Consider the following 133832-nt stretch of genomic DNA (forward strand, 5'->3'; position numbering starts at 1 on the left):
TCTTCCTCCCTCCATTCCCACCCCCACCCACAAGAACTCGAGCAATTCAAAATAAGTTATACATGAGTAGTCATGGAAAAAGTCCCATATTAGCTAGTTGTGAGAGAAAACAGTAAAAAAAAAAAAAAAAAAAAAAACCAAAACTTCAGATTAAGGGATTGTCAAAAAGAAAAAGAAAAAAAATCTTGAAAAAATTTCATATACTATCAGTTCTTTCTCTGTAGATGGGCTGCAATCTTCATAAGTCCTTCAGGGTTACATTGGATCATTGCCTTACTGAAAATAACCACATGCTTCCCAGCAGATCATCCCCCACTATTGCTGTTATTTTGTATATAGTACATTTCACTCTGCTTCAGTTCATGTAGGTCTTTCTAGGTGTTTCTGATAGTATCCTGTTCATCATAACCTATATATAGCACCTTAAGCTTGACAGAGAATCTTCTTCACAAAAGCCCAGCAAAGTAGGTACCATACATTTTGCCATTATAATCAATCATCATAACTATTTCCCTCCATCCCACTCCCTTCCCATGACATTTACTCTATCTTCTTTTTACCTATTCTTCCTCAGAGGTGTTTTACTTCTGACTATCCTCTCCCTCACTCTGTACTCCCTTTTTTCACCCTTCCTTATCCTCCTCCCCTCCTACTTTCTTGCAGGGTTAAATAGATTACTCCTCCCAATTGGGTATGGATGCTATTCACTCCATAAACCCACTCTGATGAGATCAAGGTCCCCGAGCTAATTCTGTGTTCTAAGTTTTTCTTCCTCCCTCCCTCCCCAACCCTCTCTATGAGGTCAAGCAATTCAATATGTCATGCTTGTGCAGTAATGCAGAACATCTTCACCTTACTCAAGTGTTTTGCTTTTTTACTGCTCTCTCCCCCAATCTGCCTTTCCCTCCTTCCCCCCTCCCCTTATCTCCCTCCCCTCCCTCAGGGCAAAAATATATTACTATACCAATTTGAGTATGTATGTTAGTCCTTCTTTGAGCCAACTCTAATGATATTGTAAGGGGGGGCTTAAATTCTAGGTAGTCTATCTAAAATATCTGAGTCGTTGCCAATAAATTATAAGCTTTAGCAAGAGTTAGACTTTTAAGCATTTATTAAGGAGAATAAGAATTTCGTGAAGAGAGAGAGAGGCCTAGATTCATCTATCTATTAAAGAGAGCACATTTCTTGCTTCACTCTCCACCAGAGTCCTGATGAATGAGAAATCCAGAGCATCCACCTTGCTCCCTCTTCCTCCCACAAGCAAATGTCACTTCCTGACAGCAAAGAAAAGCCACATGGCCTTGCCCTCAGAGGCCGGCTCCTCATGGTGGAGCTTTCCTACAGTAAGTCTCCAGCAGGTGGCATCATTCCAATTGTTATAGTCCCCCCCCCCTTTGTTTCTTCAAGAAAAAGGGTGTTTCCTTGATGAAACAGTCAAAAATAACAGAATATAATACCCTATGCTAACTAACAATATGTTAATAACAATATAGAAAAGGGAGAGAGGAAAGTTTTGTCCAGAGGGGCAGTTCTTCATGAACTGATGCTTTGATGTTGGCCTACAAAGGGAGGGCCTCTGCAGAGAGTACTTGTTATACAGATGGTGTATACAATAACAGAAGGGAAAAAAAGAAAAACAACAAAACAAAACTGTTCATTTAAAGTCTCAAAGTCTTTTCTCAGATGTCCTCTGGGCGTAGTCATAGATTATACAAAATCTCTTCCTGGTTTCCCTCCTAACCTCAGTATCAGGGGAGGCCCTCACATCCAGCAAGACTTGGATGGAATGTGGGCTCCGTGTGTCCCCTTGGGGTACTGAAGGGTGAGGCCTCTGCCTTCTTCCAGTGGCTGGAGGAGACAAGAAGAAATGGTTAGAGTAATGGGCATCTCCCACTGACAGTGAACAGGGCAATCCCAGGGCCATGTGGAATGATAGTGGCTCAAGGAAGCTGACTCAGTCCACTCCTGAGCCCTGCTCTCCTTTTCTAATAGCTTTTTGTATTCTATTGTGTATATTGGTAATAGACTAAGAGTAGAAGTGATCCCCTGGGGTTGGTCTTGGTGGTGGTCTTACCTTCCTCTTCATCACCAGTTTGTTAGGGGCATTGATAGCAGAAGAGATCTCCTGGGTTGATAATGGGGGCTGTTATGTGTTCCTGGATAGTGGCTCTAAGGAAGTTATACTGGCTGGTGTGGGATGATCTGTAGTGGGTGTTGGAAGATGTTCTCCTGAGTCTAGTGATATGAGAGTTAAAAGGCCATAGGTCTATGGGATCTTTTAGTATGGACGTTTTGGGATATTCTCCTATGTCTCTTATGTTTTGACACACTGACAGCCAAGGGATGGCCTGTGTTAAACGTGGGGGTTGGTGTTATTCTGTCATTTTCTTTGGAATATCAAAATAGTTTGAGGTCCATGAGGGCCCTGAAGGAATTTCTCCTCAGTCACGTTTTGGGAATACATATAACCGGACATGGGATCCACAGGATCTCCTGGGTTGGACCTTGGGTTTCCTTCTCCTGTGTCTCTTGATCCAGGATGTAGGGAAGAGACACTGAATGCTATGGTATGATCTAGGGTGGACGTTGGTGTATGATCCTGACTGTCATGTGGTTTGGGACAGGGATAAAAGGGCTTGGGCTCCATGGAACAGCTGTGAGGGTTGCTTGGGGCTTTCTCTCTGTTAAGCCCATGGATGATGGAGGTTACATTCTAAGCAGTTACCTGACTTGGCACCTGACCCAGCCAGGGAGGAGTGTAACCTGGCATGGGGTGCCAACTATATGCCCCTGTGGAAATGACAAGAGAAGTAAAGAGATAGAAATGGTTGAAAATCTATTCCTAGAAGCTCTCTCTCTCCATGTCCTCCTATCCTTGTCCCATCACCTAGGGAGGGCTTCAGATGGACCCCAGGGCCAAGGGGGGAGAGCCATGGGAAGGACTTCACCCTGATGACTCCTTATGATAGCTTCCAGTAAGAGCATGGATTATGATTTTTAGGTCTCACCTAAGGTGTCCTGCCTGAGCAGGCAGAAACCACTAAACACATGTGTCCAGTACTTGCCTGAGGTTTCATAGGTTGAGAGCTAAGCATCAGGGACTTCAGGCTCAGAGCCTCCATGCCAGGCTTGTGTGAAGAGCAGGACTTTTTCCAAGGCCTCATTAAATGGGCAGGAGATTGGTTCCCCCTGCCTTTTCTGGTTGGCTTCCTGGATACACCAGTACAAGTCCTCCAGAGCCAGCATCATGTCCTGACACAGCACCCAGCTCTGCTACACACCCTCCTTGTGGAAATGCTTGGCTAGCCACTTCTTTCCCAACATCTCCATCCAAACCAGATAGGAAACTAAAAGTAATGATCTCAATTTTCTCTAAAACAGAAAGTAATCATGTCTCTTCCTGGCTTTCCTCATAGCCTTTATATCAGAGGAGGCACACAGCAAGACTCAAATGGACTCTGGGCTCCTTGTGTCCCCTTGGGGGTATATAACACAGAGGCCTTGGCCTTCTTCTAGTGGCCTTGCTCTCCTCATAGTTCTCAGCATTTTTGTGGCCTTCTCCCTTGTACTTACTAGAACTTGGCATTTACAGTCAAATACCCGAGGAGGTCGAAGTAGCTCAGCTTAAGCCACTCATTTAAGCTCTGTGCCTCCATTTCTCCATTCCTCAAATGAGAGGGTTGCAGGAGATAATCTTTAAGGTGACTTTCACCATACAGAAGATTCAGGAAGAACTCCTGAGAGCAGAGGCAGCATGTGAAGGGTAGCAGGGAGACAATAAGAGGGCAATCGCCATGGTCAAGTCCCTAAAGTGATAGAGACCTAGGGTAGAATTTTGGTCATAAGACTAGAGTTAGGTGCCCATCTGAGGGAGGACCTGACAATTTCCTTTCATAACTTAGTGGTTCTTTCTCTGGGGCCAGGAGAGACATGGTTTCCTAAGATCTCATAAAAATTAAGAGGAGACATGCCACATGAAGGACTTTGTATTGGAAGGGGACATGGTTTAGATGTCATGCTCTTGACCAGAGATGCTGGCCCAGCCTCCAGGAGGGATGATCAATGGCATAACTGAGAACTCCCATCAATCCCCCTCCATTGGACCGCCTACTCAACCTTGGTCTATTCTCTTCCAAGTATGATCCCCCACCATTTTTCTCTGATCTCCAGATAGATGATATCTCAAAATTTCTGGATGATGCTGGTTTATTTGGAGATATAAAGGCAAAAGGAAGAGAGGTAAAATGAGGAGAGGAAAGCATGAGTCTCAGAACCCAGCCAAGGCCTCCAATAGTACAGCACACCATTCCCTGCTATTTTTTAAAATAAAAGTATTTTATTATTTTCCAGTTACATGTAGAAATCGTTTTCAACATTTGTTTATATAAGATTTCCAATTTCAAATTTTTCTCCCTTCCTACCCCCCTCCCCTAGACAGCAGGCAATCTGATATAGGTTTTATACACACACACACACACACACACACACACACACACACACACACACACACACACACACAATAACATTAAACATATTTCTGCATTAGTCATGTTATACAAGAAGGATCAGAGCACAAAGGAAAAACCTCAAATCAGAAAACCAGCAGCATCAACAACAAATGAAATAGTATGGACCAGTCAGCATCCATATTCCACAGTTCCTTTTTTTTCTGGATTTGGAGAGCCTTTTCCATCATGAGTCCTTTGGAACATTCTTGTTCCATTGGATTGGTAAGAAGAATCTAGTCTGTCACAGTTGATCAACACATAATGTTGATGATACTGTTTATAATGTTCTTCTGTTTCTGCTCATCTCATCATCAGTTCATGCAAGTCCTTTCAGGTTTCTCTGAACTCCACCTGCTCATCGTTTCTTACAGCACAATAGAATTCCATTACATTCAAATAACTCAACTTGTTCAGCCATTCCCCAATTGATGGACATCCCCTCAATTTCCAATTCCTTTCCACCACAAAAAGAGCAGCTATAAATATTTTTGTACATCTGGGTCCTTTTCCCTTTTTTTTGGATCTTTGGGGAAAAGACCCAAGAGTGGTATTGCTGGGTCAAAGGGAATGCACAGCTTTATAGCCCTTTGGGCATAATTCCAAATTGCTCTCCAGAATGGTTGGCATTCCCTGCTATTTTTGAGAGACTTTGTTTCTTTACTTTTAGGTTCCTGCCTTGATTACCTATAGTTGTAGGGAAAGAAATGCAGAGGTAGGGGGAAGAACTGTAGAGATACATGTGGAAGTGGGGATGGACACAATAAGAAGCCTAGATTTCAGGGCTGGTATTCATAGGTCCCTTGATTCAAGATACAGGGTGTTGGGGTTATGGATTATGGATTATGACCTTGGGTGGTGGTATCAGCTGTCTCCTCTTTCTGGATTGAATCAAGAGTTGGCACAGTCTGTGGGTTCAATGCAGTTGGGACTTGGGGAGCATTTTCAACTGGTACTTTCTGGTCCATGTTGATTAAAGGAGTATCAGTGGCAGGAAACCCTTTGGGTGGATTTTGGCTTTGGACTGCCATGTGATGACCTGGGTTGGATTTGGGGGGATGTTGCCATCTGTCATGTGGCTTGGGCTGTATATTGACCTGCCTCTTCTTCTTCCATAATGTCAGAAGCACAACAGCTGAAGCATGTCCTGGGGTTGATGATGGGAGTTGTTCTCATTTGTCTCTTGATGCTGGATGCAGGGCAGTGGTATCAGCTGAAATGGGATAACTTATGGTGGATGCTGGAAGGTGTTCTCCTGGGTGAAGTGACTTGAGATAGAGCTGACAGGCCTTGGGGGTCCATGGAATCTCTTGGAGCGGAGGTTGTTCCCCTCTGTCATTTGCTTTGGGACGTAGATAAAAGGGCTGGGGGCCCGTGGGATCATGCGAAGTGACACCTGACCCAGCCAGGGAGGATTCCACCTTGGTATGGTATGCCCCAGTGAAAGTGATAAGCAAAGAGGTAAAAATGTGTAAAAGTCTATTCCTAGAAGCTCTCTCCCCACATCCCCCTCTCCTTTCCCTGGTCTAACATGGGGCTTCAGAGGGAACCCAAGGCCACCTAGTGATTAGTCAAGGGGCAGTGGCATGGGAAGGACTTTACCCTCATGGCCCCTTCTAGTGCCCTCCAGGGAGGGCAGTGTCAGTGCCCCTTGGGTCCCCTGGGGGGCCTCTCTGTGCAGACCAGAACTGCTAAATCCCTGTGTCCTGTACTCATCTGAGGGTTCATAGCCTGTGGGCTCAGCATCAGGGACTTCAGGCTCAGGACCTCCACTCCAGGCCTGTGTGAAGGGCAGGACTCTTTCCAAGCCCTCATGGAATGGATCCAGGAGGCACACCCTCCTTGTGCAAACGTTTGGCTATATGTAGCCTCGTAGATCACTCAGAGTTTTTTCCTGGTTTCCCTCATAGCCTGGATATCAGGGGAGGCCCACACATGCACAAAAGCCCCTTGAGGTGCCGCAGGCTGAGGCCTCTGCCCTCTGCCATTGGCTGGAGAGAAAAGAAGTGGTTAGAGCTCTGGATGGCCCACACTGAAAGGGAGCAGGGCTATCCCAGGGCCTAGAAGCCATCCTCTATGGCCATGTGGAAGGAAGCCTTGTAGTACAGCTGCTGCTCCACAGACAGCTCATGGAGACTGGGGGGCTTCACTCTCACTGGGGCACCCTCCAGCAGGGGAGGAGCTTTCTTTCCTTTTCCTTTCCCTTTCCCTGCATTAGCCAATGCAGCTCCTTGACCTTTGCCTGTCACTGGGCCATCCTCTTCCTGGCCTGGCTTTGCAGCCTTCAAGGGCTCTGTTGCTTCAGCCTTTTGCAGCTCTTTGGGGGCTGGGGGTAGCTGGCTGAACACCCTCAATACTCAGCCAGTGAGCTTTGAGGCAGACGTCAGTGGGGACAGGGGTAGGGGAGTGTCAGTGATGTCATTCAAATCCACCTCTTTCTCATCATAGAATTAAAGTTCCTGGCCTCCACCAGAGGCAGACTGGAATGGAATGGATTCTTGGGCAAGGAACCCATACAGAGGCTCAACATTCTTCACCTTAAGGACATTGTCTATACCACTTATTGTGAGCTTCTTTTTTTTTTTTTTCAGAAAAGTTGGCTTGTTTTTCTTTACAAGGTATCCAAAATATAAAAACTGTACAAAATACAACAAAGGCAGAAAACTGGCAGTGACTTGTTTAAGTCTGCTTTTAGTTTCCCAAAGCAAGGCTCTGTATTGGAGGTAAGCAACTGAAATGTCTGCATTTGACTTCAAGTTTATTGTATTTTGTAGTTCAGCTGAACTACTGAAACCAAAGTTTAGCCGAAGATCTTTATTCTAAGCTCTCTCCACAAAAGGTTAGTTTACAAAGAGGGGACTAGGGAAACATAGGAAGTCACTTCCTATGTGAATCAGTATTTTACTGACTTCACATAAGAGAATTCCTTTATTAATAGGAGCTGTTACTTCACTGGCTTGTGAAATTCTCAGTTGCACTTAAGTTAATTAGTCAGACCTCTGTAAATAGTGCACTGAGATTTACTCAGGAGGACAAGAGGTTTATTTACATAAGACTAGATGCCTGCTTATTTGATGTCAGTGGACTAAGAGTATATGTGATTGTTTAAAGTGAAAAATAAGAAACTTATTAGAGTAAGCAACTGCTCTGTTACACCTAAGTACACTTAAATGCCAGGCAGTAGCTCAATTTCATTTTTTCATTTCAGGAACATACCCAGGTAGAGCTTCATCCAACCTAAACTTAGTGTTCTATTGGACGCTAAGGGCTTTGAACCTTCAAGTGGGTCAAAATTATTGAAGTCGGTAACTATAGTTTTTAAGAGAAAATAAATTAAGATGGAAATTGAACAGAAAATGCAGTTTCCCCGTACGCCAAAGCACCATTTTCTGTCTACAGCATCCATGCCTTGTAGCCAACTCACAGAAAGTAGTTAAATGAACTGTTGTCCAGTTTAGATCTCTGTGCAGCCTCCTTCCAGATCCTTTCAGGTAAGACACTCTTTGTGGCTTAAATGTTCATCTTTGAGGTATTTTACTTTTTAGGGTCATTTTGTTCAGAGTGGCTTTCAAAAAGTCTTAATACAGATGGTTTATTGTGGACTATAAGCTCCTGCAGCTAAAACCAAGTTTCTTCTAGTAAAATGGAGGTGCAAAACTGGTGTTGACTTGGTCGTATAGGTTCCTAACCATAAATCCTGTGAATTTTCAGGCAAGTTTATATGTCCAGTGGCTGTAGTAAAGTCATGGGTCTCTAGGTCTTCAAATGCTTTTACAGCATCCCACAAACGAACTGTATTATCCATTGACCCTGATGCTAAGATTTCTCCATCTCTACTAAACTTAAGGGAAAATACTGTATTTGTATGGCCTTTTAATTCTCCAACCATCAGGCCATGTCCAATATCCCAAAGAAGTACCCTGCCGTCTGTGGCTCCAGTAGCCAGGAATCTCCCATTGGGAGAAAATGCCAAAGAATGAATCGGTCCCTTATGTCCCGTGAAGATCCTTACACAGTTCCCATTCGAGACATCCCACAGCCTTACTGTTCTGTCAGCTGAACCCGTAGCAACATAGTTCGAGTTTGGATGAAATCGTGTACAGTTCACATCAGCAAGGTGGCCAACAAATATTCGTAAAGGCTGATAATGATCGGTAGCCCACAGCCGGGCTACCCTGTCATGTCCTCCTGATACAAAATAGTATCCATATGGAGAAAACTGTGTGTCCCACACTGGATAGTTGTGTCCTTTGTAGCCTACCAAACAAGTGAATGTCTGAAGACTCCATAGCCTGACGGTGCCATCTTCTGAGGAGGAAAGTAGGTAGTTTCTGTCAGGACTGAAGCTTGCCCCATAAACAGGCCCACTGTGCCCATGTAGAATCTTCGATTCACTTGCTGTTTTTTCATCCATGATTCTTTCTAAAACATCATCTGATTCTTTGTCTACAAGGCTGAGGTCTGTCGCAGTCTTCAGACTGCGAAGCTTTTGGGGAGTCACAGACCACACTCTGACAGTAGAGTCAGCAAAACCTCCTGCAATCAGACTGGAATCGTCAGCAATATCAACTGCAGTGAGACCCTGATAGGCATTAAGGAATGTATAGAAACAGATGGAAGGTAAACAGTCCGGACCAAGGCGTAGCCGTTTTGTGGTTTCTTTCATGTTCATGATCTTATCCAATTTATCTGAATCTTTCAATTCAGGAAGAGGAATTCTGTTTTGAGGTGGCGCATTCGGATCTTGTTTTTTGCTCTTAGATCCCATGCTATCCTTTTTAGGTCTCTTTTTGGGGGGCTTTCCTTCCTCATTCTCCCCTTCTTCATCTTCATCCAAAGGAACTTCAATTTCTGGTTCATTTAACAAGCCAAAAAACACCTTGGCCTTATTGGCCTCTCTCTGTGCCTCTCCGGGCAAACTTCCCACCACAGCGTCTATCTGTTGCTTACTCCGAGGCCTCCCATCGAAGATGTCAATGTACAGGTGCTCCTGGACTATGTTCCATATTTGGTTGTTCTGTTTCTCCTGGAGGTGTCTTTTCAAGAGTTGATAAGAGTCTCGGGAAACGCGCAAAACAAATTTACTTGTTCGAAAATCCAACAAGGTCTCATTCCCTTTCATGTGCTCCTTTTTGGTAAAGCTAGATAACATTCGCAGATCGTCCTGATAGTAACATTCCTGATCACCGTGAAACTTCTCAAAGAATGATTTGGCTTCATTTTCATGCTGATTGTAGACCAATTCCAAGTACATATGTACAAAGAGAGGATAAAATAACTGAGATAATTCTGCTCGATGACAGTCCAGGGAACATTCAATAAAATGTTTCAGGCCACTGTAGTACTCTTCATACATTGCCGGATCCCCTTGCTGGTTGTAGGCAGACAACACTGCACTGACATCAGGTTGGTCTTCTACTGCAACTCCTGCAACTGTGGCCGGGGCGGGTTCCGGGGCTCCGGGGCCCGCAGTTGCGGGGGAGGCGCCGGAGACCACGCTCAGGAGCGTGCTGGTGGCCTTGGCCCCCAGCCCGTCCACCTCCCCCGGGGCGCCGGCTCCTGCCTCCTTCTCTAGCAGCCCAGCCTCGCGCCGCAGGATCTCCTCGGACTCCAGCAGGTTGCTCTGCCTCAGGAACTGCAGCACAGCCAGCAGGGTCCGCCTGTCGTGAGCGGCGATGCCCTCGGCAGCTGCCGGAGCCGGAGCCGGAGCCGGAGCCGGAGCCGGAGCCGGAGCCGGAGCCGGAGCCGGAGCCGGAGCCGGAGCCGGAGCCGGAGCCGGAGCCGGAGCCGGAGCCGGAGCCGGAGCCGGAGCCGGAGCCGGAGCCGGAGCCGGAGCCGGAGCCGGAGCCGGAGCCGGAGCCGGAGCCGGAGCCGGAGCCGGAGCCGGAGCCGGAGCCGGAGCCGGAGCCGGAGCCGGAGCCGGAGCCGGAGCCGGAGCCGGAGCCGGAGCCGGAGCCGGAGCCGGAGCCGGAGCCGGAGCCGGAGCCGGAGCCGGAGCCGGAGCCGGAGCCGGAGCCGGAGCCGGAGCCCCGCAGTCACCCTCGAGGGCAACACAGTGTTTAGCTGGAGTTTCTTTTCCTTCTTCCATACTGGAGTAGGCCCCCTCTACAGGCAGTGCCCTGTGCTTCTGGTCTCCACCGGCTCCCAACAGCAGCGTTCTCTTTCTGGGTTGTGTAGAGAGCGCACCACTCCTCTTGCCCCCTTTGCCTGGGAGAAAGGGGCTGGAGCTGGGCCTGCCCAAGCTGCCTCCTCCCACCAGGATTTGCTCCCTCTGGGTTCCCTGAGGCTTATATAGGCTCTGGAAGGAGATTGGAGTTCTCACCTGAGGCCGGCCTCCTACTGGCAGCCTAGTTAACACCTTAGCTACTTAAGTAGAAGGAGTTCTGAAAACAAAGACTCCTTATCAGCCCGGGCCCTCCTTCCCTCCTGGGTGAGGATTCATCAGAGAGGATTTAAGGACCTCCTTAATGGCTGATTAAGACTCCTGTAAAACAACAGGAGTGAGGGGCCGTCTTGAGGTGTTGGGAACAAATTAGCCCCAAGTTGTCTCCAAATCAGTCATTTAACATGTATTTCTAGATCCCTTACTAGCCTGCTGGGCATTGTACTAGGGCCTCCTTGCAGATGCTAGTCCAAGAGATCCCTGCCCTCAAAGGGCTCCATCTCTATACACAGGCCCTTTATGTAATACCGACTATACAGGCCTACACAGTCTGGTGGAAACCATAGGGACTGCACGATGTTCAAGCCAAAGGAGATCATCGAATATGGAAGGGCAGCTCTGAAATCAAAGGGATGCCCATCTATTGGGGAATGGCTGAACGAGCTGTCCTATATGATAGCAATGGAATGTTATCGTGCTATTAGAAATGAGAAGCAGGATTTCACAAATTTATAAGAATTCAAGTCATTCCCCGATGGAGAAATGGTCAAAGGATATGAACAGGCAGTTTTCAGATGAAATCAAAGCTAATTATTGCCATATGAAAAAATGCTCTAAACTGTAAGGGGTCAAATTTATTACAAGAGAGTTAATTGGGTAGCTCACCATAATATTGGGGTTCAGAAAATGAGGTGGCCTCAGACACCTAACACTTACTAGCTGTGTGACCCTGGGCAAGGCACTTAACCCCAATTGCCTCACTTAAAAAACAAAAAAAAGAAAAGAATGAGTGACCTCTAGGCCCAAAGTTTCCTCCCCTCCAAACTGCTTATTTTAGTTATTTCTCTCAGGCTAAAACAAGAAAGGAGATTAACAGCCTCTTTTCCACAAGCAAATCAGGTTTTATTAATGGGAAGAAAATATACAACAAAGGTGGAGTTAATAAAGCCAGAGACAAGAGAAAAGGGGAAGAAAAAAAATGGATAAGCTCCCTGGCTCTAGCAAAGACTGACTCAATCCCTAAACTTGCTTCCAGCTCAACTAATTCAAAGAGCTGGCCTCATTTCTATTAACTCACCAACTGGGGTCTAGGGGGAGTCAGCTGTGCAGCCCCTCTCCAGTCTGCTCTTGGAAGATCACCAACAGGAAAGAGAGCTGCCAGCCTCTCTTTTCTACATTTTTTCTGCTTCCACCAAAAGGGAGGTCCTTTAAGCTGGATGGCTGAGAGTGGTGCCCCTGCTGATGTCAGCTGTATAAGTCACTCAGGGCAGGCCTATATCTAATCATCCCAAGTAGGTACTTAGTTTCTGTCCTGATTAGCATGCTTTGCTGGCATTGGATGCCTCCGTTGTGATGATCCTTAAGAAAAGGATCGATGCATTGAAAAACAAATTGCATTTGTTATTGGATATTTAAATAAGCATTTTGCACTCTAGAAAGCATGTTTATGTTGGTTTTTTAAGAAGTCTAATGAAGTTATTAAAACCTGAAGCTTGAAGTTAAGTGCATTGATCATATGATATTTTTGGAAGCATAGACATTGAATTGTAACAGTTTTTAGAATCTCCTTAGTTCACTGAGAATGTCAACATACACACTTATGATTCTGTACTTGGTATATTACAGTGGACGAAGGATACCAAATAATTTTTTCTTTGTAGCTAATGGTTGCCTTGAGGAAGAAATAATTTGGTTGTATTAAGAGGTTTGATTTTAACACAGTTATTAGAGTTGTTTTGCTGGATTTCTTTTGTTAACTCTTTTGTACATGGTTCAAGTTTATGCATGTCAGGAATCCACTGAATTTGTTTCTTCAGTTGTCAGAAAATACTTACCTTTCTCCACCAGTATTGTTGATTTCTGTTTTGTTCTGCTTTTTTTCCTGATAAGTATGTGAAACTTTTCTAAAGAAATAAAGTGTCTTTTGGGATGTAATGGTCTTGGGGGATTGGGGCAGTAATATTTGACAAATGAAGCTATTAATGTATAGTAGTAGATATCAGCTGACTGATCTATTTTTTCAGACTTCTTTATTAACTTTTTTGTGGAATGGGGAACAGTAAATTTTTAAGTGTTCAGGTGTTAAGTTGAACCAGATATTAGCTTTTAGTAGCCAGTCCTACATATATGTAGTCCAAAAAAATTAAACTTGGTGTACAAGGTCATATGGTAAACTTTCTAAAAAGATATTAGGTCCCTCAACCATTACTATATTACTATTATAAGCTAAACTAAAGGACAGACACACCTAAGAAGTAAGGGAGATAAACCCATTAGGTATGGCTCCTGCCTAATCAGAGCCAGGGGACAGAGATAATGGATAGAATTTGGAACTCATAATTTTAAATAAAAATGTTTATTGAAAAATAATAAAATGAGACAACAATGAAAAGACAGAATATCCTTTATGTTAATGCCTAGGCTCCCCCATAATATTTTCTTACTGTAAAGATTGGAGTGATGCCACCTAAAGCTCCACCAAGAGGAGAAGGCATCTGAGGGCAAGCCATGCAGCTTTTCCTTGACTGCAGAAAGTGACGTTTGCTCCTGGGGACTGTCTATCAAAGCTACCAGCCAATTAACTTGGAGCTGTGTGTTCCTGTAGATGGGATGTTCTCAGTTTCACAGGAAGCTTCTGGGAGGAAGAAGGAAACATTGGTTCCTTTTGGTTCCTGACCAGGTAATGGCAGGTCAGATGATGGGATCTTGTAGAAATAGTTAGATTTTCACCTTTCTATCTCTCTTCACCAAATTCTTATTCTCCTTAATAAATGCTTAAAAGTCTAAACTCTTGCTAAAGCTTATAATTTATTGGTGATCACTCATTAGATATTTTTAGATAGACTAGCTAGAATTTTATCCCCTTACATTACTTTAGTAGCAGAGTCTTTCTTTAAAGAAACCACAATAACAGCTTAGCTTAGGTGACATTTTTTTTCAATGCATCTCAGGTCCTCCTCAATCCAGGGTTCATGCTTTATTCACATCCCCACCTAGCTCCCCCCATTCCTGGGAGACTCGATGCTGGATGCAGGTTGTTGGGATGGAGGAGATCTCCTGTGGAATATGACCATAGGTGGTGGTGTCAGCTGTATCCTCACTCTGGGTAGAATTACGAGGTATCACCATCTCTGGGGTCAATGCTGTTGTGTGGGGACCAATTTTTAATTGGGGAGCCTTAGCTAAGCTGCTTGCCACAGTGTTGGGGCAAGGAAGGAGACCCGAAGCCTCCCTCAAAATGGAATAGGATTTATTTTAACAGGATCAGTTGGATCAAGGGAAAGGAAATTAAATGGGGAAAGGGAAAATATACAACCTGAAAAAATACCACCAACCAGGAATCAGCTGAGAACACACAGCCCTGATGCTATGGCCTTCCAGCTTCCAGCTAGAATGCCTGACACACACACAAAAAAAACTCCCTTCTCCCAGCACCCCCACACAGTCCCCAGCCATTTGGATGGCTGCTCTGACAGTCACATGACTGCCCTCACTTCCAATCATAATTTTGCCAGGCCCATGTAGGCATCGGCAAGTAGTGATGACGTGGGGTGCCAGCACCATGGCAACGGCTACAACCAGTGGGTGGAACACCATGTGGTTTGCAGAGCCCCAGGCCAGTGCACAGAGGCATAAAACCTCAAATAACAACTAATTCTTTACAGCTGGCTCTTGAGAAGTGTTTCCAACTTGCTCTTCCTGGTACATGTTGTTCAGATGGGGATCAGGGAAAGAATTCCCCCGGGGTAGATCTGCCCCTTCATCTTCCAAATTCTCAGAAGAACCAATATCTGAAGGGATGTCCTGGGGTTGATAATGGGAGTTGTACTCATTTGTCCCTTGATGAGAGTGATGAACACAGGGAAGTGGTATCAGCTGAACGGGGATCATCTGCAGTGGATGCTGGAAGGTGTTCTCCTGGATCAAGTGAGGTGATATAGAGCTGACAAGGCTTGTGGTCCACGGAATCCCTTGTTGTATACCTTGTGGGATGTACCCCTGTGGTATTTGGCTTGGGACATAGAGAAAAGGGCTGGGGCTGCTTGGGATCACCTGCAATGGCATCTGACCCAGCCAAGGAGGAGTCCAACCTGGCATGGAGTTCCAAGAGTATGCCCCTGTGAAAGTGACAAGTCAACAGGTTACAATATTTAAAGGTCTATTCCCAAAAGCTCTCTCCCCATGCCCTCCTCCTTTGCCTGCTTCCAACACTGGAGTTCAGGTGGAGTCTAGGGCCAGATGAATGATTAGTCAAGGGGAAGTAGCAGAGGAAGGGCTTCACCCCGATGGCCCCTTCTAGTGTCCTCCAGTGAGGGCAGTGTCAGTGACTCTTGGTTCCCCTGGGGGTCCCATCTGGGCAGAGTAGAACTGCTAAATCCCTGTGTCCTGTACTTACCTGAGGCTTCATAGCCTGTGGGCTCAGCATCAGGGACTTCAGGCTCAGGACCTCCATGCCACCGTTGGGTGAAGGGCAGGACTCTTTCCAAGCCCTCATGGAATGGGCAGGGGATGGGGTCCCCCTGCCTTTTCTGGTTGGCCTCCTGGATACACCAGTATAAGTCTTCCAGAGCCAGCATCATTTCTCGACACTGCCTCCAGCATCTCTGCACACCCTCCTTGTACAAACGTTTGGCTATAGCCTTATAGATCACTCGTAGCTTCTTCCTGGTTTCCCTCATAGCCTGGATATCAGGGGAGGCCCACACATCCAGTAGAATTCTAATGGACTCTGGGCTCCAAGCCTCCCGCCCTTGGGGTGCAGAAGTCTGAGGCCTCTGCCTTCTTCCAGTGACTGGAGGAGACAAGAAGAAATGGTTAGAGCAATGCACAGCTCACCCTGACAATGAACAGGGCTATCCCAGGGTCTAGATGCCATCTTCTATGGCCATGTGGAAGGAGGGGGCTCAAGGAAGCAGGCCAGACAAGCTCAGGCAGACTTTGGGCCCTGCTCTCCATTCCTTATAACCCTTTGGACCTGATGGCATTTGATCTAAGGTTTGACATGAAGTGAGGGATATTGGGTTGGGTTTTCCAAGGGCACAGTTACAACCTTCCCTGCCTTCAACTCACATAATCTTTCAGGTCACCAATACTAGCATTTTAGGGAGAGAGAATGAAACTGGGATCTCCTGAACACTAACCTGGCCCTCCACAGCCAGTAGATTTTAGAGGCAGGCCTTGGCCCCAGGTCTTCCTGGGCTGGAGGACAGCTTGTTGCTCTCTAAGAAGGTTCTCCCCATTTTATGAATGAGTGAGGATCCTCAGGCAGGGGAATGGCTTGGCCGGTCATGGGCCTCCCCATGGGGAGGGGCTGAGACTTAAAGTGGGCTATTGACACTGAGTGCTCTCTTTACTCTGTCCAGGCCAATGGGTGAGTTGGGTCACTGCTCACCAGTGTAGGGATGGCAAGCCCTCTGCTCCCTGGCCTTCCATCCTTGGATGAGGAGGCAGGCCTCGATGGCAAAGCTGAGGTTGGGGGAAGGATCCATTGGGACCCAAGGAGAGCAGACTGTCCAAGGGCAGGGGATGGTACCTGAAGATTCTGCCAGAGAGTCTGGTGTTGCTGCTCTATTGTCATGCTCCTCAGAAACCAAAGAAGTCATTGTGTCAGGCACACTGGCGGCCATTTTCCTGGTGATTCTGGAGGGAAGAGACAAGACTGAAGTCTTCTCAGACAGAACATTCTCTCTGACATCAAGCTTTTATTTCCCTCTCTGCAAACAGCCCCAGCAGCTCCCATGTCTGCACTCTGGGGACAAGCAGGCATCAAATTCTCTTTCCAAGTCCTAACCTCTACTATGAGAAGATAGCTGTGCCTACCCCAAGTCTTCTCCAAGGTACATAAAACCCCCAGGACAGGAGCCTGAGGTGCTGCCCTTGCTGGCTGCCCTCATCTGCACACTCTCCAGCTCTTCAAGGCCCTCAGAGCTCAAACATGGTAGCCAGCACTGAACATGTGAGTGCAAATGAGCTCTGAGCAGGGAGGGCACCCTCTGCCCTTGGGGCTTGGCCATGGCACCTCTTCTCTAAGGAGCACAGATGAAGAGCTGGAAGGGGCCTTAGGAGCCATCTGAGCCTGGTCTGGGGGCTCCACCTGCATTTACACAGGAGGAAACTGAGGCTCAGCAAAGCCAAAGGCATCTCTAAGAGTTTCTAGGGAGTGACAGTCAGGAGAAGAACCCAGGCTTGAGCCTCCAAATGCAGAGACATTTCCACAGTCTGCCTAACTCTCAACAGGCAGGATAGTCATTCATTTGATACCAAAGTCAGAGAGTGTTAAAATGTCAGGAACATCCCCAAGGTTGTAGAAATAGAATGTGGCAGAGATAGGATGAACACCCAGGTCCTCTGCCCGTTGGCCCCAGGTCAGTAAAGGACACAATGTTATCTCTGCAGTGAACATTGGTTAGTAACCCATTTGATAGATGGGGAACCAGAGGCCCAGGAGGGGACGTGTCTGACCAGGTAGTTCTTGGTGGACCCAGGTCTCCTGCCTCCTCTTTCCTTTCGCTCGAGCAGACAAAGGTCATTCAGGGCCTTCGGTAAAGACTCCTGCTACTAGAGCATCCATGGACTGAAGCCTATGTCAGAATCTGAATGGGGATTGGCCATTCTCTACTTTCCTCTGATCTCCAGCCCCAAGTCCCTCCAGGACCTGGTCAGCAATCCAACCATCCTCAACAAACTAACCCAAGGGAGACCCAAGGCAGGTCCATGGAAGCCCAGGGAAGTTCATGCCCAGGCTTCCCCTTACCTTTGGCCCTGGAGAAAGTGTCTGCAGCTGGTCCTGCTGAAGCTGCCTCCTTCAACCAGGATGTGCTCAGTCTGAGTTCCCTCAGGCTTATGTAGGCTCTGGAAGTAAATGGTAGAGGGGAGTTCTCACCTGGTCACAGACCTCCTATTGTCAGGCTGCTTGACACCTCAGCTAGGTAAGGACTAGAAGTCCTCAACACAAAGACCCCTCGTCAGTCCTGGGGCTCTTTCCCTCCTTTTGAGGATTAATCAGAAAAAGTCTTTAACATTCTCTAGAATTTGAAAAGCCAGGTAAGAGGGGACATCTTCAGGTGTTGGTTCCAAACTCCTTAGCACCTCATGCTTGTCTCTACATCAATCATGGCCCATCTATTTCTAGATCAATTACTATCCTGCTAGGCTTTGTACTGGGCTCTCCCTGGAGATGCCTGTCCTCCAAGGGCTTCCTCTCTACACATACAGTCACTTTATGCAGCACTTAGTAAATCCTAGCATACAGCCTACTGGAAACCAGAGGACATTGACTGCAGGATCTTCAAGCTGATAGGGATCATTGAACATAGAATGTCAGCTGTAAAAGGGAACTTAGCAAGTGGAGCATAGAATGTCTCCTCCTTCAGAATGAGGCAGAAACCCTTGAAGGGTAGGGCTACAGAGCAAATGTAATAGCAGAGAAAGGACTGCTATCAGGCTATCTTGGACAATTCTCTTCTTTTACAAAGTTGTCATCTAGAACTCCATTTCCTGTGTTCCTGAAAACTGCACGTTCTTCTATTTCCTCCTGTGAGGGCCAAAATTTAATATACGGAGCATTAATTGGGTGACTCGCAGAAATATCGGTGTCCAGGAAGGAATGAGGGACCATTCCCCACTGAACTGCCCTTTTAGATATTTCTCCCAGGCCAATAAGAAAGGAGTCTTACAGCTTCTTTTCCATAAAAGGATCAGATTTTATTACTTGGGAATTAATTAAACAACAAAGGTGAAGTTAATTAAAAATCAAAGATAAGGAAATAGGAAAAGGAAATACAGATAAATTCTCTTAACTCCAAACTTAGCCTATGCAGTCCCCAGATCGTTTCCAATTAAGCTAAATCAAAGGAATTTAGGGTTTTCTGTGTTCACTTCCCAAAACCTGCAAAGTCTATAGTTGCTGGCACCACCAGAAAGGCAGCAGCCAGGGAAAGAGCTAGAGTTCTGGAAGTGCCTCAGCCTCCCCTCAGGGAGTGTTCCATCTTCCTCCCCCCAAAGGAGAAGTCCTTCAAAAACTGCCTATGGAGAGTTCTCCTTCTGACCTCAGTAGCATAGTACCTTCAGGGTGGGCCAGATGTGGCCCCTCCCAAATGAGTCAGCTAAAACTCCAATAATTTTTTACCACAAATCATTTTTACCACATTCCTTATTTCCAATGAAGGTGGTTGACACCTGGGAAGGACCTTAGTGGTCAGCAGGGCAAATCAGTAACCAGATAAACAACAAGTAGCATCAGATAGGATCTAGCTGGTTTTCTAAGCCAATGTACATCCACTAGGGTCTTTTTCTACATTTGTGGGGACCCCATTTCTATTTGGTTTGGACACCACAGATTTAGTCCCAGTCCTTCATAGGGCAGGAGCAAATTCCTGCTGATCTTTCCCATTCCTTGCTAGTAAACCCCTCCCAATTCTTCTCACTTCCCCCAGAAACCCCTTAAGCCCTCCCCCTGCCTGTTTAGCCATAGCAGAAGCATTTAATGAAAGAAATGGCTAATACCAGAACCTAACCAAAGCATCTACTCAAGCATATTCTCAATCTTACTGTCAAAAATATCAGAAAAGGGGGCAGCATGGTGGGACAGTGGATAAAGCTCTGGTCCTGGATTCAGGAGAACCTGAGTTCAAATCTGGTCTCAGACACTTGACTCTTCTTACTAGCTGTGTGACCCTGGTCAAGTCACTTAACCCTCATTGCCCAAGCCAAAAATAATAATAATAAAATCAAAAAATAGACAGACATATCAGAATAAGAAGTTAGCGTCCATTTTTTAAAATTGTCATTGTTTTCTCCAAGGATGGTACAAGGAAAGCTCAAAAACCCCCACAACCTTTCACTAATCCTCTCTCCCTTCCCACCCTTTCAGCTTTCATTTGGATCCTAGATCAGGAGAAGAATGGGACAATAATGTCCAACTCTCTCATTTGGCAGGGGAACAAACTGAGTGTCCAAAGGTCACACTAGTAGCAAATGACAGAGTTTGAATACATACCCAGTTCCTATGCCTACTAGTCCTGGTACATAGAATATTACAGATTGTTCATTTGAGAGGACCATTGGAGATCCACCAGGACAATCCATTCTGTAGATGGTCTAGAGAGGGGGTGGCTGTCCAAGGAGCCAGGTCTCCTGACTTCTCTGCCTCAGCTTCACCAGGCCCAGTCTTTCAACTCCCTGAGCCCATAATAGGGCTACAATTGCATACAATGATGCAAAGCTAGGTCAGTCCCTGACAGGAATCTGAAACCTCTCCCTCTGGCGCCCTTCTTCCCCACCTCCAATTCCCTCCAGAAACTGCTCAGCCAGCCTGCCCCCCCTCAATGCAGCAGGACTTGGGCACAGGACCCTGTTGCTCAGAACCCAGGCTCCCCTGACATTTTACCTCAGAGAAGGTGCCTCCTGCTTGGTGGTTGGTGGTTGGTGCTGGTCTCCAAGCTGCCTCCTCCAACAGGGATGTGCTCAGGCTGACTGACCTCAGGCTTATATAGGCACTGTACCTAAGGGAAGAGCTGATCCCATCAGTCTTAGCTAGTTAGGGGCCAGTGAATAGACAAAAACCCTTCTCCAGTCCTGGACTTTGCTCAGTCTCTGTGAGGAGCAAGGCAGCTACAGGCCCCTTTGGATCTCCAGACTCCTAGGAGGCCCTAGACAAAAGACATCATTAGCTCCTTGTTACAAACCCTCTAGTACCTACTTGGACACCAGTCATTCAATCAAGTGTGTCTATCTACCATTTCTAGGTGGCACAAAAGCCTCTGCTCAATCAAGTGACTTGACCCTGATCCCACAGTATTGAAAGTCAGTGACTTAGGATGGATTCTTGTTTTCTCCTCTATCAAGGTCCTGGACAGCCCTCCCTCTCTTCTCCCAATACACACCTAGTTCTGAAGGCTACAGGGAGGGGCCCAGTGGGAGTGGGGGCAGGAGGGGTGGTTTCCTGAGCTAGGCCTCTGCCTGGCTGGTACCACCTGAGGCCATGGGCCCCATCCCTACCTGAGGCTCCTAGAATATCTGAGTTAGGGAGGATCTCAGGCCCTAATGAGAGCAATCCCCATCCTTGAAAAAGACTCCTCACTACAAGGTGCTCAACAAGGAGTCACCCAACCTGTTCCTGAAAACCTCCCACAGGAATCAAAAGCAGTTTCTTTCTTTTTTTTTTTTTAGTGAGGCAATTGGGGTCAAGTGACTTGCTCAGGGTCACACAACTAGTAAATGTTAAGTGTCTTAGGCTGGATTTGAACTAATTTTCTGGAGCTATGAGGGTTAAATGACTTGCCCAGGGCCACACAGCTAGTAAGTGTCAAGAGTCTGAGGCTGGATTTGAACTCAGGTCCTCCTGAATCCAGGGCCGGTGCTTTATCCACTGCATCACCCAGCTGCCCCCAAGCTGTTTCTTTTTTAATTATTTAATATTTTATTTTTTCCCAAATTATATCTAAAAACAATTTTAACCTTCTTTGTTTCCAATTTTGAGTTCCAAATTTTCTTCCTCCCTCCTTTCCCCCTCCCCATTGAGAAGACAAGCAGTTTGACCTAGGTTATACATCTGTACCCATGCAAAACACATTTCCATGTATGTAATGCTGTGAAAGAAAACACAGAGATGTGTGACCCTGGGCAAGTCACTTTACACTCATTAGCCCGCAAAGAAAAAGGAAGGAAGGAGGGAGGGAGGAAGGGAAGGAAGGAAGGAAGGAACAAAGAAGAAAGAGAGAGAGAGAGAAAGAAAGAGAAAGAGAGGGAGAAAGAGAGAGAGAAAAAAGGGAAGGAAAGGGAAAGGGAAAGGGAAAGGGAAAGGGAAAGGGAAAGGGAATCTTATCTTCAATATGCACTCAGGCTCCACCAGTTCTTCCTCTGCAGATCTACAGCACTTTCCATCATGAGTCCTGCCATTTCTTTCTCCAGCTCATGTGACACATGAAGGAACTGAGGCAAACAGTGTTAAGTGACTTGCCTAAAGTCACAGAGCTAGTAGCTGAATTTTAACTCAGGTCCTCCTGACTCCAGGTCTGACCCATTATCCACTGTGCCACCTACCTGCCCCACTATTTGTTACAGTATTTACATATTTCATAATCCTTTAATATGATTAAAATGGCTTTATTGCTTTTATTTAATTCCTATCTTTTTATGTATCACTGATGAAGTTTTTTAGTATTGTACCCCAACCCCATAAGCCCTTTTTTTTGGCTTTTATTGTTAGAGTTTTCATAGTTCTGTGAGTTTTAGGAATATGTCCTGTTATAGTTGTGAGATAATAATGGGTTTTGGGAGGCACAGAGGCCCTGATTGAGAGGATTATATTAAGATTGATTGGATTAATAAAGGAATCATCAACTGGTTATAAACCTTTCTGATGGAAGTGTCACAGAAGTAAAGCAATTACCACAACAATGAGGCCAAAAGAGCCCAGAAACCACCTCAGCTCACCAACACTTGACAGATTTGTCAGGTGGGCAGACAAAGCAGTCATGGACAGCACTAATTTAGAATATAATATAATTTTCACAATGTTATGGAGTGAGTGGTGGAAGGTTATGAGCAAGTATCACCTCACAAAGCAGTAGACAAGAAGCTTGCAAGCCCAATGACAGCAGATCATGCCAAGAGCATCCACAAAAGAGCCTGGGAAGACAACAGTGAATTCTTGAGAGGACAGATCTGTCAATGTTACTAGAGACCTTTATTCTCATCACTGATGATCATGCAATCACAGCAGCTGTACATAACACTTGCCACATAAAGGACCAACCCTGGAACACCAAGAAAATTTCCCTTAAGGGACAAATTTTTCAGACAAATGTAAGAGGGCATGAGCAAATGACTGGGTACATTATGGGAAGCCTCACATTTATGTAATACTTTAAACTTTGCATCTGTAAAATGGAGATAGTAATGGCACCTACCTCCCAGGGTTGTTGGGAGGTTAAAATGAGTTTAATGTTGTAAAGTGCAATGGAAATACAAGCTATTATTAACAATTATTAACGTTGATTTAAAAAAAAAGATCGATTGGTTTGACTTAGCTGATTGACTCACTTGAAGTTGAGTTGATTGATACTACATCTACCTGAGAGCCTGGCCCTCAGGGGGTGTGTTCTCTGAACTCTGACCTTGGGTAGGCAAGGTCTGCTCATGGACCACCCTCAAGTCCAGTGAACTAATGGATGTGGGTGATGCTAGCCAATGAGATTGAAGCAGTGTGTAAGGACCACCTCTGCTCCAGACCCAGAGGAAGCTTCCACAGGCAGTTACTCTCTCTCAGACACTCTTGGTGGCAGAGGACTTGGAGAAAGAAGCAGGCTAGGCTGAGCTCTATTTTTCCTCTCGCCTAGATAGGCCTTCTGAACTTTCAGAGACATGTTTGCTCTCTTTACTAACATTTAATGTACTTTAATAAATGCTTAATGCCCCCAAACTGGTGCTAAAGCTGCTAAGTTATAAGTAACAGCTATATTAGGAACCCCAGCTAATTTTCCCTAAACTTGAGACAGAAATAAGGCAACCACACATATAGTTTTACTCATGACATGGCAGAAATGACTGCATGTCACACCATGTATCAGACATTTATTAAGTACCTACTGTGTACAGAGCATTTTGCTGGGTACTAGAGGAAATATCAACTCCACACAAGATATGGATCTTCAAGAACTTTAACAGGCCATTAGGGAAGTAAGGAACCAGCACTCTGTGATAAAATAATGGAATTTGGCAGACCCCCAGGGGCCCCACCTGACTGATTTAGTATTGTTTGAATTGGGTGAGAATGAGAAACTGACTAAGTACCTACTTAAGGGTTAATTAGATTGTAACCACACGTGGCTGGTCCTTAAGGAGGTATTGTTCTCAGAAGCTCTGGACTTTGAACTCAACTTGAGGCCATCTTCAGTCCAGTGAACCCATGGATTTGGATGACACCTACCAATCAGCTTGAAGCAGTGTGTTTGGACTGACTCTGCTCCAGACCTATAAAACGTTTCCACACTCAGTTTGAGAAGAGTTCATGGTTGAAGCAGGCTCGTGGCAGAGGACTTGAAGAAGAACCTGACCAGCCTGGAACTCTAGGCTATATAGGCCTTTTCTTAAACTTTCTGAAGTCTTTTTTCTAATATCTAGTATGTTTTAATAAATGCTTAATGGGGGGCAGCTAGGTGGTACAGTAGATAAAGCACCAGCCCTGGATTCAGAAGGACCTGAGTTCAAATCCGGTCTCAGACACTTGACACTTACTGGATGTGTGACCTTGGGCAAGTCACTTAACCCTCATTGCCCTGGGGAAAAAACAAAACAAAACAAACAAAAAATAAATAAATAAATGCTTAATGCCCAAAGACTGGTGCCATAAAGCTTCTGATTTAAGGTGATCACACATTTAGATTTCAAACACCACACTCTACACATGGATAGCATTTTTTAACATAAGTCTTTCAGAGTTGTCTGGCATCTGAATAGTTGCTCTCTGTAAGGTGGCTAAAATTCTAGCTAGGCTGTCTAAAAATCTAATGAATGCTCACCAATAACTTAGAAGCTTTAGCAAGAGTTTATATTTTTAAGCATTTATTAAAGAGCATAAGAATTTGGTGAGGAGGAAGAAAGAGGCCTAGATTCATCTATCTATCTAAGGGAGCCGGTGTCTCCAGCTCCACTCCACCCGAGGTTCCAGATGAAATAGAGTGAGAGAGGTTAACTGCTGAAGTTGGGTTCTCTCCCTCTAAGTGCAGCTGGGTTTGTTGGTGAGATGTGGAAGCCCACACTCAGGAAAGACTGCGATTCTATATGGTTTCCAGCCCTGCTCTTCAAAGGTCTGTGTCCCTTTCCATAGAGGGCATTTTATGCTCTACTTGCTAAGGTCCCATTCAGACCTGACATTCTAGGTTCAATGATGCTTATGGGCTTGAACATCCTGCAGTCAATGTCCTCTGGTTTCCACCATAGGCTGCACCCTAAGGGGCTCAAGGGATTGATGAAAGTGAGTCTATGTGTTGAGAGGAAGCCCTCTGAGGGCAGGGAACCCTGGAAGTGGGATCTACAAGCAGAGCCTAGTACAATGACCAGCAGGCTGGTAACTGATCTAGAAATCATTGTGAAATGAATGATTTAGAGGCAACTACTTTAGATTTAGAGAACAGGCATTCCCAACACCTGAAGATGACCACACTTGCCTGTCATTTTATATTCTGGCTGTTCTTAAATACTAATTTTTTCTGCTTAATTCTCAAAAGGAGGGAAGGAGGGCCAGCCCCGATAAGGGGTCTTTCCTTGGTTTTGTTTGTTTGTTTTTAGGGTTTTTTAAGGTATTTTTTAAATTATAAAAGTATTTTTTTATTTTCTAGTTACATGTAGAGATTGTTTTCAACATTTGTTTTTATAAGATTTCTAGTTTCAAATTTTTCTCCTTCCCTCCCCTCATCCCCAAGACAGCAAGTAATCTGATATAGGGTATATATGTACAATAACTTTAAACATATTTATGCATTAGTCAGGTTATAAGAGAAAAATCAGAGCAAAAAGGAAAAACCTCAAAAAAGAAAAACATCAGCACCAAAAACAAAAGAAATAGTATGGTTCAATCTGCATCCATATTACACAGGTTTTTTTTTCTGGATTTGGAGAGTATTTTCCATGATGAGTCCTTTGGAACTATCTTGAACCATTGTATTGCTGAGAAGAATCAAGTCTATCACAGTTGATCAACATATAATGTTGATGATACTATGTACAATGTTCTCCTGGTTCTACTCATCTCATTCATCCTCAGTTCATGCAAGTCCTTCCAGGTTTCTCTGAAATCTGCCTGCTCATTGTTTCTTACAGCACAATAGAATTCCATTACATTCATATATCACAACTTGTTCAGCCATTCCCCAATTGATGGGCAGCCCCTCAATTTCCAATTCCTTGCCACCAAAAAAAGAGCAGCTATAAATATTTTTTAACATGTGGGTCCTTTTTCCCATTTTTATGATCTCTTTGGGGGAAAGACACAATAGTGGTATTGCTGGGTCAAAGGGGATGCCCTTTGGACATAATTCCAAATTGATCTCCAGAATGGTTGGATCAGTTCACAGTTCCACCAACAATGCATTAGTGTTTCAATTTTTCCACAGCTTCTCCAACATTTATTATTTTACCTTTTTTTCATATTAGTCAATCTGATAGGTGTCAGGTGGTACCTCAGAGTTGTTTTAATTTGCATCTCTCTCATCAAGAGTGATTTAGAGCATGTTTTCATATGGCAATAGATAACTTTGATTTCTTCATCAGAAAACTGCCTGTTCATATCCTTTGACCATTTCTTAATTGGGAAATGAATTAGATTCTTATAAATTTGATTTAGTTCCCTATATATTTTAGAAATGAAGCCTTTATCAGAAGTACTGACTATAAAAATTGTTTCCCAGCTTTCTGCCTCCCTTCTAATTTTGGATGCATTGCTTCTGTTTGTACAAAAACTTTTTAATTTAATGTAATAAAAATCATCCATTTTGCATTTTATAATATTCTCTATCTCTCGTTTGTTCATAAACTGTTCTCCTTTCCAAAGATCTGAAAGGTAGACTATTCCTTCCTCTCCTAATTTACCGATGGTGTCACATTTTATGCCTAAATCATCTTACCCATTTTGAACTTATTTTAGTATAAGGTGTAAGATGTTGGTCTATGCCTAATTTCTGCCATACTATCTTCCAGTTTTCCCCGCAGTTTTTTTCAAATACTGAATTCCTATCCCAAAAGCTGGAGTCTTGGGGTTTATCAAACAGTACATTATTAAAGTCATTTACCAGTATGTCTCCTGTGCCTAGCCTATTCCATTGATCCTCCACTCTTTTTCTTAGCCAGTACCAAATAGTTTTGATGACTGCCTCTTTACAGTAGAGGTTCAGATTGGGTACAGCTAACCCACCTTCCTGTGCATTTTTTCATTGATATTCTTGACCTTTTGTTTTTCCAGATGTATTTTGTTATTATTTTTTCTAGCTCTATAAAATAGTTTTTAGGTAGTCTGATTGGTATGGCACTGAATAGGTAAATTAATTTAGGTAGAATTGTCATTTTTTATTATATTAGCTCTGCCTATCCATGAGCAATTGATATTTTTCCAATTATTTAGATCTGATTTGATCTGTGTGAAAAGTGTTTTGTAATTATGTTCATAGAGTACCTGGGTTTGTCTTGGCAAGTAGACTCCCAAGTATTTTATATTGTCTACCATTACTTTAAATGAAATTTCTCTTTCTATCTCTTGCTGCTGGACTTTGTTGGTCATGTATAGAAATGCTGGTGATATATGTGTATTTATTTTATATCCTGCTACTTTGCTAAAGTTGTTAATTGTTTCAAGTAATTTTTGAGTTGATTCTCTAGCATTTTCAAAGTATACCATCATATCATCTGCAAAGAGTGACAGTTTTGATTCCTCCTTGCCTATTCTAATTCCTTGAATTCCTTTTTCTTCTCTGATTGCTAAAGCTAATATTTCTAGTACAATATTAAATAATAGAGGTGATAATGGACATCCCTGTTTGACCCCTGATCTTATTGGGAAGGCCTCTAACTTATCTCCATTATATATAATGCTTGCTGATGTTTAAGTAGATACTGCTTATTATTTTAAGGAAAGCTCCACCTATTCCTAAGCTCTCTAGTGGTTTTATTAGAAATGGGTGCTGTATTTTGTCAAAAGTTTTCTCTGCATCTATTGAGATAATCGTATGATTTTGGTTAGTTTTCTTATTGATATGGTTGATTATGTTAGTAGTTTTCCTATTGTTGAACCAGCCCTGCATTCCTGGTATAAATCCCACCTGGACATAGTGTATTATCCTGGTGATCACTTGCTGTAATCCCCTTTGTTAATATCTTCTTTAAAATTTTTGCATCAATATTCATTAGGGTAATTGGTCTATAATTTTCTTTCTCCGTTTTGGCTCTGCCTGGTTTTGTTATCAACACCATATTTGTCTCACAAAAGGAATTTGGTAGAACTCTTTCACCTATTTTTCCAAATAATTTGTACAATATTGGAATTAGTTGTTCTTTAAATGTTTGGTAGAATTCACTTTGTGTAATTTAAGATTCTAAATGTGGGTTCTAATCTGTTCCCCCAGTTTGGGGGGAAACTGACTAAAATCACTGATAAAAACGAGTTTAGGTTTTTAAGGGTTTATTGAAAGGTAGAAAGAGAAAGATTGAGAACAGAATTCCAACAGCATGGCAATCCTATCTTTCCTCAATTTTCCTGTGACTTCCTCTGCTGCCACCACCACCACCATAAAATCAGGAACCCAAAAGAGAGAGACCTCTCCACAGGCCCTCCTTCCTCCTTCCTGTCCCCTCCCAGAAAAATGGGAGACTCCTCAAGTTGATTGGCTGGTAGCCTTAGTAGACAGTACCCATACGCAAACATTACTTTCTGACGCCAAGGAAAAGCCACATGTCCTTGCCTTCTGAGGCATTCTACTCATGGTGGAGCTTTCTTATAGTAAATCTCCAGTAGATTTCAATTCATTCCAATCATTACAGTCCCCCCTTTTGTTTCATTAGAAAAATGAATGCATTTGCTCAATGAAACAACCAAAAATAATATCCTATGCTAGCTAACAATACGTAAATAACAATATAGAAAAGGGAGAGGGGGAGCTAGATGGTGCAGTGGATAGAGCACCGGCCCTGGAGTCAGGAGTACCTGAGTTCAAATCCGGCCTCAGACACTTAACACTTACTAGGGGTGTGACCCTGGGCAAGTCACTTAACCCCAATTGCCTCACTAAAAAAAAAAAAAGAAAAGGGAGAGAGGAAAGTTTTGTCCAGAGGGGCAGTCCCTCATGAACCATGCTTTGACATTGGTCTTGCAAAGGGAGGGCCTCTGCAGAGAGTACATGTTACAGATGGTATATATTATAACAGAAACAGAAAACAAAATCAACAGAACAAAACTATTCATATAAAGTCTCTGAGTTCTCTTGTCTTCTTGGGGTGGTAAGATGTCATCAGGAGGAAACTGGACTCTGGTCTGGAAAACTGGGCTCTGGACTCTGGGCTCTGATCTGGATAACTGGATTCTGGACTCTGGTCTGGAAAGCTGGATTCTCTTCTTTAACTGTTTGAATTGCTGGAGTTTTACTAAACCTTAGCATAGCATTGTTAATGATCAAATTAATAAATTCTATTACATTCCCTCCTTTATATAATAGAGGGTTGAGGTAGTTATGCAATCTATAACACTTTTTACCACCATGTGTCTGGATCAAAGTCAAATTTAGTATGTGTTCATGACACCTGAAAAATGTTATGGAAAGATTATCATACCATATCTCATGGTCAGCCAGTGATTGTGCTAGGCTACAGGTGATTAGACTGAGTGAGACAAAAAGAAAACAAGTTCAGTTAAATTAGGTTATATTAGGAGGGAGAGAGGACAAAACTGGACTGTGTCTAGTAATTGTGCTCTACATAGTCGCCATCATAAGCAAACCATAGACTTATGTATACCTGTCTCTCCTTTTGTTGCACATATATTCTCTCCAGGGCTGGCATTAAAGTTCACAGTAAGTTAGTCTCTGAAGTGATAAGTTTCCATACTTCCTAAATCTCATATTAATTTCACCAAAGACAGTATGATGGTAAAAATGTATGCTATGCTGCATAACTAAGGATATACTAGTGATATATACAATAATTCCAAACCATACCCAGAGTATAATGACATATAAATGATAAATGAATGTAAATAGCTGATTATATTAGACATCATTACATAATCTTCTTTTAGCAAGTAAACCACATCATCTTATACATGAATTCTCTAGTATAACAGTAGCAGATACTTAAAGTGGTGATCAATTTATCAAAAAGAAATAAGGCTTCAATGAGCAAGATTCAATATTCAATATGTTCATTGGTAGATCAAGCAATAGGGTTCAATAACCCTTTTTTTTAAACAGAATCCCATAAAAGAGAAAAAAAAACTCATTAGAACTCATGGTTCTACAAACAGAAAGAAAAAAGAAAAAAGAATTCTGGTAGCTTCTGAGTCCCAATGGCCCCATCCACAGCATATACTTAAAATGTCTTTGAAAAGTCACTCAGTTTACAAAAGTGAGGTTAAAAAAAAAGAAAACAAAAGAAACAAAAGTCAAAACACAAAGAAAAGCCAAAAACAAAAACAAAAAAAGATTTACTAAGCACTCTTTTGTGCTCTTAAATAACTTAAAGGTGTAGTGAATTCCAGGCCTTTTCAGTGCCTTTCAAAAGCCAAAACACAAAACAAAAAGGATTAAATAGGTACAGGGAGGGGAAAGGGTGAGGGTGATTGAGGAGGGCCAGAAAACCAGGCCATGTGCTTCAGTGGTTTGCCTGTAGAAGGAAATGCTTGTTAAATTTTAAGGTATTTAAGCTGCTAGAATTTGGGGTATGCCACATTGTTTTAACTGGTTCCCCAATTCTCTGCATGTCAAAGTGGCAGGGGTTTCTGAATTGTTATTGATTTTTCTAATGCTGTCATAATGTTCTTTATGGTAGAAAATGTGGAGTTCTCTAGCATCAGTTTTGTCTGTGCCACTGATTTTCAATAGGGGCTGATTCAACTGATGAACTACCACATTCAGCTGATGCTGTCTAGCAAATGCTACAATGTTATCATTCCCTCCCCACTTTCCAAATTTCTTTAATTCGTCAACATATTCTTCAAAAGGGGAGTCATGGGGGCGGCTAGGTGGCGCAGTGGATAAAGCACCAGCCCTAGATTCAGGAGTACCTGAGTTCAAATCCGGCCTCAGACACTTGACACTTACTAGCTGTGTGACCCTGGGCAAGTCACTTAACCCCCATTGCCCCGCAAAAAAAAAAGGGGGGGGGGTCATCTATTCTAAAAGACTCAAACTCAGTTCCATGGTTAATCATATAAGAAGCAGATTCTTGTCTGTGTCTGAAATGATTCCTACAGTGACCTTCTAGCTGATCTGCTAAGGCCCTAAAGAGGCTATTTCCATCTCCCAATACTTTATGAAGACTGAAACCCAAAGCATTTAACTGATCAGTGGGACTATCAAATGGGAACTGCCTGTTGCTGCTGGGCTCTCTTTGCTCTTTAACAGTTGCTTTTGTTAGGGTTTTTTGCTCTTTAGCATCTACTTGAGTTTTATCTGAAATCTCTTTACTTATGAATGGTGCAGGCTTTACATGAGAGCAATGAATCCAAGAGTCTTTTTCACCAATTTTAATGGCAGTAGGAGTTGTCAATAATACCTGAAAAGGTCCCTCCCAAGTGGGCTGGGTTCCACTGGTTCTCTGAAAATTCTTTACATATATTTTATCTCCTGGATTTAAGTTATGCAATGAAAAGTCTAAGGGTCCTGCCTGGACCACAGCTCCTGCCTCATGAAGTTCATGTAGCCTAGTTTGTAATTCCTATATATAGGAGGCAACAGAAGTATCACCTCCCACCAGTGATGTATAAACTGGGGAAAAAATTTTAGCTTGGATAGGAGGGTGACCAAAAAGCATTTCATAAGGAGATATATGAAGTTCTCCTCTTGGTCTACTGTGTAGATAGAATAATGCCAATGGTAGAACATCAGGCCATTTCAAATGGGTTTCAGTACATAATTTGCCAATCATACTCTTAAGCTCTTTATTCATATGTTCAACCTGGCCTGAATTTTGTGGGTGGTAGGGCATGTGGAATTTTGGAGTTACTCCCAAGAAAGAGTAGATTTGGGATAAAATAAAATCAGTAAAATGTGTGCCTTTGTCAGAATCAATTCATGCTGGTGGACCAAAATGAAAGACTATCTCTTTTTTTTTTTTTTTAGTGAGGCATTTGGGGTTAAGTGGCTTGCCCAGTGTCACACAGCTAGCAAGTGTTATGTGTCTGAGGCCGGATTTGAACTCAGGTACTCCTGACTCCAGGGCCGGTGCTCTATCCACTGCGCCACCTAGCTGCCCCAAGACTATCTCTTTAAGAAGAATTTTGGCAACAAAGGCAGCTGTGGTTCAGGGCGGGGCTGGGAAATGCCTCCACCCATCGAGTGATTTGATCAACTATAACAAGGCAAAATTTATAATGTCCTGCTTTTGGCATTGTAATATAGTCAATTTGCAAGTGCTCAAAGGGTGTATATGCTAGAGAACAACCTCCATAAGGTTTGGCCTTGAAAGCATGCTGATTATAAGATTGACATGTGGAGCAGCCTGAGCAGATTCGAGATGCTGTGTTAGTCACACCTGGTGCTATCCAGGTTCTCTTAATAGAGTCTAAAATGCCTTGTGTACCAAAATGGCCTTTTTTGTAAACAGAGAGGCATACCTGGTGGTAGAATTTCCAGGGAAGAAGTGGCTTACTTTCAGGAGACACCCAGAAGCCATTGATCTGTTTTGCTCTAAATTTCTTTCTCCATTTTTCCACTTCTGACTCATCATAAGTTAGTTTAAGAGGGACATCCTCAGAAGGTGAGAGGTTAAATATATGTTCAGGAGCTTCCAAAGCAGTGAGCTTGGCTGCAGAATCAGCTCGTGCATTCCCCTTTGATACAGGATTATTATTCCCTGTGTGGGCAGGCTAGGGAAGAGGACAGTTTCAGGGCATCTAAGAGGTCCTTGATAAGGTCCCCATTGGCAATAACCTTGCCTGAGGATGTTAAAAAGCCTCGTTGTAACCAAATCATGCCAATCAAGTGGCATATACCAAAGCCATATTTCGAGTCAGTAAAAATGGTGGCACTCTTCCCTTTGGCTATATTACAGGCTTGTGTAAGAGCCACAAGTTTGGCAGCCTGTGCACTAAAATGGGAAGGCAGAGAAGCTGCCCAGAGAGTGTCATAATCAGAAACTACGGCAGCTCCAGTGAAACGGGTCCCCTCTCTCATAAATGAAGAGCCATCTGTATAGAGGACAAGATCAGGGTTTTCTAAAGGTGTATCAAAAAGATCATCACGGGTTTCTCAGCCATATCAACTAAAGAAGCACAGTCATGCAATGGTTCCCCCGATAATGGTAAGTTAGGGAGTAGCGTTGCTGGGTTGAGAACTGTGCAGTGTTTTAGAGTGATATTCTCATTGCCTAACAGCGTTACTTCATACTTAGCCAGCCTTTGATCTGAAAAGGCTTGTGTCCTGTGATGTAGTAAGAGAGCCTCTACTTCGTGAGGGCATTGCACAGTTAGAGGGCTACCTAGGACCAAATCAGAGGCTTTTTCTACCAAAAGGGCTGTGGCCACCACTGCCCTAAGGCAAGGAGGCACTCCAGATGCTACAGGGTCCAGCTGGGTTGAATAATAGGCTATGGGGCATTGGTTAGGCCCCAGTGATTGAGTCAGAACTCCAGAAGTCACCCCCCTTTGTTCATGCACAAAGAGAGTGAAAGGCTTACTATAATCTGGTATTCCTAGGGCAGGTGCTGATAACAAGGCCCGTTTTAATTCTTTTATGGCTGAGAGATGCTGGGGATCCAACTGTAAAGTGTCTGGGACAGAATTTTTTGTTAGAGCTATGAGAGGTTTAGTAATTTCACCAGTACCCGGCTGCTCCCAGAATGGCTCTCAACTGCCTCTTAGTAGTGGGGGCAGAGAGTTGTTGAATGGCCTGGACTTGCTTAGAAGAGACAGAGCAAGTTTCAGCAGCCAGAATAAATCCTAAGTATTATACCTGGGGCAAACACCACTGTACTTTTGACCTGGACACCTTGTGGCCTCTCTTGTGCAGCTCTAGTAGTAAGTGACGGCTATCTTCCTGACAAATTTCAGCATGAGGGGAGACCAAAAGTAAGTCATCAACATATTTTAGTAGCGTGGAGCCTTTAAAGGTAATGGAGGCCAGATCCTGCTGTAAAATTTGGGAAAATAATGTGGGACTGTCTACAAATCCCTGTGGGAGTCTAGTCCAGGTCCACTGTGTATTTTTCCAGGTAAAAGCAAATAAATATTGAAAGTCCTCATGTACTGGTATGGAGAAAAAGGCAGAGCAGAGGTCTAACCCTGTGAAGCATGTAGCCTCAACTTGTAAACTCACATGGTCCTGAAGATTTTTTCTTAGGGAGTTCATTAATGGCTTGTTCAACTTCTTTTTCTAATATGGACTTATTCCAGAATTTTATTTCTTCTTCAGTTAACCTGAGCACTTTGTATTTTGGTAAATTTTTATCCATTTCATTTAGATTGTCAAATCTATTGGCATACAGTTGGGAAAAATAGTTCCTAATTATTGCTTTAATTTCTACTTCATTGGTGGTAAAATCACCCCTTTCATTTTTGATACTGGTAATTTGGTTTTCTTCTTTCTTTTTTTTTAATCAAATTAACCAATGGTTTATCTATTTTATTATGTTTTTTTTTCATAAAACCAGCTCTTAGTTTTATTGATTAATTCTATAGTTTTCTTGCTTTCAGTTTTATTAATTTATCCTTTAATTTTCAGGATTTCTAATTTAGTATTTAATTGGGAATTTTAATTTGTTCTTTTTCTAGCTTTTTAAGTTGCATGTCCAATTCATTGATCTCCTCTTTCTCTTTTTTATTGATGTAAGCAGTTAGAGATATAAAATTTCTCCTAAGAACTGCTTTGGCTGCATCCCATAGATTTTGGCATGTTGTCTCATTATTGTCATTCTCTTGTTTTTGTGGGGTTTTTTTTGCAAGGCAATGGGGGTTAAATGACTTGCCCAAGGTCACACAGCTAGTAAGTGTCAAGTGTCTGAAGCCGGATTTGAACTCAGGTACTCCTGAATCCAGGGCTGGTGCTTTATCCACTGTGCCACCTGGCTGCCCCCCCTATTGTCATTCTTTTGGATAAAGTTATTGATTGTTTCTATGATTTGTTGTTTGACCCACTCATTTTTTAGAATGAAATTATTTATTTTCTAATTGATTTTCAGTCTACCTTTCCAGGGCTCTTTTTTACATGTAATTTTTATTGCATCATGATCCGAGAAGGATGCATTTACTATTTCTGCCTTTCTACGTTTGACTATGAGGTTTTTGTGCCCTAATACATGGTCAATTTTTGAATATGTGTCATGTAGTGCTGAGAAAAAAGGCATATTCTTTTCTATCCCCATTCAATTTTCTCCAGACATCTATCTTGTCTAACTTTTCAAACATTCTATTCACCTCCTTAACTTCTTTCTTATTTATTTCATGGCTAGATTTATCTAATTCTGAGAGGGGAAGATTCATATCCCCCACTAGTGTAGTTTTGCTGTCTATTTCCTCTTGTAACTCATTTAACTTCTCCTCTAGGAATTTGGATGCTATACCACTGGGTGTATACATGTTTATTTTGATATTACTCCATTATCTATAGTACCTTTTAGCAAGATGTAGGTTCCTTCCTTCTCTCTCTCTCTCTCTCTCTCTCTCTCTCTCTCTCTCTCTCTCTGGTGAGGCAATTGGGATTAAATGACTTGCCCAGGGTCACACAGCTAGTAAGTATCAAGTGTCTGAGACCAGATTTGAACTCAGGTCCTCCTGAATCCAGGGTTGATGCTTTTTCCACTGTGCCACCTAGTTGCCCCCCTTATCTCTTTTAATTAGATCTATTGGGGGGCATTAAACATTTATTAAAGCATACAGGTATTAACATGGAGTTCAGAAAATTAAGAAAAAGAAGTCTTACCTAGCCTAGAGTTCCAGCCTGGTTGGGTTCTTCCTCAAGTCCTCCTCCACTAGCCCGCTTTAATCAGGAACTCTCCAGCAAGCTGATTGTGGAAGCTTTTTATAGGTTTGGAACAGAGGCAGTCCTTACACACTGCTTCAAGCCGATTGGTTGTCGTCATCCAAATCCATTGGTTTTGAAGGTGTTCTCAAGTTGAATTCACAGTCTAGCTTCTGAGAACAATACCCTCTTAAGGGCTAGCCAGGTGTGATTACAATCCAATTAACCTGAAGTAGGCTAATCAGCAGTCAATCACTCTCACTTGATTCAATCAGTCCTCCTCTTTGACAAAGAATCAGTCTGAAATCCAGAGAGCTCTCAGATCAAAAACAGACTTCCCTTGGAGAAAACCACATTTGCAAAGGTACTGAAACTATTAGAAGGCTATTGAGTTTGCAGACTTCCAGTCAGAGTTTTACCAGTAAAACATCATGGCAGTACATTGTCAACTACTTCAGCCTTGTTGGCATCTATAGGAGAAAGCAGGCAGAGGCTACCAACTATGCATGCTCATGGGTAAAACCTGGGGTGTGCTGCAGACTGTCAAAATTTCAATGTGATCATTTGCACTGCTACAAATTGGGGCGTGGTCTAGAGCAAGGCTTCTTAAATTTTTTCTATTTATGACCCTATTTTGCCCAAGAAATTTTTACACAACCCCAGGTATATAAAATAGTTATACAAATCAAACATCTACTGCCAAATTTTTCTCAACCCTTCATATGGGGAATTAGATCTATTTTTAACTTTGCTTTATCTGAGATAAGGGTTGCTACCCCTGCTTTTTTTACTTTAGCTTAAGCATAATATATTCTGCTCTAACCTTTTACCTTTACTCTGGGTGTATCTCTCTGCTTCACATGTGTTTCTTGGAAACAGCATATTGTAGGATCCTGGTTTTTAATCCACTCTGCTATTCACTTTCGTTTTATGGCAGAGTTCATCCCATTGCCATTCACAGTTATTATTACTGTCTATTCCCCTCTATTCTATTTACCCACTTTGTACTCCACCCACCCACCCCCCATTCTTTTACCCTATTCCTCTCCTTCGGTTTCCTTGTTTTTAATGACTGCTAGATCTTGAGGAGCTAAGCTGTTAAGTAGGCTGCCAACAGGAGGGCTGGCCTCAGGTGAGAACCCAATTCTCCAACCTGCTTCCAGGGTCTATATAAGCCGGAGGGAACTCAGGCTGGGCAAATCCTGGTTGGAGCAGGCACCTTGAGCTTTTGCGCCTGGCCAAGCTGATGCACCATTGCCCCAGTAGTCAGGACAACAGCATAGTGCTTGGAGCACTAGGAATTTCTCCTAGATAGAGCTGCCCGAGGAGAAAAGGAAGAAGAGAGAGCAGGTGACCCACGGAACTTCAGCCTGGCGAGATTGACCCAAATCCAGAAATGGTCACTTCTGCTTCCTCCGCTGCTATTGCGGCTGCTCCGCGGCTCCCCAAGGCTGAGTATCTGAAGCGTTACTTATCTGGGGCGGAGGCAGCGGGAGATCAGGGTCCGCGGTTAGACGTAAGCGCCGCAAGAAGCGGCCGAAGGAGACTGGACCTGGTGGCAAAGGGATGAGGATTGTGGAGGATGATGTGAGCTGGGCAAATATTTCTCCTACGTTGGAAAAAGAAGAGGAAGATGAGGGAGCTTGTGGTGGCTGAATTGATAACGCCCAAAATAAATGAAGCTGATGGAGGCCTTCCGGACTAGTAACAAGTGGAAGCTCTTAGGGGAACAAAAGCAAGATCTGTCCCCACCCAGGAGGACCCGGCACGACTCCCCAGACCCCTCGCCTCCCAGGAGGACCCAGCACGACTCCCCGGACCTCTCGCCTCCCAGGAGGACCTGGCACGACTGTCCAGACTCCTCGCCTCCCAGAAGGGAACCAGGGAAACATCTGCGTGACACCAGAGACTCTACTCCTGAACGTAGGAAATTCCAGACAAACTTTTCAACCAAGAAACACCAGAGGCATGACGTAGATTCTTCTCTTCCTGGGAAGAGGAAGCAGCGAGCCTCTGGTTCAGATCTGTCTCTTCCACGGAACAAGCGGAAACGAGACTCTGGTTCGGACCTCTCCCCACCAAGAAGGAAGCAGAAAACCAAGTCTTCGGATTCAGACTGCTCTCCACCGCCAAGGAGGCAACCTCCTGGAGCAAAGGCCACACAGATGTCGTCTGGGGCCCAAACTGGGTGGGTGTCCGCTGTGAGGAGAGAGCGGCAGGAGCTCAGGAGGCAGGACCAAGAAACCAAGCAATTGGCAGCTGAATTCCAGAATGCTGAAACCCTGTTTCGGGATAAGTCTGGCCGCAAGAGGGACCTGAAGCTGATTCGAATAGAGCAAGGGAGAAAAGAAGAGGAGGAGGCAGAGAAGAAGGAACAGTATGCTCAGTGGGGAAAGGGCCTTGCCCAGAGCCGGCAGCAGCAACAGAATGTGGAGGATGCCATCAAGGAGATGCGGAAGCCATTGGCCCGCTCCATCAGTGATGAGAACCTGGATCAGATGCTCCGAGAGCAGCAGAGAGAGGGTGATCCCATGGCCAACTTCATTAAGAAGAAGAAGGAGGCCAAGGAGAACAAGGGTAAGAAAGAAAAACCGCTCTACAATGGCCCTGCAGCTCCCCTCAACCGATTCAATATCCGGCCCGGGTATCGCTGGGATGGCATGGACAGGTCCAATGGCTTTGAGGAGAATCATTTTGCCAGACTTGCGGCCAAGAAAGCGGTTGAGGAAATTGCCTATAAATGGAGCATCGAGGAAATGTAGCCCTTGTAACTAAGAGATGGCTGTAGATTCTGGTGCTGGGCAAAGGGCAGAAGAGATTGTGAGGCGGGGGGAAAGGCTAATAATAAATATAGAAGAGCCATGCATGGTTGCCACCGATGACCTTGGGAGAGAAAACTTAGATTTTGATATCTGGTTGTGGGGCTGGGGGTACCATAACCCAGGGAAATGTCCATATTCTTCAGCCATTCACACAACTGTTTCTCTACCGACTTTTTGTCTGTTTGTTTGCAGGGCAATGAGGGTTAAGTGATTTGCCCAGGGTCACACAGCTGTTACGTGTCAAGTGTCTGAGGCCGGATTTGAACTCGGGTCCTCCTGAATCCAAGGCTGTTGCTTTATCCACTGAGCCACCTAGCTGCCCCCTCTCTAATGTCTTTTAAGGGGAACAAACACCACCGAGGGTCATACAAGTGCCCCAGAGTGCATTCTTGATGGATCGTTTTCTTTCCCCCCCCTAACAAATAAACATCTATATTTGTAAAAACAAAAACTCAAATCCAGAAAGGAAAGCAGCCAGCTAGGATCCCATTAATATGAATCTTCATATTAATATGAACTTGAAATGCTTTACACAACAGCCAAACACACGGGGAAAGAAGGCCAAGAGGAAAGCAAGGGGGAAACAATGGAAAGAAGCTAGGCTCTTTGTTGCCCTCCAAAGGAAGAGAACTTCGAACAGCAGGCATAGTGAAGGGTCGTGGACACTAAGAACGGAATATCAATATAAAGGATGGGATGTGGATTCCAAGACGAGCTATCCAGATGAGCCATGCATACTACCCTTAAGGTGCTTATAGCATGAGGAAATTATGCATGAGGAGTTCTTGCAGCTTTTCCTCAATCAGCATTTTCCTCACAAGCACTGCCACCAATGGGTAACGTTAGAAGAAAGAAGGCTCCGAGGCAGCTAGGTGGCGCAGTGGATAGAGCACCCGCCCTGGATTCAGGAGTACCTGAGTTCAAATCGGACCTCAGACACTTAACGCTTACTAGCTGTGTGACCCTGGGCAAGTCACTTAACCCCAATTGCCTCACTAAAAAAAAAGAAGAAGAAGAAGAAGAAGAAGAAAGAAGGCTCCTTGCCCCATGCACCCTACACGTATAAATATCAGAGTGGAAGGCGAGAGAAGACCATGAATTGGAAGCAATTCACTATGTCCGCCCGCGGCCACAGGCACTGACCCCCCCATAATAAGTCTTCTTTAAATAAAAGCTGCCAATGGATTTGTCTAATATAGAGCAATGCCCCACAACCAGGATTTCAGAAGAAACGGAAAAAGGAGAGCGGAGTAGATTATAACGCAGAAATTCCATTGGCCAAAAAGCCTACTCCAGGTTTTTATGACACGTCTGAAGAAAGTCATCAGACACTTGGCGCTGACTTGGGCAAGTTACGACAAGCAGATCTCCACGGGGAGCTGAGATCCGAAAAGGAAAGGAGACAGAGGAAGAAAGACAAAGAACACTGGAAAAGGAAAAGGGAGTCGGATTTGCCGTCAGCTCTTCTCCAGACCAGCGGAGTAGCAGCATCGACCAAGAAGAGAAGCAAATTAGCCCTTCTTGCACCTCAGATATCGAAGGCTGAACTTCAGCTAGTTGTCAAAGCTGCGCAGGCAAGTGAAATGCCTCGTGAAACAGCCCAGGAATCTGGCCCCGTGGATTCTGCTTCCAGGACTCTTTTGTCGGAATATGATGTCACCAACGAGAGGAGCGCTCTCAGGCCCCCCAGAACTCCGGCTGGCCCAGATCGAATCCTGCGGGATGCCCAGAACTTGATGGCTCTCACCAACGTGGACACCCCACTGAAAGGGGGTCTTAATACACCACTGCAGGAGAGTGACTTCTCCGGAGTGACTCCGCACCGTCAGATCCTGCAGAAGCCAAACACGGTCCTGTCTACGCCATTCCGGACCCCTAACCGCGGAACCGAAGACTGGACTCCTCGCCGAGGCATGACTCCTAAAGCGGCTCTCGGCAATCCCTAGGGTAGGTCTCCTCTACGGGACAAACTGAGCATCAATCCGGAAGAGGGGTCGGCAGCTTACAATGACCCCTCCTTTGTGAAGCAGGCAGAGAGAGAATCTCGCGCACTTCTGCGTCTAGGCTTCATGAGCCTTCCTGCTCCTCAAAATGACTTTGAGATTGTGCTACCAGAAAAGGCTGAGGAGCAGCCAGAAGGCTGTGAGGTCGCGGAGCCTTTTTGAGAAGATACACCTGATGCCGAGGCTCGAAAGCAGGCTCTCCCAGGAGCGGAGCCTGTCCAGGAATTCAAGCCAATGCACAAAGCTGTTCAGAAGGATCTGCCCAGACCTTCAGACGTCAACGAATCTCTCCTAAGACCCCTCGGTGTGGAACGACCACTAACAGAACTCGAGACAAGTGAAGAGCTCCGGAAAAGAGAGATGAGCACGCTGCTTCATTATGATCTTCGGCATCATCCTTACGGAGGACGAGCTGGAAACCGAAAGGGGAAAACGCTAGGATGTGGAAGTCCTGGTCCTGAGCACAGAACTCCCCCAGAACACCATGCCTATGAGACCTTCTCCGAAGAGGAACTGAAGCAGGCGCACGACCTTTTGGCACGGGAGATGGGAGTGGTCAAGCAAGGAATGGGCCACGGCGAGCTGTCCCATGAAGCTTGTGCCCAGGTGTGGCAAGAAGGTTACAGTCAAGTGTTAGATCTTCCTGGGCAGAGCCAATACACACGAGCCAACTTGGCGAGCACAAAGGACAGGATTGAATCGCCTGAAAAGAGACTTGAGATCACTAGGGCTTACATGACCACAGAAGCCAAGAGAGCTGCAAACCTGGAAAGGAAGATGAAGATTTTACTTGGTGGCTACCAGTCTCGAGCCATGGGACTCATCAAACAGTTGGATGATTTATGGGACCAAATCGAGCAGGCTCACTTGGAGCTTGGTACTTTGGAGGAGCTCAAGAAACGTGAGGATTCAGCAATTCCCAGGAGGTTGGAAGGTCTACGAGAAGAAGTCCAGCGGCAGCAGCAGAGAGAAAAGAAACTTCAGCAGAGATATGCAGATTTGCGGCTGGACAGAGGCTTTACAGTCAAAATACCTAAACATCGTGTGCATTTAGTTGCAGAAAGAGTCAGGGGCTGCTTCCCATCCTCTGCAGGAAAGAAGCTGCTGTCTCTGGTCATCAAATCACGTGCTGCTCTTGGTGGAGCAATTTGGAACTCTGCCCAAAGGGCTATAGAATTGTGATTAGTCTTTGATGCAGCAATAACACTGCCAGGTCGATTTCCCAAAGAAATCCCCCAAAGGGGAAAAATCATCATTGTACAAAAATATTGATACCAGTTCTTTTTCTGCTGGCTAAGAAGTGGAAATCTAAGGAATGCCCATCCATTGGGGAATGGCTAACCAAGCTATGGAATATGATGGTAATGGAATCTAATCGTGGTGTAAGAAATGACAAGCAGGATGATTTCAGAAAGATCTGAAATGACTTGTTTGAAGTGATGGATAGTGAAGTGAGCAAAACCAAGAGAACACTGTGCACAGTGACAGCAATGCTGTTTGAGGACTCTGAAGTACTTAATCTGCACAATGCAATGATCCCAGACATTCCCACAGGACTATTGATGAAACATACTATCCACCTCCAAAGACAAGACTGATATTGATGGAACACAGATTAAAGCGCCCTATTTTTCACTTTCTTTCATTGTTTTTTCTTTCCTTCAAGTTTTCATGTACAAAATGACTAATATGTTAATGTTTTAGGTAACCGTAGCTGTATAATCTATATCTAATTACTTGCAGCCTCGGGGAAGGGGGAGGGATGAAAAGTAGAATACAACAATATAAATAAAAAAGGTTGATTAACTTTAAAAAAAACCACTTGCTGTTCTCTGTAACTTCTTTGTTGTTTGTTTTGAATGAATTTCCATCACCTAGAATCTTTGGCTCCACAAGAATTTTCTAAGGTTAATTTATTCAGAGAAGCATTATTGCTTTAAAGCTGTCAGGTTGGCTAAAATTTATATTAGTTTTGACATTTAAAATCATATTACTTATTGGTTAAGTGTTCAATTTTTTTGGTTAAGTGTTCTTAAAAGTGTTGCTTGTGAGTCAATTTTTGAATAACAACTGTACATTAAAAAAACAACAACTCTTGAACTGTATCTCTATTAGGGCAGACAGAAGGAGTATGCATAGACAGAGGGTGTGCGTCTAAGGGGAGTTTGATGTGATGCTATGAAAAAAACCCTTAAGAACTGACAAAAAGGTCCAAATTGGGAGAGGAGGAAAGGGAGGAAGAAAGGGGTAAATCACAGGATATGAAGAGGCACCAAAGACCTCTTACAATAGAAGGCAAGAAGAGAGGGGGTGAATACTGTTACAACTTGACTCTCCTTGGGCTTGGCTCAACTGGGGAAAACCATACTTGTTTAGTAGGGTATAGAACTTCATCTCACCCAATCAGGAAGTAAGAGGTGAAGGGGAAAAGAAAAGGGTGGGGCCTTGATGGAAAGGAGGGCAGATTGAAGTAAGTGATGATCAGAAGTAAAACACTGGCAAAAGGAGAGAGAAAAGCCTAAACAAGGTAGGAAATAGAATTCAGGGAAGTAAGTAATCGTAACTGTGAATGTGAATGGAATGTTCCCTCCAGAAATCATTGTTGGTCTTTGTCTGCCTTGAGAGCAATAGGTAGAGGACCTGGGAGTACATCCTATCTCAGTCCCATTCTACTTGTACCACATTTGGGACGTTGCTGTCCTTCTTGAGGCTCACTTTGGCATCAAGTGAGTATTCCTACTGCTGGAGAGCTGAGCTGGTGAGGCTGGGAAAATGCCTCTGGATTTGGAGGATTCTCAGAAATCCTGGGTTCTTTTCCCAATGCTTAATTCCAAGAAACTCTTAGGGATGTCCTTGGGCTCACAATTCCCTCTCCTCCTCAGATCAGCCACAACCACTAAGTTCTATTACTACATCTTTAGGATTTAATTCTTGGCATTTTTTTTCATGTGAATGCTTCCATCTAGCCAGGAAAAGATAGAGGTAATGAGGAAGAAGGCAATCCAAGAGAGCAGAAAAAGAGCCAGGAATTTCATAAGGACAACTCTGAGTCAGTGTGTCATTGAAAATGATGAAGAGGATGGTTTCAGAAAAACCTGGGAAGTTTGATACAAACTGATGCAAAGCAAAGTGAGCAGCTCTAGGAGAACACCTTACACAGCCACAGCTGTCATTTGATTCAGTAAATCAGACACTTTTGTTGATACTAGAGGGAAGAGACAAGGGCTTTCATTTTCTCCTTACCAGTAGGCACACCCCATGGTTGCTAGTTCTCATCTTTGGACAAGCAGGCATCAGATTTCTTCTCCAGGTCACAACCTTTCCAATTTAGAGAGATATCTTTGTGTCCCCCAAGTCTTCTCCAACACAGTGCTCCTTAAGCATCCAGGACAGGAGCTTGAGGTGCTGTGCCTCCTGGCCACCCTCCTCTGTACACTCCAGCTTTTCAAGGCCCTCAGAGCTAACAACCCAGGGTGCCTACCACTGAACATGTGACTGCACTCTGCACAGGGGGATTCCCTCAACCCTTAGGGATTGCCCAAGGCACAGTTTCTTTTTTCTAAGGATCCCAGATGAAGAACTGGAAGGGCCTTAGGGGCCATCTGAGCCCAGTCCGGATCCTCAACTCCCACTTATAGAGGAGGAAATGGAGGCTCAGAGAAGCCATAGGACATTAATGTGAGCCTACAGGAAGTAGCTATAAAGAGAAAAACCCAGGTTTGGGGGCTCCAAATGCAGAGACACTTCCACATCCTCCCTAGTTCTCAAAAGGCAGGAATATTCACTTCATGCAAAGGTCATTGTCCCAAAATGCCAGTGACATCCCCATTGTGACTCCCAAAAAGGATGTGGCAGAGATCCTCTGCCTATTGTCCCCAAGTATGAGCAAGCCCATGTTCTTTGTGGAGGGAACATTGGTTATTAACCCATTTTCTAGGTGGGGAATCAGAGGCCCAGCAGGGGAAATATCTGACCAGGTAGTTCTTGGTGCACCCAGGTCTCCTGACTTCTCTCAGTTGAGCAGATCCAGTTATTCAGGCCCTTCAGTGAGCATAACTGCTTCAATTGCTCCCACAGACTCATGCCTAGGTCAGAGTCTGAATAATGGAGATGAGCAATTCTCCAGCTTTTCTGCTGATCTGCAACTCCAAGCCCCTCCAAAAACTGGACTATAATCCATTCATCCTCAAGAGAACAAGCCTAGGAGACACACAGTTCATCCACTGAAGCCCAAGGAAATTCATGCCTAGGCTCTCCCTTACCTTTCTTTTAAACATAGTGGCAGAGACTTTATTTACAGAATCAATAATAAGAACTTAGCTCAGGTGAGTTATTTTTTAAATGAATCTTTATTTCTAGCTTGACAGAAATTGGGCTAAGCTCCACATTCAGCTGGCCCTGTGTGGACTTGGATAGGATTGTTCCCAGTGTCTTGAATGACAGTCTTTCCTGACCCTCAGGGACTTTGTGCCTCTTCTTAGTGCTGCCTTCAGAATGCTCATCACAGTGGTGGAAGAACTTTTCAGAGATTCAGTGTCTATCCCAGTGCATGCTCTTTTTCTTCCTTCTTTGTTCCTTCCTGCTGGCACTGCTGGAGGACCTCTTGTGCCCTGGCTCAGCCTTTCTTGAATCCCTGCTTGACTTCTCTGCTTTCTCCAGCTGACTTTGGTGGAGCTCAGGTGAGCCACTTAAGTATTGATGACCTTGTCTGGTCTCTGCCCTGGAGTCCTTCTCAGCAGATTTCCTAAAGCCAACACCTTTCCTTGCCTTTCTGGTCCTGTGTTGGGACGCTACTGAGGATGATGCCGGCATTTCCTCCCTGTCCATATTCATTCTAACATCTTTTTTCTTCTTTGCTTTTTCTTTGTTGTCTCAGTTATGCTTTCTCACAGGTGTCTCATCTTCAGAGGATTCAGATGGACTAGGGGGTGGGGTTTGAACCCCCACAGCCCTTCTCCCCAGGTGTTCTGGTTTCACCATCCAGATTCCTTCATCCTTGGGCCTGGGGGAGCCTATAATTAGCCACATGGTCCACTCGGATACTTCTTCCTCTTTATCTTGTTCCATTCAAATTGTCGTTGGTTCAAGCTGTGCTTCTCTGATCTTCCTAGCAAAGAAAACACAATGTTTTGGCCTCTTCCAGTCTTCTTATCTCACAACAGATTAATGTTCACAATTTTGTCATATTGAGCAAACACACAGATGATATCTCCTTTGGTGAATTCCTGTGAAAGCCTCCCAGGAGGATGCAACCTCTGTTCTTGTACTTGGTGTGCCAGGTATTTTCTCAGCCACCTGGAATTCTACCTCCCATATCTTCAGCTCATTGATGAGCTTCACTTTGGTTAGAGCATTCTTCATCTTTTTTGGGGGCAATGAAAGTTAAATGACTTGTTCATGGTCACACTGTTAATAAGTATCATGAATCTGATGCTGGATTTGAACTCAGGTCCTCCTGAACCCAGGGCTGGTGCTTTATCCATTTCACCACCTAGAAACCCGCTCAGGGCATTCTTCTTGAGCCTACTAAGCATCCTCTATCTGGATTTCCTAGAGCACCTCTCCCTATCACCTTTTCTTCCCCAGTTAAACAGTATGTATAAAATGACTTTAATTTTGTGTAAATTTTCATAAGATAGATAAATATTCAACACTGAGTTCATTTTATTAGGAACAAAATATGGCACAGATTCCCCATAATTGTTATTATTTATTTACATTCCCGTGCTTTCTACTCTATGGATGATTATCCCTTTGCCAAAAATCATCCAACAGTCTGGCATAGAGTGAGGAAAAACAGATGAGAAACATCTTTTATTTCTTTTAAAAAGGTGAAAATAAATAAATTATTCTTAAAGTTCATTTCACTTGAGGGGCAGCTAGATGGCACAGTGGATAGATCACTGGCCCTGGATTCAGGAGTATCTGAGTTCAAATCCTACCTCAGACACTTAACACTTACTAGCTGTGTGACCCTGGGCAAGTCACTTAACCCCAATTGCCTCACAAAAAAAGTTCATTTCACTTCTAAGATCTTTAAACTCCTAAAAAAGCAGTTTCCTCAAGGCACATGCCACCTTAAAAAAATCTCAGCAGTGAATACCTGCACTCAAACAAAAGCATGCAGCTCCAGTGTCTCTTGAAAAAGTTTTGCATCTGGTACTCCAGATTTTCTGTAAAACTCTTCCCCTTTTGTCATTCCAGGACGTCAAAGCACAAATAAGCACTAAGTGCAATTCTATTACTTGTCATCTCCATAGAAGATACAGAGCTGAAGATGCCTCTGAACACAACTGTCTCCTGGTTAGGGAGACAGTTTCTCTCTGCTTTCTTTAAAATACTCCTTTTCCAACCTCTTTCAGCAAAGGATAAATCAAATGCAGTAAAAACATGAGGATCCAGTGGGAAAAAACCACAACATTTAATTTCTGCCCTGTGCCAAATCTTTTCAAAAATGTTACATGCAAAAACATTCAGATTTTATCAGTTCACCCTTTTAAAACTTACTTTTCATTTCTGAGAGCAGCTCTTAATGGAAATCACAAGCCATTCCCAGAGTAACCCTGGTTATACTTGCTTTGGTTCTGCCTTAATTCACCTCTCAGTTTTCAAGTTTGATCACAGCTCCTTTCCCTCCAGAAGGTGCAAGTCTAACCTGCATGAGCTCAGGTGTCCCTGCAGCAGCAGCCACAGCAGCAGCAGCAGCAGCAGCAGCAGCAGCAGCAGCAGCAGCATCTGGGTGATGCCTGAGCTGCTCAGGATGCCTTCCCACAACTGCTGCAGAGAGCATCCCAGTGTAGGGGCCAAATTTAATATGTGGAGAGTTAATTGGATAGTTTGCCATAATACTGGGGTTCAGAAAATAATGAGAGACCACTATGTCCAAAATTTTCTCCCCTCCAAACTGCCTTTTTAGTTATTTCTCCCAGGTCAATAAGAAAGGAGCTTAACAGCCTCTTTTTCACAAACGTATCAGGTTTTATTAATGGGAATAAAATTCACAGCCAAGGTGAAATTAATAAAGTCCAGGACAAAGAAATAGGGAAAAAGGAAAATGGATAATCCCCCTAACTCTAACAAGAACCTATACACAATTCCCAAACTTGCTTCCAGCTCGGGTAATTCGTAGAGCTGGGCTTGTTTTATTAACTCAACACCTGGGGTCCTTGGCTTCAATGGGAAACAGCTATGCAGCCAAGGCCCACAGGACAAACCTCCAGGAAAAACCTCTCTCTCAGTCATCTGCTCCCGGAAGCTCACCCACTGGAAAAAGATGGAGCTCCCCTCAGTGAGCATTTACTCTCCCTCCCCCAAAAAGGAGGGCCTTCAAACTGGATCAGAGAGTGCTGACATCAGCAACATATGTCACTCAGGGCAGGCCAGGAGAGGCCTTATCCAATCATCCCTAGCCAGAACCCTAGGCATCTGCCACATTCCATTATTTTACCACATCCCCCCCTTTGTTTCTTCCAGGAACACAGAGTGTTTCCTTGACAAAACAGTAAAAAATAACAGAATATAATACCCTATGCTAACAAACAAGATGTCAATAACAATATAGAAAAGGGAGAAAGGGGAAATTTTATCCAGAGGGGCGGTCCCTCATGACCCTGCGCTTTGACACTGTCTACAGAGGGAGGGCCTGTACAGAGAATACATATTACAGATGGTGTATATAATAACATAAGGAAAAAACCTGTTCATTTAAAGTCTTTGAAATTTTGTCTTCTTGGAGTGTTGAGATGTCATGAGGGAAACTGGACTCTTGTCTGGACTCTATTGTCTCTGGACTCTTACTTCTTTAGCTGTTGAACTGCTAGATTTTCACTAAACCTTAGTATAGCATTGTCAATGATCAAATTAAAGAGTGAGATTTCTTCAAAAGATAACTCATATTTAAACTTGATATATAAAGCATATTACATTCTCCCCACCCCCTTTTGGAGGGTACTTATACCTATATAATACAGAGTTGAGGCAGTTATGCAATCTATAACACTTCTTAACACCATGTGTCTGGATCAAGGCCAAATTTAGTAGTGTGTCCATGATGACACCTGAAAATATTATGGAAAGGTTACCCTACCACATATTGTGGCTCAGAGATGTCCAGTAATTGTGCTAGGACCCAGGTGGATGGATTCTGACCATGCCATCAGACTGAGTGAAAGAAAAAGAAAACAAGTTAAACCAGGTGCATGCGTTGGAGCTTCCATGGCAACAGGCCATTTTTGGAGGGAGAAAGGAAGAAACTGGACTATATCCAGCAATTGTGGTCTACGTAGTGGCCATCATAAGCCAACAATGGACTTCCTGAATGTATGTGGCTGTTCTCTCAGCCTCCACCAGGGCATCTTACATGTACCTGTCTCTCCTCCTGTTGTACATATATATTCCCTCCAGGGCCTGCATTGTGGAGTTGAACCATCTCCATCAAGCTCATTGTAAGAGCAATTAGTCTCTGAAATGATGTTTCCATAATTCATAAATCTCGTATTAATTTCACCAAAGACAAGATGATGGTAAAAATGCATATTATGCTGCATAACTTGGGACATATTTGTAATATATACAATAACTCCAAACCATACCCAGAGTATACATAGTCACAATGACATGTAAATGATAAATGAATGTAAATGGCTGCTAACATTAAACATTATTACATAATCTTCTTTGAGCAAGTAAACCACATCATCTTGTACATGAATTCTCCATCTAGTATGGCAATAACAGACACTTGAAGTGATAACCAATTTATCCAAAAGAAATAAAGCCTCAATCAGCAAGACAATATGTTCATTGGTTGCTTTACAAACTAAGCCAGGGCCTCCACTGCCTGGGACTCCTTCACATCTCCCTGAGCTGCTGCTGAGACTGCCATAGCTGGAGTTTTTGTAGGCCATCTGCAGCATCTCCTCTATGTGCCTTGACAGACTTGGGCTTAAATAACGTCTCTGAATTTTTCTTGGAGTGGGCAGAGCTTAGTAGCTTGGAATTGTTCCAAATTCCTCTTCATCCTCATTACCTTTTCTTCCAGAAATGGTGTGTTCACAGGAAAACAGGACCAGAAATGCCTCAGCAGCTCCCTCACGGCCACATCCAAGTGTTTGAGCTCTGAATAAATGTCCTTTGGTGCCATCTGGTTGATGGCTTGCTGGGATACCCCCTGCATAAGTGTTCCTCCAGGGGATAGGGCTGGAATGGTACTACTTGCAGCACCACTTGAAAGAACCTGAGTTAGTTTGGGTGTATAATTTTCCATCTCCTGCTTAATATTTTGAAGAGAATCGATAATGTCCTGACTTGTTGCATATTAGAGGGACTGAATGGGAGCTGGGCCATGGTAACACCTGTCTGGCTTCTTCAGGCTTAGTGCAATTGTTTTTATGCTACTATTCCCCCCCAAGTCTTCATATTCTATGGATTCCTGTAACTTCAGCCTTTTGACCCACAGCTCAAAGAAGTCTGACTCCTGAGAGTTTCCATTGGTGTTGCTGTTCCCACCATTGTCATCATTTTATGCTTCATGTTTCCTGAGTCCAGCTGCCAGGACCATAGCACTGTGATGGTTAAATCTCTTGATGATGGTGGTATTTCTATTCAACTTTAAGGATTTTGAAGAGTTGCAAGGAGATGGTCCATGGGCAACCCCATAGCCCTCATCTAATGATTTCTCCTCCAGTGCTGTCAAATCTAGCAGTGGGTTTTTCACTCCTACTGATACCATTGCCTTTAAAGCCCTTTCATCCATTTGAGCACATTCTGCAAAGATCTTTTGACCCTGCATAAAGCCTATCCCTATGAAAAAAATGGGATTGAAAAAATCCTGTCCAGAACTCTGTTTCTGTCACTTTATGTGGGACGTTTTCTGCACATCTCATTTTGACTGCTGGGGAGGTCCTAAATATGGAATCAATGATATCAGAAGTAAGTCATATCTGAGGCCATTACAGCCTTCTGTTTGGGGGTGGACATCAGCCAGAAATGCTGGGGAAATGCCCACATCCTGCTGGTGATTGGCTGCTGCAGGGTTCTGCAGGTTATTCACCCTTAAAGAACCGGCCCAGAATTCCTCAGCACTGATGAGCTGGCTCACAACCAGGTCTTTGTAAAGCTGGAACAAAGCAGGATCTGCTTGCAGCATTCTGGTTTTCTCTTCCAGTTCTTTGCTGGCTTTCCTCTTGAACTTGGGTAGCAACTGCTGAAGAAGACCTTTCACGATGTCTCGATCCTTGGAAGCCCTGCTTTCACGGGCAAAGTGGAAGTTGGTCTTGTCTTCTGTATGTAGGACCAGCTGAAGCTGGACTTTAGCTTTTCCTTCCACGCTGATTTTCTGGTATTTGATGTCAGCACACATGTGGCTGACTGTAAAGTCATCTTGGCCTTCAGGGGCCCAAGCAATCCTTTCTGCCATGAGGTGCAAGGCACCATCCTGCTTCTTCTGACACACCTTCTTGATGACCAGCAATACTTCTTCTGATAAAGTTGCCATGCTGGCTGGACATAGACAGATTACTAAATTTGACCTTGATCCAGACATATAGTGGTAAAAAGTATTAGTAATGTCGTAACTGTCTCAAATTTGTATTGTTTATGGGTATAAATATCCTCCAAAAGGGGGACTCCAATATGTTGTGTATGTATCAAGTTAAAATTTGTTTTGTATATTTTGAAGAACTTTCACTGGTTTTTGAAGAACTTTCATTATTTAATTTGAACATTTTTGGACAATGCTATGCTAAGGATTAGTGAAAATCCAGCAGTTCCAGAGACAGCCAGAGTCCAAAGACAACCAGTATCCAGAGACAACCAGAGACAGCCAGAATCCAGACCAGAGTCCAGTTCCCCTGAAGACATCTCAACCCTTCTTAGAAGACAAGATTTTAAAGACTTTAAATGGACATTTTTTGTTTCTTCCCACATACACCATCTGTCATGTGTATTTTCTGCAGAGGCCTTCTCTCTGTGGACATTGTCAAAGTGCGAGTCCATGAGGGATTGCCCCTCTGAACAAAATTTTCTTTTCCTATGTTATTAGCAGTGTCCTAGCATAGGTTATGGTATTTTGTTGTTTTGCTGCTTCGTCAAGGAAACATACCATGTTTCTTGTCGAAGCAAAGGGGGGACTGTGGGAATTTATTGTGATTTGGGGACCCTGCCTTTGGGCTGAGATTAAAAAGCCTTAGGCCCTCAGGGTTTTTCTCTGTGCAAGCAGAGCTGCCCCTCCCCCTCTGCTTCAGCAGCCGAGGTGAGAATCCCCATGGGCCTTAGCCAATGCTGGCCAGATGGATGGCTGGGGAAAGCCCCAGCTCCCTCCGCCCTGAGGGGATATACCCTGGAGATCCCGGGCTAGCCCCAGCAGGCCCTTGGCATGGCCCATGCAGAGGTCCCAGGCATGCAGCAGAGGGCATGGGCCCCTCGAGCCCTGGCTGTAGTGCACACACTCGAGCCCCCTGGCCGTGGCGCTAGCATGGCCAGCGAATTAGCTTCACCTGTGTAGGTGGCCAGCCCAAGTTTCACCTGAGAGAGAAGGTTAATAAAGAGACACTGGGGGTTCACAAGGGAACGGAAGTAAGAAGAAGCGCTTGGGGGGTCATTATAACAGTTCAGAAAGAGGGGGTTGCTACGGTAGTGAGAAAGAAGTTAAAGAGTGAAGCAGGGGGATTTTTGCAGTGAGGGGATGGAGAAGGAGCTAGTGAGAAGCCAGAGAGACAGGATGGAGAGCAGAGGATGCTAAGAAAGTTGCAGGCGCAGTAAAGAGTAAGCTGAAGCAGCAGGAGGAGAGAGACATGCTCAAAAGCAGGCAGGTTGTACATTTTATTTTCCTGTATTCTTATTTTTAAATTGTATCTCATAAATAAACCCTCTGCAGTTAAATTGGAAGAGGCTTCTTAATCTTTTGCTTATCAATTTGGGAGAAGCAGCTGTGGGGGAAATTTTAAACGGCCCTAACAGACTGGCTTAGGAAATTGATAGCAGTCACATAGGCAGCAGGTCAAAATTTCACAGATTAGGACCAGTAAGTTAAAATAATTCTTACATTTAAATGGCGACCACGGCAGGACTTATGACCCAATTATAATTTTTGTAAAGTTATAATTTTTCATATAGATATAATTTTCATATAAGTCCAGTTATAAATTTTTCAGATTAGTAGTTATAGTTAATAATTTTTTTGAATTATTTGTAATTAAGAATTTGCTATTATAAACAATATAATTTATAAAATACCTGTGCAATTATACATACATATTTATTTATTTGTTTATTTGTTTACTGCAGGGCAATGAGGGTCAAGTGACTTGCCCAGGGTCACAGAGCTAGTAAGTGTCAAGTGTCTGAGACCTGATTTGAACTCAGGTCCTCCTGAATCCAGGGCTGGTGCCCTAGCTGCCCTACATACATATTTATGATATATTTTGAGGATAAATTCTCCATGCTACTTTCAAAACTGCCCTTTCTTCTGAACTTCCTTCTGGTGTCTTTTTCTGCGTTCTGTTATAATTGTAAAATAATTGTTTACATATTTCATAATCAAATTGTTGATATATGTTATAATTATAATTTACTTAGATTTTATAATTATATTTTGTGTTACATATTATATGTAATTATAATGACATGTGAAGTTATATAATTATATATAGTATGTTTTATCATCCTATTAGAATTATAAATTATCTGGTTATAAAATACCTATTTATACAATTATATAAATGTATTTATATAAATTCTGTATGTATGTTACTTTCAGAACTGCCCTGGGCTTCCTTCTGTTCTCTTCTGTGCATTTAAAAAAATGTTAAGATGCTCCCCTTTTTTATATTGTTATTAAACCACCACCCCCAGGACCTCTTAATTAAAAACCAAGAGAAAGAAGCAATTTTCAACAAATAGCATAGTCAAGCAAAACAAATCCCCACTGTCAGCTCCATCCTTTTATATATGAGGAATCTGAGACCCACAGAGAATGAGACATTTTCTCAAAGTTACAAACAGGTAGCAAATGGAAAAGGCACAGAATTCAAACCCAGATCTTCTGATTCCATATCTAGCTTAGCTAGCATTTCTGTAGTGCTTTAAGATTTGCAGAATTCTTTAGAAATACTGACTCATTTGACCTTCACAACAACCCTGGAGGTAAGTGCTATTTTTACCCCTATTATACAAACGAGGAAACTGAGGCTGAGAAAACATAGGTGACTTGTCTAGGGTTGCACAGCTAGTGAGTATCTGAGCCTGGATTTGAACTCAGGTCTTCTTGACTCCATTTTTTGGTTGTTGTTCAGTCGTTTCAGTTGTGTCTGACTCTGTTACCCCATTTGGGGTTTTCTTGGCAAAGCTATCATTTTTTTTCTCCAGCTCATTTTACAAATGAGGAAACTGAGACAAACAGGGTTAAGTGACTTGCCCAGAGTCACACATTTACTAAGTGTCTAAGGCCATGTTTGAACTCAGGAAGAGGAATCTTCCTGATATCAAGCCAGCAGTTCTATGCACTATGGCGCCACCTAGTGGCCCTCGACTCCAGGCCCACTTCATTTCTACTTGGCTCCTTTATGGAGAGTGCCAGGAAATTTCTCTACCCTAATGTCCAAACACAGACCCCTATCCCCTCATTAACTTTTCACAAGAGGCAGTGGTTGTGTGAGGGAAAGTGCTCTGGAACAGGGACTTATTATCATTCTCATTTATTATTTTGCTTTTTCTTGGTTAGCCTGACACATAGGAAGCACTGTTAAATAATTGCTGATAAATTACTTAGCCCCCTCCTGACTCCAGGAGTGTCTCATGTCCCAAACACTGGGGAAAGGGTTGTTTCCCTAAACTCATCTGTCTGCATAGTCTTTCTGGGCCAACCTTGGGAGTTATCCATTGGCCACAGGCTGAACCTACAGAGAAAGTAGTGACCCCACAGGTTATACTAAAGACATAGCACTTGGACGTGTGATGCCAACAAGTTCTAAGCTAATCAGAGCCAAGGACTGAAGACTGCTCTGAAGGCCTAGGTACAAGAGCACTGCTAAAGAGTCACACACTTACCTTTCTATGCCCAGAAGAATCAGGGCCCAACGCCCTCAAAAGCTGCTTGATCCTAGTAAAGCCTTCATTGCCCAAATGGTCAGAGAATGCAGCCACTAGATGGTTAAACATCCAGACTCCACAGCCATGGCCCCTTCTGTCCTAGAAGGGGTCTGAGGCCAGGAAAACCTGAGAGAGCTGATAATCGTCATGAGGGAAAAGTGAAGTTTCTCCTTCGGCAAAAGGAAGAAGGAAACCTGAGTTTGTCAGGGAGTGTGGCACAGTGGTAAAAATGCTCAACCAGGCAACTAGATGCCCTACATTGAAATGCCAGCTGGGTCACTCCCCCTGCACCCCAACTTTTTCACTAAAGACTTTCTTACCAAGGTCTATAAGAACTGATTCAGACTTAGGACATTGAGCCGGCTGCTTGATCTCACTGCCATCAGTCTCTCCCCATTCCAGTCATCTTCCTAAAGCCCAGGTCTGACCACCTGCCTCTCCAGGCTTCTTACACCCCCCCCCCTCACTCTCTCTCTATCTTTCACTCTCTCACTCTCTCTCTCACTCTCACTCTCACTCTCTCACTCTCTCATGCTCTCACCTTCTTACTCTCTCACTCACTCTCTCACTCTCTATCTTTCACTCTTTCACTCTTTCTCACTCACTCTCTCTCTCTCACTCACTCTCTCACACTCTCACTCTCTCTCTCACTCTCTCACTTTCTCACTCTCACTCTCTCACTCTCTTACTCTCTCACTCTCTCTCACTCTTACTCTCTCACTCTCACTCACTCTCTCTCTCTCACTCACTCTCTCACTCTCTCTCTCACTCTCTCTCACTCTTACTCTCTCACTCTCACTCTCTCACTCTCTCTCTCTCTCACTCTCTCTCTCTCACTCACTCTCACTCTCTCACTCTCTCACTTTCTCACTCTCTCACTCTCTCTCTCACTCTCTCTCTCTCACTCACTCTCTCACTCTCTTTCTCTCTCACTCTCTCACTCTCTCACTTTCTCACTCACTCACTCTCTTACTCTCTCTCACTCTCTCTCTCTCTCTCTCTCTCTCTCTCTCATTCACTCTCTCTCTCTCACTCTCTCTCACTCTCTCTCACTCTCACTCTCTCTCACTCACTCTCTCACTCTCTCTCTCACTCTCTCACTCTCTCACTTTCTCACTCACTCACTCTCTCACTCTCTCTCACTCTCACTCTCTCACACTCACACTCACATAAACTGAGGATGGGAGCTAATTCATTTGATAGAATGTAAGGGCCTTGAGGGCCCTTTCATTTTTGTCTTTGTCTCCAGAGGCCAGCAGGCACATAGCCGATTATTAATGGATGCATGTCTGATTGACTCATTTTACAGGTAAGGAAACTGAGGCAAACGGGGTGAAGTGGCTTGCCCAGGGTCACACAGCTAGTAGTGTCTGAGGCCAGATTTTAACTCAGGAAAATGAGTCTTTCTGACTCTGGGCCGGGCACGCGATGTACTATGGCGCCACCTAGTGTCTCCAACGTCAATTGAAGGATTATGTCCTATTCTCATTTGAGAGCCTTGGGAGAATTAGCCAAACCTGGCAGCCACATAATCCAGCTCACGTTTCTCTCTGATTTTCCTTTTCATTTTTCTTTCAGTTCTGATAACAACAATAGGGTCAATCGGCAAGCATTTATTAAACACTATCTGCTAATGTTCTAAGTACCTACTTATAGCCAGAAAATATGCTAAGTGCTTGGGATATGAGACAAAAATGAGGCCCCTGACCTCCCAGGGATTAAATCTAACTTGATTTCTCAGTCCCGTTTGCCTCATTCATTAGCCGTCAACAAGAGAATGCCTAGGGGGGCAGCTAGATGGAGCAGTGGTTAAAGCACCGGCCCTGGATTCAGGAGTACCTGAGTTCAATTCTGGCCTCAGACACTTGACACTTACTAGCTATGTGACTGTGGGCAAGTCACTTAACCCCCATTGCATAAAAAAAATAAATTAAAAAAAAAAAGAGAGAGAATGCCTAGGTCTTAGGGGTGGCTTCCTACCTTAGATGATGAGCTGTAGGCCCAAATGAGCCCCTCCCCGATTTTATCAAAGCACAAAATAAAGTTAAAAAAGGAGAAGTTAGGCTTCCTCAGAGGAAGTACTGCCCAATCACAGAACATTAGGCCTTCCCCCCAATGACTTGTCGTTCAACCTTTGTTGTAGCCCTGGAGAATGTTGCTTCTTTGGAGTCTTTCCAGAGCCCGGGATGATTCCAGAAGGCCTGAGCAGAATGGATCCCAAGACGCACCACCAGAAAAGAGATATACCTTTCTGCTATATTGTTCTCTTTTGGAAGAAAAAAAAAACAGCCTAAAATGGTGGCAGTATGAGCTTTGATCTTCCTCCTTTCACTGGGACCTCTGCAGGCCAGCAACCATGAGAAGAGATCCAAGTTGGAGTATGGGGTAGGGAAGAACTAGGTTTTTGGAGCAGCCAAGAATGTCTCAGGATGGTATGGGGAGAAAACAATGAAACAGGGGCAGCTAGGTGGCGCAGTGGATAGAACACCAGCCCTGGATTCAGGAGGACCTGAGTTCAAATCCAGCCTCAGACACTTAACACTTACTAGCTGTGTGACCCTGGGCAAGTCACTTAACCCTAATTGCCTCACACACACACACACAAAAAAGGGACCTTGTAGGTTCACCTAGAAAACAATGAAACAATCCAGAATGTCTCCTAGACCATGCATGAGCTACTTTGGACTACACTGATGAACTGGGAAGAAGAGCCACCCTTTCTGTATGTTTTGCCCCTGAGAGATGGGAACAAAAGCCTCTCTTCTCTCTACAATTCTTTTTTATTTCTCCCTATAGTTCTTGATGAGTCTTCTGATCCCAAGGGCTCGTTCCTAACTCCTCCCTCATAGGTGACTTTGGGAGGGGAGCAGTGGGTGGTTTTGTACTTCTTTTCAAGGAAAGGCCAGTAGTGGCCAAGGTGATGATGGAAGGTCTGACCATGTCACACATGAATGTGCCTCACTGAGCTCCAGTAGTCCCCTCCCTACCACCTCTAGAATCCTATGTGAATGCCTCTGGCTTCTTAAAGCTTTTCATAACCTGGACCCTTCATCCCTTCATAGTCTTCTTCCTTATGTATTCCTCTTCTTTGTATTCTCTAGAATCCAACAACTTGCAGTTGCTCAAACAAGATACTTCTCCTCAAATACTGGCTACCTACATTCATAATTGAAGGAAATTTTCATTTTTAGTTGAGAGGCTAGTGAAAATAAAAGATGTGATTTCTTTTTCCCATCCAAGTTCACAAACCCTTGGAAATCTATCCACAAGACTCATTGGGAGTCTGTGGATACCCGTGTCTTAGAAGCCTCTACGTCGGCAAACCAGGGCTGGGGCAAAAGGTGAGAGGGCTTCTGGGAGAGCAGACATTCTGCTCAATTTGTCATGGAACTGCCAAGCCTCAGTTTCCACATCTCTGAAATGAGGGAGGTTGGTTGAAATAAGCCCCTTCTCTAACATTCTGGGAGTCTGGATTACTGTCTCTTAGAAACTAACTCTCCCAGCTCATCTGCTGTCTGTACCCTCCAAAATCCACCCTCCAAAATGGGTCTGGAGAGATGGCCCCTGCTAGAGACTGTACCTAGAAGGCGCTGCTCAATTCTGAATGCCAATAGGATCCTGCCCCTTCACTCCCAGACCTGAAACACCCTTTCCATCTCTTATTCTCAGAATCCTTATCCTACCCCTGCTCATGGAAAGGGCATGTCAGTCAACTCCCCTTCCCCAATTTCCCCAACCAAAACCCCCTTCCCTGTCTACCATTCACCTATATGGGGTGTCCCAAAAATCTTAGTGCAGTTTAAAGCTACTGCAGCTTAAAGGTGCACTAAGACTTTCAGGACACCCCATTTATGTTGTGTCTCCCTATTAGAATGTAAGCTCCCGGAAGGTGAGATGTCTTGATTTTTCTATTTGTATCCCCAGCACTTAGCACCATGTTTGAAACACAGTAAATGCTTAATAAATCACTTCTCATTCATTCATTCTTCCTTCCTTGATAAAAAGACATTTCCAAAATAGAAGAATTGGCTATACATCAATCACTTTTTAAAAACTTTTTAATTAATAAAGAAGGAGGCAAGAAAGAAAGAAGTATTCATTTAAATAACTATTGCAGAAAAGGAGACTGGGCCAGAGGATGAGACCCACGCCTCCCAGAACAGGATTCCATGATGATACAAAAGAAATAAATTACTTCGTTCAAATACTGTTTTGGCATGACTGCATTTCCCCCCATAGTCTAAACACTCAAAACAGCCTCTTCCCTAAGCATTAAGATAAGACTAGCAGGCCCCCTGGGGCAGTCTGGGATTGGGCTGGGGAGGCCTTGTTCAGAAAAGCAGGGCAGCAAAACCTGCCCTGTCTGGCTATCCCTACTCCCCTTCCCTTGGGACTGAGTGAGAGACAGGTGAGGGTTTTCTCAGCCCTCCTGCAAGGGCCTGCCTTTGAGTTCCTGCCCAAAAGGAGGCTTCGAGTTCGTGAGTGTGAGTGTGAGTGTGAGTGTGAGTGTGCCTGCCCAGGAGGAATTGTAGAGACTGTGTCAGTGCTGAGTGAGGAGCTCCTTCTAGTGGTGGGGCAGCTTCACAGAAGCCTCTGCTCCCTCCATCCCTCCCTCCCCAAGCTCCCCTGACTCTGAAGGGCTAAGTGGCAAACCAAGGTCTTCCCTTGGGGAGATAGCTGAGTTTAAGGCAGCCAAGCGGACAGTCAAAATGTAACCCTTGGCTGCCCCTTCCAGAGCAGAAGTGGGCAGGGGAGGGCTGTGTAAAGATCCAAAGTGAAGGAAGGGGAGGAAGCATGCAGTGGGGGCCAGCCGGCCCCTCCCCAGCAGGCTCCTGGCTAAGTTGCACAGCTAGCTTAAAACAAGACAACAAAAGGAAGCACCCCCTCCCCCTTTGGTGCCCAAGCCAAGGCTGGCAGCTTCAGGTTAGCTACTAGGTGAAATGGAAGCAGATCCCACCCCCCCACCCCCAGCCAACGGGCTTCCTGCAGCTGCCTGGCATGGTGGGGAAAGAGGGAAGAAATGCATGCACCTAGCGGGTGAGCTGTTAGAGCCCCTAAGCCAGGGCTTTCTGGAAGGGTCTCCCCCCCAGAGCTACTCTGAGTAGTGCAGAACCAGTAGGGTTTGGATCCCAGGCGGGGTTTCTCTGCCTCAGGTTCTTCTCCCCCCCCCCCCAGTGGGGTACAGAAGCAGGAGGGCCAAGAGCCAAGAAGGGTAAGAGGAGGAGCTAAAGTGATTGTGGATTGAAGGCCTGTCAGTGCCTGGGCTTCCCCACCCCCAATGCCCATGATTTTTGGACCCCCTGCTCCTGGCTCTGTCCATCCCCAGCCCCCAGAGAGGGGCTGACTTCCCAAGGGAAAAGTTGGGAGCTCTAGCTAAATTTCTCCCATAGGGAGGCAGTTAAGTGCTCATCTAAGGGGTGAGGAAGCTGAGATGGAAGAGTCATAACATGGGCGCCCACAGCCCCCCAAGGGCTTGGGGTTCCCACTATGATTGAATTTTGCTTCAGTGGGGTCTACTCTACCCTCCGGCCCTGAGGAAATAAGGAAATAGCCTGGACCAACTGCTATTATGTGCCTAGAGAGCTGTGGACCCGCTACTGCTTGACTTCATGGTCAAAGCTACCAACAAGCCCAAGCGGCCAGGGTGCCTTCTCTCCCTAAACAGGCTGATTCTGTCTTAGAGAGCTTGGAAAGCCTTGGTGTGATCCCCCTCCCTTCCTCTCCAAAGAGGCCAGAGGAAGATGGGCTGGAAGAGGAGGCCAGAGAATGGGAGACGTGCCTTTTTCCAATGTACTAGTGGTTGGGTTTCACTAGCCTTCTTCCTCCTGGGTCAGGAAAGGACCTCCAGAAACAGGGATGCTGTTTTCTGCTTCTGGGGAAGGGGGGTTAGCCAGCTGAACTCTCTTCCTCTCCAGTCTCTGGTGTGTCTTGAATATCGCCCACTGTAGCTTTCACCAGGGGGGATTGTTTAAACCAACCGGTTTGCCTTCAATTGAAAATAATAACAATAATCCCACACACACACAAATACCCCTATCCAAAGAGGGTAGGAGGGGAAAGTAGCCACTGGATTGACTCTGATGGTCACTTGCCTCTGCCAGAGCCCCTGGGTCACAGCAATCATTGGTCCCAGGCCCTGGACTCAGCCATGAGTCCTTCATGATTGGTTTGGAGAACAAAAGCTTCCCCTCTGTCCCCCTGTGATTGGGCCAGAAGCTGGCCTTTCTCTAGACTTCTCAGAATTGGTTGGGGGTGGGAGGGAGGGAAGACAAATGCTCCTGATTGGTTTCAGAGACTCCAAGTGAAGTCTCTCCTGATTGACTGGGGAACTTCCACACTCCTCTGGAACAAAGCAAGTGCCTTGTGAATGGCCTCCAGGCTTGAAACTAGAGGGAGAGCCATGGGTCCCTTGCGCGCCTACAGCCACAGCAGCAGAAAGGTACAGTCGGGTGGCCAGGGCTCAGTTGCCCCGATAGACCTCAATCTTGCTGGCCTTGGCCAGCATGTCAATGATGTGGGCTTCAAAGTCCGCGTCGTGTACCCCCGTCTTCCGGAACTCCCCGGCGTAGCGGTTGTTCTCCCAGTAATGATGCCAGTTGCCTCGACTATCAGCCCCGAACCCGTACACGTTCACCTGAGACCGGAAGTAAAGAAGGCATGAATCAGCTGAGGGACAGGAGCAAGACTAAAAGGGGTTGGGGCAGGAATGGCCCGTTGACCCAATCTTCTCCCTTCACACGGGGCCTTCCTCTCTCTGAGGGCTTTTGTATAGTCTCCCATCACTCACCTAGTGAACAACCAGAGGTTTCAGTAAGGAAAGACTCATTGAGAGGAGGTATAGGGGCAGCTAGGTGGTGCAGTAGATAAAGCACCGGCTCTGGATTCAGGAGTACCTGAGTTCAAATCTGGCCTCAGACACTTGACACTAGCTGTGTGACCCTGGGCAAGTCCCTTAACCCCCAATGCCCTGCCAAAAAAAAAAAAAAAAAAAGAGAGAGTGATAGAGAAAGAGGAGAAAAGGCTCTGAAGGAGAGGAGGTATAGAGGCTCAAAGTGCCAGTGGGGTGGCTGAATGCCTTGTATTAGCCACGTGAAATAGTGCCAGAAGCTCCAGACCTTGAGTTCAAACCTATCTTTTGATACTTCCCAGCTGTGTGACCCTAGGCAAGTCACTTCACCTCTGCTTGCCTCAGTTTCCTCATCTGTAAAATGAGGATAATACTAGCACCTACCTCCCAGGGTTGCTGTGAGGATCAAATGAGATCATAATTGCACAGTGCTTAGCATTGTGTCTGAGATGCACAGTGCACATAAGTGCTATATAAATGTTGGCTACTATTATTATTAATCTGTTTATTTACTAAGTATTTTAGGGATGTTCAGTCTCAGAACCAGGGAGAGAGCCAAGCTAGTCAGTTTCTGCATAATGATCTCAAATCCCTTCTGTGACACAGAATGCCCTGGGACCTGGGAAGATCAGGACGTGGTCTTTGTTCCCTAAATCTGGACTTTTCCTACATCATAGGACTAGGATTAGAAGAGGGAGGATGCCCAAGGTCCCTTGCCTCACCTACCTCATCACACACGTGTAAAGCAAAGAAGAGCACCAGCATGCCCGTGGAAGGGTAGCGCCCATGATGCTCTGTCCACCTGTCATGAATATACTTGAAGAAGGCTGGATTGTAGATCTGGACCTAGGAGGTGAGAAACCAACTGGTCACAAGGATGTCTTTGGGCAGCTTTGGCCCCTTCTACCAACTGCTTTGAGTTGACCCTGGTAGTTCCTGACGTTTGTAGCTGGACCTCATCCCTCACAAGGTAAGTCCTCGATAAGGAATGACTGAAGGTTATCAGTGGATAGGGTTCGAGAAGTCATCAGAGGCCCTGAAGTAGGTGTCCCACAGGCTGGTTGCCTAAAACAGGCAACTTCTGGCATTGGAGATCTACCAAAAATTCTTCCCTGTACCAACAATTTTGCAAATGGGCCTATCCCAGGATCTAATATCAAATTCCTACTTCTGTCCACTAGAGGGAAAGCTAGGTAGCTGGGAGGCCCAGTGGATAAATTTCCTAGAGTTGGGAAAACCTCAGTTCAAATCCAGCCTCAGACACTTATTAGCTGTGTGGCCTTGGGCAAGTCACTTAGCCTTTGTCTGCCTCAGTTTCCTCTTTGGTAAAATAAGAATAACAGCACTTTCCCCCAAAGAGTGGCTCAACACAGTACCTAGCAGAGAATGAGCACCATGCATCAATACTTCTTCCTTCCTCTTCCCCTTCCCCTTCCCCTCCCTCTAAAACAGAGTCAGCCTACCTTTTCCTTGTCCACTCGAAGGAAAGACTTCACAGGGGCATAGGTGCTATAAAGAGAGAGAAGGCCATGTTTAATGTGGTTTAGAAAGAGCTGAGGAAGAAGTCCTCACCCCATCTCAGAAGTCTTCTGCCTCAGGTATCTCCCAATTCTGATCTGCTCTGCATATGTTGCTAGATTAATCTCCCTCACTGGAACATTTGCTTGAATTGAGTAATTTACTGTTAAAGACAGAATGAAGAGCCCTGACTCTGCTACTTACCACTTACACTGGACAGCTCCCTTCTCTTTTTTCCAACCATCCAGTAACAACCTAGAAATAGTTTCTCAGCCAACCCTAACCAACTCAACTAGCACTCAGGACCCTGCTCACCACTGACCTCACCTTGGCTTTTCAGCTGAGTGTGCCAAATGAAAGAATTCTGAAACCAAGATCCCAGGGTGAGAGACACCACCCAGAAGCCTATTTATTATCCTCACCCCCCTCATCCCCAAAGGAGAAGGGACTCACAATCGGATCTGTCCTGTGGACAGAGCGCTGGCAATCCATAGCAAGTCCAGGGCCTTGAAGGGGACCAACACAAAGCTAACATTGGCAGGCAGGTTCTTGGCACTCTCTGGGTACATGAAGTGATGCGTGGTCCGGCTGCCAACGTCTTGTTCAAAGCCCACTGTTGGAGCTTGGTTCATCCTGAGAGAGAGACAGAGACACAGAGAGAGAGAGAGAGAGAGAGAGAGAGAGAGAGAGAGAGAATGGTGGTCAGAGAGCCTGAATTTCAGAATTCTTACACCTGAGCCCTTTCTGAAGTGAAGGTGCAGAGAGGTCTAACATATGAAAGCTTTAATATGTCCCACTCTTTAGTCCTAGGTCTCAAAGGAATTGCTCTAACTAGCGACCCAAGTCCAGCCTATTCATGGTCCAGGAGCCACTTTCCCATATCCCTAAGAGTTATGAATTCTGTGTCTGGTTCCAGCCGACTTTCACCACCCCCACCCCCAAGTCCAGGCTCAGGTCTCTCCTTCCAGACATCTGAACTCATCGTCTCTCTCTTGGTTCCAAGCTTCTATTTTCAGCCCAGGTCTAATTTCCTTGGTCTCTTATGATGCCTAGCATCCCATGAACTTAAAAACCCCTTCTCTTTTACTGACATCTGATACCTCACTAGATGCTTGGGTTTCCCTCTCACTATTATTCTTGGAGACCCAGAGATATTTTGGCTCTCCTTGAAAAAGGCAGGAAGGCATCTCTTGTCTACCCATTATCAATTAATTAGCTGCTAAATGTAAGTATATGGGCATGAGCATGATTACATATAGTTAAACTGACTTCAGGGAACAGTTGGCCACTAGGCCATAGTCAAGCAGCGGTGCATTGGTGAGATGCCCAGCTGCAACCTTAGCTGGAGATGATGCCCAGACCAAGGGAGGAGGTATTCATCTTCCTTCTTTCTTTCTTTCTTTCTTTCTTTCTTTCTTTCTTTCTTTCTTTCTTTCTTTCTTTCTTTCTTTCTTTCTTTCTTCCTTTCTTCCTTTCTTCCTTTCTTCCTTCCTTTCTTCCTTTCTTTCTTTTTTTTGTGGAGCAATGAGGGTTAAGTGACTTACCCAGGGTCACACAGCTAGTAAGTGTCAAGTGTCTGAGGTTGGATTTGAACTCAAGTCCTCCTGAATCCAGGGCCGGTGCTCCATCCACTGCGCCACCTAGCTGCCCCCAATCTTCATCTTTCTTTCTGATTAAGGAACAGGCTAGCAGGAAGAGGCTGCCTTGGGTCAAGGCCCAGAAGACCTGTGGAGGCTTCTGGATGAAGAGAAGTGCTAAGCCAAGAGCAAAGGTAAGGACTCTCTCCCAGAAGGCTGAAGAGAAAGCGCCAGCAGACACTTCACGTCAGGGGATGGCCAGTCAAAGAAGCCCCAATATTCTGTTCTTAGAAGTGCAGTGCTAGGGGGTTCTATGGTAACATCTCAAGGGTCCAGCAGACCAGGGGGGTGTCAGATACCCTGGGCATTCTCCCCCATGGTCACACCCCGACTCTCGGCCACAGAACCAGCGGCCAGAGCCTCTGTTCTCATGTCAGTCATCCAGGACCCTGTGGGACTATCTTAAATCCTATCTTCCTTCCAGACACTGAGCAGTCTGGGCTTTTCAGAACCCTGGACCAGGAGAAGAGATAGAAGATAGAAATCTAAGCAGACTGGGAGTTGGACTTGGAAATATGACTCAATCTCCATGGCAGGAGGCTTTCTGTGCCTCACTTATGGCATCTCTTGGGCCAAGAGAACACAAGAACAAAGAGATACGGTCGTTGACATCGACTCCTTCACTCCCGGGGAGACGTATGACAGAAGAGAAAAGCTTTCTTCCGTGGCACCAGAGTGCTTAGTACATTTACTGAGTCATTTTTTTTCAGTCATATCTAACTCTTCATGACCCCCATTTGGGGTTTTCTTGGCAAGGATACCAGAATGGTTTGTCATTTCCTTCTCCAGGAAGAGAGACACAGCACACAGTAGGTGCTCAAAAAATGTTTATGAGAGGTGCAGTGGCTAGAGTGCCAGTCCTGTAGTCAGGAGGACTTGAGTTAAAATCTAGCCTCAGACACTAACTGTGTGACCCTGGGCAAGTCACTTAACCTTGTTTGTCTCAGTTCTCTCATCTGTAAAATGGGAGGAAATGACAAACAACTCACAAGGAGCTAGAGTTACTGACTGACTGATTGGAAACCTGATTATCCCTATCACTGCCATCCAATCACTTCAAAGAGACCATATACAAATTACCTGAACCACCATATCCCCAGCCTCTCACTAGGTTTTACACCTGGTGATTGCTCTGGGGACCCAGTACACATTTCCAGACAGTAACAATTAACAAAATAATATTTTGGTACGGGGACTTCAGCTTCAGTGGAGTAAGGGGCAGAGAGCTTCAAAGACTCTGGGAAATCTATTGGTGACCTGTCCTTGCCTCAGCCTTTTCAAAGCTTTTGTCCTTGTGAGTAGAGTAAAACAATCACAGGTCTAGATAAACACAGAGAATGGGGCAGCTAGGTGGCACAGTAGATAAAGCACCAGCCCTGGATTCAGGAGGACCTGAGTTCAAATTCGTTCTCAGACACTTGACACTTACTAGCTGTGTGACCCTGGGCAAGTCACTCAATCCTCATTGCCCCGCCAAAAAAAAAAGGTGCTATTGTTATTGTTATTATGTTGCCCAAGTTTCCCTAGAGTGGCTCACAAATTGTATGCAGTTTCCCCTTCCAGTAGAATGTATGTGCCCAAGACCCCTGGCTCTCCCATAAATGTTCCTCCAAAGGAGGAGTGAGGTTGGTGCCTCTTCATAACCCTGCCTCACTGAAGTCCAACTCATTTGCAAGTCAAGACATCACCTGCTGATGTCATTGGTCCTCTTCAAAGCAAAGGATGAATAACAAGTGTTCCCAACTCAAATGTTCAGTGTGGGACAAATCTTCAAGCAAAGAATAATTAAGTTTGAGAAATACTGGTGTGGGCTGATGAAATCATCCTAAACCTAGGTCATTGGCCTTGAGTATTCTTCACATGGACAACTAGGTGGCACAGTGGATAAAGCACTGGACTTGGAACTAGAAAGACTCATCTTCCTGAGTTCAAATCTAACCTCAGACACTTATTAGCTGTGTGACCGTGGGCAAGTCACTTAACCCTGCTTGCCTTGGTCCCCTCATTTATAAATTAACTAAAGAAAGCAAAGGTAAATCTTGCTAGTATCTTTGCCAAGAAAACACCAAATCGGGTCATGGAGAGTTGTACACAACTGAAAAATTATTTAAGAACAACAACCTTCACTCTCCCTGTGTGGAGGAGCCACAAAAGGGAAAGGCAGGACTACAAGTGTAACAAGACTCAGAGCTCCAAGGCAGAAAAGGGATTTGAGAAAAGTCGGGGCTTTCTAAATACCCTGATTCACTCAAACGAACACTTTTCTGGCAGACAAAATGGAGGCCCCTCTGTGTTCCCCTGAGTGAGGGGTATGAGAGCCTCACATAGATAGACACGTTGCTGTCTTGGCGTTGCCATGGTGACAGAGCCCTGCAACGGCCTCTAAGACAAGGCTCTTCCTCTTTCTTCCTGAGGAGCCCAGGCTTCTGAGGATGCTGATTTCAGGAGATGCCTGGGAGGAATGGGGAATTTTCAACTTATTTATCCTTCTGACTCCTCCTCTGTAGCCCCCCATTTTTCTCAAAGACCTTGGCCTAACCCCAAAAGAAAAATGGCAATCCAGGAGTAAATGGAGGGTATTGGGATTAAAAAAAATAAGGCTTGCAGGTAATTTTAAAAAATATTCAAGTCTCTGCACATGTCAAAACTATATCAAATTGCTTACCTTCTTAATGAAGGGGGAGGGGGAGAGAGAGGAGAGAATTTGGAACTCAAAATTTTTTTAAATGGATGTAAAAAACTTTTCACATGTAATTGGGAAAAATAAAATATTTAAAAAAAATATTCAAGTTTCAGGAAGAGAAAAGGACAAAAGTGGGCAATAAAGGGTCTTCACAGATGCTCTCAGTAGGACTCAGCAAGCAAGAATTGCTCGAGCAGCTGGTGCTTTTCAGCTAACCCTATAGAGGCTTAGGGACTGGGCCCAGGCTACACTCAGGTTACAAGATGAAATGCTCAACTGGGCAAATAGCCCAAAAAGCTAAAGCAAAAAAGAAAAAGCCCCATATGCACATGGATAGTCAATGCAGCACTTTTTATTATGGCAAAGAAATGCAATGGAATGTTGCTGTGTCATAAGAAATGGCAAAAGTGATGGATTCAGAGAAACCTGGGAAGACCTGTATGAACTGATGGAGAGTGAAGAAAGCAGAACCAAGAGAACAATTTAAACAGTGACAGTGATGATGTCAAGGAAAAGAACTTTGTAAAAGTTAAGAACTCTGAAGGGAAACTTTTGGGGATAGCTAGGTGGCGCAGTGGATAGAGCACCAGCCCTGGAGTCAGGCATACCTGAGTTCAAATCCAGCCTCAGACACTTAACACTTACTAGCTGTGTGACCCTGGGCAAGTCACTTAACCCCAATTGCCTCACTAAAAAAAAAAAAAGAGTTAAGAACTCTAATCTAGGCAATGATCAACCATAACCCCAGAGGAGTGAGGATGAGGCACGCTTCCTCACAGAGCTGACAGACTAGAGGTGTCAATACGAGGGACTGCTTTGTGTGACTTTACTCACTTGTCAGAAGGAGTTGTTGGTTTTTTTTTGTTTGTTTTGTTTTTTTAATGTATAAGGTATTTTATTTTTTCCATTACATGTAAAGATAGTTCTCAACTTTTGTTTATACATGCTTTACAATTTCAGATTTTTCTCCCTCCCTCCCCTCCCTCCCCCCCTCCCCTAGACAGCAGGTAATCTGATATAGGTTATATCTATATATCTCTATACATATACATATAGATATATATATACACATAATAACATTAATCCTATTTCTACATTAATCCTGTTACAAGAGAAAGAATCAGAGCAGTGATGCAAAACCTCAAACTAGAAAAAAAAAACAACAGCACCCAAAACAAAAGAAATAATATGGTTCAATCAGCATCTATACTCCACAGTTCTTCTTTCTTTTCTTTTCTTGGATTTGGAGATCCTCTTCTATCATGAGTTCCCTGGAACTCTAGGAGTTGTTGTTTTTAAAATTTCTCAAGGGAAATTAGAGATGGGAGTGGGAAGGAGGGAAGGAAGCAAGGAAGGAGAGAAAAAAGGGAAAGGAGGAAAGAAGAAAAGAAAGGAAGAAAAGGAGAAAGAAAAAAGAGAGAAGGAAAAGAAGGAAGAAAGGAAAGGAAGGGAACAGAAGGAAGCAAGGAAGGAAAGAAGGAGAGAGGGAGGAGAGAAAGGGAGGAAGAAAGAGAAAAAGGAAGGAAGGAAGGAAAGGAGGAGAGAGGGAAGAGAGAAATGGAAAAGAGAGAAAGGGAAGGAGAGAAGGGAAAGAGGGAGAAAGGAAGGGAGAAAGAAAAGAGAGAAAAGAAAGAAGAGAAAGGAAGGAAGGGAGAAGGAGAGAGGGAGGAAAGAAATAGGAAAGAGAAGAAGAGAAAAGGGAAAGAGAGAGAGAAGGAGGGAAAGAGGGAGAAAGAAAAGAGAGAAAAGAAAGAAGAGAAAGGAAGGAAGGGAGAAGGAGAGAGGGAGGAAAGAAATAGAAAAGAGAAAGAGAAGAAGAAAAAAGGGAAAGAGAGAGAGAAGGAGGGAAAGAGGGAGAAAGGAAGGGAGAAAGAAAAGAGAGAAAAGAAAGAAGAGAAAGGAAGGGAGAAGGAGAGAGGGAGGAAAGAAATGGAAAAGAGAAAGAGAAGAAGAGAAAAGGGAAAGAGAGAGAGAAAGAGGGAAAGAGGGAGAAAGGAAGGAAGAAAGAAAGAGAAAGAAGAGAAAGGAGGGAAGGAAGGTAAGAAGGAAGGAAGGGAGGAAGGGAGGAAGGAATGAAGGAAGGAAGGAAGGAAGAAGAGGAAAGGAAGTAGGCAGGCAAGAAGGAGAGAAAGATGGAAAAGTACAACTAACAAAACAAAAAAAAAACTAAAAAAAATGTGAACGACTCTCAATACAAAAATCTCACAGTATTGGGTAGTTTCCAGGGAAATGCAGAGCACTTTAGAATGTAGCTGTTGCCTCCCCTTTCCCCACTCCTCACCTGTGTGTGTGCGCGCGCGCTTGTTTGAGCACGTACATGCTTATGCACATGCTTATGCACACACCTGTGCACACACCTGTGCACACACCAGCACAATTGGAGCCAGAGGAGATTGTCGTCAGCCGTCCCATCCATCTCCACCAGGGAGACTAGACTCCACCAGCCCAGCTCGGGTCCCGCTGCTCTTTCCCATGATCCCACCGTCCTTTGTGGGGAAGCTCACCTCATGATAAAGTTGTGTCCGTCAACGTCCCTCCCGTAGCCAGAGCCTCGCAGGTTGCCTGAGTTTCCCACCACAGCGCAGCGCCGGCATTTGTGAGGGTCCCGGAAGCGGTACGGGTTCTCCCCCGGCACAATCTGGAACAGTTTCTCCAGCACCTCATTGGTGTTGTGTGACTTGAACTGGGGCTGCAGCATCTGAGGAGGGGGGAGACAAAGGGCTGAAGCCTGGGAAGGAAGGCCGTCTGCCCTTTGTCTGCCCCTCTTCCCTCTTCTTGAGCCTCCACCCATGTCTGGTGCCCAGAGCTTCCTCATTTGGCATTCTCCCTAGGCCTACTCTCCCACCAGTCTTGCCAAATCCCTTCCCCCCTCATTAGCATTCAACTGTCCTTCTATCCCATTCTCTCTTGGGGCCCTGCTCTCTCCTGATAAACTACTCCTTGCTGATGTGTTAGTGGGCTAATGTGCTACTCATTTCCGGGTAATGTCCTGGCATTTGAACAGTTGCCATCTCAATGACACTCAGATCACACAAGCAGGCAACCACCTATTTCATTCACTTCTTCGACCAGCCGTGAAGGCCGCCGATGCCCCAGTGCTACGCAGGAGAGGGGAGGGTGCGTGGGCTTTGGATGTTCCTTTCCACAAGTCTACAGAAGGTGCTCCATCCAGGCTGATCCCTAGGTATGGAGAGAGCTCTGAGCTAGCAAGTAAGAAGAGCATGAAAAAGGGGAGAAAAGGGAAGAGGATGGGCAGATCAAGAGATGCCCATAGCTGACCCAGGACCTTGGAGCCACAGGGCAGGAGCAGGTGCTGGGCAAAATCTAAGCTTCACAGCTTGGTGAGCCATAGTGACAAGAACAATGGCCAGCACTGTGGGGACAGGGACCATAGCACTGAACCTAAAAAGTAACTGAGGAGGCGGCTAGGTAGCACAGTAGATAAAGCACCGGCCCTGGATTCAGGAGGACCCAAGTTCAAATCCAGCCTCAGACACTTATTTAGCTGTGTGACCCTGGGCAAGTCACTTAACCCTCATTGCCCTGACCACCCCCCCCCAAAAAAAGTAACTGAAGTTGGTTCTTCAATTTGCATGAGACATTGAACTTATCTTCTTTCTTTGTTGTTGTTTTCTTCTTTGTCTTCTTATTTTTGGAGACAATTGGGGCTAAGCTCAAGTCCTCCTCACCCCAGGGCTTACTGAACTTGTGTTTTCTAAAACTATCAAACCAGAACATCAGACCCCTACTTCCTGACCTCAGGAGATGGGGGTTGAACAACTGTGAAAAGTAAGGGGGGAGGCGGCTAGGGATTGGCCTCATTCCTCTCTGAACACTAGGGAGGAGGCAGGGGGCGGGGCTGTCAGGAATTCAAGAACTTGAGGAATGGACTGAAGGACAAGAAAATGAACTCAGTCTGGAGAGGGAACTTGGCTCTGAGTCAAGCATCTCAGAGTTCATAAGGGAAAGGGGAGGAGGAGAGGCCGTTGAGAGGGGGCGCGTTTGGCAGTGAATAGCTTGTTCAGAATGCTTTACCAGGTTGTGGAGCCCAGGGCTGTGCACTGATGCTGGGGGACATGACTGCTTCGGGACCTCCTTTGCAGCGGGGGCCTGAGTTTCACTTATAAAACAAGGCTCCTGCTCCTGATCTCAGACACCAGTCAGTGTCCCAAAGGGCTCTGAGCTACAAGACCAGAGATGCTACCGCGTACCAACTGATGCCCACTCCTCATAGGCTGTCATCAAGGGCTGTCGGGTTTGCTATCCGGAGGTGCCCTCCCCACCCCCAATCCCCCCCCCAGGGCTCGTCATCCTGCCCCCTTACAAGAGAAGAAAACTTGTTCTCTTCTTTGAGCTTGGAGTCAGAAGATGGGTACGTATCTTGCCTCTGCTATTTACCTTGACCCTGGGCAAGGCAAAGTCTCAGCCTCAGTTTCTTCATTGGAAAATGGGGAACGATAACTAGCACTTACATAGGACTTTATGGTATGCAAAGTGTTCTATGTGCATCATTTTGTTTGATCCTCACAATCCGATGACCCCATTTTACAAGAGAGGACCGCTAGGTGGCACCATAGAGCAAAGAGTACTGGGCCTGGAGACAGGAAGACTTCATCTTCCTGAGTTCAAATCCAGCCTCAGACGCTTAGTAGCTGTGTGACCCTGGGCAAGTCATTTAACCCTGTTGGCCTCAGTTTCCTCATCTGTAAAATGAGCTGGAGAAATCAATTGGGGAATGGCTGGACAAGTTGTGGTATATGAATACAATGGAATACTATTGTGCTGTAAGAAACGATGAGCAGGAGGAGTTCAGAGAAACCTGGAGGGTCTTGCGTGGACTGATGATGAGTGAGATGAGCAGAACCAGAAGAACATTGTACACAGTATCATCAACATTGAGTGTTGATCTACTGTGATGGACTACATTCTTCTCACCAATGCAATGGTACAGAAGAGTTCCAGGGAACTCATGATAAAAGAGGATCTCCAAATCCAGGTAAAAAAAAAAAAAAAGAACTGTGGAGTATAGATGCTGAAAGAACCATACAATTTCTTTTGTTTTTGATGCTTTTTTTTTTCTATTTTGAGGTTTTTCATCATTGCTCTGATTCTTCCCTTATAACATCACTAATGCAGAAATAGGATTAATGTTATTATGTGTTTATGTATATAACCTATATCAGATTACCTGCTGTCTAGGGAAGGGGGGAGGGAGGGGAAGGAGGGAGAAAAATCTGAAATTGGAAAGCTTGTATAAACAAAAGTTGAGAACTATCTTTACATGTAACGGAAAATAATTAATTAATTAATTTTTAAAAATAAAATAAAATAGGGGGCAGCTAGATGGCGCAGTGGTTAAAGCACCGGCCCTGAATTCAGGAGTACCTGAGTTCAAATCTGGCCTCAGACACTTGACACTTACTAGCTGTGTGACCCTGGGCAAGTCACTTAACCCCCATTGCCTGCAAAAATAAAATAAAATAAAATAAATGAGCTAGAGAAGGAAATGGGTGGCAAATCACCCCAGTATCTCTGCCAAGAAGACCCCAAATGGGGTCATAAAGGATCCAGCATGACTGAAAAATTACTTTAAAAAAACACTTAAAGGGGCAGCTAGGTGGTGCAGTGGATAGAGCACTGGCCCTGGAGTCAGGAGGACCTGAGTTCAAATCTAGCCTCAGACACTTGATACTTACTAGCTGTGTGACCCTGGGCAAGTCACTTAACCCCCAACTGCCTCAACAAAAACAAAACATTTAAGCTTCCATGTAAAGGAATCCAGGATTCTTTGAGGCTGAGGCACAGGGAGAGAAAGGAAAGAAGGTGAGGATTCAGAGCCCCCAGGTGGTCCTTCCCTTCCACCCAATCCTAGGGTGAGGGAGGTTTGAAAAATGCTTTCAGATGAAGCTGCCAAGGCCTCCCTCCACAGCCTTGTCTTTGAAGTTCCTACTCAGCAGTCGGGCTAGAGTATTGGAAGCCTTTGCCGCCTCCCATGGTGATTTGGGCCTTGACTTGGGCCTGAAGGGTTCATCTCCAGCTGTGGGCCCCCTGGCTACTTGTAGTCCTAACCCAGGTCTGTTTTCTTCCGCTCTTTCTTCCTCCCCTTCACCTCATCCTACACTGGCCATCGACCTGATGATGACACTGAGCAGCCAGCCACTATCCCCACCCCCCCAGCCCTTCCTGACCCTGATTTTATTCAATGGGCCAAGCTCTGGGGGCAGATTTAGTGGGGACTTGTGAAGGTTCTAATAAGAAAAGGTTCCATTGAACTCCATTAAGCTAAATACTTCAACAAGAAAGTGCCTACTGTGGGCAAGGCAGTTTGCTAACTAAAAATGAAGCTTCCATTCTTCCAGCCCGGATATAACATGCACACACACACATACACATGCATGCATGCATGCATGCATACACACATATGCATGTGCACATATATATACACACACGTACACACACACACATACATACACACACGTACACACACACAGCCAGTCCCTTACCATCCACCACCTCTGGACATCTAGGGGGAGATCCATGTTCTCTTTGGTCCAGACAGGGGAAATGTTACCATCATAGTGACTGTCAAACCAGTCGGAGGCCCCTGTGTCCCCCATGCATCGTCGGCAGGCACAGCTCTTGCTCAGGAGGCTCCCCTTGTTGAGGCGCTGAAGGCCCGCATAGCCTGGCACCAGCTTTACCCGATGCGTGCTGCCAAGGCCTCCGGAGTCTAGGTAGGGCAGGGTGGCCATGCTGTGGTGAGAGTAGGTAAAGAGGAGCGACATGACAAACACCAGCAGGAAGGCCGTGGAGAGAAACCAGAACCGCAGGGAGAACTTCATGGCTTGGCTGAGGAGGGCGGGACCCCCTGCTGGGGCAGGGGTCACCGGGGTCCCTCCCTCACCAGCTGAGTGCTGAGCTGGCCCCAGTGCTGCCCACCTGCTCCAGCTCTGCAGAGAAAGAGCATAGAGGCCCGAGCCACGATAAGGAAGGGGGAGGCCAACGGGGGGAGACCCCGTTCTCTCCCTCAGGGGTGAGAGAAAACAAATCAGGCAATTGTGGCTTCCTCAGCCGCTGGAGACTCCGGGGGCCTCTTCGTCTGGACCTGCCACGAGCTGGGCCAGCCCCCCTGCTGTGGGGGAGGTCAGTCCATGCCAGCCTTCTAGTCCCTCGGGATGGCGGGGTGCCAGCTCTGGGGAACCTTCTCTTTGGTGATTTGGAATAGTCCAGTCTGGGGCAGCCGGGGTCCTTGTGGTTCATGGGCAGACTCTGAGGCTGTCCCTCCCTCCCCTGCTGCAGGGGAGCTTGCTCTGCACCCCTGGGGAAACTGAGGATTCCAACCTGAAGAGAAAGTTCAACAAGTGGGGTGGGGCTTGTGGAGAGAATCAGAGATGTAGCCCCCAGTTCACCTGATGCTGATCCCTCTGGGCAAGGAGAGAGGAAGAAAGCCCAGGGCTGTGGTTCTTAGAAGACAGGGACAAAACCAAAACCCTCAGCAAGCTGACAAGGTTCCCGGGACACTCAGCGTTCCATGCTCCCTCAGAACTTGCCCTGCCCCTCCCCCCCTGAAGCCTCACCACTTCTGGGGCTGCAAAGTCCTTGGCCCTGGCCACCCAAGGGACTACAAAGAGCTCATTCCAGATGTGTGGCTCCTTGGAGCTGAGGAACAGCTGGGAGCCAGCTGCTGTGGGCTCCCCCCGGGTTACTGGCAGGCGTATCGGGCTCCCCGCTGGTCTCTCTTCAGCAGTCTTCCTAGCAGTGCTGGCCGAGCTTCAGCTGCCCCTCTGCCCATTCCCGCTCCCCAGGGCCGTGTCCTCAGCTGGAGGTGCTTTCAATAATGCCCTGGCAGCCTGTGCTGGTCGGATCCAGGTATGCTGAAATTGCAGAGAAGAAAAGCACTGATGTACAGACAACATTCTCTACCACCACCTACACCACCCTCTTGTTACCCCTGCCCCTACCCCTACCCACTCAATGCCAGTCCATGTTGCTCAGCTGTGTCTGACTCTCTGTGATCCCATTTAGGGGTTTTCTTGGCAGAGATACTGGAGTGGCTTGACATTTCCTTCTCCAGCCCCTTTTACAGATGAGGAAACTGAGGCAAACAGGGTGAAGTGACTCGCCCAGGGTCACCCAGCTAGGAAGTGTCTAAGGCTGGATTTGGACTCACAAATTTTGAAATCTGAATTCCATAGAGTAGAGGCTGGGTTTGGAGTCAGGAAGACCTAGGTTCAAATCCTGTCTTTAGATAGTTACCAGCTATGGGACCCTGGGTAAGTCCCTAAAATGTTCTGTGCCTCAGTTTCCTCATCTGTCAAATTAGTAGCTTGAACTAGATGGCTTCTAAGTCCCTTCCAGTTCTAAATCTATGACCCAAAGAAAACAATTAACACTGATGGCAGCCCCCTAAACCACATAAGGGGTCAGACTAGAAATGGAACCCATCTGCCTTTATAGTAATTATGCCCTTATCTATATCTTAGCCAGTGGGTAAAATAAGTCCTGGAGAAGTTAAATGCTGTGCTTGAGGTCACACAGAAAGTCAGTGCCAGAGCCTAGATGAGGTAGATAGAGCAATCGATAGGTCATTATTAATGATTATTATTACTAGGTGCCACGTACTGTGCAGCATTAGATATGTCCTTGGGTCCCAGATATCAAATGATCAGTTGTGGCCATTCCCCACTGTTCCAGGGGCCATGTGTTTTAGGGAGCCCCCCCCCTCCAGTGAGGGAAGAGATGGGGCTATTCCAACCCAGTCTGCCTCTCCATTTGCTTTTTTTTTTTTTTTTTTTGCAGGGCAATGAGGGTCAAGTGACTCGCCCAGGGTCACACAGCTAGTAAGTGTCAAGTGTTTGAGGCTGGATTTGAACTCAGGCCCTCCTGAATCCAGGGCCAGTGCTCTATCCACTGCGCCACCTAGCTGCCCCCTCTCCATTTGCTTTTGACAGAAGTTTCAAGGCTGGACTCAGAGTCTCCTGGGTCATGCTGGAGGCTAGAGGTGTAGACTATATTACCACCAAAAGCAGATTCAAATGTACTTTCCTATCTGGTTTTAAGGTGATGGTGTGTTCGGTTTTTGAAAAAGAAATCTAGAAACGTGTAGTTTTCTAAGTCAATCTGCAGCTCCCAGGGATCATTACAGATGGGTTAGTGGCCCCCATTTCTCTCTGAGTTTGTCCCCCAGCCCTTCTGCTGAGCTGCACTGGGGAACTCCTAGAAGCCATAGTTGGCATCTCTGCGGAGCATAGTTGGCATCTCTGCGGAGCATAGGTGCACCAGGGGGGTCAGTCAGTAAGTGAGCTGGGAGGGGATTCCAGTGCCCTGTCTCCCAGGCCTCAGTTTCTCTCCCTTGACCTGCAATTCCTTCCCCTGTAAGTACCCACCATGGTGTTTACCTTGATTTTCTGATCAGACCCATGGTAGCCTCTCCTCATAAACTCCACTGACTCGGTATCAGAGCACCCAGCCAACTGTGTCCCTCAGGGCCTCCCTCTCCTAGTTACGTAGCTGGTCAGAGGAATGCCCAGTCACCCATTGCAGCTCAGCTCAGTCAGTGAGCCAGGACATACTCAGAGGCCTATCTCCTATCTCCAGGCTGCCACAGCACACACCCCCTGCGGCTCTAAGGGTTTCCTTTCCCCCCAGGGGAGGCAGGCGAGGAGAAAAGCAGAAACCAAGAAAGAAAAGACCAAATTACTTAGATGTGGCCACGCTAGAACCCGTGCCCAGAACCACCATCTGTTCAGATTGCATTTCAGGTTTTCTACCTGGACAGACTCATTAATTCAAGTGTGATGATAGCAGTTTATAACTAGAAAAGGCTCCCAGAGGTCATTTAGTCCAGTTCACTCATTCTACAAATGAGGAAACTAAAGCCCAGGGACTTTGGGGGCAGCTAGGTGACACCATAGCGCATAGAGTGCTGGGCCTAGAGTAAGGAAGATTCCTCTTCCTGAGTTCAAATCTGGCCTCAGATCCTGGGCAAGTCACTTCACCCTGTTTGCCTCAGTTTCCTTATCTGGAAAATCATATGGAAAAGGAAATGGCAAACCGCTCCAGTATCTTTGCCAAGAAAACTCCAGATGGGGTGATGAAGAGTCAGACACCACTGAAATGCTTAATCAATGCTTGCTGGCTTAATACATATTTCTTGATGAACATATGAAAAGGCAAAAGATAGGCTTTCCCAAATGAATTCCTCAAGCAAATCATGTCTTCACAGTCACACGCAATTGACTACAAGAGGCAGGGATCCTGCCACGTTGATTGTTCCTTGATTTTTGAAAGACAGAATCAGCAAAACGCAGCCTTGAGAGTCCTCCTTTGACAAAGCATCTCACGCATGCGTTGAGATCATTCCAGATTCCTTGCCAGATGTGACCCCAGAGACAGCTTTGTTGAAGGATCCTCTTAGGCATAAAACAAGGGGCTGTATGTTTGCCAAAGAGGCTTCCATCAGTCACTTGAAGGTGCCCTACATAGGGATTCCCCAACAGAAACTTTTGCTGTATATTATGGACACCTCTGACCACAGGCTGGTGAAACATGAAGCCCTTCTCTATAAGAAAAAAAAATGCTCTTATATGCGTAAAATAAAGTACCTAAGGGAATGGATTCTAGTGAAATTCAGATGTCATCATATTTTTTTGGGGGGGCAAGGCAATTGGGGTTAAGTAACTTGCCCAGGGTCACACAGCTAGTAAGTGTCAAGTGTCTGAGGCTGGATTTGAACTCAGGTCCTCCTGACTCCAGGGCCGGTGCTCTATCCACTGCGCCACCTAGCTGTCCCTGTCAACATATTTTAAAAGAACAAGTTCCTGGTTCCCAGGTTAGGGACCACTGCTATAAATAAATGGTGAAGTACTTCAGATAACTCTTGCTTGTAGTAACTGTAGCAATCTCCCGAGTATGACAAGATCTCCACCCCTAAAGAAAGACTCTTAACAATCTACACGAGGAAGAAAAATAACCCAAACCTATACGTACAAAACTGTTCCCAACGTTCATCAACTTTTACAATTTGCTGGGAAAGAGGTGAAACATAGGAATTGTTTTGATCTGTCCTTTACTTCTGACTTATAATTTAGAGCAATATTTCATATGGTTATTTTGGGTTTTGATCAGACCTGTGATTCCAAGGGACAGACAATTCCCAGGGAGGAGCTTTCTCTTCCAATAGAGATCAGGTACCTTTCTCTATAACTTAGAGTCTTAGTTGCCTTGGGCATTGAAAGAAAGTGACATTATTCCCATAGAGTCATAGTAGGTATATGAGGCAGGACTTCAACCCAGATCTGCTTGACTCTGAGATCAGTTTTCAATCCACTATGCTATATGGGTAATAGTTTAAAATTCTTCTTTCAAGAGGATGGGAATTGTCAATGATGGAAGGGTTATAGAAAGAAAGACACACCAATGCATTGTTGGTGGAGTTGTGATTTGGTCCAATTAGTCTAGAAAGCAATTTGGAATTACATAAAGACAAACGGACTGATGTGGAAATGTGTTTTACATGATTATACATGTATAACCTATATCATATTGTTTACCATCTCAGGGAGGGGAGAGAATTTGGAACTCAAAAGAAGTTTTTAAAAGAATGTTAAGGGGCAGCTAGGTGGTTCAGTGGATAAAGCACCAGCCCTGGATTCAGGAGTACCTGAGTTCAAATCCGGCCTCAGACACTTGACACTTACTAGCTGTGTGACCCTGGGCAAGTCACTTAACCCCCATTGTCCCACAAAAAAAAAAAAGTTAAAAACTGTTTTTTACGTGTAATTGGCGGGGAGGCAGCTAGGTGGCACAGTGGATAAAGCACCAGCCCTGGATTCAGGAGGACCTGAGTTCAAATCTGGCCTCAGACACTTGACACTTACTAACTGTGTGACCCTGGGCAAGTCACTTAATCCTCATTTGCCCTGCAAACAAACAAACAAACAAACATGTAATTGGCAGGGAATAAAATATTTTTTACTTTTTAAAAAAGGAATTTTGTGAAGAAAGTGATTAAAATGTTTACATCCTCTAGTCCAGAGATCCTATCACTGGGCACGTGCCCTAAAGGGGTCAACAATAAAAAGAAAGGCTCCACCTACTTCAAAGAGTTTATACTTACTAATTTTTGTAGTAGCAAAAAACTGGGGTAAAAAGTAGGTGCCAGCAGGGGATAGCTAAACAAGTTAGAGTACATGGGTTATGAAAAGAGAGAAGTATGGGAAAACATAACTCAAACTTATGCAAAGTGAAATAGGGAAAACCAAGAAAACAATATATATGGCAATACCAATGGAAAGACCAACAACAACAGCAAAAAAAGAAATCAAAACTGAATGCTGGGGGGCAGCTGGGTGGTGCAGTGGATAAAGCACCGGCCCTGGATTCGGGAGGACCTGAGTTTAAATCCAGCCTCAGGGGGCAGCTAGGTGGCGCAGTGGATAGAGCACCGGCCCTGGAGTCAGGAGTACCTGAGTTCAAATCCGGCCTCAGACATTTAACACTTACTAGCTGTGTGACCCTGGGCAAGTCACTTAACTCCAATTGCCTCGCTAAAAAAAAAATTTTTTTTAAATCCAGCCTCAGACACTTGACACAGTAACTGTGTGACCCTGGGCAAGTCACTTAACCCTCATTGCCCCACCAAAAAAAAAAGAATGCTGCGAAGTCATAATGACTAAGTCTGGCCCAAAGAGGTATGAAGGTACCTCCCTCCCTTCTTTGCATAGGTAGAGGGTTATGGTTGTAGACACTGCAGATAATGTCAGACTTTTTCAGTGTGTCGGCTAGTTTTGGTCATTTCCTTCCTTTTATTCTTTGTTATAAGGGATAGCTCTCTGGGAGGGAGCATGCAGTGGAGATATATCGGGAATGTAGATTATATTTTTAAAATAGCAATATATTTTTTTAATTCACACAAGAGAAACCCAAATGGATGAAGAATAGCTCTAAGACTAGGATGTATATAGCAGGATCAGCACCCAGTGATTGGCATCCTTCCCCCCAGATCTGAAAATCCATCAGTACATTTATCTTGGAGAAGCACTGCAGCTAACAATGAGCTGGACCCAGACTGCATAGGAGGAAGGAGGAAGGTTGAATTGCATTTGGAGAAACACACAGCATCTTTTTTTTTTTTTTTTTGGTGAGGCAATTGGGGTTAAGTGACTTGCCCAGGGTCACACAGCTAGTAAGTGTTAAGTGTCTGAAGCCGGATTTGAACTCAGGTCCTCCTAACTCCAGGCCCAGTGCTCTATCCACTGCGCCACCTAGCTGCCCCAACACACAGCACTTTCAACAACCACAAGCTTTGGGACTGTAAATCATGGAAGAATCAAAATTGCAAGTGATGACAGACACACAGAGAGGGTATAAACAGGCTGCCACATGTTACTGATGGTGTCCAATAATATCATCTCTTACACTTTTTAAGTCTATTTTTTTTTAAAGTCTGAACTTAAATACCAAACAAAGCAAGTATTTTCGTAGACATTTTTCTCCACTTCTTGAGTAAAAGTTATTGCCCAGTTAATATATGACCATGATAGGACATGGGATAGCCAATGGCGACAGACAGTTGGGGACTCTCCATTGAGGATAGAGGTAGTTTCTCTATGGAGGATTTATTGGAGGATTTGGACAAGAATTGCACAGGATGAGAAGGTATGGTTGGGAGCTTCACTGTGGAAGTCAATGCTGAAGTCCAAGTCGCCAAGATCAGGAATGACTTGTCAGAAATCACATGATCCTTTCCCAATCCTCTGAGGTGGGAAACAAGCCCAGGCTGAGAGGCTGGGTGGGTTTGGCTGACAGAACCATCCTTTAAGCCCCGAGCCCAAGCTCCTTAGGACAGAGGAGGATAGGGTAATGCTTAACCAAAATTGATATCAGCTGTTCCCCTTCCCTCCTCCAGCTTAATTTGCAAAAGTTGCTGGTTTGAGCAACCAGGAGTGGGTGGATTATGAGTGCAAGGGAGAAAGGGCGTGTAAACAATCTTGGGAAACCAGCTGTTTGTAAAGTGAACTTGGTTGTCAGCGTTTCCAAGTCTTTGGCTCATTATGTGATCCCAGAGAAAGAAAGAGGAAGAGTCCAAGGAGACAGAAACAAACCCTGTGCCTGGGCACTGATATCTTGAAAGGAGGAAGTGTGGCTGGAGGACAGAGGGAAGAGAGAAGGGGAACAACAGGTTACATAGTTTCACCTTTCCAAGTTCTTGAAGATTTGGCACAAGGATCACAAAGTTTTTTCCCTGTCGTTTGAAAATTACCTATATATTTTGCTTTTCTATTACTTCTATTTTCTAATATTTCTCTCTTCTCCCCAACTCTGAGAGTCATCCCTTAACAAAGAATTTTTGGGGCAGCTAGGTGGCGCAGTGGATAGAACACCGGCCCTGGAGTCAGGAGTACCTGAGTTCAAATCCAACCTCAGACACTTAACACTTACTAGCTGTGTGACCCTGGGCAAGTCACTTAACCCCAATTGCCTCACTAAAAAAAAACAAAGAATTTTTAAAAGGGGGGGAAGCAGTTCAGCAGAACTAACCAAGATATTAATTAAGTCTGACAGCATATGCTATATCCAACCTACACAGTCCCCCACCTCTGCAGAGAGGTGCATTCCCAAGCTTGATTATTATGAAATTTCATACCATTTAGTTTCAGTGAAAAGACTGCTGGATCTTAAGAGAACTAGGTTCTAGTTACATCTCTAGCCCTAATTAGCTATTTAGCCTCAACATGTTCTTCTATAAAATGGGAAGACTAACCAGCCGGTCTTCTTTAGAGGATTCTTCTGAAGATCAAATGAGATAACGTATAAAATTGTTACGCAAACTCAAAAGCATTATGCAAATGTAAGGCACTATTATTGTCCTTATTCTAAGAGTATTCCTGTCCCAACTGCCTTCCCCTTTCTTACTACCTTTCTAAGGCCTAGGGCCCAAGCTTAGATGAAGAAGTATTCAACTGGCTCCAGGCCACAAGCAGAAAGGACTATTTGGTCATAAGGGTCCCCAACTGGATGGAAGCAATTCTACTTCTTCCCCCAATTCTGTCAGTCTTCTTTTTCCTGGCCCTACTCCTGCTGGTCTTAGTCCCTGCCTCCAGTTTTGGGCAAAGGCACAGTCCCCGCCCCCCTTACCCTCTCAGAGAATGGAAACTGGAAAGAAATCCTCAAGAGCACCAGATTAGAGAAAGAACAAATGACATCAAAAGGCTGTGAGTAGATGGTGATAGTAGACTCTACCAGAAATCCAAAGTGAAGTAAGGACTCTGAGGAGAGGCTTAGAATCTCTCTCTCCTCTTGGAGAGCCTGATGGTGCATTGCTGCTCTGGCTAGAACAGATGAGCTCCCAGGTCCTGCCTCAGACAGCAAGTAGGGCAACCCCATGGCAGTGTACCTGCCTGAGAGTGCAATGGTACAATACCGAACCATCTCTTTTTCAGGACCACATTAACAGCAACAGGAGTTCTTGGTCCTAAGCTGCCCACAGAAGGGGCCAGGGCATCAACTTAAGGAGGCATGGCATGGCACTGTTCTAGGTCATTGTTACTGAACATTGTCTTCTTGGCAGACAGAGAGCCAAGGCATCAAAATGAGGCACAGGACTTGGCTGGGAGTCAAGGTGGGGGTAGGGTAGGGGTAAGGTCAGGCCACAGGCTGAGGAGAAGAAAAGCTCAATTCATCCCACTGCCCTTAGCATCCAATCCCATGGAAACCTTGGACCCAAGTCACCCAACAGTGCCCCCCACCCCATCTCTTCAGTGTATTATGTCCTTGTTATGCCCTGGCTCTATCACCTACAAGCAAAAGGCCACTCTAGCTTGGTTCTGATGTCAAGGATCTATGCTCTGTCCCTGCCTCTCTGTCATGCCAACACCACCTGGGCTCTGCTCAGCCCAGCAGATCCCTTGCCATCTGGAGAGAGGCTGGTGTCCCAAAAGCCTGCCCCAGCCAGGCATGCCATCTGGAGCAAGCCCAGTATCTCGAGGGAGTCAGCTGAAAAGCCCCACTCTCTTAACTCCCAACCACTCTCCCACTCCCAACTCCACTGAAGCATGCCCCCACACATCTGGGAACTGCTTTACTCCATCCCCAGTAGTGGTTCATTTGAGCCATAGACATTGTGAAACCTTCACACTGGCCCCTAAGCTAATGAGGGTCCTACGTCCACACCTACTGCAGCCCAAAGGGAGACCGACCCTCCTCTTCATTACTCCACCCCGTATTTAACTGACCCTCGAAAACTCCATTAAGAAGGTAGGCAGGAGGAAAGAAAGCAGTCAAAATGTCCACAGTCTTTGACTTGGAGGTCCTGCCACTAGACATATACCCCAAGGCAGTCAGTGACATGAAGAGCACTGTGTGCAGGAAAAAAAAAAAAAAAGGTTTCTAGCAGTACCTTTTGTGGTAGCAAAGAACTGGAAACAAAGTAGATACCCATCAATTGGGAAAGCTAAACACATTGTAGTATATGAATGTAATGGAAATATTCTCGTGCCCTAAGAAACCACGAATAGGCTGACTATGGAGAAGCATGGAAAGACTTACATAAACTGATGCAGAGTGAAATAAGGAGCCAGGAAAGCAATGCACACAGTGACTGCAACAATGTAAATGGAGAAAACCACTGCAGAATAACAAACAATGAATGTTGCAAAATTTCAAAGAGAAGATCAGAAGAGATGCTTCCTTTGCAGAAGCTGGGGGCGGGGGAGGGGGGAGCGGAAGGAGGGGAGAGGGGAGGTGTGCAGAATTTGAGTATGGAACATTGTCTGTGATGTCAGGGTTGGTTGGTTTGGGGTTTTTTCCCTAATGTTTTGAGTGGTTTTGCTGAAATTTTTTCTTTCTCTTTTTTCTTTGTTTTTAGAGACGGCTCTAGGGGAGGGAGGGGGAAGAATAATAGATAAGGACATCTAGGGGGGATAGAAACAAAAGATAGCAATAAAAATTTGTTTGTTTTTAGAAAGGTGGCATGGAGTTTTGTGCCCCAAGAATCCTGGAATACCTCTACTTCTGCTCTCTATCTGTCTCCACTCAAAGCACTTGCTTAGCCCTTCTGATCTCAAAACATCACCCGGCTCGGGACTTTGTACCAAAGCTGGCCCTGGGCAAACTGGAGGGAGGGGAGCAGGAGGGAGGAGGGGCAAGCACATTTGGTCTTCAGCTCTCTGCTTGGCCCTCCTCCTTTCTGAGTCATCAGTGACACACACACACACACACACACACACACACGCACGCGCGGCCCCCCCCCCCCAAAACTACTCCTATCACAGAAGAAAGGATCTGCTAAAGTCATTGATTGCCCTAAGGCTTTGGGAACTGAATGTTACCCTTCTCTAAGGGATCTGCATTGATCAAAAGTGGCCCTGAAGAGGATAATTTTTAAGCCTAATGGTTGGATTTCAGACACATTGGCACCTGGAGAAGGTCCCTTCCTGGGGCAGCTAGGTGGTACAGTGGATAAAGCACTGGCCCTGGATTCAGGAGGACCTGAGTTCAAATCCAGTCTCAGACACTTGATACTTACTAGCCGTATGACCCTGAGCAAGTCACTTAACCCTCATTTCCCTGAGAGAGAGAGAGAGAGAGAGAGAAAATGTCCCTTCCTGGCATACCTCCTCATCCTCAGCACATCCCTAAGAAATTATCTCAGCTTCCTAGGACCAGCTCTACTATTTACCTTCTCTCTGTCCTGGTACCTGGCCAGGTTGGTCTCTTCCCTCCCTACTGCTCTGAAGGTTTTTGCACACTCATCCCACCTGGACCAAGAATGGAAGCCAAGAATGCTTTAATAAAACAAACACCCGCAGTTTGCTCAATAGTTGAGCAAACAGAGAAAGGAGAATTGGGTTGAGGAGATGTCTAAGGGGAGTTAAAACTAGTTAGAGATTAGGAGAGCTCCAATTAAACTCACCTTTCTTTCCAGCTGACCTGGCTTCTCCACATTTGAAGTATTTTTTCTTAAAGGACCAACTATGTGTACCAGGGAGTTTCTGATTCCTGGCAACTCCCCACCCCAGAGAGCTCCCTCCTCTTGGGAGAGAAAACCATGAAACCATCCCTTCCAAACTGCCTAAGTGCTCCTGCCAGCAAATCCAGGCAGGCAGATTTTGATAGCCTGTGGCAAGCTGATAAATAATTCTAATTAAAAGTGCCCCTCCCAGCCTCATTCTACTTCAGAAGAGAAAGGCCAAGGGAAGGGCTAAAGAGAGCCCAACCCTGGAGCTCTGTGGCCCAGGCCTTTATAATGGGGAGGAAGATGCCCACTACCATCACTTCCTCCCTTCCCCACCAGCTGGCTTTGTGTCACAGTTGGTCTTCCATAACACTACTAAAAAGCCCATGTTGGCTACAGAGACAACAGGGTCTGGAAAGGCCTACAGAGATTCCCAAAGCCAGGCATTGGCCTCACACCAGCACAGCCCAGGGCTGATGTGAATGACCCAGTAGGCTGGTGGTGAGGGAACCCAAGGAGAACTTTCAGCATTTTGGTCTGTAGGGTCTAGGGATTTAAAACACCAGAGAGGAAGCTTGGCAAGCCTTGACTCTGACACATGTTGGGTGTGAGACCTTAGGTAAGTCATTTAATTTCCTAGCGTCCTCAGGCAACAATCTAAGGCTATAAATAGGTGCCGATCTGCTTTGATAGGAAGGGGAATAAACATTTACTAAGCACCTACTATGTGCCAGCCACTATGTGAAGCACTTTACAAATATTATCAAATTTGAGCCTCACAACAACCTTGGGAGGTAATGATAGCTATTGTGTGCATATTGTGGGCCAGCTTCTAGGCCCTTTACAATTATTATCTCATTTGATTCTCACAACCCTGGGAGGTAGGTGCTATTATTGTCCCCATTTTACAGATGAGGAAACTGAGGCAAACAGGGCTCATATACCTAGTAAGTGTCTGAAGATGTATTTGAACTCAAATTTTCCTGATGCAGAACCTAATGCTCTCTTCACTTCACTGGTGCTGTTATTATTCCCATTTTACCACTGAGGAAACTGAGGCAGATGGCAGTCTAGTGACTTGCAGCCAGTTAAGTATTTGAAGCAGGATTTGAACTCAGATAGTCTTGATTCCAGGTCCAGGGCTAACAGTTTCCTCACCAAGAGCTCCCTATACAGATGAAATCACAAGTCCAGACCACAAAACTAAAATAAAATGTTTACAAGAAAAGTCAGAGACCCTGAGTTATGCCTCCAGGGGTCAATGAGATTTTGTGAATGCCCCAGAAAGTGTCCAGTTGATTTCAGGGAAGGGGAAAGCACTTGGGAGAAAGTGAGGATTGGGATGGATGCCTAAGGCTTCAGACTAAGGCATTTAAGAGAATCACAAGATAGGCTGGCTCTGGCCCAGAGCCTGATGCCCTCCAGCTCTGGCTGCTGGAGCAGGCCTTCTCAGTGACTCAGCAGCATCTCATCACTTTGGGGTGGCACCGAGTGAGGGCCCAAGAGACCCGAGGCTGTCATCTGCCCTTTGCTACTTGGTGGGTAACCCGGAGTCATTTTCCCATCATGAACCTCCCTCTCCAAGGTGATGACCAATCACAATAAAAGCCAGCATGCCCATGGCCCTCCAAGTACACAGTACATAGACCTTATCTTCCATGATCTTCCCATCAGCTCCGTGAGGTAGGTTACTATTATTATCTGCCATTTGCAGATAACTGAACAGGCTGAGAAGCAGGTTAGGCGACAGGCCCAATGTCACACTGTTAGTTGGCATCCTCCTGTCGCCAAGCCCAGTGAGTAACCTGGCTACTGTTCTACCTGGCGACCAAAATGATATGAAAGATTAAGGAACCTATGGTTAAGGCAGGGATTGGATAAGGCTGGCTGGAGAGAATGAATCATCTCTGGTGCTACTGCTGTCTCTCCGCAACTATCCCTGGTTGCCTACTGCTCTGGCTACAATACTCTGTGTCCTGAACCTTTCCTGGCTGACATCCTCCCTCTTCGTTACTGGCTCTATAATCCATACCCTTGGACCCAGATTTTAGGCTGACAAATTTTATGAAACCAAAGGAGCTTCACATGTCTTTTTTTTTCTTTTTTTTTTTAAACAGGAGCCTTGAGTGCCTTAATCCAAAGGAGAGAATCGAATGGTGGGAATCTGTGGCACTGTGGTGAATGGATACCACCCAGGCAGGGCTTATTTGGCATCCAGCTAGCCCTGAGCCCACAGAGGAGAGACATGCCTTAGACAGGGCCATTCCAGTACAGGGAGAAACTCCCAGGCAGGACTAAGCCTCAGAGAAATTGTGAAATCAAGATTTTATCTGCCCTGCCCCTGGTTTCCCCTTTCTATCCTCTTTGTGACTCTTAGTCATGTCTTCAAAGTCTCTTCCTTCCACATATGTGGTATTTTCTCTCCTAGTTTCAGTAAGAGATCTGAAAAACTTATTCACATGAAGCCAAAACCTAATGAGTTATCCCTTCCAAGAGTATTTGTATTGTAACGCAGGGCAAAGCTTTAAGCCAAAGGAATGACTCTCTTTTAAGTGTGCAGAGAAGAGTTTGGAGCTGGACAACAATATGGAAATATCCAAGGATTTGTTGAGGGGTACTGTTGCCAACCATACTTTGCAGAGAACTTTGAGTGTAATGTTCGAGAGTGGCAATAAGATTTAAAGGGATGAGCCTTGTGTTAAGAATATTGGCTCTGCCATTTTCTAAGGGCTGTTCTAAGACTCAGTTTCCATATTTGCAAAATAAAAGGGTTGCTCTCTATCTCAAAGGTTCCTTCCATTTTTCAAATCTCTGAGCTCATTCCAAAGATCCACCCTGCCCCAAGTCTCTGAGGACAGAGGGTCTGCCAACATTCTGCTCTCTCTCCTGCCAGTCCCAACATGAAACTCCGGGAGGGGAGCATGTCCGAAGAAGTTAGTTACAAGGGAGAAGGCGCCTCGGTGTCCTCGCAGCTCTTCAGTTTTTCCCTGATAAAGGGAAAAGAATTCACCAGCACTAGCCCAATTGCTGAAAAGCTTACCCAATTTCCCAGAATTGTTGTTGTGAGATTAATCCAGGGGACACTCACCTAGGTCATGGCCCTTCTCCCAGGAAGGCAGAGCTCAGTGGTTTGATGCCATGTTGGCCAAATCTGCAGGTAGGCTACAAGGCCTCTGTCCGCCTGTACCCTCAAGGGCAAATGTACATGAGGGTGGAGGAGGATGGGGGTAAGACAGGCTTCTTCTGCTGGCCAGAGCAGCAAGTCAGGAGTTATTTTCCCCACTCTTGAATGATGTAATTGTTGCATTTCGGCACACACTTTGGGCTGCCCTCTCCTAAAACTCAGGGTCTGATCAAGTGGAACGTTCGCTTCCAAAGTCAAGCCCTTTGGGCTAGGCAGGTATTAACATTAAGGATGCTGTTTACAGAGTTAGGGATCTGGGAATAGATGCCAGGGTGACTTCCCACGAGGGGCCTGGAGGCAGTGACACAGACCTCGAGGACTCGGAGAACCAGGCTTAACTTCTCACCACAGCTCAATGAACCCTTGGACAACATACTGGCAGTGGCATGGAGGGGAAGGGAAAAGAACTTCAGAGGATTTGAGTGACTTAACCCAAGGTCTTATAGTAAATTAGTAGCAGAATTAGAATTGTGTTCTTCAGCTCCAGGCTTAGTCTAGAAGCAAACATTTATTAAACACTTACTTGGTGCCTGGCAGTGTGTCAAGGATGGGGCTATGAAGAAAGGCAAATGCCTGCCTGCCCTCAAGAGGCTTAAATTTTAATGGGACTAGGGGCAGCTAGGTAGCACAGTGAATAAAACACTGGCCCTGGATTCAGGAGGACCTGAGTTCAAATCTGTCCTCAGATACTTGACATTTACTAGCTGTGTGACCCTGGACAAGTCACTTAACCCTCACTGCCCCACCAAAAAAAAAAATTCTTAATGGGACTAAGTGAGGCAGCTGGGAAACACCTGACCTCAAGCCACCAGCTTCTTTGAAATTCCAGGCCCACCTCACTTGCCCCACTTCATTCCCAACTTCCTCTGGAAGACTAGCAGAAGATTAACCATACCTGTCAGAGGAGTGCTTGGATACTAACTCCGTGTGCTTCTCCTCCTCCTTCTCTGGCCTCTTAGTTTCATGTCCCCACTGGCGAGACTTCATATGACCCCAGACCATGAACTCTGAGAGAAACTCTGCGTTACAATACAATGGGTGTTTTTTTGGGGGGGAGGGGCTATCTTCTCTTTCACCCAGTGGGCTATGGAGGACAAGTCTTCCTCTAGTTCCTTCTCATTCTGTTCTGGAGAGATAATGGACAAAACAATTCTATTTCCCAGACATCTACCCAAGGCATCTCAACCTTTTTTTTTTTTAAATTGTAGGTTGTTTTGTTTTGTTTTGTTTTTTTGTTTTGTTTGTTTGTTTGTTTTTTTCAGGGCAATAAGGGTTAAGTGACTTGCCCAGGGTCACACAGCTAGTAAGTGTCAACTGTCTGAGCCCAGATTTGAACTCAGGTCCTCCTGAATCCAGGACCAGTGCTTTATCTGCTGTGCCACCCAGCTGCCCCCGGGGATCTGAACCTTTTATGTCTTATGGATCCCTTTGGCAACAGTTTGGTGAAGCCTATAGATCCTTTCTCAGATTAGTGTTTTTAAAGGCACCACATAAAATGTATTGGATTATGTAGAGAACCAATCACATTGAAATATAGTTAGCAAAATATATCTACTTTCAAGTTTCCACACCTCTGGTTAAGGACCTTTAACCTAGACTACCCTTCCTCATGCTTTCCCCACCCCAACCCCCATCCCCAGTACCTTCCATCTGATGCCAGATGGTCTCTGCTCAGGGCCTCCCAACACAAAAGCTTACATTAATATGGTGGAGCACAGCTTCATCTCTTCTTTGGGAACAGCTGGAAGCTACTAACACACTCTCTTCCCCACACCCCTCCCCTCTCCCCCAAAGCTCCACAAAGCATCCTGGAGAAAAGGAAAGGTCAGGATTATGCTTTTAGCTGGGCTCTGGGACCTCGGATTGGAGAGAAAAAGTATGTTTCTTCTAGCATATATTAGGTCAAAGAAAACATTACCTTGAGCTCTATGCTCCATTCTGCAGGGCCTCAGGCCTTGCAGGAGGACAAAGGGGCTCTCCAACTCTAGCCAGCTTACAGACAAGCCCCTCCCGCTCACCTGTTATCTTAGCAAAAGTTCATGCAAGCCATCAGTTTGTTCCCCTGTGTTCCAGCCAGAATTTATTTAGTCTATCCACAGCTGATTATCTTCAACAGTTCACTGGATAGAAGATATCTCACCCACCCACAAAATTTTACCCCATTCTCTCAGAGTTCATGGGCTAGTGTCATCATGAAGTTTCACCAGTGAGGCTGTGAAACTCAGGGGCCAGGGAGAAAAAGTTACTGGAAGGACACGGAGTTAGCATCAAAGCAGGTCTCTGAAAAATGGGAAGTGATAGGGCTTCTGGGAGCCTTCTGGAGGAAGCCAGGAATGAGATGAAGCTAGGGCTCAGACACAGCCTAACAGGAATTTAGAGAACCAAAACAGAGCCTAGACCAGGGCCCCCTCACCCTCCCTCCAAGGGGTCAGTCACTGGAGAGATTTCAAAGATATGAGATAATATTTTTGGTTTTGTTTTTTTAGAGAGGCAATTGGGGTTAAGTGACTTGCCCAGGGTCACACAGCTAGTCAGTGTCAATTATCTGAGGCTAGATTTGAACTCAGGTACTCCTGATTCCGGGGCCAGTGCTCTATCCACTGCACCATCTAGCCGCCCCCGAGATAATATTTTTAAAGCACAAAGCATAGTGCCCAACACATAGCAGACACTTAATAAGAGCTTATTCATTCCTTCCTTCCTTCCTTCCATCCACCCATCCATCCATCCAGGGGGTCTGTGAACTTGGGGGGAAACCCCCACATCTTTGTTTTAATCTAGTTAGTTTCTTTTGCAATCCTATGCATTTGATTTTACACCTTTAAAAATGTGATTGTGAAAATTGGCCCATCGGTTTCACCAGACTGCCACCAAAGGAGGCTGGGAACAAAAAGCTTGAGATGAAGAAAGGAAACTGAATTTAGGTCCTTACTTACTGTGTAACCTTGGGCAAATCACAGGCCTCTTAATTCAGCTTTCTCACTTACAAAATTAGAAAGCTACTGGGAATCACCCACCGTTCAGAGAGGGTTTTGAGATCAGATATTTATAACGTGCTCTAAATTCCTTTCAGATAATAGGGAAACTCAGAGAGATATGACATTTACAGTATTTTTCTTATTAATTCAGTCTCAGCCACGAGCAAGGGGCTCAGGGTTTCACTTTTACTTCCACATCTATAGGTCTGAAACAACTTTGGGACTTTAAGAGAAAAAGCAGACAGCATTAATTCATCCAACATCTATTTGTCATTGAACATCACCTGGTGGGAGTGGGTATGACAGAAACCATGAACATCTCAGACCCCCTTTGATTTTTTCCTCTTTGATCCATTTTTTCATCCATCCATCCATCCATCCATCCATCCATCCATCCATCCATCCATCCATCCATCTATCCATCCATTTATTCATTCAAATATTTATTAAGCACTACTGATGTGCAAAATACAACTTCAGGCAGTTGGAATACAAAGACCCCTTTAAGGACTTGAGATGCCACCAAGGAGGTGGTCTTTCCCAACTGCCTCCCTCATCATTATTTGTCCCATAATTCATTGCCTTGTACCTTAATTTTAGGCTGACTAACCTGGGAAACCAAAGGAGCTCATCGTTTTTGTGCTGCCCCAACTGTCTTCTCTACCTTTAAGGGAGCCCCTCAATGCCTTAATCCACTGTTTATTGCCTCCCAAGGACAGAAAAAGATGAACTTTCCCCCTTTCTCCTCCCCGCCAATTAAGGATCAGGGAAAAGGGACAAAACCTGTTTCCCCTGCAAAGAACTCTTTACATAGTACTTTGACCATACAAACAAATCTTGAGGGTTCTTCCAATAATTCTCCTCCTACTTCCAGACCCAGTGAGTAAATGGTACCAACATGAACCCAGGTTGGCCACCCTTTTGGTTCTCACAGGTTTTTTTTTTTTCTTTCTTTCTTTCTTTTTTTTTTGGTGAGGCAATTGGGGTTAAGTGACTTGCCAAGGGCCACACAGCTAGTAAGTGTCAAGTGTCTGAGACCGGATTTGAACTCAGGACCTCCTGAATCCAGGGCCGGTGCTTTATCCACTGTGCCACCTAGCTGCCCATTCTCACAGGGTTTTTTTTTTTTATTTTTTTTTTTAGTGAGGCAATTGTGTCAAGTGACTTGCCCAGGGTCACATAGCTAGTAAGTGTTAAGTGTCTGAGGCCGGATCCGAACTCAGGTACTCCTGACTCCAGGGCTGGCGCTCTATCCACTGCGCCACCTAGCTGCCCCTCTCACAGGTTTTTAAACAATGTTTTGATCATTCCTTTTTAATAGAATTAGTTTCTTTGTGCTGCTGTCTTATTTCATGCATTTAAAAACATAATTCTGAGAAGGGGCCCATAGGCCTCCTCCCAACACCACCAGAGGGGACCATGAGCAAAAAAGCAGAAGTGAAGAACACCAACCTTAGAGACTAGACTCCCTTGTCACAAACCCATCTCATCAAATCACAGAATCTGGAGTTGGAAGGAGTCTTTGGAGATCATATCACTCTTCTCCTCCAGTGTGCTTTGCATACAGTTAGTGTTTAATAAATGCTTTTTCATTCATTCTTTTGTTTTACAGGTAAAGAAACCAAGACTTGGACAGGGGCAATGAGGTGGTTAAGGGGATAAGCAGCAAAGCCAGGAGTCAAATTGTCCTTTTCTTATGTTCTTTCCATTTCATCACTGTTGCCTCCCTTGATTTTTGTGGTGGTGTCATTTCAGTCATGTCTGACTCTTTGTGACTCCATTTGGGGTTTTCTTGGCAAAGATGTTAGAGTGGTTTGCCATTTCCTTCTCCACCTCATTTTACAGATGAGAAAACTGAGGCAAACAAGTTTGAGTGACTTGCCCAGGGTCACATAGCTAATAAGTATCTGAGGCCACATTTGAACTCAGGAAGACTATTCCTGATTCCAAGCCCAGTGCTCTATCTACTGCACCGCCTAGCTTTCTCCCCTTGATCTTGAGGCATTTTGAGAAGAGTTGGTGCTCAGTTCACTTTGCTGTTCCCAGAACTCATCCCTTTCCTCCGGGAGATGTTTCTGACACATGTGACCTTAAGATAGATCATTAATAGTAGAGGGCTCCCAGGACAAACCAAGAGATAGAATACTCAATTCTCAATACTCAACCCTCTGTCTAAAGACCACTTCCTAAGAAAGGTTTTTTTCTCCCTAACACTGGTCCCACTTCTTCCAAATGCACAAAAACCTGCCTTTGTTCTTCCTCCCAAATTATATACTCTGAAGCCCCCTCAGGGGTGGGGGACAGTGATCTTATGTGTCATGGCCCCCTTTGACACTCCAATAAAGCCAATGGACTCCTTCTCAGACTAAGGTTTTTAAATAATTGAAGGAAATGCTCCATTTCACTTAGAAATTAGTGAAAATGCAGAGTTGGGTTTTTTTCTTCTCTCCAGGTTCATGGATCCCTTGAAATTTATCCACAGATCCCTTGGGTTAAGAAACTATGTCCATTCACTCTCTGCCTTCTTCCCCCTGAAGGGATAGGCTGAACTACAGAAATGGTTCTAACACATGGAATAAGATGGGAGGAGATTTCCCTATATTCCACCATTTTGGCAGACTATCACAGAGCCAAAAGAAGAGAGACCAAAGGAGAAAAGACAATTCTCTCTACTGCTGCACCCCTGCCCCCAAGAAAAAGGCTGTCCATGCACACTTGGGCCCAGGGCCAGGGTAGGTAGCCTGGGAGTTCCAGGCCTTCTGATACAACCCCTGAGCTGAAGTTGTTCCCCCAACATGGAAGATATGCCCTTACTCCCACTTGACGTCTCTCTCCCCCTTCTCAAGCCCCTCATCAAATCCCAAAGTAGAATTCTCTCCAGAGCTCTCGGTGCTAAAGAACATTCCAGAACCAATTACTTTCCACCCTTCTCCTGGGGAACTAGACATTTCCAAGATGCCAGTGCATCATATTGAAGGGAGGGAGTGGTGAGGGGTGGGAGATAAATGCTCAGAGGTCCTTAGCCTAAACCTGCCAGTCTCAAAGCTCCCCAGCCCTCTTCCACAAAGCAGATTCACTGGGTGTGGATTTTTCTCTCCCAACACTGAAATCTCAGCAGGGGCCTGAAGTCCTGGGAGAAGGAGATAACAGGACATGACCATCGGTGCCCACAGAGCCACAGCCTCACACAGAATTTCCCACATCCTTATTATCTCCCTGATTAAAGGAAGGGACCCAGATTCTATTACAAGTCAGAGAGGGGAAAGAAATGACTGGCTCAAAAATCCTTTGTGGAGGATTTATTGTGTTGAAATCAGACTCAAAACCAGGGGCCACACCCCAATGCTTCCCAGGGAGGCAGCAAGTAACCCACCCTCAAGAGCTGAGGCAAATAGTTCCAAGAGAAGGAGTCTCTGGTATAAATAAACTTGTAACAATAATGGCATTTTATATGACAATTTTAAAGTCTGCAGAGGCCTTCACAAATATCATTTCATTTTATCCTCACAATAGCCCCAGGAGATGGGTGTTATTATTCTCTTCATTTTACAGATGAGAAAACTGAGGTAGACAGAGTTCAAGTGACTTGCCCAGGTTCACTCTGCTAAGTAAATGCCTAAGGCTAGGTCTGACCTCAGGTCTCCCAGCACTCCATCTACTGCCGCCTCTGAGCAGCCAACCCAGTGATCCCTCAGTCATTATCTAGTGACTTGATTTCCATTTTCCTGTTCCCACTTCCAGAAACCTGATTCTCCTCACCTTGCCCAGAGGATTGACTTCTCTCTGCGAGGTCCTGTCTAGAAAGGGCTCTCTCTCAATATCCAGATGTTCTCTCCAACCCAGTTTCATCCACCATGAAGGTGCCACCATAGTTCAAAGCTTGCCTCACTTGGGGAGGAGCTGTGGTATCCACAGAAAGCCCACTGGCTTTGGAGGCTGAGGCTCCTTGTGGCGATCCCCAAACCGTTCTACCAGCACATCTCCCTCACTCTCTTCCCCTCCTCCACCCGGAAGGCAGAGCTTCTGCCTTATCTCCACAGGAACTAGGCTACGAGGCCACTTCCTGGACATTTCCAAATGCTTATCTAGTGCTGCCTTTCCTCATTAGAACCAAAGAACGTGACATCCAGAGCTGGAAGAGACATTTAGAGGCCAGCCGGTTCAACTCCTTCATTTTAGAGAGGAGGAAACTGAGGCCTAGTAGATAAGTGACTTACCCAGGGTCAGTAGGTCTCCTTCCTAGCATTTAAACTCAGGTTTTCCAGTTTCCAAGTCTAACCTGATGCTTAGCCACTGATCTGCCACTAATTATTCTGTGATTGTAAGCTCCTAGCAAGTAGAGGGCATCTCCCTTGCCTGTACCTGTACCCCTAGCACTGAGCCTGGAACAAAGGAAGTATTTTCATTCATTTCCATTCATTCATTCATTCATTCATTCATTCATTCATTCATTCATTCATTCATGCATTCATTCACTCAACTGGGTTGAAATCTTGACTCTGCCACTTGCTACATGACATTGAAACTCTCTGGGCCTTCATTTCTGAATTATTGATAAAATAAGGGGAGTCAAACTGTTGTTCAGTTGTTTTCAGTCACAACTGACTCTTTGTGACCCCGTTTGGAGTTTTCTTGGCAAAGATACTGGAGTGGTTTTTCCATTTCCTTTTCTAGATCATTTGACAGAGGAAAAAATTGAGGCAAACAGGGTGAAGTGACTTGCCCAGGGTCACCCAGGTAGGAAGTATCTAAGGCCAGATTTGAATTCAGGTCTTCCTGACCACAGGCTCAATGTGCTTTCCACTGCAACACCACCTAGCTGCTCCGGAAGTTGGACTAGATGACCTCTAAGGTTCCTTCCAACTCTCCATTTATGATACCATGACTTTTCCTGTTGCTTTCTTTTCTTTTCTTTTCTTTTTTTTTTAGTGAGGCAATTGGGGTTAAGTGACTTTCCCAGGGCCACACAGCTAGTAAGTGTCAAGTGTGAGGCTGGATTTGAACTCAGGTCCTCCTGAATCCAAGGCCGGTGCTCTATCCACTGCGCCACCTAGCTGCCCCTTCCTATTGCTTTCTTTAGGCCCTGACAAGAGGCCAGCAATTCTGGACCCCAGTGGCAGCTGATGTCGGCTGTTCAGTATGAGAGACTGACCACTTCTGACTGCTCAGACCCATGCCCACTACAAGTCCTGGCCAGGGACTAAGGAAAAAAAAAAGCAGTGGAAAGTAAAAGCGTGCATTCCCCCCACCCCGCACCTCAGCTGGGTGGTCTGGGAAGCCCACAGTACCAGAGACAAAGACATCAGTGACTCAGCCTCCCAAGCCAAGGCCACAGCCCAAGTCATAAGCACTAAAATGGCTTCAGGACTGGGAGCAGCAGCATCCAATCCCTAACCTTGTCACCAAAGGTCAAGGATGGAATGTGACCGCCTCAAGTGGGGAGTGAAAGGTCAGTCAGGAGCAGCAGATGAGATCTCTGCTGAGAGGAGGGATTCCAGGTCTATCCCTAGGACACCCAGAGTGAGTAGGCCTCAATGACACAGGGTCAGCTATCTGCCCAATCTAGTCTTTCAAGAGCTTTCAGAGCCAAAATAACAATGAGATATCATGGTAGGAAATTTCAGCTCCGTAGAAGTCTCCTAGTCAGGAATTCTCCTGAGGCCTCTTTCCATCAGCTCGGCCTCCTAGTTTCCCAGGGGAATACAGTGTCCCAACTCTACAGGGGGTAGACAGGCCCTGGGCACGTACACCTTGCCTGTCTCAGCCCCTGAAGTGAAACATATTCAGCATTTTTTAGCATGGCCACTTGGTGCAGATAATCAGAGGGGGAAGGGATGTATGATTTTGGTTCAGTCTTCAGGGTTGGACAGAGCCCAGTCATCAATCTTCCCCTCCCTCTAGCCCTGCTCAGTATTTGAACCGCCTCTGCCTATTAGCTTCTCACCCCAGGCACTCTGACCAAATCACCAAGGGCCCTGTAAGTGCTGATGTCCAGCAGAGATGCATGGGGCTATACTGAGCTCAAGGATACCTGGAGAGGAGATGCCAGGGAGAAGACTCAGCGCTCTAGTCTCCAAACCCAAACTCTCAGGGTTTTGACCTCAGATATAAAATACTTTCAGCTGGGCCAGACAGAATGCCTAAGACTTCTGCCACACAGATATAGGATTGTGATGGAATACTATTGCGCTATAAGAAACGACAAGCAGGGTGGTTTCAGAAAAATCTGGAAAGATTTACATGAACTAATAAGCGGAACTAAGGGTACCTTTTACATGGCAACATTGTAAGGAAGGTCAGTTGTTAAAGATCTAACTATTCTGATCAAGGGAATGACCCAAGATAATTCCAAATGACCCATGATAAAAATGCTATCTCCTTCCAGAGAAAGAGAGCTGATGAACTCTGTGTACAGATTGAAGCATACTTTTAAAAAACTTTATTTTATTTAATGAAGTAAATAAAGATAGATAGATATATTGGTGAGGCAATTGGAGTTAAGTGACTTGCCCAGGGTCACACAGCTAGTAAGTGTCAAGTGTCTGAGGCCAGATTTGAACTCAGGTCCTCCTGATTCCAGGGCTGGTACTCTATCTACTGTGCCACCTAGCTGCCCCCAGACATTTCTTTTAAGCTCCAAAGACATCCCCTGGACAAATATCCAGTTGGTTCCTACCCTGATAAGAGACCTGCCACAGCTACCTAGGTCAAGCAGGAAGCCACAGAGCAGTGGTTGTTCTTTAATCAGAGTGTGTTATTTTCTTTTAACTCCCAAACCACAACAAAACAGAAGTCACCTAGTGTTGTTCTAAGTGAGCTAGAAGCCTGAATGCCAAACTGAATTATCAAGCTGATCACAAGCTGCATCCTGCATGTCTTTCCTGCTTCTGAAACCTACTGGGATTTGGGCAGAGTAAGAGAACTGCGTGCATCCCTCTGCAGGGTACACCAAGAATCCAGGGTGTTCCAGTAATTGGGTATTAATTAACCACTATACCAGGAGAGATCAAGACAGACCAATCACTAATCTGGGCCTCTGGTAGAGCGGTGACTGAGCAGGATGGGGGTGGGGGCAGGTAGAAAAGGGTAAGACAGTGGGACTTTTTATGGCAGGTTTTTTTTAAAATTATCACTTAACCCTCACTGGCCCCACCCTCCAAAAAAGAGCAATGTCTCCGCTTTGTCCTGGAAACTTTGTGAAGAGTCACTTCTTGCACCTAGACTACCCCGTCTGTAAAGTGGATGCACAGTGGGGTTTGAGGTGCCAAAGAGTCTGTCTGATGAGCAGGGTGTCTACTGGTGGCTCCCAGCCACAGAAAAGCCAGAAACAGGAGCTATGTCTTCACCACAATATTCACAGCAGTACTTTTTTGTGTGGCACAGAGTTCAACCCAAAGTAGAAAGCCATTAATTGGGAAATGGCTAAATAAACCCCAGGGCAGCAATGTAACAGCTGAGGGCCAAGCCACTCACAAAGGACAACTAGACTAGGAAGAAGAATCCAAAAGCTCCAGAAGACTTATGTGAACTGATGATGAAGAGTAACGTCAGCAGAACCAAGAACACAATAGAGATAGTTATTTTAAAACTGTAAATGAGAAGAAAAACAAAACAAATCATAACGAATTAGAGTCCAGTGCTATTAGAGTGACCAAACCCTGCTCTAGGAAGAGCTGAGAAAATGCCTCCCTTCTTGGACAGGGTAAGGGGTGATGGGTGATGAGTGTGGGATCTTGTATCTATTGCCCATCAGGTACCCTGCTAATGCCTTGGTTGATTTTCCTAAATGCCTTTTTTAAAAAAAAGTTCTTTGTTACAAAGAATAGTTCACTGGGTGATAGGAGAAGGAGGAGGAATATATCTGGAAATGAGGGTGATTTAAGAACTAAAGATAATATATTCTTTTTAAAGAAAACATACTAGGGGCAGGGAAGACACAGAAAAGCCCGGAAGTTTTAAAAGAAGAGAACTCAGTCCTTCTGGGCTCAGTTTCCAGTTTGGCTTCTCACCTTCCCTTGGCAACTCTATATCCCCACCTACCCACCGTTCCTAGGTATGCCAAGTTCTCTTCCTCCTGTTTGTAGAATGGGAAAGTCACAGCTGTCTCCTTCTGTAAAGACTTGGGAAAGCTCTCTGGCAGGTTTCAGAGAACCCAGCAAAAATATGGAGAGGAAAGCCAAGGATAAAAAGCAGACAGCCACTTATCCAGTCTGCAAGAGGATGGGGCAAAATGATTATTCTGACTTGGGATCACATTGTCAAAAGAAGGCAGGAATGATCAGAGAGGTCCGCCAAGGTGGTCCCCAAAAGGCCAGGCCCCTTTGAGAAGAGGGACATTTCTTCCCACCCAACTTTGGCTATCAAGAGTGCCAGGGAGGAAAATAGGGGCAAAGCCAAGATGGCAGAGGAAAGACATTAAACACACAGAGGTCTTGACACAAATACCCCCAAAACAGCAATAAAACAACCCCTGGAGCAGCAAAACCCACAAAAAGATGGGCTGAGATTATTTTCCAGCCAAAGACAGCTTAGAGGGGGCCATGCTGGGCTGCAAGAAGAGTCCAATGCTGTGATTGTGCCAATACAGTCCCCAGGCAGGCTGAGCCAGAAAAACTTACCCCTGAGTCTCTGAATTAGCTATAGTACCCGCATCTTCTGGAACTAAGCTTTTAATTGGGTGAGAGGGCTGAACAGCTGGCTGGGGTTGTTGGGGGGAGATACAGGGGTATCTGTGGGACCTAAGGAGGAATTCGGCTATCCCACCCCAGGCTTCCAGGGAACCAGGAAGAAATCTTGAGTGGCAGGAGGCCCAGGTTGGGGAGGGGCACAGGCTCGTCAGAACTAAGAAACACAGCACACAAAGTTTTGCTGGCTAGTTAATTAGCAAGTTTGTCTTTGGACCAAAGAACAGGCCAGACAAGAGAACCTTCCCTCAAACCAAAATACCTGGGACCCTCTGAAGCTTGGGACAGTGTAGTTTGGAAGTAAGGCCCCACTGTAAGAGGGAGTTAAAAGTCAAGTAAAATACAGCAAGATGGGGGGAAGCTAGGTGGCGCAGTGGATAAAGCACTGGCTCTGGATTCAGGAGGACCTGAGTTCAAATCTGGCCTTGGACACTTGACACTTACTAGCTGTGTGACCCTGGGCAAGTCACTTAACCCTCATTGCCCCGCCCAAAAAAAAAAAAAGACATCAAGATGAGCAAACAAAGAAAGTTGAGAACTATAGAAAGTTTCTTTAGCAACAAGGAAGATTGAGGTGCACCTCAGAAGAGGACAACAACCTCAGGGTCCCTACATCCAAAGCTTCCAAGAAAAATATGAATTGGTCTCAGGCCATGGAAGTGCTCAAAAGGGACTTTGAAGAGAAAGTAGGAGAGATAGAAGGAAGATTTAGAGAGGCAGAGGAAAAAATGGAAAGAGAAATGAGAGAGATACAGGAGAGTCATGATAAAAAAGTCAACAGCTTGAAAAGCCAAATGGAAAAGGAGATACAAAAACTCTCTGATGAAAATCATTGCCTAAGAATTAGGATTAAACAAATGGAAGCTAGTGACTTTATGAGAAATCAAGACACAGTAAAGCAAATCCAAATGAATAAAAAATAGAGGGCAATTGGAAATATCTCCTTGGAAAAGAGTGCCAGAGGGACTCCGGCTGAGCCAGGGTGGGTAGGGATGGTCCCCCCTTCTCAGCTGAGTAGAGGGAAGATGGCAGCCAGGGTATTTGGCTCAGACCTAGTGTCCCAATGTTTAAGAAGAACTGGCACTTGCTAGGTAGAAGAGCAGCTTTCTAAAGTCAGAGAGGGCCAAGCCATTGGCCTTGTCTGGAAGACAACTCAAGGGAAAGATACCAGCTGCCACATTTGCCAACAAAGAGCACAGAAAGGCATGGGGGGCAGAGGAGAGGTGGGCATGGGAGGAAAGAAGAACTGAGTGGGGAAGGGGAAGAGAAAAGGGCAAAGCTCAAGAAAAATTCTGACCCAAATTCAGAAAAGTCCCACCTTATTCTCAGTAATGGGGAAGTAGAGGGCAGGGCTTGGCAGCATCTTCCCAAATGTCCCTTCCTTTTGCCTAATTGTGAAAACACTGAATTTCAACATAAGAGAAGAGTTTCTAGATCTTTTCCACACCTGGATACTATTTCTTTGTCCCCCCACCCCCAACCCCCAAAAAACAAACAAACAAAAAACCTTAGAGTCCACAACACAGTTATTTACTCCAAAGGCCAGGGCACAGCCAAGATTGAGCTTTGGTTTTCTTCCGGCACAGTCAGCTGCATGGGCCGTAAGGTCACATTGCCTTCAGGGAGGCTGTATTTCCTGAAGGCTTTCCATGTGTTTTCTGAAATCTGGCTCCCCTTTCTGAAATGTGAAAATTCTTGGCTCCAAAAGACCAAGCCAGACGTTTTCATTCCCTAAAGGTTATAGGAGTCAGGAACAGAGGGGAGGAAAGTCAGGCTATGCAGAAACAAATAGTCCCGGACTCAGACAACCCAGACTTTATACACCACTGCCTGGGGCCCAGGGTTCACAGTGGCCTCCTCCCAGCTAGAGGCAAGGGGCAGGGGACAGATGAGCTGGGCAGGAGCCACACGGGTGGAAGAAGCCCAGCTCCAGGCCTGGACTCAATCAGTGAATAAACACTTATTAAACAGCTCCAGTGGGCCTGACACCTATTAGGGGCTAAGGATGCAGAGACAGAAATGTGAGGGCCCTGCTGGGGTGGAGTTAACTTTGTATCAAGGGAGGCAACAAGGATTCTATAAAATATAACCAGAAGAGGCCCATGGTAATTTTGGAGGGGAGACGCCAGCATCCAGGGAGATCGATAGAGACTGAACTTAGGACTCGGTGTACAAGCTCAGTTTTCAAAGAAGGGGTGGGGGGGGGTGGGGGCGGGGAAGCAGCTAGGTGGTGCAGTGGATAAAGCACCGGCCCTGGATTCAGGAGGACATGAGTTCAAATCCAGCCTCAGGGGCAGCTAGGTGGTGCAGTGGATAAAGCACCAGCCCTGGATTTAGGAGGGCCTGAGTTCTCAGACACTGGACACTTACTAGCTGTATGACCCCAGGCAAGTCATTTAACCCCCATTGACCTGAAAAAAGAAACAAAAACCAAAAATGTGGCCTCAGACACTTACTAGCTGTATGACCCTGGGCAAGTTACTTAACCCCCATTGCCCCACAAAAAAAAAAAAGAAAAGAAAAGAAACTAGAGATTCTCAGAAGCAAAGAGGAGGAGGGCATACCCTCCTTGGTTGGGGGACCAACCAGTACAAAGGTGTGGAGATGGGGGATGGAAAGCACCAGAAAGGCCAGGCTGGCTGCATAAAGGAGAATTTTTTAAAAAGGCTGAAAAGGTACACTGAGCTATGTTGCAGAGCTTGTGTTTGAATCTAGAGGTGTCAGGAGACTGCTAGGACCCTGGGGTGGGGCACGATGGCTCAAGCCAAGCTATGGAAGGGCTGGTATGTGGAAGAGGGATTCTTTGTGTTCAGTTTGCCCCCCAAGAGCCAGGCACAATGGATGGAAGTTGTAGAGAGGTGCATTTTGGCTGGATGCCAGGAAACCTTTTCTAACAAAGAGAGTGGATTGGGGGTCTCAGGGGTGGCAGGGTCCCTTGCCCTCACTGGAAGCTTCCAAGGAGGGGCTGGATGACCAGTCGTTTGGTGGGTTATAGTAGGGATTCCTTATGCCTTTTGGGAATGGACTGGACCCAATGGCCACAGAGGCCCAGCTGAAATTCTGTGGCTGCTTCCTCCAATTAGACCCAGAGAAAGAAATTCAGAAGTGGGAACAGGAAATCCAGTGGGAGCCCGGGTGTCGAGCAAAGTCAATGGGCCAGTCAGGTGGAAGGGAGCATTAGAACTCTCTTCTAACTCTCTTCTACCTCTCACGAAAGCAGGGGATCTTAACCTCGGCACCTCTTGCCCTCTGGCAGCAATGGTGAAGCCTGTGAACCCCTTTTCAGAAATGCATTTTTAACAAGAGGAAACACCACATTTCAGTTGGAATTTTTCAGTGAAAATAAGAACATATTTTTTTTGGGGGGGTGCCCATCCAAGTTCAAAAACTCCTTGGAAATCTATCTGTGGACTACTTGGGAAGTCTGTGGACCCCACGGTAAGACCCCTACTCTAGACAGAGCCACAATGTAAGCAGAAGGCTTCCCAAGCCAGGCAAATTCTAAGATAGTATCACCATAGAAGGTCGCTTAGGTTCTGGCTCAGTGTAGGTGACTAAGAAAACACGGAACATGCCCTGTCTGCAGAGCAAATATCTGTTATGTCTGAGGCCATTTCCTTCTCTAGCTCATTTTACAGATGAGGAAACTGAGGCAAACAGTATTAAGTGACTTGTCCAGGGTCACACAGCTAAGAAGTGTCTGAGGTGGGATTTGAACTCAGGAAGATGAGTCTTCCTCATCCCAGGCCTGGAACTCTATCCACTGTGCCACCTAGCTGCCCAAAGTGAGGTTCTTACAAAGCAGAAACCCAGGAGAGGTTTAACCAGGGTGGCTTAGATTTCCAATTATTTCCATAGGGCTCTATGATCCTAACAATTCTCCTGTTCCTGCCTGCAGGGCAGGATTTCTCACCCAGCCAGACTTCCCCAGGAGGCAGAACCAGGAGCAGTCCAGGCAACCCAGAGGTTCAATAGGTCCTCCCCATACACCTGGCACATTAAGGCTTAGTAGAGAGAAGCCAAGAAACCAAAGCCCATAAGGGCGATGCTTCTCCCAACTGGGAAGCCAATAAAATTTGTCTTTAGGGTGTCCACATTCTCCCTTTCAGATTTCCTTCCCCTCCCTCGAGTTTCTGGCTCGGGACTCTCTGCTGGTGCCTGTCATAAGAAGAAACCATCAGATAAACTGTTTCATACTAAGGTGTTAAAGACTTAATGTGTACCAGGCAATGAGTGAGATATGCTATGAATCAGCTATAATTGTAAAGTGACTGTGACAATGATTGTAGCATTCAGTTAAAAGGTGATTCCTCTTGTGCCTCAGACTGTTATTATGGAATAGAAACGAATAAGACGAGTGTGATTGAACATAACTAATGCATCCAGTTGGAAGGGTTTAAATTACTGGAGCCTGGGAACAAGCAGACAGGCAACACCAAATGGCCAAGTGGTGTCTGGATGTGTATAGGAATGGGGGAAGTCACTGAAATGTGTTAAAGAAATGTTTAAACTCGAACTTGCCTGAGGAACAATAGGAATATCCATCCAAGTAAGGAGGCCCCGTTTGCCCTTCAAGGTTTGTACCAACCATCCTTGGCTGAAAGCCCACCTCAGGTCTACAATAACAGCCTCTTGCTCTTCCTGGCTATGTTCTGTAAGGACTGCCCACACTGGGACTTCCTGAGGAATCCCGTGGGTACCTGCTGACCACCACTCCCCCCTTCACTAAGGACTGGTGGCCACAAGCAGGTGTGCATATGAGTTAGGATAAATGAGGCAATGGGGTAAGCAAATCTTGAAGAGTCCAAAGGCTTCTGGAATCCGCCCCTGAGTATCCCCCCAAAGGTCTGAATGTAGAAAAAACACAAACTTATCGTTGGCATGGATGTAACCCTTCTCATGAAGAAGGAGACAGGCGTTGAAGACAATGCAGACTTGTGAGAACAAGGAGGAGGGAGTGTTTTCTCAGAATGATGAGATGAAAGGTCATCTGCATTTCAGAACCTGAGGATGCCTGCAGTGGGTGATGCTTAACTCAAAGGAGAGAATTTCTAAAAGTGCGGTGCCTGAGGGGAAGGATATTAGGGCAAGGGGCTCTTCAGAACATCCTTTAGATTACAGGACAGATTACACAATGAGACAGACTTCCCTGGACCTCACCCCAATGCCCATTCAATGTTCCCCAAGAAATCATAATCCTTCACATTCAAAACAGATTAGGGTTCACGAAGGGCTGTGTTTACAACAACCTTGTGGGGGTAGGAAGTATGAATAATATTATCTCCGTTTTATAGATACTAAGGCACAGAGTGGAAAAGTGACAGTTAAACAGCTAGTTAAGTATCAGAGCTAGAACCCAAGCTCAGGAAACAGAGTGAGTGGTATGGTTGAAAGGACACTGGATAAAGAAGGAAGGAAGGAAGAGAGGGAGGGAGGGAGGAAGGGAGGAAGGGAGGAAGGGAGGGAAGGAGGAAGGAAGGGAGGAAGAGAGGGAGGGAGGAAAGAAGCCTGAGACCACATGATCTCTAAGGTCTGCCCCCCCAGCTCTAAATGCTATGAACCTGGCATAGTGGTAGAACATTGGATTGGAGTCAGGAAGACCTGAGTTCAAACCCTACCTCAGAGACTTACTAGCTGTGTGACCCTGGCCTTCTCAAGACTCAGCTTCCTCATCTGTAAAGTGGGAATAAGAGCACCTACTCTCCAGGATTGTTGTGAGGAACAAATGAGAAAAAATATGTAAAGAACTTTGTAGACCATAAAGCACTACAGAAACGCTAGTGGTAATTAATTTTGTACTAATAACTAATGACTATTAATAACCTAGGACTCAAGCTGTGACTCTTTCTGCCAACCCCTCACTCCCTTCTCTCCTTGTCCCATAAACCCAAGCCCAAAGAGGGTAATACAGGCCTCACACTCCAGCCCCCAGGCTGGCCATGCCTTGGCCCATTCAGCTTTTGTGACTGACTGGTGCAACCCCAGCTCGCTCAACCAGCAACGGTTCCCAGGGCTGCAGTTCAAGAATTCCCACCAGCCGCTGGTGCTCTTCACTGCCTAGTGAGTGAGCCTGCCTTAACTCACAGGGGCCTAAGGAGAGCTGGCTCAATGGGAGAGGCAATGACGCATCTAGAGTTTCCACAGTGTTTCAGGAGAGTCATTACCAACCTCCAGGGACTGCTCCGCCATGCTAATGACCCAGTAGGAGGGAGGATGTGAACTCTCCGGATCCTTCTTCACATTTCTGCTGCTCAGTATCTCATCTGGCCTTCAAAAAGTGCCTTAACTGGGCAGCTAGATGGCGCAGTGGATAGAGCACCGGCCCTGGAGTCAGGAGGACCTGAGTTCAAATCCGACCTCAGACACTTAACACTTACTAGCTGTGTGACCCTGGGCAAGTCACTTAACCCCAATTGCCTCACTAAAAAAAAAAGAAAAAAGTGCCTTAACTAACATCACAGGTCATCAAGGGACCTTGAGGAGGGTCATTTCTCCTTCAGGGAAAGTGAAGACATGAGCCACAGCCCTCCAAAGAGAGAGCACCCTCAGAGCTGTCTTCTTGTTCCTGATTTAAAGTGACCCAGTTAGCTACTGCCTTTCAAACCTCAGTGTCCCTATCTGTAAGAACATCTGCCTTCACCAGAAATTTGGGCAGATAACCTGCTAATGTTAGGGACAAGGCTGGAAACAGGTTCCATTTGGAAAAATGAATGGGCTTATTTATGATCCCAGAGCATGATGAAACCTGCCATAGAGATGCACATCAAGATACACATTTTTGGACATGGCCAATGAAGGATTTTCTTTTTCTTAACTATGTCTATTTGTTACAAGGATTCTTGGGTTTTGTTTTTTTAAGTGGGGGTAGGTGGGAAGAGGAGCAAGTAAATGTCTGCTGATTTAAAAAAACACACAAAATGGATTTTTTTTTCTGCAAAAGAATGACAAGTTTAACAAGAGGAAGTCATCTTAGAGGCTGGTGGAACAAAGGGAGAGAAACGCGCACATCCTATGTCTTCTCACCCAGGACTACACACATGCTATTTTCTATCCTCACCTGGAAGACAGGTAGGGCCAATGGGTGTTAGGAGGAAGCTTCCTATTGATTGTAACCCCATGGCTTATGGACGGGCATGAGAATTCACTCCCGGTCTTCAGAACGGGGGGGGGGGGAGGAAATACCTCATAAGTTGGCACTACCTGGCATCTGGAAACCCTGCCAACAATTCCCTCTATGACAATGGTCAAGACCCCTAGAGGCTCTGGGCCTCCTTCAAGAGCTAAGCAGGGGGGATTGGAGGAGTGAGATGGGAATGAGCCTCCAACTCAGTCACCTCCTCCTATACTCCTAGCTCCTCTGAGAGTCCCTGACTGCCAAAGCCCCATGGGAGCTCTCTGCCCCAGCACCACTTCCAGGGTAGCATGCTGCTGCTTTGGCAGAACTCAAGTCAGAGGAAAGCCAGCCCTAGGACACTCTGGGATCATGAAGTCCTCATAGCTTAACATCTCATCCCCCAAGGAGAAGAGGCTGAAGGTCCAGATGTGACTGTCCATACTATGCCTCAAGCCTTCTGCAACTACAATGCTGACTATGAACATGGTAACCCCTGGCTAGGGGGCAGAGCGAATACAGCATTGGACTTGGGATGAGGAAGACCTGAATTCAAACCATGCCTTAGAGAAGCACTGGCTGTGTGACCCTGGGCAAGCCACTTAACCTTCTTTGCCTCAGTCTCCTCATCTATAAAACGATCTGGGTAAGGAAATGTCAAACCACTGCAGTAACTCTGCCAAGAAAACCCCAAATAGGGTCACGAGTCAGACATGACAGAAATGACTGAACAACCAAAAAAAAAAAACCTCTAATGGGGTGTTCAGAGGATCAAGTGAGATAACATATGTAAAGAGATTTTTAAACTTTCAAGTGTTAAATGAATGCTAGGTTTGATCAATTCCATCATCACCACTACCACCTTGTTCCTGTGGGACCTCTCTCCAAGAATCCTAAAGTACATTGAAGGCCTAACCAGTTTATCCTAGGAAACAACCAGGCGTGCATTGGCCAAGCACCTCCCAAGTGCTTAACACTGTTAGACCTTGGGAGATACGGTGGTGGTAGAAAAAATAGCCTGGATTGTGAGATCCAAGTAGGGAAGGTTAGACTTCATTGGCAAGAAAACAGTCACCCCATATTCCCAAACAGGGAATCGATGGAGTATTGGTGACATTTTGGAAATATCTATTGGGAATGGCTATGCAGATGAGTGATAAAGAGGCCAGGAAAGCTGACACTTTCCCCTACTTTGGAAGTGAGGTGGTAGCAGAGAGAGAATGGCCTTTATAGCAAGTCAATCTTCATAGAAAGCTCGGAAGTTCCCCTAAATCTCCTGACCTGAATCCTATGCCATGGTGCTTTTGGTGAGCCTTAGGGCTAAGTTTATACCCATATCTGTGTGTGTGTGTGTGTGTGTGTGTGTATACTCATATACATACTCATATATATGTGTGCATGCATAGACACATACACATATATACACACATACACATACACATACACACACACACACACACACACACACACACATATATATATACATACTCATAGATGGGAAAACAGTTCAATCCAGCTATATGCACTCATCCTTTTCTCTCAAGTGGAAATGCCAACTGGACCACCAGTTCTGAGAAGCCGCCATGGTGGTCTTCTTGCTAGGGAGGCCCACCAAGCCTGGTGCTTTTTATTACTTGAAGAGAAACAGTAATAGAGGGTAATAGGGTGGCATAGAGGTAGGCAGGAGGCTTGTCTGTTTCCTTTCTCAGTGGCCACTGGGATAAGATGGCTCAGGGCCAGACTATCTTTAGCAGAGGGGAGTTGGAGAAGCTGACCAATGAGGGTTCAAGACTGAGGAATCTAGTACACCCACCTCCATCTAGAGCTGGCGCAAATCCCCAAGTCAGGCTGGGTACCAGCCTACTTTTGTTATGCTAGAACCCTTCCTGGGCACAGACCTCTTCCCAGGATGCCTTGGCCACAAAAAAAAGGAAGGTTGGTGGTAGGCACTTCTCAGGAAAGAACTTCTGTATGTTTCACAAGGAAAACTGAGTTTGGGAAGGGAAGGTGAGTAGTGCTTTCTAACAGAATGTCGGTATCTGTGATTCCCTGGGAGAGAAAACAGCTGTTTGGAGCATAAAACTCAAGGAATTTATCTCTTCCCTCTTATCAGGCTGACCCTTGGCATCCTCACAGACAGCAGAGAACAAAGACAAGCATTAAACCAGCCCTCCATGCACATTTCCTGCAAACACAGCTCCAGCCAACAGCCCAGCAGGAGACAGGGCAGGAAGCACAGATGCCTTCCTCCAGAGACCTCAGGGGGCACGTCTCCAGAGCCTGTCTGCCTTATCTCCCCCTCCCGGATAAGGCCTTTGGAACTCTCGGGCAGCCTTCTTCCTTTCCACAGCTGTCCACCTTTCCATGGGTCTGCCCACCCCTGTTGTTGAGTCATTTCAGTCATGTCTGACTCTTTGGCAGAAGTACTGGGGTGGTATGCTATTTTCTTCTCCAGATCATTTTACAGATGAGAAAACTGAGGCAAATGAGGTGAAATGATTTGCCTGGGATCCCATAGCTAGTAAGTATCTGACACCGGATTTGAATTCAGGTTCTCCTGACTCCAGAACTGGCACTCTAGACACTGTGTCACCTGCCTGCCTTTGTTTCCCACCCCACCCCAAAGCAAATCTTCCCTTTTCCTCATTCTCAAAAATATTCTACTCCGTGAAGTTTTCTCTAAACATGCTAGGACCAGAATTCTTAACCTGGGGCCCATGAACTTATTTTTTAAAAACAATTTTAATAACTGTATTTTAATATATTTGGCTCCCTTTGTTATCCTACATAGCTCATTTCATGCATTTAAAAGCACAATTCTAGAAGAAAAAAAAAGAGATATGAGATGAAAAAAAGCACAATTCTGAGTAGGCTTCATAGATTGTGACTAAAGGGGACCATGACCCAGAAAAGGTTAAGAACCCCTCATCTTAAGTCTCTCTCTCTCTCTCTCTCTCATTCTGGCAAACCTCTATAACACTTATCTTGTAATTCTCAAAAAGGGAAGGATTATGAATTATTGGAGGCCAGATTTTTCTTTCTTTTTCTTTCCACCGCCTACCCGATCCATCAAGAAGCATCTAGTAAGCACCTCTGATGTGCTAGATGTTGGGATACAAAAATAGAAATCAAACAGTCTTTGTCCTCAGGGAGCTTACATTCTATATGTAGACACACAATTCGGGCACATGTGAGTGGGTACAAAATAAATAGGAGGCAAACTGGGGCAGGGGGGAATGAGAGGGCAAACTAGCAAGAAGCCAGAGGGATGGGGAAGGATTCTAAGGAGAGGTTAATTTCCTGAGCTGAGTTCTGAAGGAAGCTAGGGGACATTCATACAGAATGTTTGCAAACACTATCTGATTGAAGACCCATTACAGCACTGCAAGGTTGGTGCTATGGGTTTGGCCATTCCCATTTTCTTTTTCTTTTTCTTTTTGTAGAGAAATGAGGGTTAAGTGACTTGCCCAAGGTCATACAGCTAGTAAGTGTCACGTGTCTGAGGCCAGATTTGAACTCAGGTCCTCTTGAATCCAGGGCCTGTGCTTTATCTTCTGCGCTATCTAACTCCCTGATCATCCCCATTTTTAAACTTTTTTTTTTTTGGTGAGGCAATTGGAGTTAAGTGACTTGCCCAGGGTCACACAGCTAGTCAGTGTCAATTATCTGAGGCTAGATTTGAACTCAGGTACTCCTGAATCCAGGGCTGGTGCTCTATCCACTGCGCCACCTAGCTGCCCCCATCCCCATTTTTAAATGAAGAGCTCGAAGCCCAGAGGTTAAGAGCAGGTGGTCACCGCTAAGTAATACTCAATCATCTTTCCCCTCTAGCAAGATGCTTCCAGACTCCAGGCAGAACAAGGCGGAATTAGCTGAGGCAATTCAGGACATGGTTGGTTCATTCCATGGGCAGCAGAAGGAGAGTTCTAGGAGGCAGGTAGTGCAGGATCCAGGGCTTGCTGAAAGCAGGTGCTAAGGAAGCAAGTCAGGCCCGGTGGAAAAAAAAAATCATTCCAATGATTGTTGATACCAACAATATATACATACAACAAGGTGCGTCACCTTCATTCTAAGGAAAACAATCCTAGTCTCCAGTTGCCCTGCTTTCCTTAGCCAAGGATATTTGATAAATATCAACAAAAAAGGAATGGGCAGAGGGGGACAGGTCAAGATCTGCCAACAGTAGCTCGGTTCTCTGTTCCCTTGCCCTGAATCTCTCTGCTCATGTGGGCCCCCTTCCCCCAGCTCTTATTTGGGGTGGGATTTCATTTTTTAGCTTGCAAGCTGGGCAGCCACTTAAGGGCACCAGTCAAAGCCTATACTGCTACACCTAAAAGTCTCTGGGGAACGCTGGGAGCATTCTGAAGACACCACTTGTTTCCCAAGGGCAGCAAAGGCAGGATGGAGAAACTGAGACCTGGCAGGTAGAGTAAATAAGGCTTGATTGTGATATCTTCCTTCTTAGTGAGGACTGAGAGATCACATTCACATCTCCCCTGCCCCCCCCCCCATTTTCTAACAAGTCTAATGGAGCTACCATTTTCTGGTAAGACAGGCAAGGATAAGGGCTCCCACACTGCAGAAGGGGCACTTCCTTACCTCTAAAGTGAGAAGGTAAGACCAGAAGGGCTGCTGAGGACCCTTCTAGTTGCAAATCGAGGATCCTAAGCACCATGATTTCCTCTGGGAGAGCTCCATTTTGTGGACATTACTTCACAAATGGGCTGCTCCTTCTCTAATGCCCTTTGAAACACTCAGATTGCTCCAGGCTCTGGACCTCCCTCTCTGTTTGGCCTCCCAGCTGGGAGCCTCAAGCCCTAGTTGATTCTCCAAACAAAGCACACCCACCAAACCTCTTACCCCAGCTGGAAGTTGTGCAAGCTTGGGTCCAACAGGAAGTGCTAAGATTGGATGCTTGAGTCAGAGAGACAGCTCACCAAAAGTACCAAAAGGTTGGAAATGAAGAAACTGATTTCCCCTACAAGTCTTTCCCTACGGAGAGCCAACAGAAGATGCCACCCAAACTCTCTCCAGCTTTCTGCCATTGTGACTTTTTTTTAACTCGGAAGAAATTTCTTAACCAATGATGGGGGGCAGCTAGGTGACACAGTGGATAAAGCACTAGCCCTGGATTCAGGAGGACCTGAGTTCAAATCTGGCCTCAGACACTTGACACTTACTAGCTGTGTGGCCCTGGGCAAATCACTTAACCCTCATTGCCCCACCCCCAAAAAAATTTTTTTTAAATTGGGGGCAGCTAGGTGGCACAGTGGATAAAGCACTGGCCGTGGATTCAGGAGGACCTGAGTTCAAATCTGGCCTCAGACACTTGACACTTACTAGCTGTGTGGCCCTGGGCAAATCACTTAACCCTCATTGCCCCACCCCAAAAAAAATTTTTTTTAAATTGGGGGCAGCTAGGTGGCACAGTGGATAAAGCACTGGCCGTGGATTCAGGAGGACCTGAGTTCAAATCTGGCCTCAGACACTTGACACATACTAGCTGTGTGACCTTGGGCAAGTCCCTTAACCCTCATTGCCCTGCAAAAAAAAGAAAAAAGAAAGATTCTATGATTAAAAAAAAAAAAAACAATGATGACTTGGGCCCCAAACTCCTGAGTTTTCCGTGGACCCTGCAGATGACCAGAGAAACATACCAGAACCCCCTATCTTTTTTTGTTGGGGCAAACAAAGGGTGACTGTGCTAGTCTTTTGTTTTCCATACCTTCCTTTACCTCCATGAGTTACATTCCACTATACCGTCAAGGTAATGACCATATACCTACTTTCTCCCTTTCTTTATTGAGAGACATTACCTATACTTTGCCCTCATATCTTCTCAATTTCTCCCCAAGCCCTTTATGTCCTACATATCCCCCTCACCCCACCCCACAGCAGCACAATCTGACTCTAGCTCATTATAGTATACAGGATATAGGAGACCAGGCAATTATGAAGTGAACTACCCTTTTCCCAGCAGGGAATGATAATGACCTGAAGCTTTCTAGTGGTCTGGGTCTTTGATGTTGGAAGGGAGGAGTGGGCAGAATGGGTTAGCACTTCCCCAGTCCCATGTAAGACATTACAGAACTCAAGATATTTGGAAATATGGAGTAGTGGAGGAGAATCTCATAAGAGGCCAGGGTTTCTTGCCCCTCCACTGGCCTTGCCTGCCGACTCCTGACATCTCTTCCTCTCCAACTGAAGTGTCTAGCACAAACAAGCAGAATTCCTCAGTCTTTCCACAGCTCCCCCTGTTCAACCATTTTAAAGAGCAGCTCTGACTGAATTTGAGAGGTGTGTGGACAGATGGGAGCGACAATCAGACTACAGGTCACTCAGCTCTTCCCTAGCAGGAGAGGGACAGGTGAGGACAGGGGGGAATTCTGCCCCCTCCAGTATTAAGTACTCTAGATGCTACAGAAGGAAGAAGTGGAACTAGGAGAGAGAACAAGCCACAAACCAGAGAGAGGCAAGTAGACAGTGAGGAAATTAGGAGCCTAGCCTTAGACCATCAACAGCCTGTTAAATCCCTCCCTCCATCACACACACACACACACACACACACACACACACACACACACACACACACACTGCCAAATCACACTAAGTATAGGCCTAGTTCTCACAATCCACTTTCCGTTCCTGTTTCTCTAACCACCCCCACAAAAAAATACCCCCTGTAGCCACCCAGAATAAATAACTTGTTGATTTTTCCTTACCAAACCATGTCCCTCAGGATCAATTAGCTATTTACTTTTTGGCCCCCAGAGAAAGCCATAGGGCAGGCCTGTGGGAAGCTCTTAGCTACTGGTTCTGGCTGCATTATTATTATTATTTTTGTTTTGGTGAGGCAATTGGGGTTAAGTGACTTGCCCAGGGTCACACAGCTAGTAAGTGTCAAATGTCTGAAGCCGGATTTGAACTCAGGTCCTCCTGAATCCAGAGCCAGTGCTCTATCCACTGCACCACCTAACTGCCCCTCTGGCTGCATTCTTGATGCCCTAGTGCCTCCAACCCCTGTGGACTAGCTGATTTCGAAGATACCTTATCTAGAACCATGGGTGAATACCCCACTCTCATGCCTTCTCCCCTAATACCAGTGGAAGGATTGATTCCCCTCCCCCTCCAAAGCACCACCATCTCACCCCCACTGTTGCCTGACACACTGACTTCTCAGAGTGGAGATGGAGAGCTTATCCTCAGGAAGGCTGGGGATTTTCTGCTAAAAGCATATGTGCCATGGGCGAGGCACTAGAAAAAAATCTTTGTATTATGAGTTGGAGACTCAGTTTCAAATCCTCCCTCCCCCGCCCCCGTGTGTGTGTGTGTGTGTGTGTTTGTGTGTGTGTATGCATCTCCCTCTGTCCTACTTCCCCCCCAACATGCACACAAATGTTCTGAGTCTCAGTTGCCTCAATGGGTAAAACAAGGGCAACTGTACCTTTCTGAAGCCAGAAATATGTATTAGATAGTCTCTTATGGTCCCCTCCATCTAAGACAACATTTGGCCACTGAAATCCCGGCTTTGAGCCTAGGCAATCCTCAGGATGATAACCTCCTGTTTTTGTTTTGGTTTTTTGGGGGGGTTGGGGGCTCTGACCTCATCTCTCAAAAGATAATTCACATTCCTTTCTGTTTCCATTTTTGGGGTGTACCTTGTCATAAGTGGATCTGGGAATGAGTGGGGAGAAGAGGAAAGAGAAGGGAGAGTACAAAACTGAAAAGACAATTGAAGAAGAAGGAAGAGAAGGAGGAGGAGGAGGAGGAGGAGAAGGAGAAGGAGGAGAAGGAAGAGGAAGAGGAAGAGGAGAAGAAGAAGGAGGAGAAGAAGGAGAAGAGGAGAATGAGAAGGAAAAGGAGAAGGAGGAGAAGGAGGAGGAGGAGAAGAAGAAGAAGAAGAAGAAGAAGAAGAAGAAGAAGAAGAAGAAGAAGAAGAAGAAGAAGAAGAAGAAGAAGAAGAAGAAGAAGGAGGAGGAGGAGGAGGAGGAGGAGGAGGAGGAGGAGAAGAAGAAGAAGAAGAAGAAGAAGGAGGAGAAGAAGGAGAAGAGGAGAATGAGAAGGAAAAGGAGAAGGAGGAGAAGGAGGAGGAGGAGAAGAAGAAGAAGAAGAAGAAGAAGAAGAAGAAGAAGAAGAAGAAGAAGGAGGAGGAGGAGGAGGAAGAGGAGGAGGAGGAGGAGGAGAAGAAGAAGAAGAAGAAGAAGGAGGAGAAGAAGGAGAAGAGGAGAATGAGAAGGAAAAGGAGAAGGAGGAGAAGGAGGAGGAGGAGAAGAAGAAGAAGAAGAAGAAGAAGAAGAAGAAGAAGAAGAAGAAGAAGAAGAAGAAGAAGAAGAAGAAGAAGAAGAAGAAGAAGAAGAAGAAGAAGGAGGAGGAGGAGGAGGAGGAGAAGAAGAAGAAGAAGGAGGAGGAGGAGGAGGAGGAGGAGGAGGAGGAGGAGGAGAAGGAGAAGGAGAAGGAGGAGAAGGAGAAGGAGAAGGAGAAGGAGAAGGAGAAGGAGACGTGAGAATCTGGAGCACATGAGGCACCTTGATATATGTCTCCTCAGCCCCAAAGCCAGTTGGAAAACTGAGGTGGCCCCTGCCTATCTCCCTGGTGCCCAGCAAAAGAAGTTTGTACTAGTACTGTCAAAGTCCTACTGATAAAATGATAATTACACATGCTTATAGTTGCATATAAGATTATTAATAAGCAACAAGAAACATAGTGGAATTACTTATTAGTGGATAGAATGAAATTGGATGAAAACCCGATTTCCCTCAAATAGCCAGCAAGCTGCAAACTCCCACCCTCTCCAATGTCATTTACTTGTTTTGTCCAAGAGCCAACCACCTTTTATTATCACGAAATAGTCTAGAAATACATAAACAGGGCCCTGAAATGCCCCTGGGGCTGCCATTAGGATCATGAGGGTGTGTGTGTGTGTGTGTGTGTGTGTGTGTGTGTGTGTGTGTGTGTGTGAGACAGAGGCAGAGACAGAAACAGACAGAGAGGAGATAGTCATAAGAATGTATTGCATAGGTGTGTGTGTGAGAGAGAGACAGAGACAGAGAGACAGAGACAGAAAGAGACAGAGACAGAGATAGAGGAGATAGTCATAGGAATTTATTGCATGGGGGGTGTGTGTGTGTGTGTGAGAGAGAGAGAGAGAGAGAGAGAGAGAGAGAGAGAGAGAGAGAGAGAGAGAGAGAGAAACAGAGAGACAGAGGGAGAGAGAGACACACAGAGACAGAGAGACAGAAACAGAGAGAGAGAGAGAGAGACTCTGCTGTGTGTATACAGAAAACGAAAATTTAGCAGCATGAAAAAGCAAAAAGCAGAAGAGGGGAGTGAAGGTAAGCTGCCCCAGGCAGCTGCCCCGAGGGCGCCTGTAGGTCCAGAGACAAGGGAGTACCAGACAGCCTTTAGGGGGAGGCAGGTCTGGTATATTAATGACCCAGGTTAGACTCCCGTCTCTCACCCCTCAGCCGAGTCACCTGATCTCTCTAAATCCTGGTGTCTTTATTTAAATGGAAGACTACTTCCAGTATTACCTACTATGTAACCAGGCACATAATGGGCACTTGATATTTATTGACTATTGACTAAAAGAGTTATTGTGAGTGCGATTTTAAAGAGCACTTTGCAGCCTTCAAAGCTTTCTATTACTATCAGAGCCCAACAAGCTCTCCGGCTGCCAGGCCAGCTCCCCAGCCATAATCCCTGCTAGCTCTCACACTTAACCATCCCACATAGAATTTAGTTGATCCTGTTTGGTCGTTTTTTCACTCATGTTCAACTCTCTGTGACCTCATTTGGGGTCTTCTTGGCAAAGATACTGGAGTGGTTTTGCCATTTCCTTTCCCACCTCACTTTACAGATGAGGAAACGGGGGCAAACAGGGTGAAATGACTTCTCCAGGGTCACACAGCTAGTAAGTGTCTGAGGCCAGGGTGGACCTCAGGAAGATGAGTCTTCCTGACCCCAGGCCCAGCTCTCTATCCTAGTGGCCCTATTCCAAATATTCAGTCGCTATTCCTACTAGTATTCAGATCCCAATATCCATCTGTCCACTGCTCTTCCTCAAGCCTCATGTTTCACTTCTTTAGAATGGGAGTGACCCTAGAATTCCAGAAAGTCGACAACCACCACAAAACGGGCCCATAAACTCCTAAACATTGCAGCAGCCCAGGAAATCTGGCACCCACTTGGTTTCTGGCTCCCAGGGGAGAACTACCTCAGAGGGTCATCCTGCATTTGCCCAGAAACCTTTAGAGTGAGCCATACAGAAATCCCAACATGAATGTCAGGGCTGGGCTCTGGTCCTGGTCCTTCTGTGCCATACAGGGCAATCACTTCACTGGATTTTAGTTTCCCTATCTGGGGATAAGAACACTCACCCTATATACCCAGCAGGGATGTTGTAAGAATAAAATGAGAAAAATGCAAAGGGTTTTGAGAAATAAAATCACAATGTAATCCTTCTAGGGGTCAAGTTAGGCCCAAATGAGAAAAGGCACCTTCTTCCCTTCACTATAGAAATGGGGAATGATAGATGTGGAAAAAAAAAAGATAGATGATCGATAGATAGATTAGATATAAATATAAATATAGAGATAGAGATAGATAGATAGATACTTGACAGTTAATGTTTGGTTGGCTTTGCTGAGCAGTTTTGCTTCTTTTTTAATCTTTGTAACTTGGGAACATTCAAGGAGCAAGGGAGGTGGGAGGGGAACAATCAGAAATGAATGTGATGTAAAAACAAAAGGTAGCAGTTTCTAAAAACAAAGTTTAGGGGCAGCCAGGGGCACAGTGGATAGAGCACTGGCCCTGGAGCCAGGAGGACCTGAGTTCAAATTCGATCTCAGACACTTGACACTAGCTGTGTGATCCTGGGTAAGTCACTTAACCCCAATTGCCTCAAAAAATAATAATAATAATAAAATTTTTTAAATGCTTAGACACAACTCACCAAAATTCACCCCAGGAGGTTCACTCAAACTTTCCTGAGGCTCCCTTCTCAATCAATGGCATCACAGAACCATTTTAGTATTAAATTCTATACGAGTTCCAGATGTTTTGGCTCCCTTGGGACCTGGCCTGACTTGGTCTTAACCTTCCCTTTCTTTGAGGTTGTCAACATCTGCTGCCTTTAATTAGAGGCCATTAGACCAAACCTGACCCCCTCAGACCTCTACAAAGCCATAGCCTCCTTTTGCTATAAAAAAAAATAAAATAAATTTTAAAAGCCTGGATTTCTTCAGGAACTTTAAGCCATTCTAGAAAAGCAATTTCATCTGCTCCTCTAGTCCTCCAGTCTTTCAATTCACTGTCTTCTTGTTAAGTAGCTACAGGCTAATTTTGTCAATGGATTTCAGTGTCAACATTGAATTTCTGAAAGATTAAGGCTGCTTGGGTGGGCCTAAGAGCGTATAAAAACTCCATCCCATCCCCTAAACAATGGGGCATGAAGAAGATGGAGGAAAAACTGGAAGAACTGTCTCCCTGGGAAGTGGCCGAAGGAAGCAAGGCCGAAGAAGGAAGGAAAGCAGGAGCCGACCCCTCCTCCATCTTAAGAACTTATTCCTTCTCTTCCCTACAGTTCCTCCTCTAGAGTGGCTACTCATCCACCATCACGAGGAATTCTTTGGGAAAGAATGTTTCCCAACTCTTTACTTGGACTCCTCCCCCCAAGTCCTATTCACCCTGATCTTATTAGGCCTCAATTTTCTCTTGTTTGAAACCTGAGCAAAAGGGAACCAGAGGTCAGTACCCCACTGCTAAGATCTACAAACCATTAGCAATTTCAGACCAAGGCTGCCGGTTCCTGCTAGACTTGTTAGTTTCTGTTGATAAATCCTTCCTTCCATGGCCAAAGAGATAGGTGTGTGTGTGTGTGTGTGTGAGAGAGAGAGAGAGAGAGAGAGAGAGAGAGAGAGAGAGAGAGAGAGAGAGAGAGAGAGAGAGATTGAGATTGATTTCATCCCATTGTTTCAGGAACTCACCCAGGATGAGTTGTGCAATGACTTTGGGAATCCCAGAAATGTATAATAATCTCCCAACCACCAAACTCTACCACATGGGCCCACCTGTTCATGCATGCATACATACAACCTAAGGTTGAAGGAGGGAGGTTTCTTCTCTTGGAAAGAAAAATGTGCATCGGACACCCCCAACCCCAACCTTTTTTCTCCCTTCATTCTCAAGTTACAAGGTAATAGCTTTCTTTGCCTAGCTACCATGGAAGGAGAGGGGCCCATCTGGTTTGGATCAAGACAGCTCATTCAGGACACAGCAAAACTCCCAAGAGCCTCACTCCCCCACACACTTCCAAGAGCCTGCAGGGCCCTTGCTGGGAAACTGGGCTGTAGGGCAGGGAATTAATTACTGATAGGTAGGACCCCAAAGGAGAGTAGATACAGAGTATGGGATTTTCAGAGGTTCCAAACAGCAAAACAATAGAAGTCTTTAATAAAGCCCAAACCACCTCTGCTGTGGGCCAGACTGATGAGCATTTGATTCCATGACTTCAGGTGAAAGCTAAGCCTCTACCTTTGTGAAAGCCACTGGGCATAGAGAAATCCACCAACAACCCGCCAAACTCCACCACCACACCCACCACCGGCTCATGTAGAGCTACACAGAAGGTTAGAGGTATTGCTGTGGTTCCTGCTAACCTCCTTCAGCTCTCTGCCAGAAAAGAGATCACCGCCTACAGACACTGCCTCTCTCCAAAGAGCTCAAAGCATTTTGCAAGCATCGCTCAAGAAGTCAGCAGCAGAACCCAGAACCTAAGTCCCAGGAGTCTTGTCTCCCAGTCATAGCTGCCTGCCCCTCCTCACAGGTCCCCGTTGCCTGACAGTTTCAAGGTGAGAGGTTTCTCCCCTACAGACTCACACATTGTCTCTGGGGATCTTTAGATCCTACTCGGAAGAAATTGGGGAGGGGGGAGTTGGGGGGGGGGGAGAGAGGAAAAGATCACCAAGGGCAGGAAAACAACTTCCTGAAAAACTGTTCCAGAAGAAGAATGAAAGGGGTAGAGTCAACCAGTTAACTAAGAACAACTCTAAAGGCTACTTCCAAACAGACAGCAATTGATGGGGGGGGGGGGGGGAGAGGGAGGGGGAATGCTGCAAAATTATTAAAGAATCATCCTTGCCCCGCTCTCACCTTGTCTCTCCTCCCCCTGCCCTCCACCCCCGCCCCCATTTTTAGCTCAGTGCATTGGAGAAAAGAAAGGGCACCGAGCTGGGGGTACCTTACAACGGCAAGATACAGGAACCAGAAGGCAGGCTCGACACATAAAGAAGAGGCTAGTGACTTACTTGTAGGCCGGAGGAAGTGAGAACTAGGTTCCACGAGACGGTAGGAGTGGTGTGGGCTGGGGGGATGGGGTGGGAAGGGAAACCAGTGGCTAGAAATCGAGGAAGGACTCGGAAAAACTAAACCCCACACGACTGGGTCTGACAAGTTTTGTCTGCTTCCAGAGGAGCACTGAGCACCCCGCGACATAACAATGAAGAGTCCAGAGGCTCCTGCCTGAGCCATTTCCCCCTCTCTGAGTTTTCTGAGTTTCCAGAGGACAGAGAGGTCCGACTCTCTGTCATCTCCCTAGTACAACGAAGATCAGCTGTCAAGTCCTGTCAAGACAGGGCTGGATCCCAGACCGTAGCTTGGGGACTTTGGAAGGCTTGGCAAGGCCGAGTTTCCAGATGCCCCAAGGGGGAAGGAAGGTTGTGAGTGTGTTGGAGAGTTGGGGGGGAGGGGAAGGAAAAAGGGGGGAGAACGATCGTCACCTTGGCAACTCTGGTCCCTGCGGAACGGGCTGGGAAGGGGCTACAGCTAGTCTGACGGCCCCATGAAAGCGGTCGGGGGAGGGGAGCCTCCCCTCCCTCCTCTCGCCCCCTCCCCCCACGTGGCTCCCGAGCTGGGAGCTCGGCGCGCGGGTCCCTGAGGGGAAAGTTGCCGGGGCGGGGACAAAGCCCCGGTTCGGGGCGCCAACATCCCCCAACGCCGCCCTCCCGCATCCCCGCCCAGGTACCTGGGTGCCATCCCCGCCGCCGCCGCCGCCGCCGCCGCGTCCTCCTCCTCCTTCCAAGGCTGGGGGTGCTGATGCAGGCAGCCGTTGTTACCTACCAGCAGTGGCAGTGGCCGCAGCAACAGCAGCAGCAGCAGCAGCAGTAACAACAGCAGCAGCAGCAGCAGCCTGCGCCCCAGATCCGTTAGCTCCGCCGGGCCCCTCCGCTCGCCGTTGCCGCCGCCGCCAGTGAGTCCCCTCCCTCCTCCTCCTCCTCCCTTCTGCTCCTCCCTCCTCCCTTCCCTGGCTGGGCGAGCTGCCTTCGCCTCCCCTCTCCTCCTCTGCCTCCCCTCCCTTCCCTTTTCTCCACCCCCACCCCAGGCCCGGGTCTGAAGGCTGGATTCTCCGGGTAGGGAGCGGGGACCTGCTGCCCCCTCCCCATTCATGCCCCTCTCCCGCCCCCCCCTCCCCCCCCTCCCCCCCCCGTCCATCCTCTCCGCTCCCCATCCCTCTCCATTTGGGGCATGCTGGGAAATGGAGTTTGGGTCCCCGTTCAACCCAAACTGACTACAGAAAGCTGGGAGAAGGGGGACTACAACCCCCAGGGCGCGGCGCGGGCCGGGGGGCGGGCATTGTGGGTCTTGTAGTATATCTCGCATTGAAGGGGTCTCCTGGTAAAGGAGGGTGAAGGGGGCTGAGGAACCGCCATTCCCAGAATGCAGATCTCCCCTGGTCTCCCTTGACTCGAAAGGAAAGGGAGTGAGGGGTGAGGGGGGTGGGAAAGAGGGTTGATTAACCTTTGGATAGCAGATGTGAAAGGAAGCTGTTATGGCCAAGCGGTCTGCAATGCACCGAGCCACGTCGTTGGTACCTGCATTCCCAAGAAGGCTGGAGAGCACAGTCAAGTTGAAATGCAAACTTGACCAGGGGTGGGGGCCGCTGCTCAGCTATGAAGTACACCAGCTGATGTACAGCTGTTGCCCGACCCAGGGAAGCGACCCCAGACTGCGCTTAAAGTCCATACAGTTACATTTCAGAAGAGCTCTCCACCCCACCCTACCCGGGGTTCCTGGGCTCTGGCTCTTCCCCCTGTCTCCCCCCCGCCCAAATCCAGGCCTGCAGCCTCACCACACCCGGGCAGGGGGTGGGAGGTGGGGGGAAAACTAATCAGATCTAACCCACAAAGACCAAGGAATCTGGAGCTGGCGTTGGCCAGGTGCCCAGAGTTCTGAAAGCTGGATTGGACAGAGGAGTGAATAAGGCACGGGCCCAAGGCTGGGGGCCCCACTGCAACGGAAGGAGAGAACTGTCTCCAAGGGATCTGGGAATAAAGTGTACTGGATGAAGAAATCAGAGAACACAATCGGAGGTCGAGTTACAGCTACGTTGTTCTTGTAGAAGCCTGAGGTGCTTTGTGCCTCAATTTCCCTTTTTTTAAAAAGGACTTAAAATTTACACCCTTTTCCTCATAGAGGTGTCATGCCTCAGACTCTTCAGAAGAGCAGTGATTGATTAAACAATCAAGGAGATTATTGTTGTTCTACCATCATGGTCTCCTCAACTACCCCCTTCTTTTACATGTTCAATCTCTCCAGCTCCTGAGAGCAAGGTCCTTGTCTCCTCTTTCCTTGGGAAACCCTCACTGCACCTAGTATAGAACATCTCTACTATAGATTTTGAGTTGAAAGGGACCTTAGAAGCCATGGACTCCAACCCTCTCATTTTACAAATAAGCAAACTAAGGCTTAAGTGACTTGCCCAGGGTCATACAACCAATGTCTGAAGTAGGATTTGAACTCAAGTCTAACAAACTCTCAATCTAGGGTTCTGTTCGCTATTCCACACCAACTCTCACAGGCGATTGCTGGTGCAGTAGATAGAATTCTGGGCCTGGGGTCAGGAATTCCTAAATTCAAATCCAGCCTAGACATTTATACACAGCTAATGTATAATGAAGCTAGTCAGTGCAATGGAGTCAGGAAGATCTGAGTTCAAAACCTGCCTCAGACACTTGCTAGCTGTGTGACCCTGGGCAAGTCACTTAATCCCCATTTGTCTCTGTTTGCCATCTGCAAAATGCGGACATACTAGAGAAGGAAATGGCAAACACTTCTAGCATTTTTGCCAAGAAAACACCATGGTCTTTATCAGGACTTTGCCCATGCGGTCACAGAGTCAGACGTGACTGAATAATAACCACAAGGTAACTCCCTGCAAGTCATTTAACCTCTGTCTGCCTCAGTTTCCTCCTCATCTGTTAAATAAGGATTTACCTCACGGGGTTGTCAAGAGGAACAAATGAGATAATTGCTGTTTGTTTGTTTAAAAGTACTAGGTACAAGGTAGAACGATTTCCCTGAAGCAACCCCAGCAAATTCAGAGGACACCAGAGTCCGACAGAATTCCCAAGGGATTCAGATCTCTGCTTTTCCCCCCCCCTTCTCCATCTTCCCTCTTCCCAGGTACCCCCCCCCAAAAAAAAGTTATTCTTTAGGCCACTGGGCAGAAGCCCAGTTGTCCTCTGGGTGAATCTGACCCTGACCACGTGGTCAGTTTGGAAAGTTGTTTTCCGCTGTCCTGAGAAAGCCCTGTTCCTGGATGAGAGTAACATCTCTATGGGAGGCTGGAGGACAGAGTGAATGAAGCAGTCTCCATTTGTCATCTTGGTTTAGGGGGTTTTTTTTTTGTGTTTTTTTCTGCTATAAAGTAGCTACAGATAGTAGCATCCCCTGCTTGGGTTTTCCTCTTTACCTGACATCTGCAGTTTCAAACTTTTTCTCTGAGAATAGTTAGACAGTAGCTTTCTGTGAACTCACACCTACTTCACAGAGCCTATTGTGCCTTTATTTCTCTAGAGACCAAGAGACTGATTATACAATTAGAGTGGGGGTGGTGGGGGGGTGTTCTTCACCTGGGATCTGGGAATGTTTAAAAAAAAAAGTTGATAACTCATTTCAACATAATTGGTTTCCTTGATAATTCTATACATTTAATTTTAGTACTTTTATGGGGGGGCAGGGCAGTGAGGGTTAAGTGACTTGCTCAGGGTCACACAGCTAGTAAGTATCAGCTGTGGTGCAGTGGATAAAGCACTAGCCCTGGATTCAGGAGGACCTGAGTTCAAATCCGGCCTCAGACCCTTGATACTTACTAGTTGTGTGACCCTGAGCGAATCACTTAACCCTCACTGCCCTGCCCCCCCCCAAAAAAAAACCAACCCATTAATGTGAGAGGGAGTCCAGGGACTTTCCCAAACTGCCAGATCCAGGGCACATACACAAAGTCATTGAGTTATTGAGTACCAGGTCTGGGCCAGACTTATGTCAAGATATTCCCATCCCTGGCTAACCTTGACCTTAACTGAGGTTAAGATGACAGGGCTTAGGCTTATCTCTTTACTGTTCTCCAGATATGCTGATATGGCATTCATGACAGTGAAAGATGAGACATGGATCAATTCATTAATAGGCATCAGGCATTGTGCTGGATACTAGGGATGCAAAGACCAAAAAAAAAAAAAAAAGGAACAATCTTTGCTCTCAGGCGTGTATTCTATCAGGGGAAAAAGCATGTAGACAAGCGAGTATATAAAAAATAAATACAAGTTAATTTTGCAGGGGGGTTGAACTAGCCTCCAGGAGAATGAAGAAAGTCTTCGTGTAGAAGGTGATACTTGGGATGAATTTTGAGGGAACCTTGGGATTATAAGAGGCAGGGGTAAAGAGTGAGTAAATTCCAGGCATGGGAGACAGCCAGGACAATGCCATAGAGAAGGGAGATGGAGGGCTATGTATAAAGAGAGAAGGTGAGTCTAGCTGGACCCAAGAATAAATATGCGAAAGGGAACGATGTAAAAAGCTGAAAAGGTAGATTGGAAACTTGATTGTAAAGGACTTTAAAAGCCAAACAGAGAAGAACCACTGTAGTTGTTTTTTTGTTTTGTTTTGGTTTTTTTGGCGAGGCAATTGGGGTTAAGTGACTTGCCCAGGGTCACACAGCTAGTGAGTGTTAAGTGTCTGAGGCCAGATTTGAACTCAGGTCCTCCTGACTCCAGGGCCAGTGTTCTATCCACTGTGCCACCTAGCTGCTCCCCACTGTAGTTTATTAGTCAAGGAAGTGACATGGGAAAGGGGAAGCTAGGTGGCCCAGTGGATAGAGCGCTGACCCTGGAATCAAGACAACCTGAGTTCAAATCTCACTTAAGACACTAACTGTGTGGTCCTGGGCAAGTCACTTAACCCCAATTGCTTTAAAAACATCCAGGGCTTGGGGCAGCTAGGTGGCGCAGTGGATAGAGCACTGGCCCTGGAGTCAGGAGGACCTGAGTTCAAATCTGGCCTCAGACACTTGACACTCACTAGCTGTGTGACCTTGGGCAAGTCACTTTACCCCAATTGCCTCACCAAAAACAAACAAACGAAACATCCAGGGCCATCTCCAGTCATCCTGACCTACATCTTGCCACTCTCTCCAGATGGCTCTGGAGGGGAGAGTGAGGTTGGTAATTTTGCACAGCCTTCCCTCACTTAAATCCAATTCAGTGCAAGTCATCACATCAATTCCCAATGCCATGGTCCTCTTCTAGAAGGAAGGAGAAACAATAACAAGAAAAAGGGGCGGAGGGAGCATTTGAATGAAAATCATTGTTGATGCTGTGTGGAGGATGGATTGCAAAAAGAGCCTTGAGGCTGGGAGACCAAATAAGAGTCTATTGCCTGTGTGACCCTGGGCAAGTCACTTAACCCTATTGCTTCCAGGGGAAAAAAAGAGTTTATTGCAATAATCCAGGTGAGAGGTGAGGAGAGCTTAGACTAGGATGGTGGCTGTGTGAGTAACAAAAAGGAAACAGATGAGAAAGATGTTATGGAAATAGAAACAGTCTTGTGACGTGAAGGAAAGAGAGAGGATCAGAGGATGGCAAAAGGTTGCAAACAGTATCATGGGAAGAATGATGATACTCTTGATAGAACAGGGAAGCTCAGAAGTTTTGGGAGGGTTTGGGAGGAAAGATGATGAGTTCCATTTGGGACATGTTAATTTTTGAGATGCCTGTAGGATATTTGGTTTGAAATGTCCACCTGGTTGTTAGTGATGAGAAACTAGAAACTCTCAGGAGATAGGCTAGGGCTGAATATATAAATGTTTGTGTCACCTGCATAGAGGTGATTATTAAACCCATGGAAAACGATGAGCTCACCAAGTAAAAGTCTTGCTAGACAATGTCTAGGAGACACCCTGCATTTGGGGCTGGGGTGGGAGAGAATAAGCATTTATTAAGTATCTACTATATGCCAGACACTGGGCTAAACTCTTTAAAAAAGTTGTCTCATTGTTATTCCCATTTTACAGTTGACAACACTGAAGCAAGCAAAGAGGTTAAGCGGCTTGCCCAGGGTCACACAGCTAGTGAGAATCTGAGAGGCAGATCTGATCTCAGTTCTTACTGATTCCAGACATTCTAACCACTGCACCACCTGAGGTTAAGGCAGAGAGAAAGAAGGGGTACGACCTGGATAATGATACAGCAAAGGAGACAGAAGAAACAATGGGAGGAAGACCACTGGAGAGGAGTGACATGAAAATCCAGAGAGAAGCCGGTATCCAGGAAGAGAGGGTGGTCACCAGTGCTCTAGAGCAGGGCTTCTTAAACTTTTTCCACTCTTTTGTTGTTTGTTTGTGTTTATTTTTAAGTGAGGCAATTAGGGTTAAGTGACTTGCCCAGGGTCACACAGCTAGTAAGTGTTAAGTGCCTGAAGCTGGATTTGAACCCAGGTCCTCCTGACTCCAGGGCTGGTGCTCTATCCACTGTGCCACCTAGCTGCCCCACTTTTTCCACTCTTGACGCCTTTTTGCCCAAGAAATTTTTACATGACCCTGAGTGTATAGATACACAAAAGTTAAACATAATTTTTTACTGTGGCCAAATTTGTTGCAACCCCCATTTTCAGTTACTGGACCCGCAGGACTTTATTCTATAAAGGTACATTTAGGAATGGCAGGAATTTAGGTGGAGTCTAGCTATATGACGGGAAGTAATGTGTCATAAGCAGGTTGGGGCAGACCAGCTCAACAAGCATGTGTTAGGCACAGTGCTAAGGGTAGGGGATTGTGAGGGAAAAATCCATCCTCTTCTCAATAATTCTCAGGAACTCAGCAGCGGAGTGACAAAGGCTTTATTTTCTTCTCATGAGGAGGCACCCTAATGTGCAGCTAGTGGGTGCCCAGAAAGGGGGCTTGCAGGTCCTGTTTTATACCCTAGTCCCTAACTCGAATGGACCGTCCCCTTTTTCATCACTGGTGGGGTTACAATCTACTTGAAAAAACTAGCTAATCAGAACGCAATATTCCCACCCCTCTTCCTTGTATGGGTATAACTCAGGAGTGGACCTTATACTTCTTTATATGGACACAACTCTGGAGAGGACCTTATTGAGACCAGGGCTCCTTGAACCATGTGACCTTGTTAACCTGAGGGGGAGGAGGGGATCTGAGACCTTTGTCCTACAAACAGGTCAGGGGGAGTATGACTGATTGTTATATCCACATTGAGAGGAGACCTATTTCTCACAGGGATACAAAAAAAGGGGGGGGGTGTGAAAGACTGCCCCTACTGTTAAGGAGATCACAACAGGGGAAAAAATGTACAAAAACAAGATAAAGGATAAATTAGATGCTCTCCTCAGAGGGAAGGCACTAGATTTAAGGGACTTCAGGAAAGGCTACCTGTAGAAGATGGGACTTTTGCTAGGACTTGGAAGGACACTGGGAAGTCAGGAGTTGAGGATTGAGAACATTCCAGGCATGGGGTCAACCAAAGAAAACACCTGGATTACAGAGATGGAATATCTTGTTCATGGAACAGGAAAGAGGCCAGTGTCCCTGCATCATAGAGTACATGGGGTGTAAGGACACTAGAAAGGCAGGATAGGGTCAGGTTGTAAAGGGTTTTCAACACCCAACAGAGGATTTTATCTTGAGGATGATAGGGAACCACTGAAGTTTAATGAGTAGGGGGTGACATGGCTTAATAAGATCACTTTGAGAAAGCTTTCCCAGTGACATTAATTCCAGAATTCAGGTTGCTTCCTGAACAGTCAGCCATCTGTAAGTATTTACTGACTTGCTTCCATATGCACTGCCCTATATTAGATCCTATGGAAAAAGCAAAAGTAGAAAACATCGTCTTGCCTTCAGGGTGCTTACAGTCTGAGACTAGAGTTAGAAGGATCTCAGAGATAATGGAAATTAACTCATTTCATAGGTGAGAAAAGTGTGTCTTGGAGAGAATGATAACCCATGTGCTCCATTGGTCACCTTGCAATGTCAGGAGAAAGTGACCAACCTCCACATCTGTGGATTACAGATCCAGCAAGTTACAAAATTCAGGTGTCAGTGGTGGGATTTGAATCCAAGTCTTTGATTCCTTCCACCAAATCACATTGAGTAACCTGTGAATATCACAATTCTCAAGCCTTTTCATACCAGCCTTGCAGAAAATCTCTGCCTTCCCCATTGTTTTGATAGCAAACTGAAAGTAGGAACAATTTTCTTAAGGGGTCTCATAGCAGTAAGGTGGGGAAAACCTACTGGTGCCCTGGACAGAAGGCTGCATCTGAAGTCAGGGACACGTGGGGTCAGGTCCTGTCTCTTGACATTTAATAACTGAGCAACCATGTGTGAAAAAATAAATTCTCATAATTGTCTCCTACGGAAAACAGTGAGAAATTCACAGAACAGATCAGAGAGCAGTTAGGAAAACACCAGTTTATTGTCCCATTAACAAGCAGGGACGTACATGTGGATACTCCTTCCAAAGAAGAAGCTCAAAACTCCTTTGTTAGTGAAAATATTTAAACCTTCTCTGCTCAATGGTTACAGACCAAGTCTCTATTGGTAAATCAATCAGATCCAGACAGATTAACTTTTGGTTTTCCTGACTCATTTTATCAGTTTCATTAGCATGATACAAATCAGCTTGATAATTCAACTTAAAAGCAAACAGTAAGACAAGAGTATTTGAAGTACAAATCAGTTTAATTGCTCAAACTTGAAAACAAGCAATATAAGAGTATGTTATTGAAAAGGGGTTGTCACAGATAAGGATGCCCAGATATTTTTATAAGTATTGGGGAGGAAAAAACAGAATGGCTCCAGCAGACGAAGGTGTTCGTTAGAGAGCCATAGAATCTACCAGTTATCCTGGGGAAGGTAGTCACTGTAGAGAAGAGCCTATCTGCTAGCTATAAACTTCCAGAAATTTGGAGAGGCAAATGATATGTAACACCTGAATAACTCTGAGGTTTGCTTAACACTCATTGGCATATTTTCTGGGTTTAGTGGGAGGGCATTTTGATCTTGTTAAGACAAGGTCTCATAAGATTCTTTTGGATAATAAGGCATCTCTATCAAATCCTGGGGTTTTTATATTTATTAGCCATCTCATTTGTATCTAGATCATTAAATTTTGCATAACACATGGCTAAGTCACTTGCCCTCTTTTCATCTCTAAAATGCCGATGATAACAGCACCTACCAGCCAGGCTTCTTTTAAGCATATAATGAGATGCTATTTCTCAATAGCTTTGCGAATCTTAAAAAGCAATATATATAAATGTTAGCTATAATTAGGACCCCGATTTTGAAGATGAGGAAACTGAAGCAAACAGAGATTAAGTGACTTGCCTAGGGTCAAACCGCTACTAAGTGTCTGAAGCTGGATTTGAACTGAGGTCTTGACTTCAGCTCTAGCGTCTATCTACTGCGCCACCTAGCTGCCTTGTAGAATTGTGGTGGAGTTCAAATGAGATTTGCAAACTTTAAGGGGGGCTATATAAATGCTAGTGATTATTATTTCCAGCTCTTTGCCTTGTCCTCAATTTCTCAAAGAAGGCAGAGGTCGAACCCCACATTCCCCACCTGATTTGCAGCACAATGGCTTCCTGATGGTCCAAATGCCTCCAAGAGTTGAAAGGAGCTAAGGGGTAAGTGGTAATGATAATGGGTCCTTTGGATTGTTAAGGGCTAAAATTCTAGCTAAACTGTCTAAAATATCTAATGAGTGGTCGCCAATAAATTATAAGCTTTAGCAAGAGTTAGACTTTTAAGCATTTATTAAGGAGAATAAGAATTTGGTAAAGAGAGAGAAAAGGCCTAGATTTCTATCTATTAAAGGGAGAACACATTTCTAGCTCCCTTCTCCACCAGAGTCCAGAGGAAAAGGAGCGAGACTGAGCGCCAGTCTCTTCCTTCCTCCTCCCACTAGTCCGCGTCACTTCCTGACTCCTGGTCTTGCCCTCAAAGACGTTCCCTTCATGGGCAGAACTCCTCTACAGTAAGTATCCAGCAGGTGGCGTTATTCCAATCGTTACAGTCCCCCCTGTTGTTCCTCAAGAAACAAAATGTTTCCTTGACGGAACAGTAAAAACAATATGATAACTATTGCTAACTAATAATATGTGAACAACAATATAGAAAAGGAAGAGAGGAAAGTTTTTTCCAGAGGGGCGATTTTTTTTTGTCCTCATGAACCGACGCTTTGACATTAGTCTTGCAAAGGGAGGGCCTCTGCAGAGAATACATGTTACAGATGGTGCATATTATAACAGAAAGAGAAAAAAACCAACAAAAAGAACAAATCAAACTGTTCATTTAAGTCTCTGAAAGTCTTTTCTCAGATGTCCTCTAGGTGTAGTCGTGGAATGGAAGTCTTTTCAGGGGTTGATGTGTGGATGCTGGTAATCAGCCAGGAAAATTTCCTACAAAATTGAGCTTAACAGAACTTTAAAATAGCTTTGTCAATAATCAAATCAAACAATGAAAGTTCTCAAAAACATGTCTAAGGGAATTCAGAATCTTAGTTGTTACACATGAAACATATAATAAAACAAAAATTGAACCATTCTTTAAAATTATAATATTACTATAGTCCCCCCTTATGGAGGGTATTTGAGAAGACAATTGCTGCGATATTAATTTTTAAAAATAATTTTTATCTGTTTCATCACTTTTTGCATCATCTGCCTAATTATCCTCATGCCATTATGAGAAATTTTAAAATCTAATATAATTAGTAACAGATGTCAAGGCCAAATTCAACACTGTTATTTATCATGACACCTGAGATAATTATGGGGGTTACCATAAAAGAACAGAGAAATGATGGGATATGAGCATTCCCACACTTGAGCAATATGTACTGCCCATACAGTATGCCAGGCTTAAAAGAGGTGGATGGAATATATGTCCATGCCACCGAACATATTGGAAGAAACTGAGTCAGACTTAATCAGATGCATGGGATTGAGATGTCCATGGCATCAGACATATAGGAGGGAGCATAGAAGCCAGGTGTAGAAGTGAGATGGGTGGGATCAATACTTCCAGCCATCTGTACAATATTGTGGGGAAAAATAAAATAAAATATTAAACCAAGAGAATCCAACCTCAACATTTGTCAAAAGCCGTTCCCTTGGCCATACCTTGACTTCATGCATGTCTCCCCTCATGTGACAGTTCAGTGTCTGCTCTTGCATGTATTCCTCTTGTGATTGGATGGCATCTTGGCCAACTGGCATCTGATAACTCAGAATAAAGGCAATTAATGTCTTAAATGATAAGTTCCCATAATCCAAGTCTCATATGGATTTAAAAATTGAGGATAATAAATGATTGCAAAAAATGTGAATACATCTTGACTCAGAATATAATATATAATTATGCAACAATTTCAAATAATACCTTTTTTTTTACTTAGCATACAATTACTTTTTTGAAAAATCTGAACATATTTATTTAAATACAAGTTAAAGCACAACACAATCTCAAAGACAACTTTTACAAATGTTCCCCTCTTTTTTTTTTTTGAATATGCTTATCAAAAATAATACTTCTAGAATCAATTTACACTTGCCATGGCAACCAATTTGCCAGGGAAATACTTTAAAGAGTTTGATCAAATAATCAGTTGAGAGAAAAAAAATAGCAAAAACAAACAACTCAGAATATGGGAGCACAATACTCCTAGAATTAACATTGTATTATGAAATCGAAACCATCTTGCAATGTTTCAAAATTAGAGATGAATAGAAAAAAATACACATGGAACAATAAAAGACAATGAAATTCAAACTAAGGAAATCTAAATGAGCATGAACTTAATATTAACGAGTATTACAAAATATAAACTTGAATCGCATGACTATAAAAAGCTTTTACAAATATTCTCCTTGTTTTAAAAACTAAATATAAAACACAATCTCAAAAGCATGAAAATCTCTATGAAAATAAACCCATACCATTAATTTCAAATGTATATGTGATAGCATAGAAATCCTATGTAACCTCTGAACTGATACTATTACTACTCTGAGTAAATTCAGAACACTTTTGATTCCGATATCTAAAATCCCCAACACTCATATCAATACCTTGCTGCTTACTTCTACATTTCTCTAATATATATACCCTTCCATGGCAAAAGAAGCAGAGTCTTGAACTATGTTGATGGTTGTCATTCTTATTCAGCTTAAGTTTTCTTCTTTAACCCCTCTATATTGTCTGTCAGTCTTTTCACCATACAAATGCTTTATAAGATTACTAATTAAAGACAAAAGCAGGTTAGCAAAATTATGAGCAAAACGAGCATATCTGGAATTTAAAGAGTTTTCTAAGATTGTCTCAAAAGCACAGCCAGGCTGGGGAAGGGCTGAGCCTGAAACTGCAAATGTAGTTAGAGAAAGTTGCGCATGAGCATTAGATCTCTGGACTTCCCAGGCAGGGGAAGCAATGGGCTTGGCCATGGGAGGAGTAGAGGGTGGGGTCTGGAGAGGAGGGGAGGGACCAGCACAATTTGAATCAGACTTGATTTTGAACTCAGGCCTGGATTCCTCTTCCCCCACTTTGCCTCCAGGTGCTAGGGGATTAAAAGCTTCTAGAGGGTGGGTCATTGCCTCCAGGCATGCAAAATTAAAGCAACAATTAGTGTTAGAACTGGGAAAAGCTGCGGGAATCTCTTCAGGTTTCTCTGAAAAAGCATGGTTGGGAGAGGGAGAGATATTTCCTTGTGTGAGTAAGTTGCTGGCTCTTTTAACAAAAATAAAAAGAAAAATAGAAAATCCACAAAAACAAAGCATTAACATGATCTTATCTCCCATTTGTCTGGTTTAAACAGACTAAAATCAAAAATAGGGTAATTAGGGAGTTTAAAAGGTCCATTCGAAAAAAAATTAAAGGGAAAACACCTGGCAATTCAGTAGTACTTCAGATTTAAAGGGTTAGGATAGGGGAAATTTCTTACCCAACCGAAAGATCAGAAGTGAGGTTCAGCTTTCCTCTTCGTGGTCAGCCATCTGTTAAGGGCTAAAATTCTAGCTAAACTGTCTAAAATATCTAATGAGTGGTCGCCAATAAATTATAAGCTTTAGCAAGAGTTAGACTTTTAAGCATTTATTAAGGAGAATAAGAATTTGGTAAAGAGAGAGAAAAAGGCCTAGATTTCTATCTATTAAAGGGAGAACACATTTCTAGCTCCCTTCTCCACCAGAGTCCAGAGGAAAAGGAGCGAGACTGAGCGCCAGTCTCTTCCTTCCTCCTCCCACTAGTCCGCGTCACTTCCTGACTCCTGGTCTTGCCCTCAAAGACGTTCCCTTCATGGGCAGAACTCCTCTACAGTAAGTATCCAGCAGGTGGCGTTATTCCAATCGTTACAGGATGTTCAATCCCTAGGTTGGTTCTTTTTTGTTTGGTTGGTTTGTTTTGTTCTTCTTGGGGGCAATGAGGGTTAA

The 133832-nt window shown here is 45.3% G+C and overlaps 3 protein-coding genes, 1 long non-coding RNA gene and 3 pseudogenes across 7 annotated transcripts; 3 read left to right on the top strand and 4 right to left on the bottom strand.

The window, feature by feature from the left end:
* Positions 1-7669: 7669 nt before the first annotated feature.
* LOC122739498 (transcription initiation factor TFIID subunit 5-like) lies at positions 7670-16901 on the bottom strand. Its single transcript, XM_043981225.1, has 5 exons — positions 16708-16901; positions 16280-16527; positions 15284-15679; positions 14578-14726; positions 7670-10215 (listed from the first exon to the last, which is right to left on the bottom strand). Exons 1-5 carry the CDS (start codon positions 16899-16901, stop codon positions 8098-8100), a joined length of 3105 nt encoding a protein of 1034 aa, XP_043837160.1. The 3' UTR covers positions 7670-8097.
* Positions 16902-36939: 20038 nt separating this feature from the next.
* LOC122739499 lies at positions 36940-38305 on the top strand (annotated as a pseudogene).
* A 572-nt stretch (positions 38306-38877) lies between these two features.
* On the top strand, positions 38878-41550 carry LOC122739500 (cell division cycle 5-like protein). Its single transcript, XM_043981226.1, is given in 3 exon segments — positions 38878-38987; positions 38989-39020; positions 39584-41550. Coding segments are annotated over 3 exon segments (2109 nt in total).
* Positions 41551-44670: 3120 nt separating this feature from the next.
* LOC122739501 lies at positions 44671-45729 on the bottom strand (annotated as a pseudogene).
* Positions 45730-49218: 3489 nt separating this feature from the next.
* Positions 49219-50863, bottom strand: LOC122739502 (annotated as a pseudogene).
* Positions 50864-58496: 7633 nt separating this feature from the next.
* On the bottom strand, positions 58497-121291 carry ST3GAL2 (ST3 beta-galactoside alpha-2,3-sialyltransferase 2). 4 transcript variants are annotated; one of them, XM_043981630.1, is made up of 8 exons: positions 121075-121291; positions 74719-75015; positions 73645-74482; positions 69646-69839; positions 63275-63454; positions 62767-62812; positions 62030-62149; positions 58497-61090 (listed from the first exon to the last, which is right to left on the bottom strand). In XM_043981630.1, exons 3-8 carry the CDS (start codon positions 73981-73983, stop codon positions 60917-60919), a joined length of 1053 nt encoding a protein of 350 aa, XP_043837565.1. In that variant the 5' UTR covers positions 73984-74482; positions 74719-75015; positions 121075-121291; the 3' UTR covers positions 58497-60916. The 4 variants fall into 4 exon arrangements, with proteins under 4 accessions (XP_043837565.1, XP_043837564.1, XP_043837562.1 ...); XM_043981629.1 differs by lacking the exon at positions 121075-121291 and adding exons at positions 110852-111026; positions 111654-111768 and having other exon boundaries at positions 73645-75015; XM_043981627.1 differs by having other exon boundaries at positions 73645-75015.
* LOC122739904 lies at positions 119755-120766 on the top strand. Its single transcript, XR_006354690.1, has 3 exons — positions 119755-119902; positions 120249-120398; positions 120521-120766. It is a non-coding gene; the product is annotated as an uncharacterized LOC122739904 (long non-coding RNA).
* Positions 121292-133832: the final 12541 nt, after the last annotated feature.

The sequence above is a fragment of the Dromiciops gliroides genome, chromosome 2, assembly GCF_019393635.1.
Source record: "Dromiciops gliroides isolate mDroGli1 chromosome 2, mDroGli1.pri, whole genome shotgun sequence".
In the NCBI taxonomy this organism is placed as follows: domain Eukaryota; kingdom Metazoa; phylum Chordata; class Mammalia; order Microbiotheria; family Microbiotheriidae; genus Dromiciops; species Dromiciops gliroides.

Coding starts and splice junctions, on each gene's coding strand:
- LOC122739498 (XM_043981225.1), bottom strand. CDS start 16,901: ATGGCCAAGCCCCAAGGGCAGAGGGTGCCCTCCCTGCTCAGAGCTCAT. Junction 14,727..15,283: donor CACAGGCTATGAAGCCTCAG/GTAAGTACAGGA, acceptor ACTCTCATCAAG/GGACAAATGAGTACAACTCC. Junction 10,216..14,577: donor ACATGTACCAGGAAGAGCAA/GTTGGAAACACT, acceptor GCTCCGGCTCCG/GCTCCGGCTCCGGCTCCGGC.
- ST3GAL2 (XM_043981630.1), bottom strand. CDS start 73,983: ATGAAGTTCTCCCTGCGGTTCTGGTTTCTCTCCACGGCCTTCCTGCTG. Junction 62,150..62,766: donor TTCGAGTGGACAAGGAAAAG/GTAGGCTGACTC, acceptor CTCACCTCCTAG/GTCCAGATCTACAATCCAGC. Junction 61,091..62,029: donor CTTTACACGTGTGTGATGAG/GTAGGTGAGGCA, acceptor TTCCGGTCTCAG/GTGAACGTGTACGGGTTCGG.